The sequence below is a fragment of the Procambarus clarkii genome, chromosome 27 (assembly GCF_040958095.1).
Source record: "Procambarus clarkii isolate CNS0578487 chromosome 27, FALCON_Pclarkii_2.0, whole genome shotgun sequence".
NCBI classification, from domain to species: Eukaryota; Metazoa; Arthropoda; class Malacostraca; order Decapoda; family Cambaridae; genus Procambarus; species Procambarus clarkii.
In genome coordinates this window covers 24,073,446-24,217,624 of record NC_091176.1, presented here as the reverse complement: position 1 = coordinate 24,217,624, position 144,179 = coordinate 24,073,446, and the positions used below count along the sequence as shown (strand labels likewise).

Here is a 144,179-nt window from a genome sequence, read left to right as displayed (position 1 = left end):
CCATCACTCTCACCACAGATTCTGCAACTCCCCTGCTCAACTGTTGTTTCCATTCCAAATCCATGGATATTTGTATCCAAGACGGATTCTCGCTATTAATGATTCTGTACCGTGGCCACCTCTTCATCTTTAATTATCATCGCCAGCTGCAACCATATTGTACCATTGTACAGATTCACTGATTTGTTCTTCTATCCTCAATTACCTTGTCACGGTGATGTTGCCTGATACTGATGATAATTTGTAGAAGAGTCTTGGGTATAAAGTATGGTCACCTTAAGCATCTTCAGCAGCCAGCACATCTGCTCGTTCATTTCCACATTTATTTATTTTATTTATATATATACAAGAGTTCTTACATTATTGTACAGCCACTAGGACGCAAAGCATTTTCGGGCAACATATTCCAACACTGAATGTTTTAAATGGGGAAATTAGTTTTGAAAGACGAGCATTTCACATGACGTTCGGTGCCAGAACGGATTAAATTCGTTAATTCGAGGTTCCACCGTATATATTGCCTCGTTTATGTATCCTATCCCTACAATGATTGGATTACTCTTATAACTCAACCTGTAATTTCATTGACGATTGTTAAAACATTGTAATACTGTAATGAAGCATACTAGTGTTTATGTATTATTCAGAGTTTGTGGTAACAATGTCATTTGTTTGTGGTAATAATAAACCCATAAATCAATGGGTTTATTTCATTAGGTGAGTACTGTAACCTTAGTAGCTTTGTTAATAACAGTAAGCAATGTTACCTAGAGTTGAGAACAATCTGCTCCTTACTCAAATAGTTATAGGTAATAAGATGGGCTACTAATAAAAATTGACATTGTAACGTATAGTAATTAATCAACAATGGAAATATAAATTATAAAAAATTTAAGAATTCATGGAGTCCACTTTTTGCAGGAGTGTAAAAGTGCTTTTTGAATGCTATTCCAATCATGCATATCAAGATGAATTTTAACTTGCAGGGCACGATGGCTGCAATCCTGAAGGGGATCCGTGCAGCCTTTGGTGACGTGGAAATGGCACCATATACTGTAGTGGCTGAGAGAGATGCAAGTTATTTTTGTACAGTTTTCAGTAATTAATCAGTAAAATGTTGGGTTGTAAAGGAAAAAATTAAAGATGATTAATAATTTTATTCATAAGGATGTGCATACAAAGAACATAAGATGAAAGGACAATTGTAGGTACAGGGGTTACACACAAACAGATACACAGCATTTCAGGCAAAATGTAGAATAATTTTGATAAATTATTTATAGGTAGTGTATGACAGATTGAACACTTAATATTAAAAAGAGCATTAACCTAATACATGTGAGAATCTTCAAGAAATATAACACAATAATTCATTGTATTCATTCTTAACAAGATATACAATATAGAGGTGACAATCAGTAGATTCTTTATTTAAAATTCCTGCACAGTACATGTTTTGCTTTTATATACCATACATCTTACTCATTTCATTAATTTTATATGAAATATTGTATGCCTATACTGTATATTATTTTTAAATGTATTTGAACCATTTTGTAACAAATTTTCTATAGTGCTTTACAATTATCATCCATGTTTATTATTTTATATAGGAAATGCCATAATTGTTTAGTTTAAATTTACCTGAATTCACTACAGTATCTTGTGTCTATCCACAGAGCTATGAAGAAAGAATATACCCAGCACGGAAGTGGGCATGTACAACAATGAAGGGCTTGAATAGAGATGAGCTAATTAGTCCCATGTTCCGTGCTCTCTTTAATTACATATCTGGCAAGAATGATCCTAGTGAGTTCTAATTATTCCTAGTTGGCAATTATGTAAATTATTTTAAGTAAGATTGTCAGAATTTGTGGTATATTTGTTTCATAAAAGAAAATATAAAATTTTTGTGACAAAAGGATATCTTCAATAGTAACAATTTTTATAACAAATTATACTGTTGTAAAATAAATTTTTGACTGCATTTTTTCTAGACATAAGAATTGACATGACCTCACCTGTGACTACGTATGTGGAACCTGGTGCAGGACCAGACAGCGAATCTACCTTTACTATGGGATTCTTGGTGCCAGAGGAATATCAGCAATGCCCACCACAAATAGCCGACAAAACTATCTTCTTTGAAGATCGTCCAGAATTGACTGTTCTTACAAGGTATACTTATAGTACAATGTATCCATAGTTTGTGCCCATTTATCTGTAATTGGATCAAAGTACTGTAGTTCTATTTTCAAACAGGGTGAGAAGTTTGAAAACATATGCCTATGTTCACGTAGTACTACAGTACAGTACATGGGTACCCAGAAGTTAGGAAGTGTTGTGGGTTGTATCCTGGGAAAGTGGTCAGACATGGTTTTAGTGGGGCTTCGATAATCCTGACAGGCTTCCTGTACCCAAAAATAGGAAGTCATTAGATATTCCTTGTATGTACATTGTTCCATATCTACAGAACCAATTCAATATATTGTACCATACTGTATTTAAACTTTAACACGTACAGAATACTGTACAAGACTTCAAATTAATTAAAATGTCTTGAGTAAACATTAATAGGGTCTTGTGAAAGCTTCAGGGGTTTTAGGGGGTTCACAAATGTAAGATTTCACTTTTTCCTGAACAGATATTTTTGTCTTTTATTTTTAATTAAAGATTTACATGTAGGAAAATTGCTTTGGTACTTCACATCAGTTTACAATTTAATTTGTCAAGGATTAATAAAAAGTCAACTTACCTGTATTAGTTACAATTAAAAAAAATATTTTTTTAACTGTGCTCAAGTGTTCTGTCATTTACATTAATAAAAACATAATAATGTTTCGTATAAAATGGAAGAAAATGTTAATCTTCAGATTCAGTGACTTTGGTTGTTGTCAAGGGTCTTAGTTCAAGTGGGAGTATGGTACACCTATCTGTAAAGAGTATTTGTTTTCCAGATAGTATTCAATGTATTCATGTTAATAATAATGATATCGTACTGCATTACTTTCAGGCGTTTTGGAGGATATGCAAATGATGAGATTATATTAAAGGAGGTTAAAGAACTAGCTGAGGCAATCAAGAAAAGTGGAGAAATTGGAGTGAACTTCGATCAATATTACATTGTCGGATATGATCCACCCTTCAAATTATTTAGCAGACGCAATGAAATCTGGTTTATAAAGACAAAAGATAATTTTGAAAGTAAAGAAGAAAATGATTCAACCAGGAATGAAGAGAACAAGAATCGGGAAACAAATGGTTCTCTCATTAAAGATTGTGATGCAGAGCAAGATCAAAAGACTGAAGTACATTAATGAAAGTAAAACAAGAATAAGATGTTGTACAGCAGGAAGCAGAAGGTCCTCTGTATAATATTTGGATAACTAAGTATAGTAAATATAAAGGATCAAAATTGTCCTTGAACAGTTTCTTGTTATAAATTATTGGAAATATATACAGTTCTGTAAATAATTGTTATTAAGGGTTCAGATGTAGAGAGACACTTAATGTTAGGTGTATTGATGTAAATATTTTTCCATAGCTATGATTCTAGTGGCCTTGTAGCCTGTTAAGGTAGTCGCTGTTTTAAAATAAATATTTTCTCCCTAAAATTGCCATGTTATATATTATACTAGTGTATAAACAGTATGCAGATTAATTTTACTAAAGCTAAAGAAAAATTCTAGTTACCACATACTTTTTTGCGAGCCTTACATGTGTGATGGTTAAAACAGCATTTTTATTATTATTATTATTATTATTATTTAAAGAAATGCATACTAGTGTGGTAGATGGGGAAATTTATGCAAAACACCTCCATAGAGCCACTGAGAAAACATCATATTGGATATGAATGACTAAATGCAATTTTGCTTTCTGCTTTAACATTAACTACGTTTAATAAAATACAATACTTCAGCTTTGCAGCTTACCTGTACGTAATTCACCAATTGTAATTCTTCCGCGTTTCATGGTGGTGGTGAATTCAGTGTACATGGTTTAAATTTTGTGATTGAAGTGTTTTAACTTTGGCATTGCATAGGATTTTATAGAGGCATTAATGATTCAACAAAGTTTACTGCACTGAACATTGCATAAAGAGCTTCCTTCTTCCAAAATCCAAGCATATTCGATTGTGAATAATGTGTAAAGAACATTTAATTTATAAATGGGGGAACTATGGCTACATGGAATTGATAAGCTCTTTATTTTAAGGATGGGATGCAGACAGTGTATAATATAGTTTAGGCTTGTATTGAGATTCCCACAAAAGTCAAACTACTGACCCTTCCCTGGATTCAATGCCACGATAGTTGGCCAAATCCCTGATATATATTTAATGTTAGGTGAACAGAAGCATTAGGTAAAAGGAAATGTGCAGGCGATGAGTCACAATAACGTGGCTGAAGTATGTTGACCAGACCACACACTAGAAGGTGAAGGGACAACGACGTTTCGGTCCATCCTGGACCATTCTCAAGACAATCAACTTGAGAATGGTCCAGGACGGCCCGAAACGTTGTCGTCCCTTCACCTTCCAGTGTGTGGTCTGGTCAACTAAAAGAAAATGTGCCCAACTATTTCTGTCCTGCCTAGGTATAGAATGAAGCCAGCTGTACTAGGAGACCCTTTTTACACACTGGTTCTACTCATGGCTTGAGGCACTAGCTCAAACTCTCTGGGACACAACTGACTGCCTGCCTGACAGCTGAGTGGACAGTGCTTCAGATTAGTCCTGAGGTTTCGGGTTCAATCCCCGGTGGAGGCGGAAACAAATGGGCAGAGTTTCTTTCACCTTGATGCCTCTGTTACCTAGCAGTAAATAGGTACCTGGGAGTTAGACAGCTGCTATGGGCTGCTTCCCGGGAGGTTTATAACAAAAAGGAGGCCTGGTAGAGGACTGGGCTGTGGGAATGCTAAGCCCCAAAATCATCTCAAGATAGCCTGCACTGTGCATCAAAACAGTAATCTTGATGCACCAAAATGCTAAACTTTTTTTTTTAATATTGTAACGATCCAATGAGTGTGGAATTTTGAGGTTGTGACTACGTGTGACTTAAAATTGCATAAAATGCAGACAATGAGTCACAATGTAGCTGAAGATATGATGACCAAACTACACAAGATGAAGAAATGACAATATTTCGGTCTGTCCTGGACCATTATCAAGTCGTGTGTGTGAGATGACTTGATAATGGCCCAGGACGGACTGAAACGTCATCGTTTCCTTTTCATCTGACGTGTGGTTTGGTGGTCATATCTTGCCTAAAATATTTAAATGTGAAAACAGTGAGGTGCTTTGACCAAGCACATAAAAGGAGCAAATGTTCTTATTTATAGGCCTATTGATAAGAAAATCGACATGAGCTGCAATGAGGATTCAAACCATGTGCTGGGTATTCCCAGAGGCACGCTCTAGTCGACTACGCAACGACATGGTCAATACCACATGGTATTTTCTCATTGATATATCACGATAATGTGATTTCCTTGTGGATAGTCGTATACTGTATAAATTTGATCTTTTACCATTAATATAATAATTATTTTATTATACTGTGATGTGCATTCAATGATGCATTCATACATTTCATTTAGAGCTATGGCAGTTTTGATGTGCATATGCTGTAAAAATGTTTGTGCAAGTTACTGTACATGTAACTTGCAAGATAAAACACATATTTGTTGGAAATAAATACCTAGTAGTACGTGTATTGTTCACAAAACTTGTAACATTTCCATGTAACAATGTTGTTTTATGCTTACTCAATTATTTTGAAGGATTTAGCCATACTATTCATGACTAGATATAGAAAATAGGTAGTAGGTATTAAGCCTACTTAAAAGATGCTGTGTTTTTATAACAATAGATTGATACTTTGTTTGTGCAAGCCCATAAAATAAACCTTAGGAAGTTCCTGTAGACAACTTTGTTATATGGGGACTAATTTCTGTTATTCAGTTAAGCAGATGATTTATACAAACATAATCTACAAAAATATGGTCAGATTCTCAAACCTAGTTCTATAATGATAGCCAATGAATCTCAATATGTATGCAATATATTTAGAGACCTTAAAAAGGTTTAAGGTATCTGCATAAAAAGGTTAAAGTATCGGCAGTATATTTTAGGTATCTCTTATCTATTTTTGATATGTTATAAATGTTTAACTGTAAGTGACTTTGAAAACTGCTATGTTATAAGAACGTTCAGTCTCGGTGCATTTTGTTCAAAGAATTTGGCAAGTATTTAAAAGGACAATAGTGATGTGTTCCAGTACTGGTGTATTGTACTGTATTGGTTCAGCATTTTGATGGTTGGTGGACACTTTACTACTAATTCATTGATATTGATCATTATTGTAATATTAGCATCTTTTGCACTGTTCAGAATTGATTAATTAGGGACAATGCTCATATTTTTTACAACTTAAATGGGTAATGGGCTTGTTAAAAAGTACTGTACAACAATTTGTTCCTTGCATCAGAATTGGTAGGCTAAAGCAAATTATGAATCTGGTAACGGTTAGATTGTTGAAGCTCAAGTGTTAAAGTGGAAGGTGAACACCAGAGAAAATGTATGCAGTTGAAGGGCTGTGGCAACCTTGTATATTCCCAGCTTACCACAAAATTTGAGAAAGAATAATATATAGCAATTCTTAAAACAAAAACAAAAAATTTGTTAATACTGTTCTATCATTTTGCCAGTACAGTATCTATGTGCATTTTTGACACATGTTTGTATGTAAAATGTGTACAAAATATGTACGACATTTTGTGTTCATAGCCAATGTGATCAGCTTCAAGATGTATTCAAAAACAGTCTCATGACTGTGACAGAATGCAAAATGACTCCAGAAGCAAATTGTGCAAAGTATGAGCCTGGTGCGCCTGGCACAGAGTGAGAAGCAAGATGGGAGCCAGGCCAAAGGATGGCCTTGTATACTACATCCCCAGGCCATGCCCACCGATTGATCAAGACAAGAGGAACTGGTTCTACTTTTCTCAGAAAAGGCAGTGTTTGCAAATGCTTATTTCTTGTTTATACAGCTTTATAATTAGGGTTTTCTATTTATGTAAATTGACAAAGATATCCAGCTTAACCCTTGTACTGCGGCATTAGTTAAATGTATCGCCTCCCTTGATGTAGTGGGGGGACAAAAATTGCCAGTCAGTGTTGGTCTGGCTCTAACAAAGTTGTGCTCAAAAGCTGATATTGCTACAGTCACCCACATTAGAACCATATGTCTGCTTTTTACAATATTTACTCATTATTGCTTAGGAATTATTGTATATTGTAAACATAATAAATTCAACAATTTTATTAAACTGTAATAACATTGATGTTCATACATTGACAGTTAAAAAAATTAAACATTATTCAATTATATTAGCTTTATACTGTACTCATACCATAGAAATTCTACTCCTCTTTGTAGTTTATTTAAGTTTCAGAGCAATATATTGATGACCTTAGTATACAGTATTTTCTCCTGTCCATATGGTGAAACGAATTATTACAATGCCCGCTGTCCATTTTCTTGTGAAAAGAAGCTTAGTGAAAGTATTATGGATCTTGCAGTCAAAGGGTTAAGGTTCATCTGTAGAGGCTATACTTAAAAATCTGTTTTGTTTACATGCATTTTACCAAGGCAAAACTGGAGAAATAATGGATTCAAATTAGAGAAGTTTAGATTTATAAAAGATCTGGGTAAATATTAGTTTTGAAATATATATTGGAGTGTTGATTATTGAACAAACTGCGAGGTAACATAAGACATGGGACCTCTGATTAGTTTAGAGTGATGCACATACTCTACATGAATAAATTTTGGTATAAATAGGATCTGCCTCTCATAGGCCAATAGGTGTGATAGTTTTCATTTTTAGTCTTACTAGAACATACTCTTGCATGTTCAACTATCACTATAATCCATTTTATATTTTAGCTCGCATAAATTTTAAAAAAAATTTTTAATTTTGTAAATTATTGCAGAGAATGTAACAATAACATGACTGAAAAATTAATAATCTAACTCATACATATGAAAATGAAAGTAATGAAGTTTCATATCCTGGACATCTATAACATTTCAAATTTAAGGGCCCAGACTGGACCGAAATGCCATAAATTTAATTTTCATGTGTGTTTTGGGTTTTGTTAATTATCTTAATGAAATATGAGATTTAATCTGCTGGTTGAATTTCTGTACTTTGATGCACATACTTTTTAAAAAGTTACTGGTTTTGCATTTCCATAGAGATAAGGTTATTATGTAAAGCATTTTTGTAATAAACTTATAAACGCCTTAATGAAGCTCTGATATCTCCTACATTTTCTTTTTTGCATATTGAATATGGTTTTCAGAATTGTTAAAAACCATTCATACAGCATATAAAGCTGCACTTTAATTGCCGTATATCATATCTGAATTTACCAGACAGGAGGAAAGCCTTAAGAATAGGTCACTTTTGATAATACTGTACTGTAGGTACAGTAATTTATGGGTCTACGTATATCACTGACAAACCACCTACACTTAACTAAGGGACCAGAGTTCAGTCACCAGATGAGGCAGAAATCACCTGGTACGTTTTCTTGCACTTGATGTTTCTGTTCACCTAACCGTAAATAAGTACCCAGGAGTTAGTAATCTGTTGTGGATTGCATCCTGGAGAAGGTCAGTAGCTAGTTTATAAGGGACCTTGATAAGCCAAAGTATAGGTTTCCTGTTCTTGACAAGCTAAATATTCTCTCAACTGCTGCTATCTGTTCTTATTCCTTACAGTACCCTATGCAACATTCACACATCTCTCTGCCAGTCTATTTTCTTTCTTCAAACCTTGATAGTACAACCACCACAATCTTGTCGTTTATTTTCATGCATTCAAAATGTAATGCTGCTTTGTAACTGCCCAACACTACACGTTTCTCTGTGCAAACTGAATTATTAAATTCTTAGTTATTAACTATACCAAAGTCTCTTCTGTAATGGTAGGCACTACCTTGCATGTTGATTTCCAAGAAAGGCCCCACTCCCAAATTATATATATTTTTTTTTTTTTTTAGATATATACAAGAGTTGTTACATTCTTGTACAGCCACTAGTACGCGTAGCGTTTCGGGCAGGTCCCTGGAATACGATCCCCTGCCGTGAAGAATCGTTTTTTCATCCAAGTACACATTTTACTGTTGCGTTAAACAGAGGCTACAGTTAAGGAATTGCGCCCAGTAAATCCTCCCCGGCCAGGATACGAACCCATGACATAGCGCTCGCGGAACGCCAGGCGAGTGTCTTACCACTACACCACGGAGACTGCTTTTGCTTGCTTAATCTGGTTATAATCTTATCGGAGACAAAAGACGTGGACCCTTAAAAGAGGACACCAAGTGATAATTGATGATAAAAAGGCATCTGGCATTCTAAATAAATATTTACATCAGTGTTCACACTAGAAAGAGTAAACTATATATCCAAATACCCCCACAGATGTTTGTTGCAGGGAAAGATCACTGACAAGGTAATGGATCCACAAGCCTGAGAGGATGGAATTCAACCCAAAGATACAAATAATAATAATAATAATAATTTATTTGCAAGAAGGTACAATGGGCTGGTGAGATTACAAAAGCTTGGTATTTTTACATTCATGCAAGGCCACTAACATAATTAACGTTTCGGGCAGATCTATCTAACATACTGTATCTGGTAAAAATAAAGGGTACATTGTAGCAAAGTTTTTATATCAACAAAACTACAACATAAGTTGACAGAGGTGATTACACTGGTAAGAATGTATGTCTTAAGTACTAATACAGTATTGGGGGAAGTGGGCAGTACATGATACAGTGTGAATTTAAAGCACAAGGTAGGAAATTATAAAGATGAAATTAGGTACTTTTTTTATTGTACTTTTGAACAGAGCATGGGTTGGACAATTTTTTAATTCATCAGGGAACGAGTTCGAAAAACTTTGCTCTTTTATTTGTATGGAGTGTTTGCACAGATTTAGTCTGACTCTGAGGATATCCGAGATATTTATTTCTGGTGGGTGCTCGTGGGTTCTAATACACCTATCAACAAAAAGTTTCAGATCAAGATTAGCATTTAGGAACAAGGTTTTGTACATGTAGATATCACATGAGAATGTGTGTGGAGTGAGTGTATGTTTAGTATGTTAAGGGACTTAAACAGAGGAGCTGTGTGTTGTCTGAAAATAGTGTTAGTTCTGATACATAGTAGATTTTTGCTCAGTGATGATGGGCTTGAGGTAATTTGCAGTGGTTGAACCCCAAGCACATTTGGGGTTCAACCAAATGGGATCATTTGATCTGAAATCACAGATATAGTCTTGGAGAGTATAATTCTACAAACTATGTCTCTAGAATTATAGACAATTATAGTAGAGCGTAAATCATACCAAATTTGGTATGTCCTAGCCCCTTGTTCACATAGTTTACAATTGAAATGTTCACTACTGGGGTATTAATTACCTGCAGCCACCTGCCATAGATATCGGGTAAATCGGGTAAATATTGATATCCCAACCTAATTTTGGGGATTTATAAAGAAATAAATTGGGATTACAGTGACACTGCGCCCTGCCAATCATGGAACCGCCTACCCGACGACGCTGTAACTGTCAAAGCACACACGAATTTTAATTGAAAAAAAATAGATTAAAAAAAAAAAAATTCTCATCAGGACAAATGGAAGGGACCTTTGACAAGCCGCGTACTTGCTGTCCTCGTCGAGGCCACTAGGGTGTTAGTGCCTCTCAGGTAAATTCAGGTAAATGTAAAACGTTTTCATTCATGTTTAAAAGACGTTTAATATATTGAAAAGTTTGTATCGTATATTTATTAATACATTACATTTAATTGAAATATGGTTAATATTTTAATATTGGCAATAAAGTTATTTAAGGATATATTATTATCATTTATTTTGTTTATTTTCGAATGAGACATCAGCTGAATTGTATCTGAAGTGCACTAAAGTCAAATTTGATATCCAAACTGTCGAATAAATGTCACAATACTACTTCAGTTCACTAAGGTTTAACTAATGTAATTCCATGACACATAAAAAAATCTCACTTGTGGGTTCTGAAGACGTAAATAATCTCGAGTCAAAACAAAATAAATGAACAAAAAATAAATAGTTTGAGGAAGTGGTAGGGGTTCGGACGGGTTGGGACGAGGTGAGCTGTGTTGTTCCTGGACGAGCTGGTGGTAGTCAATCACATATGTTTCTTATGTGTTTTTCAGGCCCAGCTCCTTATAATGTCAGGCGAAAATTCGTCAGAGCCAAAGCTTTTGCACTTCTTCATTTTTAACACCAGCTACGGCCAGAAGGAAGATCAGGTGAGTAGAGTGTGGGTGGGAGTGTGTGGCACCGGTCTGGGACCACAGAGAATAAAGGAAAACATGAGGTCTGTTGCCCCCCTTCCCCCCCCCCATGTGAAGCTACTGTTGTTTATGTGAACCAAAACTCGGCCATAATACATCTCTGTCCTTCGCTTAAAACAATGCAGCTATCCCATACTTCTGTTATGTTACCCGGTAGTTCCATAATTAAACCACCCTATTCCCCCATAACCTGTATTTACCCTGGTCTTTTCTGGCTCTAAATTTATCCAGTTTATTTTTTATTGTTTGTAAACTATTTTGTAATAACAAAATAGCTCCCACCTTCACCAACTAAAACTATTTTTGTTGGTGAAGGAAATCCAAAAACCAACGCAAACAAGATTCCAAATCCACAAACTTGCTGAAAAACACAAAACAGTTCTATTTCCTGGCACCTGTATTCAATAAGTTCAGTAGAACTTCGGTTTCAACCCTTTTACCCTGTCGTAGCTCGGTCGATTAAGGCAGTGTCTGGGATGTCCCAGGACGCAGGTTCAAATCCTCATCACGGCCCTTGTGGATTTGTCCATTTGACAAAATAGTATTTTTTTTTCATCGTTCAAGGAAATATTTCACGTTACTCGTGCCTTTCTTGAAAATAAACTTGCTCAAAAACACAAAAGAGTTCTATTTCCTGGCACCTGTATTCAATAACAGAGTGCCCAATTGACCTGCAATCTATTTATTTATAATCATAATTATCAAATAAATGGTTGTGTTAGTGTGCATATATAGTGTCTTCATACCTGTTGTTGGTTCTGGGGACCAGTGTCCCCCCCTGGCCCAGTCTCTGACTAAATTATAATTTGCGAGACCCAATCTAGATTTGTGAGTAATCTGGATATCCTAACAGTTGCCTGTTGTGGCTGTCCTGTAATGTCACGAAGCTTGTAAGCTGTACCCTAGAGTACGAACTCTCAAAACCTTTCCTTACTTTCTTATTTACAGTATAGGTACATTACTTTAAACTAGGAATGTAGACAATGGGTATTTATACGCACTTCAAACACAATAATGACCACGTGGGACCGGTACCATATTTTTGCATCGGCAGGATTCAAGAAACAACCAAAGTGTGTGCATTACATGTATTTAACTGCAGAAAAAAGGATAATACACACAAGGAAAAATCTTGCTCACCAGATTAACGAATATAGTTCTCTTCACTTGGGATATAAATGGAGGCCAATAACCTCACACAGTGAGGCGAGTACCTCACGAGCACACACTACACAACCTGTATGTGTGGAGTCTCAACCCTCTCTCTCATAGAGTCCAGGAACGCTCCTCTCCCGAAAAATGCGCGGGATATCTTTTACACACAGAATCATACTCATTTACCAATACATGCTCTACTCTCAAATACAAATGAAACATAAAAATTAACACAAATAAAACAAACCTCGGTTTGTGGTGGCCCCTTCGGCTTGGGATTGTTTCTCCAAGGCTCTTTTCTTGTTGGCATTGGCCTCGGGGGGGGGGGGGGGGGGGGGGGGGGAAGTCGGGTTGGGGTGTTTCATGCTCTCTTCTAGAGCAGGGGTTTCTGCTCTTTCGGTCCTGGTGGTGAGTTTGTTCGTTTGCAGCCGTCTCCTTCTTTTCTGGAATGGATTGAGACTGCTGCTTTTCCAGAGGGGTCCTTGGGTTGTTGATGCTTGGTTGGTCAGGCTGGGGGTGCATTATGTGTTGTCCAGTTACGGCTCTCTGCCATTCAATGCTTGTTTTTTAATTTTTTGCGCCTGGGCATATTGCAGACTATAATCACAAGAGCAGCCCAGGGGTTAAAAAGTATTAAAAAAAGCTTCAAATTCATATACCTACTAAATTCTACTGTATTTTGTATACTGGTGTTTGATAATTTGTATTTTAGGTTAACCAGTTTTTAACTTTCAGGAACACGAGAAGATACTGTTTTATCATCCAAGTGCAACTGACATAGACACGCAAGTACGGCATGTGGGACTGGCTGAGGCTATTACCAGATTTTCAAGGTAAAAAAGTTTTTAGTTTAGTTCATTTATTATGCACCCCATACCCATCTTGTGGGCGGTAGTGGAAAGGGTTACAGAGGCACATAATGGGCTCAGAGACTGAACCCCACAATTCATTTAGCTAAGCAAGTTACAATCTTGATGAGCTAGTTTTATTGAATTTTGTAAATCGTCACATCAACAATGGGTTCGAGATCGACCACAAGTACAGTTTCTAAATTAAGCAACTGACATATGTGGAGAGCTAGTGTCAAAATTTGTTTGTCCTGCACACCGCCCCCCATCCAGTGGGCAGCGGTGGATAGGTTACAATCACTTGGTTACTACCTACAGTTAGCAAACTGGGAATATTTGGCAAAAATTTCTGGTAGCAGATCATTTTGAATGAAATATTTACACATTGCTGGAACATTGGTTATAGAATTCTCTAAATTCGCGTATCTTTTCGCACTCCATCACATAGTGACGGAGGGTGTGCGAATAATTTTGTTGACACAGTTTACATTTGGTCAGGTCTACATCAGCAGATAATGAGAATTCCCAGAGATGGTAAAAAATAATGAAGCATTTATTTATTGTTGATCCAAATTTGGAAGTTAAAAACTATAAAATTTAAGTCACTGTAGGATCAATATTATCAGTGTCATTTTCCCAGATTTGCTGGAGGGGACAGTAAATAGAATGCTGAAATGCATTCTGTAGACTCTCTCTCTGTTGCTTCTCTTTGGGTCCATAACATACTGGTAAATTATGCTAGTGTACAATGCTGTTTGCAAGTAAATATACAAATAAACTTGATTTAAGACGAGTATATACACGTTTTAATTCACATTTTTCTTGCCAGAACATTTAAAAAAGATGGAGACTGTGAAGCAGTACATACGCAAAAAACAAGACAAGTGTTCTACCAGCCTGAGCCAGACATATGGATGGTTATGGTGTGTATAGTTAGGGATCTCGCCTTGTACTGTACACAACATTGTGATTGCATGTATAACCACATCATTGTTGAGCAGCTTCTGTCACACTTAAACATAGTTGCTCACTTGAGAAAGAAAAAGGAGGAAAGTGTGTTCCAACTAATATTAATTATCATAATCATTGCTTGACTTTTAATGGTAGTTTAGCTGAGGAAACGGCATTGCTAGTCAGATTAATCATAGTTGGGCTTGCTCTTTAATGGTGGTTAGATATTCCCCAGTATAGATACCTCAGGTTTAATATATTTATGTATATTATTTTGTCCACTGTCTTTTCCCGATAGAACAAGATTATAATAATCTTTACCATTTTTATAGAAGTTTGCTATATATTTTAAATATACAGTATTGTATTTGACTTGTAACTTGTAACTATGACAAAACCTTTCTTAAACAAGTCATGTTATATTGTACTGAAGTTGTATCCTTTACTTAGCATTTGAATGATTAGAGATACTTGCCTATAATTACCCTTCAACTAGTGACTTAAGGGCTCCAAGTCAACTTCACTAATGAACAGTGTTTTCAGATTTACATTTCTTTGAAATTTAGCCATAAAACATAAGCACTGTTACCAAAAAGTAAGCTTTTAAAAGAAAAATATTTATTTTTATTTTAGGCACAGTCTTACAAATATTATTGCCAAGTTATTTTTATCATTAGAAAGACTGGACAAAGTTCTATGGTTGACTTAGAGGAAAACACTAATTTATATTTCCTTGACACTAATAAAAAATGGAAATGTTCGGTTAAAGAAAATTCATATCTTAAACATTTTTATTTTTGTGTTGTGTGATAATTTCATCAAAATTGAAGCGGCTAATGAAGATGTCTAAAACCTACAAAAATGGGGGTTTTGAGATTTAAAATTTCCTGCCAAAACTTCAGTGTTACAAATCCTCACTATAATTATATTTTCAGTATATAACTATGTGTATAAACTGCACTTTTCTATGATTTGATTTTAATTTATCTGATTGTTTCATGTTTTCAGATAAAAAGACAAAGTTGGCAATGCCATTATTATCAGATAATCTTAAAAAATAAAATACTTAGGATTGGTTGATCTCATTCAATTAGGGCTCAAAATGTTACTAATAATCTAGGCTTGTAAATGGCAATACAATTTAAAGGGCAGCAAGAAAAAAGACTGGAATAACTTTGGGGATGGGGGGGGAAAGGATTTCTTTAATGCTTAGCTACACTCAAAGTTCACATGTAACAGGAGTATTTAATTAAACTCTGTTTGTGTCCAGTTAATCTATGTACCGTATTCTCCAGCTCTAAGCTCTGCTATTATCATGTTTCATTGTTTTATCTCTCCTGATTTTCCTCATTATTTTTTTTCCAGCTTGTCTTCCTGTACTGTACTCATTGTAACTATTTGGTGGAAAGTACAAATACATAGTGATGGTCCACCAGAATGTTGACTTTTGTATTTACAGTATTGGATTTGTACAAAAAAGAAATGTTTGTTAACTGCAACATAAATATAAGACCCAACATAACCTCTCCTAGCAATCCTAGGCCTAATATTGTGAACATGGCCTAGGAATATTTAAGTTTGGTTTTAGCTTTATTTTTCTGGACTATAAAATTAATATTACAGAAAGTGGTTAACTGGCAGTCTACATATTAGTACTTTTGATTAAAAAAGTTACTATAGGTACTATCATTTTTAGAAGATGGATTGTATTTTCACAAAAATGCAGGATCTATTTTGTAAATTTAGAGTTTGTATTGTTGCAGTAATGAATATATATTCTATAAATATATGCTGCACAAAGTATCTTAAATCTTTAAGGTAGATTTTCTGACTTTACCATTGGTGCTGTTAAATTACAGAGATATCTATAATTTTCTAGACAGTTGGCATTGGATGGATCTCTAAAATGCGTGATTCAGGGCCAGTAAGGGAATATCAGAGTGAGGGCGTGCAGGATGTGGTATTGCGGGCAAGACTAATTGGCCTGTACCAGTCCTTCACTCTGCAACATGCCTCCTTTGCCCATGTTCACACGTCATCAGGGCTTCAGGGTCTCAAATCGACGCTCAACTCTTTTGTAAATTCAGTGAGTTTTGGAATTTTGTCTTGACTGAAATCAGGGAAATTATTGCTCTTGTTAGTTCAGTGTTTGGTAGGTAATTTCATGATTCATTCCATTTTTTGTAATTATGAAGAAATATCTTGGAAAGCTTGGCAGACTGCATCGTTCTTGACCTAAAAATAACTTTCAATGAAGTCCCATAGAAGTGACTACTCTGGAAACTGTGACACAATAGTGATGGAGACTATTGTTATGGACAAAACATTTCCTAATGGAGATGAGAACAGTGATTTGTAGGCAATGAATCTGGATATGGATCTTTGTTGTGGATAACATAAAATTGGAGCGAATAGTAAACTAGTATAAGGACTCTTCTGAACTCCATAAAAACACCGCATTGCAAAAAAGTAACAAATGCAGTTCATTGTTGAAAAGTGCAAAGTCCTAAACTTAGAAAATGATAGTGGCACTGTTTACTGAATGATGCCGATTTGGGAAAATAGTTGCAAATTGTAACTCCGAAGATTCTTTAGCAAGGACCAGACCTAGGCAGCAGCATTTGGAATGCTTGCCTTTATTAGTGGAAACATCAGCAATAAATACACAAACATTTGTCCTCTGTTTGGTACTGTAAGGCCCCACATAACCAATTCTGGCCATCAAAATAGAGGGAGTTCAGTGAACATGTACAGCACACATAGATGCAATAAAGCATCTAAATTATTGGGATCGTCTCAAAGCTCTCCAAATGTATTCACTAGAAAGGAGATGAGGGAGATGTCAAATAATATACACGGGGAAAATACTGGAGGGCCAGGTCCCAAATCTACACAGTAAAATAACATACTGGAGTGAATGATATGGAAGAAAATGCAGAATAGAACTAATGAAGAGCAGGGGTGCCATAGGCACAATCAGAAAACATTGTATAAACATCAGAAGTTCACGGTTGTTCAACATCCTCCCAGCAAGTATGAGAAATATTGCCAGTACAACTGTGGACATCTTCAAGAGAAAACTAGATAGTTTTCTTCAAGAAGTGCCGGACCAACCGGGCTGTGGTGGATATGTGGGCCTGCGGGCCTCTCCAAGCAACAGCCTGGTGGACCAAACTCTCACAAGTTAAGCCTGGCCTCGGGCTGGGCTTGGAGTAACAGAACTCCCAGAACCCCATCAAGCAGGTATTTGGAGAACTTTCCATCAGTTCCCTTGAAAATTAAACAACTAGACAGTTCCCTGGAATTTGGAACTTCCTCTGTGAGGAGAGGTTACAGTAGCTGAGCCTGCAATCCCTGAAGAGATGTTGTACGTCTTCAAGTGCATGGAGGGTATCAACAGGGAAGATGCAAGGTGATCTTGAATCCATCAGATCAGAACCCATAACAATGGTTATAAGATAGAATTGGTCAGATTTAAAAAGGAAATGAGGAAGCACTGATTTGGCAAGAAGGTAGTATAGGTTGCCAGCCACCATCATTAAGTCTGTATCTTGAGGTTATCTTGAGATGATTTCGGGGCTTTTAGTGTTCCCGATGCCCGGTCCTCGACCAGGCCTCCACCCCCAGGAAGCAGCCCGTGACAGCTGACTAACACCCAGGTACCTGTTTTACTGCTAGGTAACAGGGGCATAGGGTGAAAAACTCTGCCCATTGTTTCTCGCCGGCGCCTGGGATCGAACCCAGGACCACAGGATCACAAGTCCAGCGTGCTGTCCGCTCGGCCGACCGGCTCCCTTTATATAACTAGATTTAAAAAATAACTTCATAGATACTTGGGTAGAGGGGTTGGATCTATTGTAGATGGATACAGCCCAGACTCTGCTTCTCAAGTTCTTAACATTCAATCATGTGTCAAGTCATAATATTGTTCATAATTTTCATGGAGCTTTCCTTGCCACTTCATATAAAAAAATAAATTAATATATGACTTTAGTAATAAATGACTTGTGACTAGATTCCTCGTACACTGTTTATAAACTAAAGTATCACACTTTTTCCCCTTTTAGTACCTGTCATCGGTGGATATGAGCAATGGAGACATAATGGCCGTGTGGTCAGGCGTTTCTTTCCTGCCACTCGACAGACAAACATTCCTGAGGATTCATTGCTGCCTCTCTCTGCTTCAGGCAACCTTTTCAAATATCTGCCACACAGCTTTCTTCTACAATCATCATGTTGTCTGGTGTGTATATTGACAAAATTGCAGGTAAAATAAGTGCTTGTCGCATCTCTTGTCGTATGTTTACACTTCAAGTCATTGATTAGTTATATAAAAGTTTAAAATGTTAACAGGAAAATCCTTACATGGTAGAGTAGCACCTCACTCGAATGATGCATTGGTTGAACATATTGAAGGCGCAATTCCTTAACTGTAGCCTCTGTTTAACGCAACAGTAAAATGTGTACTTGGATGAAAAAACGATTCTTCGCGGCAGGGGATCGTATTCCAGGGACCTGCCCGAAACGCTACACGTACTAGTGGCTGTACAAGAATGTAACAACTCTTGTATACATCTCAAAAAAAAAAAAAAAAAAAAAAAAAAAAAAAAAAGTTCATTTCAAATTATTTTCTGGAATGACAAAATGTTAGTTTTTGTGAGGATTGTAAGCCACCGAGCCAGCTCTTAAAGATCAACAATCAAAGGTGAATATAATTGCATGGTATGTTATTGCTATCATTAATGCCCAATGGATTTTAGTTCTAAATCAAAATACTGTATTGATAATTGCATACTCAAAAACCCAAAAACATGTATGTCAAAATAATATGCAAACGTTAGCAAACAATGACCACTCACAAACTATACTGTACACATGTTCATCAATATAATTAACTGTCTTGAGGCATAGTATATCAATGATTCCAATTTTCCACCCATCTCCAAGAAGTTGTTCCATAAATGTTAGCTTTACTTTAGTTCATGTAGGGTTGAAGTTGGGAAATATTATCTTGAGCATAAAAACAGTCAAAAAATGTTAATATAGTTAAGCTTAGAGCACTGCCTGCATCCATCTGATGTTTGCCTGCTTTGAACTGCTGTAACACTTGCATTTTCATATTGTGCACAATACATTTCTGTGGCATTTTTGTGAAAGCACCATGACTGCCACTCTTACAGCGAGATTGCATAGCCTCATGTCATCACAGCTCTTGAACCGCCTGCTTAAGTGTTTAATACTTTTTTTCCAATCGGATGTGATTTGGTAAATGGAAAATTGAACTTGAAAATTGACGATCATTCTATGTGGTTCTTCTTCCTCTTCTTCTTGATAGTAGGTGCAGTTTGCATGAAGGGTTTGTCTTCCCGATGACTGCACCAGTACAGATGTTGGGAGACGCGTTTATGTTGAGGATGAAAGGAGTTTCAAGAGTGCTTGTTGCATTATGCTGTAGCTAGAGGAGCGGCGACTAAAACAGGGGTGGATGTTAGAGGGAGACTTGCTGCACCGTAGGGCGGTATGTTATGCTTATGGCCTCAGCTGATCCGTGGTGTTGCAACGAAGCACATTCTAGGTTTGTTCAGATGTTTACATATAAATTTTCTTAAATACTCTATTATATGAGAAGTATTTTTCCATAATGATATTGAAACATTATTTTGAGTACTGAGCAGCAAGCTAATCAGTCTGTGTTTATAAATATTTTGTTTGTACATTTGTTTCCTGTTCACTGTGGGCAAATACAGTATAGTGGCTTTTTTAGGTGGCTGAAGAAGCGGGAATGCTTTTGTGACTCTTGTTCTAGCATTTAAGATTGCTGCCTATATTCTGTGCCTGTTTTATAGTGCCTCCGGACTGGGTCTAATCCTTTTAGACCTGTTTCACATTATTATCCAAGGTGAATACACATGGTTTAGATGATGCATTTTGTGGCCCTGAATACACAAGAATGTTAACCTGTAAAATATTTTTGACAGTAATGCATTTATTGAACCGTAATACAGTACTGTAAGGGATCATGTTCAGCTTCGCTCACTCTTTGAGATGGCAGTATATGATTTTTGACAAGCTAGTGCTTGATTTGAGAGTTGCATTTTTGACAAGAGACTTTCCATGGAGATTACATGGAGACCCCCGACTTATGACTTACTACCTACAAGTCTAGATTTTTGGTCCTTGTTCCTCTATGTGAGCATATTTCATCTGTTACTTGGGACTGCCTATGTTGTGTTGCAGTAGAACATATTTCTTTTCCCTACATCTTAGTACAGTTATTTAAAAGTATATCTTTTTTTAGCTAGTTGATTCTGAAATTATTTATTCTGCAAAATATACACCATATTTTCCAGCAGATAGGAGGACTTGTTTTGACATTTGGTTGAAGCTTGATGACATAGTTTGTGTAAGAAAATGGTAATAGAATAGCTGCACTTTAAAACAACTTTCAATAAATGCATGATGAAAAAGAAAAAAAATACAAAAATTCACTAATTATCGTTGTAAAATAAGGGTACAGTACATGTTATATGCCAGTAAAGATGGTATTTACATTGTTTATTACAATGTCATTACAGTATTTGTATTGGTGTAAGTGTTAACCACCTCTGGAGATAACAAGCAAGTCACTGATCATATACTGTACTTTCAGGTGTGGCTTAGGCATGGAGGATCTTCGATCTCTTTCTCGGTACCTGAATAATCGGCTGCTTGCAGGCTGCTTGGATACCAGCTTTCAAAGCCCTTCATCCACTCCCACCAGTTATCTTTCCAGGTACAATAACCCTTTAGTCAATTACTTGTAGCATGTTGCATCTTTTGGAACTCAAACTTCAATTCTTGTAATCCTTTTATGTACTGGATTTAGAACAGTATACTACAGTAGTACTGTACTTTATCTGAAATTTTGAATATAGTAACATAATCCTTAAGGCAATGTCATCACTGTTGGTTTAGTTAATTAAGGCAATGTTAAATCATTTTTCCTTGCTTTGCATAAAACCAGTTCTACAGTGCAATTTTTATTATCTTGACCAATAATGTTGTACTATTATGATTCCTCTAGGTGTGATAGTAATACAGCACTCAATATTGAGACGTTTCAAAATGTGTGCATAAAGTTCCTACAATGATCTTTTAATTGAATTGCACCATTATATATACATAGTGACACTTCGGCTTACAAATGGGGCATTCGAAACTTATTATTTACTTTACTTCATTACTTTACATTATTTACAAACTTTTTGGGTTACGAGCCCAATTTCTTCGGAAAATTTGAATCGGGTTAAGAGTTTTGCCTCGGGGAACGAGTTTGTTGATACGTGTATAGCCAACCTAGCGCGTGGTGGCACAGTTATCGCACCTCAGTTTACCAATTACCAATATTCTTTGTAAAGAATTTGTGTTTTTTTGGATTTTTGGGTATTTGAACATAAAGTAATTATATATCTTGCCATGGGTCCCAAGAAAGTTAGTGGTAAGGTTCAACCTAAGAAAATAGTTGAGTAGAGGCAGTAGAGGATGTCCCTTGCTCATTAAGATTATGTGTGAAGTATGGGAAGAACGCCAAAGTTTTGTTGAAAAAACTCGCCCAGATAAATCTGTAGTAGGCCGTTGCATTGACCTTTTAAATGACAATGTGATGTCTTGCTACAGACAAGTGTTAAAATGTAGGGAAAAACAAGTGTCTTTAGACAGATTCTTAGTAAGACAAGCAAGCAGTGAGCCACAAGCAGGTCCTAATGGTATGCAGGCAAAACGTGTGAGAGAAGTCATCACTGCCTGATGTAATAAAGGAAGGGGACTCCCCTTCTAACACCTCTAACACTAACACCTCTCCTCCTCCCCCTCCTCACTGTCTACCATACACCAACAGAAGTCATCAGTAAAGGTAAGTAATAACTTAATCTGAACCACTCCACCTGCTCTAGGAAACTGTTTCCTGAAGTTGCTCAACCAATGTTTCATAGGTGGAGTGGATGGTGGATAAGCATTACTGCTTATCCACCCAGTATGTCCTCTTGCGATGGTACAAGCCGTATCATGGTACAGCACACAGTGCCACATCACTCGACTTGCACTTATATTTGGTGTCCTTTCTTTTACCATTTTTGTAGTAAATATGACACTTCAGCCCTTTCTTGATGCGAAATAGGGAATGGTTAAATTTCCTGTTCAGACTTTCTTGTTTATCAACAATACGAAGGTTTCTCCTAGCAGTAGCACCAGAGGGAATAATCTGACTCTCATCTTCTGAGTCAGATGATGATTTGTCATGTCGAGGTGAAGATGGGAATAGTGGCCACCTCACACCTGATGGTCCGGATGTTGCTACATTGTCGCCAGTAAATCTGCTCTCATGTCCAGCACCAGCATGAATGATGTCATTTTGAGAACGGGAAGACATTGGCGCTAAGTTTAAAACACGTCCTAAAATGATTGGATAAAAAATGTAATTTTAACAAATATGTTAAATTTGGATGTCGGATACGTCCCACCCGAACGAAAGTGTTAATAACAGTGAAGAAGACGCTGATTCCAGCAAGGTTGCAATATTGCCGAGCTCGAAACCATTATTTACTTTGGTTTTTGAACAGTATTTGTGTAATATATAAATATTTTAAGTGTAAGAGATAAATGAATAAAGTTCTCATAGCTGAATATGCTTCATCCAAGAAACTTAAACATTGATTATCCAAAAAACCTTTTCTTCCAAAATGCTTGGAACCAAGGGGTCTTTCAGTATGTTAAGTAATATTAACATATAATTTTCATAGCTTTGAAAATGTTCTAATGTTTGTCAATTCAATATTAATGAAAGTTAGCTTTATTAATAGTGGGTTTTGAGCTTTTACTTTGAAGAATTGTTTTGTAAGATTAAATAATTATTTGTTAAATACTAGATACTTAATTTGCAGGTTTGTGGGTATTGGGGTGACACCCAGTATCCAGATACATGTATGTGGTGAGGATGGAGAGCTACAGTCATATCATCTACTAGTCTACACTTTAGCTGGAGCTACTGTTTGTCTCACTCTCCCAGGTAGGACATGACCTTGTGTATCATCTCTTACATCAAGCTGTTGATAAGAGTCAGGAGGTCCTGTACTGTTTCTTCCAAAATATCCCATTCATCCATTTATATTCAATGCTTAACCAGCATTGACTGCAGAGAATAAGGACTAACCCTTGTGTCCAAGTTCTGTATCCTGTTGTGAGTAGATGGGGCTACCACACTTATTACCTTCAATACAGTCAGCTTGTTAGCCAATACTTTTAGTTCAAAATCCAGATACAAAAAATTCTCAAACAATGTAGGAACCTTGACAAGACATCGGCTTCCTGTTGAATAAATTATAGTACATATATGTTTTGAAGTGCATGGAGAATTTCATTCAAGCCACCAGGCCCATGGCAATTTTTAACTCGGTACAGTAGGTAGTGCCTGTTTCTGGGGAATCCAGAAGCACGAGTTCAATTTCATCCATTACTATAATATTTTGTCATAAAAATAAGAATGCAACTTGTCATTCTTCACCTGTTATTTTGTGCATGGCCTCAGTTGCCCCTGCTGGGGTCTAGCCACTGCATTGCGCAAAGCACCTTAAGACGCTCTGAAGGTTGTGATTTTTTTTAAATTGGGCCATATTTTAAGGTTTTTTAATGTTTTCATCGTTCTTTGTGATTTGAAATGTAAATGATTGAGTTTGAAAACATTTTGACATTAATATTAACTGAACATTTATAAAAACAACAAAAATATATCCTTAACAACTGCACCATGAAATTTTTGCCAAAAACAGGTGCGCAGTGCAGGGGCTAGGGCTCTCCGATCACTGGATTAAATTTTAATTATTGCATATATAAAATAAATATAATACAGTGGTACCTCGCATAACGATTGCCCCAAAAGACGAATATTTTGGGTAACGAACGGCCCGATCGGCGTCAAATCGTCCCGTATGACGAACGCTGGTTTGAGTAACGTCAACACCACATGGTGGGGTCGCGCTCCTGCTTGCACATTCTTAGACGCCTCCGACGATGCACATAAATTATGTTGTTCTTGTTTAAAGATGCTAATGATGCTGGGATATAAAAGGGTGACTGCTGAGATGTTGCAAAGCATTGACGTTTTTGTAGGAAAAAAGAATTGAAATATCTGATACTGTATACAACAAATGTCAAAAAAGTTCGTTCGGTGTTCGGCAGGTAGGCTGCTCCATTATAACAATCTTTCTTTGTTTCAAATGTGTTCCATTTGTTTTTTATTTGTCATTTACGTCTCAATAATGGAGAAGCCTACCTTACATACACTGAATAAACCATTATGACATTTTCCTTTCTTCAAATGTGTTCAATATTTATTTTTCATTTGTCTTATAGCAAAAGGTTCGTTCGGTGGTCGGCAGGTAGGCTGCTCCATGTTTCTTACATACAAAAAACGTAAATAATAAAAAAAATGAAGAATTTTGAAGACCAGTACAAATGTCAAAAAGGTTCGTTCGGTGGTCTACAGGTCGACTGCTCCATGTTTCTTAAAAAAAAAAAAAAAAAAAAAAAAATAAAAACTGTTGAAACAATTTGGAAAATGGACAAATGTCATAAAGGTTCGTTCAGTGTTTGTCGGGTAGGCTGCTCCATTATTGAGACGTAAGTGATAAATACAAAACAAATGGAACACATTTGAAACAAAGATTGTCATAATGGAGCAGCCTACCCAACAAACACTGAACGAACCTTTTGCTATAACGAATATGAAAGACAAGGGCTGCTGGCTGGGTTAGTAGTGCGTGAGCAACCATTTGTAGCACACGTGCCTCTGGCTCTCAAACACCTGTCCCACACGGTGTTGAAAGACTGTACTCAGTCAGTGCAATTCAGACCCTATTGTTTGAAGAACATAAGGGTCATAACATTGGTGAAGCTAGGCGCAATAAGGGCTTAACACAACGGTCGGATGCCTGTGATACAGCACCTATGAGGATGATACAGCGAGCGTATCCAGGTGTAGCTCTGAGCCCCACCCTTGCCATCTCTAATGCATATAGATGATACATAGATGAATCGTTTTCTGCGTTCAGTGATGATGCATCTGATACAAGTAGCATAGATGAACAGTGTTAGCGGCTTCCATGGTGGAGGTGTTCATTGATATTTTTAAGAATACCTAAATCTTTTCCTGACTGATGGACACTCTTTGAGGCTAGCTGAATCTCTTCCTGACTGATGGACACTCTTTGAGGCTAGCTGAATCTCTTCCTGACTGATGGACACTCTTTGAGGCTAGCTGAATCTCTTCCTGTGTGGGACCTTACAAAGCGATCTTTTCAAGACTACCTTACAAATTGAGCTTTTCCTATAATCGTTTCAATACTACTTTATGCTTTACAAGCTTGGCTACATACCACCTACAAGTACTAAAGCCAAGGGTGCACGCGAGTGCATTATTTGCAAGCACACAGAACGATGAAACAGGAAACAAAAATCTATCTGTAGCTGGTGCAAGGAGAGCAAAGTCGCGCTGTGTACCATGGACTACTTCGTTGACTATTATGCACCTCCAAAGTACTGAGTGTGTAATACAGTGTGTTACTGTGTAAATAGTATGTGAAACTGTACATATTGTAATATTAGTGAATTTTTACCACGTAATATTGTGACAATAAACATTTATTGTGGACACATTACTGACACATGTATCACAGTTTCATGGAAAATTATGAACATTCTACTGTATACATATTGTAAAGGTCACAAATATGCATCATATACGATAAAAGAAACAAATAAAACCGCATTGGAAATGCATAGGAAAAATATTTGAAAATATATTTGTGGCAACACGCGGTGCTTGAATGGCCTGCGCGACCGTGTCTGGGAGCTTCACACACGGGCGACCAGCCCCTGATGACGTCACAGCGCACCTTGTCCACGCCCTCACAGCCAAAGTAAGTGGAATTTGGTAATTATCTTTACATAGACATGTTCAGGGACGGTAATTTATCATTTTACAAAGAAAAATTATATTTTGGGGAACATTTGATGTCATGCACACTAGGGAAATTTCACAATAAACACAGTGCATCACACTGGTTACATGGGAGACACTCGTTTTGTATGACGTCCGTTTCGCATGACGAACATGGAACGGATTAAATTCGTTATGCGAGGTACCACTGTATATGTATATATATATAATATATATATATATATATATATATATATATATATATATATATATATATATATATATATATATATAATGTCGTACCTAGTAGCCAGAACGCACTTCTCGGCCTACTATGCAAGGCCCGATTTGCCTAATAAGCCAAGTTTTCTTGAATTAATATATTTTTTCAAATTTTTTTATGAAATGATAAAGCTACCCATTTCATTACGTATGAGGTCAATTTTTTTTATTGGAGTTAAAATTAACGTAGATATATGACCGAACCTAACCAACCCTACCTAACCTAACCTAACGTATCTTTATAGGTTAGGTTAGGTAGGTTAGGTAGTCGAAAAACAATTAATTCATGAAAACTTGGCTTATTAGGCAAATCGGGCCTTGCATAGTAGGCTGAGAAGTGCGTTCTGGCTACTAGGTACGACATATATATTTATATATATATATAATATATATATATATATTTATATATATATATATATATATTTATATATATATAATATATATAATATATATATTTATTTTATTTATTTATATTTATTATATAAAACACGCACACACACAAAATACACAGGTACTTCTTTGCAGTATAAGTTTAAACAGTAGTTAGCAACAGATGTAGATTGTAAAATCAGTCTAAAGCATCGGGATTATTTATGTATTCTGTTTTGTTCTTCCTCAGAAAGTGAATCTTTAACGCCATCTTTATATGAAAAAATTGATCGACTATTAGAAGCCAAAGTGTCACAGTTAGCCAGTGACATAGGAGAGCAAATCAACAAGAAGAATAGCACAGGGACATGCTCTGACAGTGGGAGCAGCTCATTTCGATACGTCTATCATAATCACATGAATCTAGCTACTAAGACGACTGTGCACGGAACAAATCAAACTCTGCCAGTTGAAGTGATGAAGACAATAGGGGACATGTACACTGATATGAAAAAGTTAGTGCAGTGTTGTATTTTATTCTATTTTTTTGAAAGTGTTGGTGTGAGAGTTTAGCAAATTAAGAAGACTTTCATTGATGTTTAAATTGTATGCACTATTTCGTTAATTTTAGATTTTCATCGTCGATTATCACCCCTTAAAATATGCTAATACTACCTTCAGAAACAGGCTTTAATGTTGTCTAATTATTCTTCCAATTTCTACCTTTCATATACAATATTATGTAGTTGTTTCAACTCATATACTGAGTTCATATACTACATTATATAGTAGACCAGAAGTTGGTGAATTACATGATCAAAGAGAATGAAAATGGATTGGTCATATTGAGTAAATGATAAGATTGAAGAATATATTTTATATTTTGAATGAATTTGAAGGTAATAGAAGACAGCCCCCAAAAATGGCCAGTGTGTAATTACCTAAGTGTAGTTACAGGATGAGAGCTACATTCGCGGTGTCCTGTCTTCCCAGCACTCTTTGTCATATAACGCTTTGAAACTACTGACAATTTTGGCCTCCACCACCTTCTCACCTAACTTGTTCCAACCGTCTACCACTCTGTTTGCAAAAGGGGAATTTTCTTATATTTCTTTGGCATCTTTGTTTAGTTAGTTTAAATCTGTGACTCCTTGTTCTTGAAGTTCCAGGTCTCGGGAAATCTTCCCTATCGATTTTATCAATTCATGTTACTATTTTGTACGTAGTGATCATATCGCCTCTTTCTTCTATCTTCTAATTTTTGCATATTTAATGCCTCTAACCTCTCCTCATAGCTCTTGCCCTTCAGTTCTGGGAGCCACTTAGTAGCATGCCTTTGCACCTTTTCCAGTTTGCTGATGTGCTTCTTAATTAAGGTCCAGATAGATGCAGTCAACACAACCATCTCTTTCCTGCAAAATCTGTGGCTCGATCATAGAAACTGAGTAAATTTGATACACAGGATCTTCCAGATCGAAAACCATACTGTCTGTCTGATCTTATATCGTTTCTCTGCAGGTGTTCTAACCATTTAGTTTTAATTATTTTTTCCAATATTTTGACTATTACACTTGTCAGTGATACCGGTCTATAATTGAGAGTGTCTTCCCTGCTGCCACTTTTGTAGATTGGAACTATGTTAGCCTTTTTCCACACATCTTCTATGACTCTTGTAAACAGGGATGTCTGAAAAATCAGCTGAAGTGGAATGCTGAGCTCACGTGCACATTCTCTCGGAACCCCTGGTGAAACTCCATCTGGGCCAACTGCCTTGTTCTTACTTGGCTCCAAGAGCATTTGTTTCACTTCGTCTCTAGACACCTCTGTGCTCTATGTTGTTCCCTGGAATTCTTATTGTCTGGTTCCCTGAAGATCTCATTTTGTACAAACACACTTTGGAACTTTTCGCTTAATGTTTTGCACATTTCCTTTTCATTATCCATGTATGTGTGTAGAAGCTAAGAAGTGTGAAATTTAAGTGTGAACACTGCACGACAAGTTATAGGGGGCAATGCTAGTTTGCAGCAGTTTGTGGAGTGAATATATAATAATTCACAGAGAACTGTAAAATAGTTGTATGAAGCAGTAGGATGCAGCTGTTCTTGATTGGCTGTAATATTGCAATTCTGGTTTTGTGATGCTACTTAGTGTGTGAAATGGTATTATGTCTTGCTGTCTCATGAAATGTGTAGTTGATAATGATGGTTCTTGCTTTTTTTTTTTTTAATTGGCAGATATTATGGTATTTTATATAATTTTTAAAATTGTCAATTAATAAATATAATGTTGAGACAGGAAAGGATTAGAGTTCAATTAAGTCTAATTTACCTTACATTGAATCTGGATAATAAAATTCATAATATATTTACAGAATGTAATTGTTAATATTTATGAAAAGTTACATAAGATTTCACATTTCAGGTGCAATAGCGGAGAGCTAGTTGTGAAAACTTCACAGGATCATTGGGTTGTGGGGCGTAGTGGAGACGGCAGAGAATTTTATGTTGTTGTTAGTCACAAGAATGCCAACCTGGTGGAAGTAACAGGTTAGTGGTTATTAGTGTTCCATTTATACGGGCACTTGCAGGTTGTGCACCCGCCACCAACATCTATCCCTCTCCCACCACCACTAATCCCTTTTGTACCTTCCCCCCCCCCCCCCCCCCCCAAAAAAAAAGTACAAGGGAATTGAATCTAACCACAGCAGAGAGGATATGATCACTATACTCAAAATACTAAGCATAGACAATCTGCACTCACAGCCTCAAAGGTGGGGTTCAATTGAGCCTCAAGAAATTACTCATTAATGGGCGGGGAAGATGTGCCAGAACACTCAATTATCAAGCTATTTAATAGTTAGATTAGTAGAGCTGATGCTGTCCTTGGGAGTAAATTTTAAACCCTCAGTATGGGAGAGTGAATGTATTTTTTACACAACTTGGACGATGAATGAGTTCTCTATGTATTCATATATTTCGTTCTGTTTTCAGATGAAGTTAATCGGATGTGTGCCAGCCATTTCAGCAACATTTTTATGATAGAATGATACTGGTAGTGGATGGTATAGATCACAAATGCTTATGGTTGCATTGATCTTCAGGTATTTTTGATAATGGGTCATATTGATCATATGTTTTGTACATGTAGGTCAAGTCCATAGATTGCCAAAGCTTAATATTACAGTCCTGATGGAGTAATGATGCATTAGAATATCCCCAGTCCTTTTGTATTAATATTTAAGAATTTTATAGGAAAAATTATGTACTTTGCACTCGCTTGGAGAGTAAAAGAGAGGTGTGTGGTGATGAGGGTAATTATTTTGGCCACTTTTCCTAAGGAATGTCTTAAGTGATGGCCTTCCCCATGTAAAGTATGCTTAAAGTACAATAAAGTAATTGCATGGATTCACCCATAAAGTTGGAAACCTTCAGTTGGCAGAGTTTATCAGTCTCTCTAGCAAATTTAATTGTAATGTAGGCTATATTTGATTACATTGATTATACAGTCTTTGCATAATTGATTCTTCACATTTAATTATAATGAGTGGCATACCTAACAACTAGAACTACACAGTTCTAAGCAAAAGACCATTTTTCCCCCTAAACCAGAGAAATTTATATTTTCAAATATCTTCTAGAAATTTGTTCAGTATTCTCTTAAAAATTAGGATTTATATTGAATACATTAATTACATTAGGCTTAGTTTTATGTATATTAGGTTGCTATTAGTCTTTAATTGTGCTTAACCTAAATATACCTACAATCATTTTTTTAAATTTCAACTAAATGTGTTGATAAAATACTTCAGTTGACAAAACTGTTTGTTAGGAAATCCTGGCATAATTTTATTTTTAAGTTAGGAAAAAGATTACAAATATCTAAGATTGCTATGAATAATTTGCAAAATGAACTTTGGGTAATTTGTTCAGATTTTCTGTTGATAAAATATTCTTTCAATAATTATAACAGAAAATCTTGAGTGAAAACCATTCATTTATATGAAAATGTAAAAGTTGCTGGCATTCTGAATGTCAGATTAATGTCCTCAGTATTCATGTTTTCTAACGGGTGAAAAGTTACGTGCTACAAATGAAGTGATTTGTGCAAATCATGAAGTGGAACTTTTTTAAAATATAAATTTAACTGTTAGATATTTTTTTTCTGTCTTCATATTTATAAACTTAATGAAGTTCATTCCACTTCTCTGGTGAACTGATGTTCCCCACAATATAGGAGAGACAATAAGTGTAAATTAGATATAATTTAACTTAAAAACTTTAGATGTCATGCTACAGGTGTACATAATTTTGCTTAAATATTTTATTCTGGGTTCCGAAGATATATATACATGTGCAACGTGTTTTTAATATTGTTTCATTTAAATCTGCTGTGATTTTACAAATTTAATGTTTAGTATAATTGACTACATAAAATACAGTATTTATAATTTAGACTGTGTTTAGATCATGAAATCAAACCTTTACTAGCTTGATGAGTGTGTGGTATGGTCAACTAACTTGAGGTTTTGGGAGGAGTTCTACTCCCCAAGCCCAGCCACCAGGCTTGACTTGAGAGCTTGGTCCACTAGGCTGTTGCTTGGAGCAGCCCTGGTGCTACATAGCCTTCCCAGCTTGGTGCCTTATTTGATAATTAATTGCTTACTTCGAGCAGCCCGCAGGCCCACATGTCCACCACAGCCCGGTTGGTCCGGCACTCCTTGGAGAAAATTATCTAATTTCTTCTTAAAGATGTCCACGGTTGTTCCGGCAATATTTCATATGCTCGCTGGGAGGATGTTGAACAACCATGGACCTCTGATGTTTATATAGTGTTCTCTGATTGTGCCTATGGCACCCCTGTTCTTCACTGGTTCTATCCTGCATTTTCTTTCATATTATTCACTCCAGTACGTTGTTACTTTACTATGAAGATTTGGGACCTGGCCCTCCAGTATTTTCCACATGTATATTATTTGATCTCTTTCTCGTCTCCTTTCTAGCGAGTACATTTGTAGAGCTTTGAGACGAGCCCAATAATTTAGGTGCTTTATGCGTCTATGTATGCTGTATATGTTCTCTGTATTCCCTCCATTTCAACAATCTCTCCTACTCTGAAGGGGGAAGCAAGTACTGAGCAATACTCAAGATGGGACTGCAAGAGATTTATATAGTACAACCATTGTGATGGGATCCCTGGATTTGAAAGGTCTCGTAATCCATCCTATTATTTTTCTTGCCAACAATGTTTGCTTGGTTATGCTCCCTAAACATTAGGTCATCGGACATCATTATTCCCAAATCCTTTACATGTTACTTTCCTACTATGGGCACATTTGATTGTGTTTTGTACCCTATATTATGTTTAAGGTTCGCATTTTTACCGTACCTGGAATTTATCAGTGTTAAAGATGTTATTTTCTGTTGCCCAGTTGAAAACCTGCTTGACTTTTTTCAATGTCTTCAACAGAGGTAATGTTCATGCTGATTTTTGTGTCAACTGCAAAGGATGACACGAAGCTGTGACTTGTATTTTTATCTATCTGATGAGAGAATAAGGAAAAGCAGTGCAAGGGCTGTACCCTGAAGTACAGAGCTTTTAATTGTGCTTGGACTATTTTACATGGTTGACTGTTACGGTGTTCTGTTCGACAAAAAAGTGAGTATATAGCTTGCTTACTTTACCAGTTATTCCCATTGACCTCATTTTGTGTTATTACTCCAATTTCACATTTATCGAAATCCTTTGCAAAGTCTGTATCTGCATTCAGTTTTTCTTCTAATGCCTTAGTGACTTTGTCGTAGTGGTCAAGTAGGTGTGAGAGGCACAATCTTCCCGCTCTAAAGCCATGTTGGCCTTTGAATTTGAAGTCTTAGTAAGCATAGATGTACCAATTGCTTTGTAAGGGTTACAAAATCCTGAACATTTATTAGATTACACTACCAGGGGTCTGGTAGCTGAGTGGACAGCGTGCGGGACTCTTAATCCTGTGGCCCGGGATCGATTCATAGTGCCGGCAGAGTTTTTATCACTGATGCTCCTGTTACCTAGCAGTAAATAGGTACTTAGGAGTTAGTTAACTGTTATGGGCTGCTTCCTGGGGGGGGGTAGTAACAGTTGATTGATTGATTGACAGTTGAGAGGCAGGCTAAAAGAGCAGAGCTCAATCCCCGCAAGCACAATTAGGTGAATACTTCATCACCAACATGATCGTCATTTACCAGTTTTGTTATTATTATTATTTATTTATTTTATTATTGCCTAGTTTTCATACCAATGATTTAAAGATGGTTATAATATACTCCTCGACCCTTCTTACAAACCTCAATCTTCCAATTATTCCATCTAATCATTTGCGAGCCCAACCCCAGGCACCTCCACCCACAAAAGGCCCATGTAGTTTGGTGGCTGGCCACTAAGGTGCCGTGACATGACCTTTGCAGCTGCTCTGACAATCCAGTCTTGATTTTGTTTTTACCTGAAGCTGACAAAGCCTTTTTTTTTTTTTTTAACATCTGTGAATATGTTGCATCCTGCCACTATGAAAGTCAAGAGAACACATGTAATGAATTTTGAACAAAAAGTTCAACTTATAAAGCTCAATCTGGAATTCCTAGGAGTGTCATCTGTGTAATTCAAAGTCATCAAAACCACTCTTGATATATTGAGGGCAAAAGATTATTTTTTTCACAAGTTATGCTAAAAGTGAGCGAAGTAGCTATGCGCAACAAAAAAGTTGTTAGTAATGCTCGTGTTAAGTGTTGATGATGTCTGAATCAAAGAAGCTAGTGCCAGGATGGCTGATTTAGGAAAAACACCAAGCATTTTTACCAACAAATGAATCTCTGTGATAATTGTATGTACAGTGATGGATGACTAAGCAGCTCTGTTAGACATGTGCTGTTATGAGGTGAACAGCAATCTGTTGATGTAAAAGGTGCAGAGAAATGTGTTCAAATGAGATTATACAGGATAAGTCTATTCTGAGCAAATTTACAATGCCAACAAAACAAGCTTATACTGGTATATGTTAACCTAACCCAATCCTCAACAGCCACCTCCAACCTCATTTAACACCGTCATTCTCGCTTAGACATAATTCCCAAGATCATATCTTGATGCTTGGTGAGAATCCATATTTATTGTTATATGTACTAAATTACCAGTACATTCTGTGGGGTTTTATTTAAAGTACAGTATCTAGTGAAGCAATACTGTATTATTTATTTTTGTACATAAAATTAAATTTTTTCGTGCCTGGGGAGAAAATTCGACCTCATATCTGTAGGTGACTGCTGTCCAACCTACAATCGCAATCGGAACTGAATTGCGATTCATGTCAGGATGTGAGCAGCTGTATCCATAAGCCTGGTAGACCAACAGCCTGTCCTCGTAAACAAGAAGTCCATTCCATGCACCAGCCAAACCCTGTTTATGAATGAACAACGGTTTACACATGACTCGACTGATGATATCCAAACATTTCCGGAACAAATGCTTCCCTGACAACTTTTGTTCAAACCACAACGCTGTAAATACTTCACCCATGTACTACAATGGCAAATAATTGCCAACAGAACCTAAACACCTAACCTAACCAATGAGATATCAAATAATATACACGTGGAAGATACTGGAGGGCCAAGTACCAAATCTACACAGTAAAATAACAACGTACTGGAGTAAACGATATGGAAGAAAATGTAGAATAGAACCAGTGAAGAGCAGAGGTGCCATAGGCACAATCAGAGAACACTGTATAAACATCAGAGGTCCGCGGTTGTTCAACGTCCTCCCAGCAAGCATAAGAAATATTGCCGGAACAACCGTGGACATTTTCAAGAGGAAACTAGATTTATTCCTCCAAGGAGTGCCGGACCAACCGGGCTGTGGTGGGTATGTGGGCCTGCGGGCCGCTCCAAGCAAGAGCCTGGTGGACCAAACTCTCACAAGTCAAGCCTGGCCTCGGGCCGGGCTTGGGGAGTAGAAGAACTCCCAGAACCCCATCAACCAGGTATCAACCAGGTACCAGGTAATGCCTAAATAAGGACAATATGCTAATATATATTAATTTTAATTTATATTCAAGAAAATTCCCATTTTGAATTATAGCATGTTAAAATTTATGAACGCATCATTGGGGTCGACCGCTGGCTGAAATAGACTTGGTCTGAGGATAGGTTGTGACCAGACAACCAACCAGAAGGCCTGGTCAGAGACTGGGCTGCAGGGAGGTTGACCCCTGGAATTGACAAGTGCTAGCAAGGTGTTCAGAAGGGGTCAGGGAGTGTACACTGGATGTAATTTTCATGCTGAAAATCTGGACATTCCATAAGATTAATGTCTACAAGCAGAATAATGCAATTCTGATGGAAAGACGTAGATCATTACTTGCCCATTAATTTTTGCAAGAGGGGCATCAAACAAACAGTGATAAAATCACTGTTTTAAATTTATCACTGTTTTATCAGTGATAAAAAAAAAATATACCGATCCTGGAGAGATTTGTTGTCATAAATAAAATTAAACTTGGATTAAATAGACAATGGGTGACCGATCTGATGATTGAAATCCTGGCACACTGCTCCTTCAAGGAGAGGTGCATGCCTGAAGCTTCCTCTCCACCAGCCTAGCCCCTTTTCCAACACCAAAAATAACTATGTTCAAACATTAAATGCTTTGTGATGTGGGCATACAGGTCACAAACAGCAACAGCTCGATTGATTAGACATTCACCAGGGAAGACTTGGCTTAGTAGAAGACTAAAGTACTTTAAAACACTAACAGGGTAAAAATTGGGGAGAAAATTGTGTATTTAACTTTTATTCTGGTATACTGTCACTAAAAGGCAAAATGTTATTTTTCTAAAATACCATATTCATGAATATGTACTGACTTAAGACAAATTCACAATTTTCATATCCAAGTTAAATGGATACAATAATGTTTTGGCTTCAATTGTACTCAAGATACCTCTGCTGCTTTCTTAGTAGCATGTGTCCTTTTCAACATTTTCCTATGTTTGGCTCCTTGTATATGCTCTTTCCAAATTTTTTCCCCAATCACCACACGATTACATACTGTGCATTCATGTCGTGTCTTGTCTTCTGTAAAATATAAATAAAAATTATTTTATTATCATCGATATGTTATACATTGTAGAAATAGATATACAAGGACACATTTTCACAGCCAGTCTTTGTCACTGCCAAGATATATTGTCCAAGTGTTTAAAGGGAGAGTTGAGGGGTAAATAATTGGTGTCCAAAGATATGTAAATATCCACAAATACATTTTTAAATTAAGAAAACAAATAATGGGTAAGGTTTGCAAGAGGAATAAGCAATCATAATCACTATAGTTGCAAGAGATGGTAAACATTGGCAAACCAGTTATCATTGAGCCAATTCAAGTTGAGCAAACTCCACACTATAAAAGTTTTAGACATAAAAAGGTTAATAAAATAAAACGCATTGTAACGGAATCAAAAATGATAAAAACTAATTAACAAGTCAGCCCCTCACGATAAATCTTAGAATGGCTGCTGCTTTATCGGTAAATATAAAAATTATGATTCTTAATTCTTGGAATTTACTGATGATGTAATTACAGGCAGCTATTTTAATAAACTGGGATGATAAGAGAAATCAATCAATAACAAAAACAGATTTCATGGGTGGAATGATTCTTATTGGAGGCTAGCCAACAAGGTTAACAAGAAATTATATACTGTACTAAAACAGAATAAAGAATTCAAAAAGAATATTATTGAGGCAACAGATAGAAAGTAGAGGAATAAATCTAAATTTTTAGGCATGCCATAGAAAATATTAGGGCAACCTATGCAAGTACCCTGTAACAGGGTATTTACCTATACTTCAGCATTATTGAAAATGAGAACTCTTAACCTACTACACACGCAATGAGCTTGACAGTGTTAAATTGTGGAGTCAGAGGCTTAGTCTTGTATGGTAGACCCTGCACTTTGAATTCTCATCACCCGCAAACTGATTGACAAGTGTTGGTTGCCTAACTGCCTTGATATGAAGGCAAAGTTTTATCTATGTAAAGAGTACAAATTAGAAGATCACATTATCAGTTTATGAAGAAAGATCTTACAAGTCTTATCTTGTTTATGATTAATGCATATTTTAGCTTTTTCTAGGTACCCAATTCTGTAAACATGTAATAATCTGGATCACACTAACCATACTCATACATTCTTATGTCCATTTTGCCAGCCTCGATGAACATTAGAGGGATCTCAAACACCTCAAAGTCCAACTCTTCAAGCAGAACAGAAGTTTTGAAAAATATTCCATGCCTACCTTGTTTCCTTTACCTACTTCCAAGATTTAGTTCCAGTTATCAAGTAATTACCTAAGTGTACTTAACAGGATGAGTGCTACGCTCGTGGTGCCCCGTCTTCCCAGTACTCTGTCATATAACCCATTGAAACTACTGACAGTTTTGGCCTCCCTCACGTTCTCACTTAACCATTACACTGCTACAGCCTGGGCTGTAAATGAGGGTATAAGCCTGGGCAGGGTGAAAATATATTTGAATTATGTGAAAATTAATATTAAATGTTAACCCTTAAATTGCGCATCGCATCATATGATGATTTGACCGATTTGCAGTAAAATGCGCATCGCATCATGATGCTTTGGAGTACTACGCAAAATTTAAACGGCCTGCGGATACACGGGGTTCACCACACCATCAGGGCTCTTGTAAACAGACGCCATTTAAAAAAAAAATCATGGGCCAAATTCCCGGGTGTTAGGGCCCTCAGTATTGAGTGAGCTACCAAGCCTGACGCACGCAGCATGAGCTCACAGCACTGCTGTTTAGCTTGTGACCACAGCATCGCTTAAAAATGCCATAATATACTTGTTCATGCTATTATGTAGCGATGATATTATTACAGAAGACCACTGAATGTGATAAAACTGACCAGGGTTCTGATAATAGCAGGATTGTGGTGATATTTAGTGCTGTGCTCCACGGAGGGAAGAGTAATGCTATGGGAGGGGAGGGTAGTGACGTTGTCTTCTGACTGTGTGTGGCCACCTTTCATTGACTGCACTCACCATACCAGCTTAGTGGTATGTGGCAGGGACGGTGCGAGAACCCCGAGAGAGAGAGGGGGGGTAAAAGGCACAGTAGTCACAATGAGAGACGAAGCAGTGCCAGGGGACGAGGTGGTCACCACTGGGGGCTGGGGACTCGACCCTACCGCAGAGGAGGGAGAGGAGCTGAGGGGGAGTAGTCAGGTCGTCGGGGCCCAATGCAGCGGGGACTACAGGGCCTGGTCTTCCAATGCAGTCCGACTCGAGGGCTTGGTCGCCCACCCCATGAGCCTGAGAAGGTACAAGGGAAACATTATCTGCCATGAAAACGAGGAAAAACTTTCATTCACGAATGTACCCCCACACCCACCATGGAGCCACAATTAGAGGCAGGACACCCAACAAGAAGCTATCGCCGATCTTGCCGGGAGCCCCCAGGGGTGCGTCGTGTGTATACGCCCCACAAACACCATCTTAAGAACCGTGAGTCCGTTGAGAGCAGGCTCAGTGACGAAAGGAGGATCGACAATAAAAGGGTCCCCTCGCTCGAGACGTTGGGTACTACAGTACTACAGTTCTACGGGTGCAAGAGTATGCCTCCTCAAACACCCGGGCGTCAAAACAAAAGGTCGAAAGAATAATCAAAACAGGCAAAAGGTTGGCAGGAAATGACAATTTGATAGAAGAGGGGGGAGAACAATGAAACACAAGGAAAAGGGGTCTGGCAAAATTGGTAAAGGCAGCAGCAGGAGCATAAGGCTGCAAAAGGACAGAGGACTGACCCATGGAGCATCACACTCCGGCAGCTGCCCACCAAGCCCCCTCATGGCGGAAACGGGCCAGACAGTGAGGGGGCTATGTGAAGAAAGAATTAAATTGGTCAACAAATAAATCGGTAATAACTGGCAGAACTTGGGACTTCAATTTTTTTTTTTGGCTGATTTTTTCACAGATTTCAAACTACTTTCCTTGTTTCTTTAGATTGTGTTCATGATTAGGGACCAGATTAGGACTTTTTGACTTATAAAGTATATCCTAAATATATCCCCTAAATCATTATAATTATTATAATTATCCCTATGTTTTGTTTTTTGGAGGGTTATTTTTTCTTGACTTCATTTCAATACATTGACCTACAACTTTCACATATTCGAGTACGAATGCCAAACAATGTTTATTAAAACATACAAGTAAATTAATGAATTAGAACTACCTTATACAGTCAATAACTTCAACTTCAATTATCTCTAAAACTAGAGTTTCAACATTGAGTCAGCTTCATAAAATTCAGTTTCTGACCGATTCTCACCATTTTTACATATAGTGTGCGCCGCTGTCTGTTCTACAATCCTATGTGGATGGATTTTTCATAAACACTAAACATTTTGAGTTATAAATTTTTCCTTCAGGTCTGAATTTGATGCATATTTCAAATGCCATCTTGACGATTTTTTTTACAGTAAACTAAACTGAAAATCTATTTTAAATCTATTAAAATGTTATCTTGAGATGATTTCGGGGCTTTAGTGTCCCCACAGCCCGGTCCTCGACCAGGCCTCCACCCCCAGGAAGCAGCCCGTGACAGCTGACTAACACCCAGGTACCTATTTTACTGCTAGGTAACAGGGGCATAGGGTGAAAGAAACTCTGCCCATCGTTTCTCGCCGGCGCCTGGGATCGAACCCAGGACCACAGGATCACAAGTCCAGTGTGCTGTCCGCTCGGCCAACCAGCTCCCTCCCTCATATGTAGATCATATACTATTCTGAGAGCATAATAACACTTAATGAACAATTGGCAATATTTAATATTTTTGCAGCTGATCTGAAAATCTGAAATTTTCAATATTAAATTTTATAACCTTTAATTTTCTTGTTTTTCAAGTTACGTTGATGATCATTTAGACAAAGTTGGAGTGTTTGCCTAGTAGATTATGCAAAAAAAAAAAAAAAATGTGAGTTAGAGCAAGTTTCAAAAATTTAACTTATGGTATCATCGGGCCCCTTTCGTATATATGCACAAGTGATTTGAATAGTACTACCATTGTGATGGGATCCCTGGATTTGAAAGTTCTCGTAATCCATGCAACATTTGCTTGGTTATGCTCCCTAAACGTTAGGTCGTCGGACATCATTATTCCCAAACCCTTGACATGCTGTTTCCCTACTAAGAGCACATTTGGATTGTGTTTTGTACCCTGTATTATGTTTAAGGTCTTCATTTCTGCCATACCTGAGTAACTGGAATTTATCACCGTTAAACATCATGTTATTTCTGCTGTCCAATCGAAAACTTCATTAATATCTGCTTGTTGTTTTTCAATGTCTTCAGCAGAGGTAATTTTCATACTGATTTTTGTCATCTGCAAAGGATGACACGAAGCTGTGACTTGTATTTTTGTCTATATCTGATATGAAAATAAGGAAAAGCAGTAGTGCAAAAAGGTCCAATAAAGGAGGGTTTTGATTTTTAATTTTTGCACATGTGAAAAAATATTTTATATTTTTCTTTATCTCTTGTATAGCTTTCTGTCCCAATTCCATTTCCTCAGACTCGTACGATTGCTCCAATGATCGTTAGGTACCTCGGAGTTAGACAGCTGCTACTGGTTGCTTCCTGGGGGGGGGGGGTAATAAAAAGGAGGCCTGATAGAGGACCGGGCTGCGGGCAAGCTAAGCCCCGAAATCATCTCAAGATAATCTCCCCTATTTGTGATTTATTGTCGATTTATCCCTTGTTGACTTAGTAATTTTACTTTTTATAATATATGAATATATTTATAATATATAAATATATTTATAATATTATATAAATATAATTATATGTATATATAACATGTATACAGTATATTTATAATATTATACATGTTTATTTGTTCAGCTTTATGTGGAGGTACTTATCTCATGGTGAAGAAAATGGTCCCAGTGGGGTATACAGCTGAACGTCGTCGTTGTCCCAAGTCGCAGGTTGGATGCCACCCGTTGCCAGTAATTTGATTTATAACACTGATTATTTGCCTGTATTACGCTAAGGGATTTTCCGCTTTCTTTCCAGCTTGCTTCCGTATTCACTCACTATTACTAATTCCTAAATCCACATTTCCTTATTACAATATATATTTCCAGTATATTATCAATGAGGGAAGTCCCCTACACTGAGCCTCGTTGCTGTGGTGTAAATACCGCCTAGTGTGACGCCTCATGCCACAATTTTACATTTCTAGTTTTTCTATGTGCAATTCTCCGACAGTTTCCACTTATTTGTTATGTTACACGTTTCACTTCACTGTTCAACGTATTACTGCTTGCTATATATTTGATATATATCGGCATTTGATATATATCATACACATGTACACATGAGCCTCACGGCACTGGCTCCCCCAACATGGTCTCACTTTTATTCTTTACTTAACTCAAAGTTCTATTGGTAATGACTGTATTCGACTTTCCTACGGGTCACTATGCACTTCATGATGACTGATCCATGGCTGTAACCCTAAAAAACCCTGGTATATTTTGGGCAGCTCTAGTAAACTGAGGCAGGGTCACCCGTGCCACCAGGAACCACGCGCTTGGTTGACCCATGTGTGTATCAAGAACATCAGAAGTCGAGGCCAAGGTCGTAAGTCAAAAGTCGAATTTTCCAACGAAATTGGGATCGTAACTAGAAAAATTCGTAGTAGGGGCATTTGTAAGTTGAGGTTCCACTGTAGGTCAATTGGCCACTTTGTAAAACAATCCTGCATCATTGTAAACAATGCTGCAGGATGTTTTTAAAAATTTGGTTTAATGTTCTAGGCTTCACAGCCTTGCCTTCAATTACTCTTCATTGCAATATTCGGTGACTTGTTACTTATGCTTTGTGCTTTTATGGAATGCAAGAATGTTTATTGTCCCATCTTAAATACTAAAATGTGCAATTTGGCAGGAAAACAAATCATCTTTAAAATAGGAATCTTACTTTTGATTACATCAGCTAGATTTTGCATGTCATTTGGTACATTAGCCATCTCCAGTTCTGGTTGTGTTCCATCAATAAAGGCCTGCACAACAGCTTGGGCTGGGTCACGCACTATTTCATTCCACTTGCTAGGATCTGTTCCATCCACTGCATATACTGGAGGAACCTGTAAAACAGTTTCATGAACAATCTTTTTTTTTTTAGGTAGAAAATAAAAGAAGCATGTGTAAGTCAATTCAAGTTCATATACGTGAGAACCATTCTTGTGAACAGGTTCACTAGTCTTGTGAACCTGTACTGTACTGGAGGATGACAAAATTGAATCAACTATAAATGAAAACCCTAGTTAGGAAAAAACACACTGACCTAAGTTATGCAGCTTGAAGAGTACATGAAGGAAGTGCCTATGCAAACCAGGTTTTTTTCACGGGCTCATACCACAAATGATAGATCCTGTGCATATTTACACTCCATGCTTTCTCTCTCATTCACTCACTACATCTACCCATCTACTTGGCATTCCTCTTATTCCTTCCCTCAAATTCACTATTAGATTTTGCCAGTCTACAAGCATCTATTTATTTTACATGCCCAACTATCTCTGTATGCTCTTCAATCCTGCGATTTACAAACCCTATTCCCACTGGATTCTGAAGAAGCCAGAGTGCCTATGCACTCAGCACCAGGCCCTGATTCTTGGAACTCCATATTCATCAAGAACTGTAAAAAAAACATTATCGCAGGCTTTTTCACATTCTTTGGAGACAAAGCCTAGATACTGGCGTTATCCCTGACATACTAAAAACAGCAGATAGCACCACTCCATAAAAGAGGAAATAAGGCAGAGGCAAAAAATTACAGACTGATAGCATTAACATCACACATCATAACAATCTTTGAGAGTGCACTAAGAAGTAAGATCACAAAATACATGGAATCACAGCATCTCCATAACCCCGGACAACAAGGGTTTCAGAACAGGGCACTCTTGCCTATCACAGTTGCTGGACCACTATGATATGGCACTAGATGGCATGGAAAACAAACAAAACACTGATGTAATTTACACAGATTTTGCAAAAGCCTTCGACAAATGTGACCATGGTGTTATTGCACATAAAATGCAATCAAAAGGAATTACCGGAAAAATGGGCAGATGGATCTACAATTTCCTGACTAATAGAACCCAATGTGTAATAGTCAACAAAATCAAATCCAGTCCATCAACCGTGAAGAACTCAGTCCCCCAGGGTACTGTGCTTGCTCCAGTAATTTTTCTCATCCTCATATCGGACATAGACAACGACACAACCCATAGCACTGTATCATCCTTTGCAGATGACACTAGGATTTTCATGAGAGTAAACAACATAAAGGACACGGCAAACCTCCAATCAGATGTAAATCAGGTCTTTCTATGGGCTACAGAAAATAATATGGTGTTTAATGAAGATAAGTTCTAGCTCATGTGCTACGGAAAAAAAACAAATATAAAAATGGAAACCCCGTACAAAACAGTCAAATCATAACATAGAACGAAAAGGCAATGTAAAGGATTTGGTTGTACTCATGTCGGAAGACCTTACCTTTAAAGAACACAATAAAGTAGCCGTCACAACTGCAAGAAAAATGGCAGGTTGCATAAGCTATACCGATGATGATACTTTTCAAGACGCTAGTGCTCTCTAGAGTGGAGTACTACTACACAATGACAGCCCCTTTCAAAGCTGGAGAAATTGCTGACCTGGAGAGAATGCAGAGATTGTTTACTGCTAGAATCCACTCAGTAAAGCATCTAAACTATTGGGAACGACTAAAGAGCTTAAATCTGTATTCTCTTGAGCGCAGGCGGGAGATACTTAATAATTTACACGTGGAAAATAGTAGAGAGGCTGGTCCCAAACCTGCACACAGAAATAACACCACATGAGACCAGAAGGCATGGCAGGATGTGCAGAATCTGGTCTCTGCACATCTTATGGTCTGAGTATGTAGTACCTGAGATTGTAATGTGTCTGATTAGTTCATCATTGTTTGTGAATAACAAGTGTAGTGTGTTTTTGTTCCTAGTTGGTTCTGTAATCTGTTGATTGAGCGAGAATTTGGCATAGAATCTCAAAAGTTATCTGACCTGTGGTTGATTATTTCCTGGGTGGTTCCCTTCTATGATATTCGTTTGCCATTCTCCATCTTAGACTTGGTAAATTGAAATCTCCAAGGAAGATAATATTCAGAGCTGGGTTTGCTAGATTATCAAGGATGTTCTCTATTTTGTGCATCTGCTGTGAATTTCTCAACCGTCGTATCTGGCAGTTTATATATTAGAATAATAATTAGGTTTATTTCTTCTACCTTAATTTCAAGTACCTCTACCACCTCATTAGTTGATTTTAGTAGCTCTGTGCATACCAGGTCCTCTTTAATAGACAGACCTACTCCTCCATTTGACCTAGTTCTGGAAAAAAACTATATTTTGCTGGAAAAAACTTATAGCACTTGCACCAAAAATAACTAGGAACTTTTTGAACACATTCCAGTCTCCCTTCAGTGGGAAGATCTGGATTTTGGTCTTGGCTCCAGGTATATTAGTGCCAGGGAGCTACCAATGTTTTTTTTGAAGAAAAGGCCATACAATAAATAAAACCTGAGGTATTGTGTTATTCAATTATAAGGAAGCATAAGTGGCTGAATGTGCAGGGATGTATGTGCACTCATGTGCACCATGTTGTGTGTGTGGGGGCAGCAAGTAAGTAAGTAATTATCAAAAGACGGCACCAAACCGGGAAGGCTATGTAGCACCATCAAATGCGCGGAATAATCAGAGGGCACTAATTATCACCAAGGATGCCAATACGAGAACAAAAACGCATAAAGCGAACGATATCAAAAGTATCCGAGTCACCAAGAATTCTATTGAGGGACAGGTGACTGCGAGGGGCGGTCGGAGAGCAAGACACGCTCGTGTGGGCAGCAAGATCCACCTCTAGAGTCCCACTAAATAATGTATTTATCTATTTGAGACATTTATACCTTCTAACATTTGAGTAATCTGTTATACTTGCTCCTGAAGCTGAGAATGGTAATTGTTTGCACCAACTCTGGATCAATTTAACACTTTGAGGTTCCACAGACTGATTATCTCGTCACTCATTTTTCTACTGAATGTGTTCCAACGACGCAATACTGAGTCACTCATTAAAATATTTTTTAAAAATTTAAATTTTATCAGATCAATCTGGTAGTGGTTTTAAAATAAGCGCCTTTAGATTGCACACAATTTGATACCAAAATCAAAGATATAACATGAAACTTGATGTCCAAACACTTGAAATATTATAAATAGGCCTATGGTCCGAATATTAAAATAATTGTTAAAATTCTATTTATTGTCCTATTATCTTGGGACTAGTTTTAAAATGCGTGCTGTTTTATTGCGAACAATTTGATACCAAAATGAAAGATGTAACACAAATATTTATGTCAGAACACTGGAAAGATATAAATAAATTTGTGATGATGAGCGTCCAGAATTAAAAAATTTGTTAAAAATCCAGTTATTGCTCTATTATTCTGGGACTAGTTTTAAAATACTCGCCTTTTTATTGCGAACAATTTGATACCAAAACAAGCGACGTAGCACGAAATTTGATGTTATCAAATTGAACGAGTTGAACATTAGGTTGCAATGTACAAAATGGTGCTCGTTCACGGGTAACTTTAGGCTTTTCTGAGGGGAGGCACTCCAGCCTTTTGTACATTTTATTCATACACATCTGTAGGGTATTTAATTGCGAACACAATGATACCAAAACGAGCGACGTAGCACGAGAATTAAGGTAAAAAATGGAACGAGAATGCACATGTTACTGATTTTGTGCGTTTTTGCTGACTTTACGCTTTGCTGTTGGGAGTCACGCTAGGCTTTTGGACATTATATTTATACACACCTGTAGAGAATTTAATTGCGAACACAATGATACCAAAACGAGCGACGTAGCGCGAGAATTAAGGTGAGAAAACTGGAACGAGTATACACATTTGGGTGTCACCGCGCGCTTACCCGCACGGAGGGGCTACCTACCCCCTGTCAACCGCGAGTTTCCACGGAGCGCGAAAGTGTTAATTTCACTTGTTTGAGAAAACATACAACTAATCCTTGCATTTCTCTGGCTTCTCTATTTCCAACTGTGCTCTCTCATTTGGTTATCCCTTATCTGGAAAAGACTTATCTATCAACTTAGTCTATTTCCATAAGTATCTTGAATATTGCAATATCTCCATATCCTCTTTTAATATTGTTAGGTTTAGTTTTCTTAGCCAGTCCAATTAGCTCATCTCGCTGTGGATTTCTCAATGTGTGGGTTTTGTTAGAACTATGTACATATTCTAATAATGCTATAACATTAGTGATGAATATAATTCCGAAGGATTTTATAATTATTTAAAGTCATCCTAATGTTTGTTGTGTGTGCATGTACTGCTTATGTTATTGTTAATATGTAAGGCTGGTGCTAGTAAATTTTCAGATCTATTTCCATTGCTGCTTTCTGCTCCTGCTTCTTTTGTAGACTACCCCATCGTGCTCTCCTTTCTCCCCCAACTTTCAGTAGATTAATCTCAACAAATTTTAAGTAAACTTCAGTAACCATTTGAATGACATTTCTGCAACAACCTGTGTAGGTTACCCTTAATATTCTGCGATCATTTTTTATCCTCCATTGGTTTTGCACTGTGTGCAAATATTGCTCTGTAGCACAGTTGGGTTGCAACCGAGAGGTTCTGGGTTCAATTCCTGCAGCAGAACAGACGTGTTTGGGAACATTTCCTTTCACTCGAAGCCTCTGTTCACCTAAAAATATGTACCCGGAAGTTAGGCAAATGCTGTGTGTTGCATCCTGGAGAAGGTCAGTAGTTGGTCAAAGGGGACTAGTGCCAAACCCTGTAGGTCCATAAATAGTCTAACAACAAATGATACGCAAAAGTTTCAGCACATACACCTAAAAACTGCATTTGCGTATTGTATATATTTTGGACTTAATACTATTCTAGATTCTAAGCTTTACATTAGTATTGTATATAAAATGAAGCAAGATATTATTCTTCTTACCTGTCGTCCTGATGGAAGAATAAACCGGTTTCTAATCCACCTTATTTGTTTCTTGGTATACTGGCGGGTTGCCTGTGGATAAATTTGATATAATGTACAATATTGTAAAGACAGTAGAGGAGGAAAGATGCCTACAGGAATAACAGCAAGGTATAACTGAGCTTACACCTCCACCAAGGACGTATGTGTATCTGCACATGTATGTGTAAATCAGCGTCAACTAATTTAATCATTAAAGTAATTCTGTTCATTACCCAGTTACCCATCACGAGACAACTGACCCTTAATTCACACAGTACGTAGTTTGTGTAATAACCACAGGCCCCTGATAAATTGACTTAAATATTACATAAATATGGGCATCAACCTGTGAATAACAAAAACTAATACTCTTAAGGCACAGGCTTCCCCAGAGAACCCCCCAATCTTCCCCTTAACCTTCCCTCAAACATCCCCAACCTTTCCCCAAAGACCCCCCCTGAACTTTTCCCTAGACCCCCCCAGCCTTCACCAAAGACCCACAAACCTTCCCACATTGTATATATCCCATAGATATATATACCACAGACGACCCAAACTTTTCACCAGAGTCCATCCCATAAGATTCATCAAAGACCCCTTCCAACCTTTCCCAGAGTCCCCTAACCTTCCAATTCCCCCCTCCCCTCCCCCTAGAGAACCCCAAATAGCATCCCCAGATATTCTCATACCTCGAGATGATTTTGAGGCTTAGTGTCCCCCGTGGCCTGGTCGTCAACTAGGCCTCCTCATTGCTGGACTGGTCAACCAGGCTGTTGGATGCTGCTTCCAGCCTGATGTACGAGTCACAGTCTGGTTGATCAGGTATTTTCTGGAGGGGCTTGTCAAGTTCTCTCTTGAATACTGTGAGGGGGGTCAGCCAGTTATGCATGCCCCTTATGTGTAGTGGAAGCGTGTTGAACAGTCTCTGGTGTTGATAGAGTTCTCTCTCAGATTACCTGTTGCACCTCTGCTCTTCAACAGGGGTATTCTCCACATCCTGCCATGCCTTGTGGTCTCATGTGCTGTTATTTCTGTGTGCAGGTTTGGGACCAGCCACTCTACTATTTTCCATGTAAATTATTATGCATCTCTCCCGCCTGCGCTCAAGAGAATACAGATTTAGGCATTTTAGTTGGTCCTAATAGCTTATATGTTGTACCGAGTGGATTTGAACAGTAAAGAACCTGCACATTCTCCAGGTCAGCAATTTCTCCAGCTTTGAAAGGGGCTGTCATTATGCAACAGTATTCCACTCTAGAGAGCACTAGCATCTTGAAAAGCATCATCATCTGTTTAGCATCTCTAGTGTCAAAGGTTTTTGTTATCCAACCTGTCATTTTTCTAGCAGATGATACCTGCTTGATGGGGTTCTGGGAGTTCTTCAACTCCCCAAGTTCGACTCGAGGCACAGGCTTGACTTGTGAGAGTTTGGTCCATTAAGGCTGTTGCTTGGAGCGGCCCGCAGGCCCACGTACCCATCACAGCCCGATTGGTCCAGAACTTCTTTTAGAAAACAGTCTAGTTTTCTCTTGAAGATGTCCACGGTTGTTCCGGCAATATTTCTTATAGTCGCTGGGAGAACGTTGAATAACCTCTGATGTTTATACAGTGTTCTCTGATTGTGTCTATGGCACCTCTGCTCTTCACTGGTTCTATTCTGCATTTTCTTCCAAATCGTTCTCACCAGAATGTTGTTATTTTACTGTATAGATTAGGGACCTGGCCCTCCAGTATTTTCCATGTGTATATTATTTGGTATTTTTCTCGTTTCCTTTCTAGTGAGTACATTTGGAGAGCTTTGAGCCTGATGTGATGGCTACTTTATTGTGTTCTTTGAAGGTAAAGTCTTCCGACATGAATACACCCAAATCCATTACACTGCCTTTCAAACTTACCAATTTCATTGCTTCAACACCATCCTTGTACATTGCTGTCCCTTTGTCACTTTTTTGTTCTTGTGCTGGCAAGATTAAGAATTTGTGGAATTCTTTAAACCCTATACTCTGGAAAATGCCCTTGGTGTAGTCTGCGGCTTCTCCATCCTCCAGACGCTTGGCATTATATGAAGTGTGAAAGTCTTTCAGTTCCTGAAGAAGCCCTCGCTCGATCATCTCATCCACCCGGGCATCCAATCGCTGTTCGAGAACATCCTGTAAATATCCATACATTAGCACTGAATTTTACATGGAATACCTGTAGTTTACTTGTATACCTTTTTAATTTGACTCTGTGATGGCTAAACTTTACAATTACTATGTGCAAAACAGAACTGCTTTACCTTTATGTAAAAAGAAAAAGTTTATACTGAATATAGTTTATACTATACAAAAATTAATAACAAAATCATGATAGATATTAAAAATGTGACCAGTTCAAATACAGTACAGTACTCTAACCAATTAAATTTAGATTAATGACAAATCTATAAGTATCTGTTTGGTCAAGGTGGGAGGCCAGATGCTTGGGGCTAGTCTCTACCAACTTTCTAAAATGAATCATGATAGATACAGGAGTGTCATAGGCCAATCACAGTTGGTCCCAGGGCCATGCTTTTAGAAATATCACCATTTATAATAAACCTCTTGCTATTTTCATTATGTCTGAAATAAAATTTAGCACGTTCCCCCAAATTGGAAAAATAAAGACCGGTTCCAAATCTGAACACAGACTACATCACATGAGACCAGGAGGCATGGTAGGATGTGCAGAATATCCCCGTTGAAAAGCAGAGGTGCAACAGGTAATCTTAAGAGAGAAGTTTATTAAGGGGCATAACTGGCCGACCCCGTGCAGTGTTCGAGAGAGAACTTGATAAACACCTCCAAAGGATACCTGATCAACCAGCCTGTAATTCATACGTCAGGCTGTGAGGAACCTGTTGAGGCCAACCGCCTGCAACCTGTTGGGGCCAACCGCCTGCAACCTGTTGGGGCCAACCGCCTGCAATCCGCGTCCAATAGTCCAGCAACCAGAAGGCCTGGTCGAGGACAGGGCCGCGAGGATGTTGAGCCCCGAAATCATTGCTAGGTAACCGCAAGGAGGACTATTTGGCCGATCAGCTAGTACTCTCGTGGGATTGTACGTTATGCCATCCTCTCCAGGAGAGGTAGTCTTACCTTTCATGAATACATTTTATTTTTTATTTTTTTAGAGAGTTGTGATAATTATCATCTGGACCTATTTCAGTACAGGTGGTTTTAAATGTTGTATTTATTATTTATACTGGTACCAGTACTAGCAGTATGGTGTTACATTCAGGGGTAGGCTTTTTATGCTAGCAGTACTTGCATTAATTCGAGAAGCATGTCAGTGTAGTCTGCAAGCGAGTGGTGAGCAGTGGGGACTACTAGGATGCAAAATCTTTATGATTTTATTCCACATTTAGGATGAGGAATCATTTTGCATGATGTCTTGTAAAAACTGTTCCTGGAGCTGGTTATACACCTGCTCTTTTAGCTCACTAAACTTTTGGCTGGCTTTAAGAAATGTGATAAAAGTGTCAGTTTTTTTGTGAGTCTTATACTGCTCCGCTAAGATGAGAACTCTGTCATGCAGAGCTCCTGTCAGAGAGACAGGAACTCATAACACCCATACCCAAGCCCAATTCACATTCAGGCTCATTTCCCCTGACATTATGTGCAAAGTTCTTGATAGGATTATCCGTGACAGGATAATGTTTCAAATTAGACCCTGACTTGCTCCTAACCTATAAGGTTTCCTTCCTGGCAGAAGCACTCAAACTTGCATTCAGCGTTTTTTTTTTTATTAGACAGACCAAGCTTTCAGGAGGACCTCTAAACTGCTTTTGATACAGTAAACGGAGAAATAACCTTAAAACAACTAGCCTTTTTTGGAGTCGAGGAAAGCCTTGACATGGTTCATGGAGTACCCGAGTATCAGAACTGCCTCAGTCCTTTTCAAGGGGGCTCAAAAGTAAACATTACGCACCCTCGAGTTGGGTATGCCCCAGGGTGGAGTGCTTTACCTGCTTGATGGGGTTCTGGGAGGAGTTCTACTCCCCAAGCCCGGCCCAAGGCCAGGCTTGACTTGTGAGAGTTTGGTCCACCAGGCTGTTGCTTGGAGCAGCCCGCAGGCCCACATACCCACCACAGCCCGGTTGCTCCAGCACTTTTTTTTTTTTTTTTAGAAAACAATCTTGTTTTCTCTTGAAGATGTCCATGGTTGTTCCGGCAATATTTCTTATACTCGCTGGGGGGGGGGGAGGAGAAGAGGTGGGGGGGGGGGGGGAAGGAGAAGAGGTGGGGGGAAGGAGAAGAGGTGGGGGGGAAGGAGAAGAGGTGGGGGGGGGGAAGGAGAAGAGGTGGGGGGGGGGGAAGGAGAAGAGGTGGGGGGGGGGGAAGGAGAAGAGGTGGGGGGGGGAAGGAGAAGAGGTGGGGGGGGGGGGGAAGGAGAAGAGGTGGGGGGGGAAGGAGAAGAGGTGGGGGGGGAAGGAGAAGAGGTGGGAGGGGGAAGGAGAAGAGGTGGGAGGGGGAAGGAGAAGAGGTGGGAGGGGGGAAGGAGAAGAGGTGGGAGGGGGGAAGGAGAAGAGGTGGGAGGGGGGAAGGAGAAGAGGTGGGAGGGGGGAAGGAGAGAGAGAGAGAGAGAGAGAGGGGGTAGAGGCAGGCTGACCTGCTGGCATGTGACCCAGAGGATGGCAGTGTTGGGGTACCTGAGGCCGCCCCCGAGGCTGGAGCCGCCTTCCTGCTGCTGCTGCTGCTCCAGCAGCTGGCTATGGCGCCGACCCGTCTGCTCCCACACCTGCAGCGACCTGTCAAAACACAACACTCATTACTATTTCTTCTCACACATCTCTACATTAAGAGCGTACATCTGCACTTTGTGATTCGTCTTCACTCTTTGATGAGTTTGTTTACTATCTCGTATTTGCCCGTGTAAAACACACATCAAGTCTCTAATTAATAATAATATTAAAACAAGTAATAATAATAATAATAATAATAATAATAATAATAATAATAATAATAATAGCACAAAATAATTGAGTACGCTTGATCATAGTTATTGCAAGTGATACTTGTGTAGTTTTGTTGGGTATCTTATGCAAGATAATTATCAGGAGAAAGCATTACAACCACATAGAACTTGTTAGAGATGTGAGGATAAGAACTTGGGATAAGACGGAGGAAAGGAATGGTGCCCAACCACTTAAGAGAGTTGGGGATTGAACGCCGACCTGTAAGATGCAAGACTTCGACTGGACAGTAGTAACAGATACTGGGACGGTGCAAGTTAGTTCTACTCCCCCAAGCCCGGCCTGACTTGTGAGAGTTTGGTCCACCAGGCTGTTGCTTGGAGCGGCCCGCAGGCCCACATACCCACCACAGCCCGGTTGGTCCGGCAAGCTATTTAGAAAAGTCTAGTTTTCTCTTGAAGATGTCCACGGTTGTTCCGTCAATATTTCTTATAGTCGCTGTAAAAGCACAGCGACTTTTGGGTATGGGGTCCAAAACAATAACAACAACATTGGTAACAATGAGGCGACTGGCACCACACACACTATTAACAAAAAAATGGTGTTAGCTATACAATGTACACGACTTTCCAACACTGAGTCAAACAGAAAAGTAGAAAGAAATACGGTACTGTTGACCACAGGGCTTAGCCAATCCTTTGAAGATAGAACACTCAATCTGTCGCCTCTTAACTGTGCTTTGGCGAGAGGCGTTTCCACAAACCACGCAAAATTTAGGCCTATGCAATAGTTCCAAACGTTATGAAAAAAGTCGCCAGTCAGTAAATTAAGACAACCAACAGCTATTAAGGCAGGGCTCAGAGGCAGGCGCTCGATCCTGTAATCCTATTTGGGGGAATATATTCAACAGACGGAGAGGCCTATTTTAAATATATCTGCTCCGGCTGCAAGAGGCGGGAAGAATGACAAATGATCCAGACATACAAAATACACATAGATGAGCCACCAGGATGAGAAGAAACGCTTCAGTTTTTGTAAGCAGGTGCAAGGAAGCACAAGGGGAAAATAGTAGAGGCTACTCCCCATCCAAACTTTTAATAGCAGATATAACAGTGAACGAAGGAGTCGGGAGCCACTACATCAAGTCATCAACGGTTGGAAATTATAGTCCTGTTTAGATATGTGAACCCGTAAACCTGTAAACTTGTAGAAACCTGTAGAAACCTGTAAACCCGAAATGTAAACATGCGTCGCCGCCCCGAGTAACCTGTCGACAGCTGGCATGACGACCATGGAGTACTATATCATCTGCACACAAAACACCTTCAGGTTTTACGGGCTTTTCATGCCCGTGCCACCTTTAAGGTGGCTTAATCTTTATCAATCAAATATCTTCAGGGTTAGAGTTGTGGTGGTGACAGCCACAGCAGACAGTCCCATCTCTCCCTCGTGCTCGGCTACCCTAGCCTCTGACACCATTATAGCAGCAGCCCACTCCTCACTGACGTCCCTGCCCTTCCCACCTGCACACCCAGGTTACTGCCCCCCCCCTCCTACACACACCCGTCACCCAAGGGTGCAGAACCCCCCCTCTCCCACCTGTCACCCAGGGTGAAGAACCCCCCCCCCCACCTATCACCCAGGGTGCAGAACCCCCCCCCACCTATCACCCAGGGTGCAGAACCCCCCCCCTCCACCTATCACCCAGGGTGCAGAACCCCCCCCCTCCACCTATCACCCAGGGTGCAGAACCCCCCCCCCCCCACCCCACCTATCACCCAGGGTGCAGAACCCCCCACCTATCACCCAGGGTGCTGACCCCCCCCCCCCCACCTGTCCCCCAGGGTGCAGAACCCCCCCCCCCCCCACACACCCGTCACCCAGGGTGCAGCTGTCACTCAACACCGCCTCGACATTGCCGGACACTTAGGCCAGGCAGGAGGAGGAGGACGACGACGACAAAGGCGGCCAGTACTGTGGGTGCGACAAAAGATAAGGCGAGACGTGTGAAGGGGGCCACAAGACAGCGTAACTGACACCACTAAAGCTTGACGTGGTGCTGAAAGGGATGAGGGGGGCGTCTAGCCCCCCCTCATCCCTTGTGCAGCCCCCTCACCATGCACAATGTGCGCCCCCTCCTCACCTGTCATGCACACCCCTCAACAACCACCTCAACCCCCCCCCCCTCAAACCTCTCTCACACAAAATCTTGCGAGCGCACATGTACTACTTCCGCCCATTACCAGACCTTCACACCACCCAGTGTGTCACTGACAAGATTCCTCACGCCGGGCTGCTGCCACACACACACCAAGCAAAGGGCAGGCTGCCAAACCTTCAAAGGGCAGGCTGCCAAACCTTCAAAGGGCAGGCTGCCAAACCTTCAAAGGGCAGGCTGCCAAACCTTCAAAGGGCAGGCTGCCAAACCTTCAAAGGGCAGGCTGCCAAACCTTCAAAGGCCAGGCTGCCAAATCTTCCAAGGCCAGGCTGCCAAATCTTCCAAGGCCAGGCTGCCAAACCTTCAAAGGGCAGGCTTGCGGTAACAATGTCATTAACAAAGTTCAACCACTTTACTTCATAGGTGGGGTACAAGAACAGACGACTTCTATTAGCAGGCTGAGAGCTTTTCCTTCCCTTAGTTCATGGTAAGCCTTACTCACCAGTTTCCCTGGAACACGACCCGCCAATAGTTTAACGACCAGGTACCCAATCACTGCTGGGTGAACAAAGGCAAACAGTTAAGGATTAGCGCCTAATCCAGCCTCCTTGGTCAGGATACACAGTCCAAACCGGTGGCGCAGCGCGGGGCCAGCGTCTTCCGAACCGAAACCCGCCACTGAAAATGGGTTCAATGGGCTTCTCCCATTGGATTACTTTGATCACACCGCAGCAAAGTTACCAGATTAGTGACGTCGTAGAGTCTCCCTGTTTGTTAACACTAAAGTGTTGATATGACAAACGATTCAAATTATTCAATCTCACTTTGGTGAGAGCGAGAGGAATTAAAAACTCACTCACCATTCACAATTTTTTTTATCCAAAAAAACTACTTCATACGAGTGTGCAGCCCTACTGATGGGAACCTCCAGTCAACTTTCACAAAAGGAAATTAGATTAGAAAAGGTCCAAAGATGCAAAGAACAAGACTCGTTCCCGGACCGAATGGGTCGAACTACGAGTAAAGACTGCAGGAACTGGGCCTCCCCGAACTGGAGGACGAATAATGGACCTCATAAGGTCAAATATCAAGGTCTTATTGCCTGTGTAACAATGTATATATTGCTTCTGTAACATTCTGATACAGAAGCAATGTTCACAGCGGGAGAATAGGAGCAATTTAATGTGTACAAGACCTTCAGTAATGGGCTTAACAAATTAGTAGTAGAAATGAACTATGGCGGAGGTGGGAGGGAGCCGGAGGTGTGGTGGGAGCCGGTCGGTTGAGCGGACAGTACGCTGGACTTGGGTTCGATCCCAGGCGCCGGCGAGAAACAATGGGCAGAGGTTCTTTCACCCTATGCCCCTGTTACCTAGCAGTAAAATAGGTACCTGGGTGTTAGTCAGCTGTCACGGGCTGTTTCCTGAAGGTGGAGGCCTGGTCGATGACCGGGCCGCGGGGACACTTAAAAAAAAAAAAAAAAAGGCCCCGAAATCTTCTCAAGATAACCTCAAGATGGCACAATTATACATGACAAGGTAAGCTACAAAAGCGAGTCATGCGGTAAATCTACAAGTCCACAAGGCAGGAGAGGCGGGAGTGTGAGCGGTACAAGCACGAGTGCAGCACAAGGAGCCACGAGTGGTGGCACTCACCCCCCAATAAGGACACACACCCAACACAGTACGGCTCCATACACACACACCACCTACTCGCCAACACCGAAAACCACAAATACTGCACAAGACAATGACCCGAGCAAGCAGCAGAAATGGTGGGGGAGAGATGTCAATGTAGGCTGGGAAGTGGCGCCAGCAGCCGTGGGAGTAGGCACCCTAATGTTAAATACCACACTTTGGCACATTTGGCCCCGTGTGCGCGCGCGCCTTGATCCTGGGAATGACAGCAAGGTAACCACAAGGTAACCTCTTGCAGCTGACTGGCTACCATCAGCAGTCTAACAACGTCAGACATGGAAGGTAAGGCGTGTTTGATAATATCCAAACACACAAATACACCGTCCGGGTGACGTCAGGCGGGGCGAGGACACCCTCCATACACACAACCACTGACGTCAGGTTACAATATACACCACTACCTCTCACCCACTGGCTGGGTGACGCAACACCCACCATTTATACACTGGCACTCCTCTCCACATTCACCACGTGAGCTACTTGGCTGCCAATTACCATGTGGTTAGATGGGTCACCCACGCTCACCCTCCCCCCCACAGTCTGTTACTCCCATCTGTAAACTAGCTTACGTCCCTTAATCCCAACCTATCTTAGGATAACTCCACTATTCAGTCAATGTTATTTAGTTGGCGAGAAGCGGCGTCTAACAGGCTGGTTGAACAGACCGCCAGAGACCGGGCTGCGGGGACACGATCCTCGAAACCACCTCAAGTGTAAACCACCTCAAGGTAAGTGTAAACCACCTCAAGGTAAAGTATGAGTGTATATGACCGATATTGGATTCATTAAGATTAAGACGGCAAGGTAAGGTAACCTGGTTGATGGGGGTTCTGGGAGTTGTTCCACTCCCCAAGCCCGGCCTGAGGCCAGGTTTGTCTTGTGAGAGAGTGGTCCACCAGGCTGTTGTAGGCCGCTCCAAGCTTTAGATTTGCCAAGCCGCTCCGAGATTTAGAAGCTACATTCATCAGTGATTTAGTCTAGCAATTGTAGGGAGGGAAGTGCAGTCCCGGTGGCGCAGTGGTAACACACTCGCCAGGCGTTTCGCGATCACTTTGGCCTGCGTTCGCATCCTGGCCGGAGAGGATTGACCGGGCGCCAATCCTAAACTGTAGCCTCAGCTCACCTAACAGTAAAATGGGTACCTTGTTAAAAGATTTGGCGGGTCGTATTCCGGGGAAAATTAAGATTAAGGACCTGCCCGAGACGCTATGCGTGCTGCTGGCTGTACAAGAGTGTAACAACTCTTGGGTACATAAAGAAATAAAAACTGTAAAATCATTACAATTAAGTTCAACAACTATGTTCGTAGTAAGTTTTGAAGGTAGGTAGAGAGCGCTAGGAGGTAGAGAGAGTTAGGGAAAGGTAGAGAGAGAGCTAGGGAGAGGTAGGATGAGGGTGCGGACACGTCTAGGGTAAAAAAGGGGACTACTGAGGGAGGCAGAAGGGGTGGGGGAGGGTTGAGGTATTGCAAGGACAGGAGCAGACAGGGGGCCAGACAGATAAGGGTGAGTGTGGGCAGGCAACGGCCCCACGCCTCTATATATAGACCAGTGTCCACGCCCACACGCGCCTCGTGACACAACGGCCGGTCACCAACCAGTCCAGTCCAGTCATTTATTATGCTCCCCATACCCATGGAGTGGGCGGTAGTGGAAAGGGTTACTGATGCACATAATGGCCTCAGGGACAGAGCCCCACAGTACAACGGTCCACACAAACTAGACACGACACGACATGACAGATCTCATCCAAACATTTAAAATACTGAACTATTTTGAAGGACATTCCTCCATACACCTTCAGACTGTCAGATAACACACACAGAGCGGCGGCTTCAAGCTCGAGAAGCCACAATGTTGGACAGAAGAGAGGAGATGCTTTTTCACCCATAGGGGGGTATAAACCCAGGGAGCCGCCTACCCGCCCCAGCTGTAAATACCAAAACGCTGCTCAATTTTAAAAGCAAGCTTGAAAAAACCTTTGACAGGCCGTCGGCTAACTGTCCTCGTCGAGGCCACTAGTGTGTTAGTTGCCCTTAGGTAAATTCAACTAAAACAACGGTCGGACACAACAACAACAACGGTCGGACAACAACAACAACAACGGGCCGGACACAACAACAACAACGGTCGGACAACAACAACAACGGTCGGACAACAACAACAACAACGGTCGGACAACAACAACAACGGTCGGACAACAACAACAACGGGCCGGACACAACAACAACAACGGTCGGACAACAACAACAACAACGGTCGGACAACAACAACAACGGTCGGACAACAACAACAACAACGGGCCGGACACAACAACAACAACGGTCGGACACCACAACAACAACAACGGGCCGGACACAACAACAACAACGGTCGGACAACAGCAGCAGCAACGGGCCGGACACAACAACAACAACGGTCGGACAACAACAACAGCAACGGGCCGGACACAACAACAACAACGGTCGGACAACAACAACAGCAACGGGCCGGACACAACAGCAACAACGGTCGGACAGCAGCAACAACGGGCCGGACACAATACTGATCGCGGAGCTCCAAGGTTTAAGCAAAATAGAACACAACAAATGGAATGATTTAATAAGCCGATTAGATAGAAACAAATGGGCAAAGTTTCTTTCACCCTGAATGCCCCTGTTACCTAGCAGTAAAATAGGTACCTGGGTGTTAGCCAGCTGTCACGGGCTGCTTCCTGGGGGTGGAGGCCTGGTCGAGGACCGGGCCGCGGGGACACTAAAAGCCCCGAAATCATCTCAAGATAACCTCAAGATAAGATACATTCTACGACTTACTAGCCACAAGTTCATACAAATCATTAGGCTGCAAATTCTGGCTCGACCGAATGTGCACACGGCTGACAATTGGCTCGGTCGTATATTAGCAAAACACAGCCTAGCACTGACCGGTATTTACAGACAAGAGTCCATCAGCTCAATAATAATCTCAACACAATATTAATTATGTAGTATTAATTTATTGAAATTTGCCCAACAAGAAAGTCGAGCATTTCAGCGACATTTCAACATTATTTGTAAAAAATTGGTTTACTTTTTCTATTGTCACTGCCAGAACTGCCATCCTTCCAGATCCTGAATCCTTCCATATCCTGCCATCCTTTACTGCCAGAATCCACTCAGTAAAACATCTAAACTAATGGGACCGACTAAAGAGCCTAAATCTGTACTCCCTTGAGCGCAGGCGGGAGAGATACATAATAATTTACACGTGGATAATAATTGAGGGGCTGGTCCCAAACCTGCACACAGAAATAACATCACATGAGACCAGGAGGCATGGCAGGATGTGCAGAATACCCCCGTTGAAAAGCAGAGGTGCAACAGGTACTCTGAGAGAGAACTCTATCAACATCAGAGGCCCGAGACTGTTCAACACGCTTCCGCTACACATAAGGGACATAACTGGCAATCCCCTCACAGTGTTCAAGAGAGAGCTGGATAAGCACTTCCAAAGGATACCTGATCAACCAGGCTGTGACTCATACGTCAGGCTGCGAGCAGCCGCGTTCAACAGCCTGGTTGACCAGTCCAGGGGACGAGGAGGCCTGGGCGATAACCGGGCCGTGGGGACGCTAAGCCCCGAAAACACCTCAAGGTAACCTCAAGGCTAGGCGGTGGAAACAAGAGGCCAGATACAGGATACCGAATGGGAGATGAAGTGGACATGAAACGGACAGAGAGAAAGCTATACGAGTTGATATCACACCAAACCTGTCTCTTTAAGCCCACGTAAAAATATCATAATCTGCGACGTATGCAAGGCTGGCTATCAGAACTGCCTTCAGGAATTTGTGTAAAGAATCATTCAGAACCTTGTATACCACATACGCTTCATGCAGATCAGCGTTCAATCCCCGATCGTCCAAGTGGTTGGGCACCATTCCTTTCCCCCACCGTCCGATCCCAAATCCTTATCTTGGTCCCTTCCCAGTTTTTTTTTTTTTATTATTATTATTATTTTCTACCACAGACGTGGCCACACATTTACAATGCTAACCAACATATATACATTTTCTTCTGTCCTCCATGGACAGGGTTAGAGTGCTATATAGTCTTAATGGCTTGGCGCTTTCCCCCTGATAGCTTCCTTGTATACCACATATGTAAGACCAATCCTGGAGTATGCGGCCCCAGCATGGAGCCAAGACGAAGCTTGAAAAGGTTCAGAGGTATGCCACTAGGCTAGTCCCAGAACACAGAGGCATGAGTTACGAGGAAAGGCTGCAGGAAATGCACTTCACGTCGATGGAAGACAGGAGAGTAAGGCGAGACATGATCACTACCTACAAAATTCTCAGAGGAATTGACAGGGTGGATAAGGATAAACTGTTTAACACGGGTGGTATGCGAACAAGGGGACACAGGTGGAGACTGAATACCCAAATGAGCCACAGAGACGTGTGGCCCAGTAGGCTCAGTAATCTGTATACAAGTTGATTGGCAGTTGAGAGGTGGGACCAAAGAGCCAGAGCGCAACCCCCGCAAGCCCAAACAGGTGAGTACACACACACACACACACACACACACACACACACACACACACACACACACACACACACACACACACACACACACACACACGCCTATGTCTTCACTTCCTGGCAGTAGCCCATCCATGTACATGTCTTCCTGTCTAACACCCCAAGAACTGCCCCCCCCCTCTCCCCTCCCTCCAGAAGAACACGCCCCCTGCCGTCCCAAGTGATGGGCGCGTGTGATGGGATGGAGAGAGGGAAGGACACAGTTGAGAGAGAGAGGAGAGTGCTCATGCGTCAGCGTGGCTCCCAGGGAGGACCTGTAGGGAGGGAGGGAGGACGGAACAGTACGAGGGAGAGGAAGGGGAGGGGAGGGGAGGGGTGGGAGGGAGGGAGGGAGCGCCCTTGACATTGCTTAGCCTACAGATGGTGCAGACGGCGGCGGCGATGGGGGCGCGGCCAACTTTAAAGGTGTATGATCTGTAGTGGCCAATGTTGGGTCCGCCCTGCTGGTGCGGGGAGGGGAGGAGGGGGGGAGAAGGGGGCAGAAGGGGAGGAAGGGGGGGCAGAAGGGGAGGAAGGGGGGCAGAAGGGAGGAGAGAAGGGGAAGAGGGGAGGAGAGAAGGGGAAGAGGGGAGGAGAGAAGGGGAAGAGGGGAGGAGAGAAGGGGAAGAGGGGAGGAGAGAAGGGGAAGAGGGGAGGAGGGGGGGGCGAGAAATTTGGGTGCAGGAGTTCGGGGGTTACGTTAAGGGGCACATGCCAGGAGGGAAAGGGGAACTGGGAAGGGGGAGAAGAACAAAAATATGCGGATGCTGAAGGAAATGGCAAGCTACCTTGAGTAGGTAAGGAGAGGGGGAAACACTGTATACGGGCAAGAGAGTGAAAGGGGGAAGGGGAGGACGGGAAAGGGAGGAGAGAAATGGTAAAGTATGAGAAGGTTGGAGAAAATGTCAGAAAACTTTCGACGCCGTTGCCCCCCCCCCTCCCCATCCGTACACAAGACAGGAATTAATGATTTTAAGTCTAGCACTCTAGGCCTATTCTCCTCTGGAGTGCGTCCAGCACGAGTGAAGCTTAGTTGGTATTTGAGGGGGGGGAGGGTGGTTGGCGTGGGGGGGTGTTCGCACGGGGGGGGGGGGGGGTTGGCATGGGGGGGGTGTTGACATGGGCCCCCTACGACTACTATTAACACTACAACTACTATTACCACCACTACTATCATTTGACTCTTGACTCTCCAGTGGGTGGTCAGTCAACAGAGCAGGGAGACGCGTGCAAGAGTGTAAAAAAAAAAAAAAAAAAAAAAAAACTCAACCACAACACCCCCCCCCCCTCTAAAGGTCCCTTCACCCTGTTTGATACCTGCTTGATGGGGTTCTGGGAGTTGTTCTACTCCCCAAGCCCGGCCCGAGGCCAGACTTGACTTGTGAGAGTTTGGTCCACCAGGCTGTTGCTTGGAGCGGCCCGCAGGCCCACATACCCACCACAGCCCGCTTGGTCAGGATCTTCTTGAAGAAAACTGCCTGGTTTTCTCTCGAAGATATCCACGATTGTTCCGGCAATATTTCTAATGTTCGCTGGGAGGACGTTGAACAACCGGAAACCTCTGATGGTTATACTGTGTTCTTTGATTGTGCCTATGGCACCTCTGCTCTTCACTGGTTCTATTCTGCATTTTCTTCCATATCGTTAACTCCAGTACGTTGTTATTTTACTGTGTAGTTTTGGGACCTGGCCCTCCAGTATTTTCCATGTGTATATTATTTGGTATCTCTCTCGTCTCTTTTATAGTGAGCACATTTGGAGAGCTTTGAGACGATCCCAATAATTTAGGTGCTTTATCGCGTCTATGTATGATGCATATGTTTTCTGTGTTCCCTCCATTTCAGCAATCTCTCCTGCTCTGAATGGGGAAGTGAGTACTGTTGCTCAAGACGGAACAGTACAAGTGATTTGTATAGTACAACCATTGTGATGGGATCCCCTCATTTGAAAGTTCTCGTAATCCATCCAATCATTTTTCTGGTTTACGCAATATTTGCTTGTTATGCTCCCTAAACGTTAGGTCGTCGGACATCATTATTCCCAAATCCTTTACATGTTGCTTTCCTAATATGGGCAGATTCGATTGTGTTTTGTACCCTGTATTATGTTTAAGATCCTCATTTTTGCCATACCTGAAATTTATCACTGTTAAACATCATGTTATTTTCCGTTGCCCAGTCGAAAACTTTATTAATATCTGCTTGAAATTTTTCAATGTCTTCAGCAAATGTCTTAATTTTCATGCTGATTTTTGTCATCTGCAAAGGATGATACAAAGCTGTGCCTTGTATTTTTGTCTATATCTGACATGAAGATAAGGAAAAGCAGTGGTGCAAGGACTTTACCTTGAGGTACTGAGCTTTTAACTGCAATTGGACTATTTTATATGGTTGACTGTTACTCTGTTCTGTTCGACAGAAAACAGTCTCTCCAGCGTCCTACTTTACCAGTTATTCCCATTGACCTCATTTTGTGTGCTATCACTCCATGGTCACATTTATCGAATGCCTTTGCGAAGTCCGTGTATACCACATCTGTGCACTGTTTTTCTTCTAATGCCTCTGACTATTTGTAGTGGTCAAGCAGCTGAGAGGGGCACGATCTTCCCGCTCTAAATCCATGTTGGGCTGGGTTGTGAAGATCACTGGTCTCCATGAAACTGGTGACCTGACTCCTCATCACTCTCTCAAATACTTTTATGTGGGACGTTAGTGTAACTGGTCTATAATTCTTTGCCAATGCTTTGCTCCCTCGCGTGTGTAGAGGGGCTGTGTCTGCTGCTTTAAGCGCATCTGGTATCTCCCCCGCTACTTCTGTGTCCAGGGTTGGGACCAGCCCCTATATTTTCCCCGTGTAAATTATTATGTATCCCGTGGTTTCAGTTTTTATATTTCATATTTTCCGTAGCGCAAGAGCTGGAACTTATCTTCATTAAGTCCTGATTTTATTTTGTTGATTATTTCACATTAGGTTCTGTTACGAAATTGTAGATCCATGTGCCAATTTTTACGGTAAGTCCTTTTGAAGGCATTTTGTGTGGAATAACGAGTCACATTTGTCGAAGGCTTCTATAAAACCTGTGTAAATTACATCAGTGTTTTGCTCGTCTTCCATAGCAAACAATGCCATGTCATAGTGGTCCAGCAACTGTGACAGACAAGAGCGCCCTGTTCTGAAACCATGTCCAGGGTTATAGAGATGCTGTGATTCCATGTATTTTGTATTTTTCTTAACACTTTTTTCAAAGATTTATATGTGCGACGTTAGTGCTATCGGTCTGTAATGTTTTGGCTCTGCCTTATTTCCTCCTTTATGGAGTGGTGTTATCTCTGCTGTTTTTAGTACGTCAGGGATAACGCCAGTGTCTAGCCTTTGCCTCCAAAAAAATGTGAAGGGCCTGCGATAGTTTTTTTTTACAACCAAGAAGGATCTACACCATAAGGGGCAGGCAACTAAAGGATTCAGAGAGAGATTTGGGGGTGGGAATAATTCCAACACTAACACGAGAGGCATGCAAGCAAGGTAACATCTGCACCATAGGACATGCTGGCAAATGTAAGAACATGGTTTAGAAACCTAAATTAGTAGTGTTAGACCAATACATGAATATGCAGGATAGAAGAAACACACACAGGATATGATCACAACACTCAAGATACTGAAGAGAACAGACATGGTGGACAAATACAGACTCTTCAAATTGAGAGAAAGCAGACCAAGAGGAAAGAAGTGGAAGCTGAAAACGTGAATAAGCTGAATGCATGTAAGGAAATACTCTTAGTGTAGTCAATAGTTGAAGACACTGAAAGAGAAAGATGTAGAAGCCACCTCCATCTACAACTCTAAAGGCAAGATTCGACAAAGAAATTGAACGTCAAAATAGTTCAAGTGTAAAGCAACAGGTGGGTGGCTAGTTAGTAGACGGGACATAGAGAGCTAGAGCTAGCTGCACCGCCGACAGTATCAGGGAAGTACTGACAGGGAAGTACCACCCGCCTCCCACATCACATCCTCACCTACAAACAATAAAAGCACCGCCCGCCATCACCAAAAAAGATGAACGGCACTAAATACGAGAATAAGCTATTTTCTGACCGGGTGGTTGAGCTTATCAAGTTATTACGACGCGCGCGCCAATTGGGGGCTTCCTGTGTTGGGTTGGGAGGGTGGTGGTTGCTGGTGGTGGTGGTGGTGGTGGTTGCTGTTGCTGGTGGTTCATGGTTGGATGGTGGTTGATGGTACCTACTTGATGGGGTTCTGTGAGTTCTTCTACTCCCCAAGCCCGGCCCGAGGCCAGGCTCGGCTCAGGCCATGCTCGACTTGTGAGAGTCTGGTCCACCAGGCTGTTGCTTGGAGCGGCCCGCAGGCCCACATACCCACCACAGCCCGGCTGATCCGGAACTGCTCTTAGAAAACAGCCCAGTTTTCTCTTGAAGATGTCCACGGTTGTTCCGGCAATATTTCTTATAGTCGCTGGGAGGACGTTGAACAACCGCGGACCTCTGATGTTTATACAGTGCTCTCTGATTGTGCCTATGGCACCTCTGCTCTTCACTGGTTCAATCTTGCATTTTCTTCCATATCGTTCACTCCAGTACGTTGTTATTTTACTGTGTAGATTTGGGACCTGACCCTCCAGTATTTTCCATGTATATATTATTTGGTATCTCTCTCGTCTCCTTTCTAGAGAGTTCATTTGGAGAGCTTTGAGACGATCCCAATAATTTAGGTGTATTATCTCGTCTATGCGTGCCGTATATGTTCTCTGTATTCCCTCTATTTCAGCAATCTCTCCTGCTCTGAAGGGGGAAGTGAGTACTGAGCAGTACTCGAGACGGGACAACACAAGTGACTTGAAGAGTACAACCATTGTGATGGGATCCTTGGATTTGAAAGTTCTCGTAATCCATCCGATCATTTTTCTGGCTGACGCGATATTTGCTTGGTTATGCTCCCTAAACGTTAGATCGTCGGACATCATTATTTCCAAATCCTTGACATGCGGTTTTTCTACTATGGGAAGATTTGATTGTGTTTTGTACCCTGTATTATGTTTCAGATCCTCATTTATGCCGTACCCGAGTACCTGAAATTTATCACTGTTAAACATCACGTTATTTTCTGCTGCTCAATCGAAAACTTTGTTGACATCTGCTTATAGTTTTTCAATGTCTTCAGCAGAGGTAATTTTCCTGCTGATTTTTGTGTCATCTGCAAAGGACGACACGAAGCTGTGACGTGTATTTTTGTCTATATCAGATATGAGAATAAGGAACAGTAGCGGTGCAAGGACTGTACCTTGAGGAACGGAGCTTTTAACATCGCTTGGACTCGATTTTATCCGATTGACTGTTACTCTTTTCTGTTCGACAGAAAATTGAGTATCCAGCGTCCTACTTTCCCAGTTATTCCCATTGACCTCATTTTGTGAGCAATCACCCCATGGTCACATTTGTCGAACGCCTTTGCAAAGTCTGTATATACAACATCTGCATTTTGCTTTTCTTCTAGGGCTTCTGTGATTTTGTCATAGTGGTTGAGTAACTGTGACAGACAGGATCTTCTCGCTCTAAATCCATGTTGTCCTGGATTGTGCAATTCATTGTTTTCCATAAAACTAGTTATTTGATTCCTAATCACTCTTTTCAAACACTTTTATTATGTTAAATTTTTTTTTTTAATTTTGCCCCGAGGGGCGAGTTTATTGGGCAGCGCCACTCATCTTGTATTATGTGTGATGTTAGTGCAATTTTTTGCCAAGGCTTTACTCCCCTCCCTTAGTGGTCCCCAGGACCACTAAGGACCCAGCAGCAAGAAGAGTAGCCTTTAGTGGTCCCCAGGACTACACCAGCAGCAGGAGTAGTAGCCTTTAGTGGTCCCCAGGGCTACACCAGCAGCAGGAAGAGTAGCCTTTAGTGGTCCCCAGGGCTACACCAGCAGCAAGAAGAGTAGCCTTTAGTGGTCCCCAGGACTACACCAGCAGCAGGAAGAGTAGCCTTTAGTGGTCCCCAGGGCTACACCAGCAGCAAGAAGAGTAGCCTTTAGTGGTCCCCAGGACTACACCAGCAGCAGGAGTAGTAGCCCTTAGTGGTCCCCAGGACTACACCAGCAGCAGCAAGAGTAGCCTTTAGTGGTCCCCAGGACTACACCAGCAGCAGGAGTAGTAGCCTTTAGTGGTCCCCAGGACTACACCAGCAGCAGGAGTAGTAGCCTTTAGTGGTCCCCAGGACTACACCAGCAGCAAGAAGAGTAGCCCTTAGTGGTCCCCAGGACTACACCAGCAGCAGGAAGAGTAGCCTTTAGTGGTCCCCAGGACTACACCAGCAGCAGGAGTAGTAGCCTTTAGTGGTCCCCAGGACTACACCAGCAGCAGGAAGAGTAGCCTTTAGTGGTCCCCAGGACTACACCAGCAGCAGGAAGAGTAGCCCTTAGTGGTCCCCAGGACTACACCAGCAGCAGGAAGAGTAGCCCTTAGTGGTCCCCAGGACTACACCAGCAGCAGGAAGAGTAGCCCTTAGTGGTCCCCAGGACTACACCAGCAGCAGGAAGAGTAGCCCTTAGTGGTCCCCAGGACTACACCCCCAGCAGGAAGAGTAGCCCTTAGTGGTCCCCAGGACTACACCAGCAGCAGGAAGAGTAGCCCTTAGTGGTCCCCAGGACTACACCAGCAGCAGGAAGAGTAGCCCTTAGTGGTCCCCAGGACTACACCAGCAGCAGTAGTAGCCAAGCTTCACAGATCAATACTGACGTTACTCGCACCACCACCACCACCACCGACCTTCACTCACAGAAGAGGGGAGGAGGAGACCAGGAGGTACTCGGTAGTCCTTGGATGGGGGATACCAAGTGCACCAGGTACTAACGCTCATATCAAGGTACTAACGCTCTCGCCAACCACTTGCAGGCACCAGGTACTAACGCCGAGGTGACGCCAAAGTATCCGCTAAGTCTATATTGTGTAACTTCCTGGGATCAACGAGTCCGCGGCCCGGTCTCCGACCAGGCCTCGCGGTTGGTCGTCTGGTCAACTAGGCTGTTGGACGCGGCTGCTCGCGCCCTGACGTATGAATCACAACCTGGTTGATCAGGAATTCTTTGGAGGTGTTTGTCGAGTTCTCTCTTGAACACTGTGAGGGGGTCGGCCAGTTATACTCCTGACGTGTAGCAAGTGTTGAAAAGTCTTGGGCCCCCTTGATACCTTGAGGTTACCTTGAGGTGCTTCCGGGGCTTAGTGTCCCCGCGGCCCGGTCGTCGACCAGGCCTCCTGGTTGCTGGACTGATCAACAACTGATGTTGATAGTCTTCCCTCAATGTACCTATTGCACTACAACGGGGGAAATTTTGCACATCCAGCCATGCCTACTGGCACCTGCTTGATACCCGCTTGATGGGGTTCTGGGATTTGTTGTTCTCTCCAAGTCTGGGCAGAGGCCAGGCTTTACTTGTGAGAGCTTGGTCCAACAGGTTGTTGCTTAGAGCGGCCCGCAGGCCCGGGTATCCACTACAGCCCGGATGGTCTGATACTCCTTGAAGAAAACTAACTAGTTTTCTCTTGAAGATGTCCACGGTTGTTCCGGCAAAATTTCTTATACTCGCTGGGAGGATGTTGAACAACCGTGGACCTCTGATGTTTATACAGTGTTCTCTGATTGTGCCTATGGCACCTCTGCTCTTCACTGGTTCAATTCTGCATTTTCTTCTATATCGTTTACTCCAGTATGCAGTTATTTTACAGTGTAAATTTGGGACGTGGCTCTCCAGTATTTTCACGTGTATATTTGATATCTCTCTGGTCTCCTTTCTAGAGTACATTTGGACACCTTTGAGACGATCCCAATAATTTAGTTGCGTTATAGCGTCTGTGTATGCTGTATATGTTCTCTCTCTTCCCTCTATTTCAGCAATCTCTCCTGCTCAAAGAAAAAAACGAGTACTGAGCAGTACTTAATTATTTAGTTAATCAAGACGGGACAGCACAATTGATTTGAATAGTACAACTATTCTGTGGTAGTGGAGCGCCTAGGCTTGTTGCTAGGAGCGGCCCGCAGGCCCACATACCCACCACAGACTACTACAGTCCCTCTAATATTTTCCACGTGTAGAGTATTATGTCCCCCCCCCTCCTCTCGCCTAACAAGCCTAACAGTTATGCTTAACAGCCGAACAAGTTGTCGGCACGTTTGAGACCAATTTAAGACAAGTCCTGGGTGCCTAAGGCCGACAGTTACCCGGTTACCTTGAAAAGTATCATTAGTATGGCATCCCTTGTAAAATAAAGTATTATATTTTATAAGTATTATATGATGTTTATAAGTATCGCTACTTATAAACATCAAGCAATGTTATAAATGCCTTCTCTCTCTCATATATACATCCTAATGCACAATATTTAATACATACAATATACTCCTCCATACACTTCCATACATAACTATACAATTAAATGCTTAAAAAATAAAAACACTAAAACATTAATTCGTAAATATTTATCGTATTTCTAAATATTTTGACAACGGGTGGTGGGTGTTTTATGAGATGGGTGTCTGTGGGTGTCTCGCCACGTGGGTAACATAGGTGTAGTGTGTGGGTGTAGTGTGTGTGGGTGTAGTGTGTGTGGGTGTAGTGTGTGTGGGTGTAGTGTGTGGGGTGTAGTGTGTGGGGTGTAGTGTGTGTGGGTGTAGTGTGTGTGGGTGTAGTGTGTGTGGGTGTAGTGTGTGTGGGTGTAGTGTGTGGGGTGTAGTGTGTGTGGGTGTAGTGTGTGGGGTGTAGTGTGTGGGGTGTAGTGTGTGTGGGTGTAGTGTGGGGTGTAGTGTGTGGGGTGTAGTGTGTGGGGTGTAGTGTGTGTGGGTGTAGTGTGTGTGGGTGTAGTGTGTGGGGTGTAGTGTGTGGGGTGTAGTGTGTGTGGGGTGTAGTGTGTGTGGGGTGTAGTGTGTGGGGTGTAGTGTGTGTGGGTGTAGTGTGTGTGGGTGTAGTGTGTGGGGTGTAGTGTGTGTGGGTGTAGTGTGTGTGGGTGTAGTGTGTGTGGGTGTAGTGTGTGTGGGTGTAGTGTGTGTGGGTGTAGTGTGTGTGGGTGTAGTGTGTGTGGGTGTAGTGTGTGTGGGTGTAGTGAGTGTGGGTGTAGTGTGTGTGGGTGTAGTGTGTGTGGGTGTAGTGTGTGGGGTGTAGTGTGTGTGGGTGTAGTGTGTGGGGTGTAGTGTGTGGGGTGTAGTGTGTGGGGTGTAGTGTGTGTGGGTGTAGTGTGTGTGGGTGTAGTGTGTGTGGGTGTAGTGTGTGTGGGTGTAGTGTGTGTGGGTGTAGTGTGTGGGGTGTAGTGTGTGGGTGTAGTGTGTGTGGGTGTAGTGTGTGTGGGTGTAGTGTGTGTGGGTGTAGTGTGTGTGGGTGTAGTGTGTGGGGTGTAGTGTGTGGGTGTAGTGTGTGTGGGTGTAGTGTGTGGGGTGTAGTGTGTGGGGTGTAGTGTGTGTGGGTGTAGTGTGTGGGGTGTAGTGTGTGGGGTGTAGTGTGTGGGGTGTAGTGTGTGGGGTGTAGTGTGATGTACGTCTGGGTGCTGGTGAGAGTATTACGTATGCCATAAACAATAGCCTATAACATGTTTTAATAATGGGCCTCAAAATACAATTACACCAAAAGTAGCCCCCCCCCCCCTTACGGAGCCTCTTTGGCTAGTCCCACTGAGCCCCGCACCTTTCACCACGGACTGGAGTGCACGGCCTCCTATCCAATTATTGAAAAGGCCTAACAATTTTATCGCAGTTGAGTGACTGACATTAAAATGCCCAAAAAACTGGAACCAAACTCGGCGGACTGGGGAAAGGGAGCCAGGGCAGAGGGGGGAAAGGGTGCAAGGGGAGAGGGGTGGGAGGGGGGAAAGGGTGGGAGGGGAGAGTGAAAAGGGAGAGGCTGTGATGATAATGCAAATTAGTCGAGGAACCCCCCCTCCCCCCCCCCCCCCCAAGGCAAACGCCCCTCGCTGGAAATTGATTGGTAACACAAGCTTTCCTCTCACACCACACAGGTATATCCGCCACGCCCTCCTCTCCTCTCCGCTTGGGGAGTACAAGAACTCCCAGAACCCCATCAACCAGGTATCAACCAGGTATCACTCACTCTCGCCTTTCCCTCTCTCTCCCCCCCCCCCCTCCCTGTCTCCACCTGCTTGATGGGGTTCTGGGAGTTCTTCTACTCCCAAGCCCGGCCCGAGGCTAGGCTCGACTTGTGAGAGTTTGGTCCATCAGGCTGTTGCTTGGAGCGGCCCGCAGCAGGCCCACATACCCACCACAGCCCGGTTGGTCCGGCACTTCTCTTAGAAAACAGTCCAGTTTTCTTTTTGAAGATGTCCACGGTTGTTCCGGCAATATTTCTTATAGTCGCTGAGAGGACGTTGAACAACCGCTGACCTCTGATGTTTATACAGTGTTCTCTGATTGTGCCTATGTCCATCATTATCCCACTCCACACCACCATATATCGCCATCAAAACCATCTTCATTTGAGTTTACCTTGAGGGAGGGTTCAGAGGATCAATGACCCTGCAACCCGATTTCTGACCAGGCCTTCCTTGGTGGAGGTCTGATCAACCAGGCTTGACTGTTGAAGCTGCTCGCACTCTGACGCGTGAATCATAGCCTGGTTGATCAGTCCAACAGGGAGGCCTGGTCAGGGACCGGGGCTGTGAGAATTTTGATCCTGAAACCCCCCTAAAGGTAACGTTAAGACAGAAGTAGCAATAGTTAGAGAGCATGTGAGTATACCCTGAGATGGTTACGGGGCTTCATGCCCCTTATGTGTAGTGGAAGCGTGTTGAACAGTCTCGGGCCTCTGATGTTGATAGAGTTCTCTCTCAGAGTACCTGTTGCACCTCTGATCTTCAACGGGGGTATTCTGCACATCCTGCCATGCCTTCTGGTCTCATGTGATGTTATTTCTGTGTGCAGGTTTGGGACCAGCCCCTCTACTATTTTCCACATGTAAATTATTATGTATCTCTCCCGCCTGCGCTCAAGGGAGTACAGATTTAGGCTCTTTAGTCGGTCCCATTAGTTTACATGTTTTACTGAGTGGATTCTAGCAGTAAAGGATCTCTGCACGCTCTCCAGGTCAGCAATTTCACCACCTTTGAAAGGGGGCTGTCATTGTGCAGCAGTACTCCACTCTAGAGAGCACTAGCGATTTGAAAAGTATCATCATCGGTATAGCATCTCTAGTGTGAAAAGTTCTTGTTATCCAACCTGTCATTTTTCTTACAGTTGTGACGGCTACTTTATTGTGTTCTTTAAAGGTAAGGTCTTCCGACATGAGTACACCCAGATCCTTTACATTGCCTTTTCGTTCTATATTATGAGTTCCCTGAGTTTTGTACGTGGTTTCCGTTTTTATATTTTCATTTTTTCCCGAAAGCTAAGCCCCGAAACCATCAAGATAACCTCAAGATATAGCCAGCAATGCAGGAGTATGTCTACCTCCCACATCCCCCCCCCCATTTCATCCGGGTCAAGTCTACAGAAAACACAACTACCTGATTATTATTCAGACTTCATGGATATTGCAAGAAAAGGGGTGCTTTAAGATGCAGACATTTCTTAATACGTGGCACTGGGGCTAACCTATCGCGCACACAGCCACGTTTAAGTTAGGCAAGATTAGCCTAAGTGTCTTGTCTTCTACTCTGGACACACACATTCCATTTTATAGATGTCAGTTCAATTCAGAAGCTTCCATTTTCTAACACGCCCATTACATGCACCAACCCCATTCATTCAACCACTTCTCACTTTAACCCAACCAACCCATTGCTGTTTTCCCAATTCACTGCACCTCATTTCATTCCCTCTTTCATTAGACTTTTTTCCTCATTTCACTGCCGTCAGCATCTCGCCCTTCAAGCCGTGCCGCAGGGCTCAGCCAGCCGTACTGCCGGCCTTGAAGGGTTCCTAGTGGTGCGGGGGACGCCCAGGGACTATATTAACCTTAAGCTGACTGCTGCTATTAATTATGTCTGTAGCATTAAGATCACGCCCACAAGGTAGGTAGCTGGGTGGGAGTACGGTGGGTGTGAGAGGGTCTCCCCAGTTCCTCTACTCCTAAACACCGGCCTGGGGGCCAGGCTCGACTTCAGACGACTTGGTCCCACAGGCTGTTGCATGAAGCGGCCCGCAGGCCCACATATTTACTATAACCTGGTTGGTCTGCCACTTATTGCAAGAACCTCTCGAAATGCTGCTTTTATTCCAGTAATATTTATACTGCTTGCTGGGAGGGTATTGAACAGCTGTGGATCTCTGATATGCAGAGAGCGCTCTCTGATTGTACATACCTTGTGACTGTTTCTGGGCTTAGCGTCCTCGGAGCCCGGTCCTCGCCCAGGCCTCCTCGTTACTGGACTGTATGAATCACAGCCTGGTTGATCATGTATCCTTTGGAGGTGTTTATCAGGTTCTCTCTTGAACACGGAGGGGTCAGAAATAACATCACATGAGACTAGGAGGCATGGCAGGATGTGCAGAATACCCCCGTTGAAAAGCAGAGGTGCAACAGGTACTCTGAGAGAGAACTCTATCAACATCAGAGGCCCGAGACTGTTCAACACACTTCCACTACACATAAGGGGCGTAGCTGGCCGACCCCTCACAGTTCAAGAGAGAACTCTATAAACACACCAAAAGAATTCCTGATCAACCAGGTTGTGATTCACACAGTCCAGCAACGAGGAGGCCTGGTCGACGACCGGGCCGCGGGGACGCTAAGCCCCGGAAGCACCTCAAGGTAACCTCAAGGTATGGCATATCTGCAAGGGGGTGATGGGAGCAGATGTACGGAATGAGGGTAGTAGAGGAGAGGGAGTGAGTGGAGTGGATAGAGGGAAGAGTAGTGATGGAGGGAGCAGGATGAGAGAGGGAGTGGGTGGGAGGAGGGGGATGGATGGTGAGGGGAGGGGGATGGATGGTGAGGGGAGGGGGATGGATGGTGAGGGGAGGGGGATGGATGGTGAGGGGAGGGGGATGGATGGTGAGGGGAGGGGGATGGAAGGGGCAGGGAGGGGGATGGAAGGGGCGGGGAGGGGTGATAGAAGGGGCGGGGAGGGGGAATGGAAGGGGGCTGGGAGGGGGAACGGAAGGGGCTGGGAGGAGGATGGAAGGGGCAGGGAGGGGTGATAGATGGTGAGAAAGTTGGGGGTGGCGGGGAAGGCAAAACTCACAAAACAGACGTAACTCGCCAGGCCAGTTTTCTGCGTCATTATGCAAGATTTAAGGGACTTTAAATCATGTAAAACAACTTCTTTCTCCAGCAAAAATGTTATTTATTGTTTCCTGGAAAAAAGAAGGTGAAACTTGGAAGTGGTGAAGAGGAGGGGGGGGGGGTTGCTTCTCTTGGAAGTCTTGTATCTAAGAGTCTGTTGGGATGGTAATTGACGAGTATACAGTACCAGCCATTCATTTCTTTGGGCGCAAAGTTAAAAAAACACAACTACTTATCTGGTGTATATGACATGGGAGCAGTGTAAGAGTTATCTTGTTATCTTGTGTGTATTTTCTGTTATATATTTACGCCGTGTGTGTGTGTGTACTCACCTAGTTGTGCTTGCGGGGGGGGGGGGGTTGAGCTCTGGCTCTTTGGTCCCGCCTCTCAACCGTCAATCAACTGGTGTACAGGTTCCTGAGCCTATTGGGCTCTATCATATCTGCACTTGAAACTGTGTATGGAGTCAGCCTCCACCACATCACTACTAAATGTATTCCATTTGTTAATTACTCTGACACTGAAAAAAAAATTCTAATGTCTCTGTGGCTCATCTGGATACTAACTTTCCGCCTGTGTCCCCTTGTTAGTGTTCCACCCGTGCTAAATGAGCTATCCTTGTCTACCCTGTCAATTCCCCCGAGGGGTTGCACCAAGATTGTAATATTTTGTTGAATTATCTGCAGGTGTCTTGCAAATTGTCTATACAGTATACCTAGGTCATAAAAGTATTTGTGTGTACGTCTGATAACATACTACTTGTGAAGGAGGAAATGTATATGTTTACCTCTCAGAATGTTTGGTAATGTGTTTATTTGTGATGTGTGTCTATGTATATATTAACACGTTGTACTGAACGGGGTGAGAATAGCTTGAGCTACCTCATCCCTTTGTGTGTATTTTACCTCAATAAACTTATTTCAATTTCAATTCCCCCGAGAATTTTGTACGTGGTGACCATGTCTCCCCCTTACTCTTCTGTTTTTCAGGGATGCGAGGTTCAGTTCCCTTAGCCTTTCCTCGTAGCTCATATGATTGGTTGGTTGATACCTCTTCATACCTCTCAGTTCCGGGACTAGTCTGTGGCATACCTACGAATCTTCTCTAACTTTGTCTTGTGTTAATTAGGTATAGACTCCAGGCTGGAGCTGCAAACTCCAGGGTTGGTCTAACCTAAGTGGTATACAAGGTCCTGAACGATTCCTTACACAAGTTTCTAAAGGCAATTCTTTTATGTTGACCAATTTAGTGTATGCCGTTGATGATATCCTTTTGATGTGGGCCTCTGGGGACAGATTCGGTGTGATACCAATCCCCAGGGGCCAGATTCAAGAAAGCACTTACGCAAGCACTTACGAATTTATACACCTTTTCTCAATCTTTGGCGGCTTTGTTTCCAATTATTAAACAGTTAATGAGCTCCGAAGCACCAGGAGGCTGTTTATAACAATAACAACAGTTGATTGGGAAGTTTTATTGAACAGTTTACAAGTATGAAATGTAAACAAAGTCGCAAAGATTGAGGAAAGATGTACACGTTCGTAAGTGCTTGCGTAAGTGCTTTCGTGAATCTGGCCCCAGATCTCTCTCTCTCTGTGCTCGCGTGTGTATCATTTGCACCTGTATTCTCTAGAACAGAGGCGAAAGAACGCTATAGTAATTTACCCTTGGAAAATGGGGGGGGGTGGGGGCTGGTGCCAAATCTGTACACGGAAATAACTCCTCGTGAGACCAGGAGGCCTGGCAGTATATGCAAAATAGTCCCTTGGTTACCTTGAGGTTACCTTGAGGTGCTTCCAGGGCTTAGTGTCCCCGCGGCCCGGTCGTTGACCAGGCCTCCTGGTTGCTGGACTGATCAACCAGGCTGTTAGACGCGGCTGCTCGCAGCCTGACGTATGAGTCACAGCCTGGTTGATCAGGTATCCTTTGGAGGTGCTTATCCAGTTCTCTCTTGAACACTGTGAGGGGTCGGCAAGAGTAAAGGGGAGACATGATCACCACATACAAAATTCTCAGGGAAATTGACAGGGTAGACAAGGATGGATTACTTAACACAGGTGGTAAAACGAACAAGGGGACACAGGTGGAAGCTGAGTACCCAAATGAGCCACAGAGACATTAGAAAGCTTTTTCAGTGTCAGAGTAGTTAGTAAATGGAATGTACTAGGAAGTGCTGTGGTGGAGCCTAACTCCATAACTCTGTTTCAAATGTAGATATGATAGAGCCCGAGAAGCTCAGGAATCTGTACACCAGTTGACTGACGGTTGAGAGGCGGTACCGAAGAGCCAAAGTTCTACCCCCGCAAGCACAACCAGGTGAGTACAACTAGGCGAGTACATGCTTCCAGCCACCCCCTACCACGTCGCACTCCCACACTTAACTTCCATTAGTACTAAGCAAATGGTTGTGCCAACATCTTTATGACAATACTACATCCTAATAATTCCCCGGACCTTGACACATAAAGGTCAATTAGTCGGCACTGCGCACGACTGCAAAATGACCCCCTCCTCCCGCCGTCCCCCCCAATGCAACGCCGCTCCTGCAATATAAAACAGGCTCCCAGGCCTTCCTCATCTAGCTAATGCAACACCATCTGGACCTCTCTCAACCCCTCCCACTAACACCCTCGGCTACCACGCCACCAACCTGCACAAGATATCTTGGTTACCTTGAGATAATTTTGGGGCTTAGCGTCCCCGCGGCCCTGTCCTCGACCAGGCCTCCTCGTTGCTGGACTGGTCAACCAGGCTGTTGGACGCGGCTGCTCGCAGCCTGACGTATGAGTCACAGCCTGGTTGATCAGGTATCCCTGGAAGGTGCTTGTCAAGTTCTCTCGAACACTGAGGGGTTGGCCAGTTTTGCCCCTTATGATACCTGTTTGATACCTGCTTGATGGGGTTCTGGAAGTAGTTCTATTCCCCAAGGCCGGCCCGAGGCCAGGCTTAACTTTTGATAGTTTGGTTCACCAGGCTGTTGCTTGCAGCAGCCCGAAGGCTCACATACCCACCACAGCCCGGTTGGAAGCGTAGTGGAAGGGTGTTCAATAGTCTCGGGCCTCTGATGTTACCTGCTTGATGGGGTTCTGGGAGTAGCAGTGCTCTCCAAGCCCCGCCCGACGCCAGGCTTGACATGTGAGAAATGATTAAAGTTCTCTCTCAGAGTACCTGTTGCACCTCTGTTCTTCAACGGGGGTATTCTGCACATCCTGCCATGCCTTCTGGTCTCGTGTGATATTTGTGTGCAGGTTTGGGACCAGCCCCTCTAGTATTTTCCACGTGTAAATTATTATGTATCTCTCCCGCCTGCGCTCAAGAGAACACAGATTTAGGCTCTTTAGTCGGTTCCAATAGTTTAGATTTTTACTGAGTGGATTTTAGCAGTAAAGGATCTCTGCACGCTCTCCAGGTCAGCAATTTCTCCAGCTTTGAAAGGGGCTGTCATAGTGCAGCAGTATTCCAAAGGTATTCCAGTATTAAGGGTGGCCAGGTTAGGATCCCTCCCACTCGCCTCTTCCTCCAAACACTACTCTCAGTTCCCACTCAAATTCCATTCTTACAAACTTTAAAACTTCGCCATTATCCTCCGCCTCCTCATTCTTAGACTGTAATCTGCACAACTTCCCATTAAAACCTCCAACATCATGTTTTTCACATAAAGGCCAACGCACTTCAGTATACCTATAGCAAGCGACCTAAATATCCCTGGTAAGAGAATTTGTAATAGATTAGGTTATTTACCTTACGTTAAGGTAAGGAAAGGTAGGGTATCCCTTGCCTTTTGTTTACCTTTCAATGATTCCGAGGATCAACGTCCCCGCGGCCCGATCTCTAATCGAGCTTCCTGGGTGCCGTTCAGGTCAACCAGGCTGTTGGACGTGGCTGCTCGCAGACAGACGTGTGACTCACAGCCTGGTTATCAGGTATCCTTTGAAGGTGTTATTCAATTTCGCTTTTGAGCACAGAGCTCATAAGGGGCATGAAAAGTCATGCCCCGGGAGTATCTCCATAAGAAATAGGCCTTAATGTTGATAAGAGTTCTCTCTCATCTCTACTCTACTCTATCTTTATTCCCCAATCCACTGGGAGTTCAAGTACCTGCTGAAGCGCAGATTTAAAAACTAGCTAATCACAGTCGGGTCGAACGACCTAACTTTCATACAAAATAATTAAGGTAGCTGACAACTGCAGGAAACTTGACAGGATGGATGACAAGTACCTCTCAAACATGAGCCATCAAATATAGATAACATCATACCTGTGATGATACATCATACCTATGATGTTATTCTTGCGACACTAGTGCACTCTTAGGGAGCCGGTCGGCAGAGCGGACAGCACGCTGGACTTGTGGTTCTGAGTTTGCGCCGGCGAGAAACAACGGGCAGAGTTTCTTTCACCCTATGCCCCTGTTACCTAGCAGTAAAATAGGTACCTGGGTGTTAGTCAGCTGTCACGGGCTGCTTCCTGGGGGTGGAGGCCTGGTCGAAGACCGGGCCGCGGGGACACTAAAAAAGTTCCGAAATCATCAAGATAACCTCAAGATAACCACCAAGCAAAAAGCCTCGTTAGATACAGAGGCGACAGGACATAGACCCTGGACTTCACCTCCACATAACCTTAAGGTTAACCTCAGAGTAACGCAGCCCAAGCCTTCACCACGAGGATGGGCACAACAACACTTCAAAAAATTACAATAATTATAGGAAGAAAATAATTAAGGATAAAATTTTAGGAAGAGGAAATGGTTTGAGTTTCCCATATTGTGGTATGTTTACCTGTTGCCCTTGTTTGCCTTGGTGAGCGTGTGTAACCGGGCCTCCTGGCTGATGGCATCCTGGCAGCAGGTCTCATCAACTAGGCTGTTACCCTACACTACAACTCACCCTCCAACACCCTTCTGGCCTTGCCACCGGCAAAACCTTCCCTTAACCTACACATCCATTATCACCCCCCCCCCCCTCTCGCCTTCCCCTTCACCAGAGTGCCTGGCACCATTTAGCTCGGCTAAACACCTCATCTCCCACCCTTCCTTACTCTCTCCTCCATGTTACCACTACCTATACTGCCCTCCTCTCCTCCCTATCCACTACTCTCCCTATCCACCCCCGAGTGCCGCTTCGCATTTCCCATCCCCTCTCATCCCTTCCACAAGCTCTTTGTGTCCAGGAGAAACAGCAATAACCAAACTTTCCGAAAGAGAGACTTTCCCTTCTTCTAGACCTAGTAAACTACATGTGTCTACTACACTACCTTGAGGTTACCTTGAGGTGCTTCCTCAAGGTAACCTTAGCGTCCCCGCGGCCCGGTCGTCGACCAGTCCTCCTGGTTGCTGGACTGGTCAACCAGGCTGTTGGACGAGGCTGCTTGCAGCCTGACGTACGAATCACACACTAACTCTAGGATCATGTACAATAGGCCTATAAGAGGTTAGGCAAATAGGTTAAATTTTTGCACTTAAACCTCTTCAGAAAACAAAGTGTACAAAAGATGGATTTATTGTACAATTCATATTGTACAATAATTGTACAATTGTACAATTGTACATGTACTTGGGGAGTAGAAGAACTCCCAGAACCCCATCAACCAGGTAACCAACCAGGTAACATATACTGTACATATGCACCCACGGGCGCCTTGAGCTGGGTTCTGATAATCAATGCCTTGACCAGACAAGCTGTTTGATCAACCAGGCTATTGTACACTGGCAGTCTGACGTATGAATTACAGCCACGGGTGCTATAGAGGGACGTGAAGGATGACAATGGGGAGGGTAGGATTTAGTAACATCAGGCAGGTATACTAAAGACTGTGGGCTTCATAAGCAACTCAAAATGATACCTGATCAACCAGCTTGTGACTCGCATGTCAAACTGCGAGGAATGACGTCAAATAGCCTTACTGACTCGACCCCCTAACCCCATCCCCCAACCACTAGCCTGGTCAGAGATCGGGCCGCGGGGACAAGGTGCTTCGGAATGACCTGAAGGTATGATAGAACAACAGTGGACATAATGAAGGACTATGGAAGGGAGAGTAATGTCAAAACTAATGAATGGACAAGGAAGGTAACGTAGAAGAAATGTAAAGATAAAATGGGAGAGAGAGAAAGAAAGAATGGCGGCTTCCCAGGACACGTTTAAAACACCATTAGTGGGCAGCTGGAGACAACATAAATGGAACACGAGAAAATACGCAAAAACGCCCGTCGCTGCCTTCTCCAGCTGCCGGGAGGGAGGGAGGGCAGGAAAGGAATGAATGGAGGAAAGAAGTGAGGGCAGGGGGAAGGAATGAGGCAGGGGAAGGAATGAGGCAGGGGAAGGAATGAGGCAAGGGGAAGGATTAAAGTAGGGAGGTGCTGCCCCGCCTTGAGCGCTGCCAGATACTCACTTTCCCTTTCAGAGCATGAGAGATTGCTGAAACAGTGGGAAGACAGAGAACATATAGACAGAGATGGTGTATATACGGCGGTTACTTTGCGAGGATTTCGAGGCTCAATGCCCTCGCGGCCCGGGAACGGCACGCATAGACACGATAAAAGCACCTAATAGGGGGTAGAAATAGCGTAAGCTACTCTATCCCTTTGAGGTGTATTTCTTTCTTGTCTCAATAAGCATACTTTGAACTTGAAGCACCTTAGCTATTGGGATAGTCTCAAAGCTCTCAAAATGTACTCTCTGGAAAGGAGACAAGAGACATACTCACAGTTTGTATGTGTATACTCACAAGAGACATACGGGAGTGAGTGAGTACACTCACTCCCGAGTGAGTGTACTCACCTAGTTGTGATTGCGGGGGTCGAGCTCTGGCTCTCTTGACCCGCTTTTCAACTGTCAATCAACTGATTTTTTGTCCACACACACACACACACACACACACACACACACACACACACACACACACACACACAGGAAGCAGCCCGTAGCAACTCTAACTACCAGGTACTTATTTACTGATAGGTGAACAGGAACAGTGGTGGTGGTGTAGGGGGGAAGGGTGTAGGGAGGGAGAGGGGGGAGGGGGGCAGGGTGTAGGGAGGGAGAGGGGGGGAGGAAGGGAGGGTGTAGGGAGGGAGAGGGGGGCAGGGTGTAGGGAGGGAGAGGGGGCAGGGTGTAGGGAGGGAGAGGGGGGCAGGGTGTAGGGAGGGAGAGGGGGGGAGGGTGTTGGGAGGGAGAGGGGGGGGGGGGGGCAGGACAGTGGAACTGAACCGGCGTCGTAGGTCATAAACTGCGTAACTGTTGGATGCTGGGTCCAGCTCCCAGAGACATCCCAGAGGGTCGATAACTACAAGGTCCTGGCACGCGTAAGAGCGCGCCCCTGTGAGCGCGCGCGCGCTTTCCACGCTCTAAGTGCATGTTGACTCACCTGTGTTTGCTTGCACTTAGCACTGGTTCTCGCCTGTCATCAAACACTCCCAGGCTCATGTAAATCAGGCCTTTCAATGGGCCACAGAAAACAGATTTAAGGAAGACTAGTTCCAGCTCCTTCGTTATGGAAAAAAACGAAAAAGCAATGTTAATGATCTTTCAGTAATGATTTAGGAAGACCTCACATTTCACGAACACAATAAAGCGTTTTTTTCCTGCAGGAAAAATGACAGCATGGCTAACAAGAACCTATCAAACAAGAGATGCCATACCAGTGATAATGCTTTTCAAAACACTGGTGTTCTATCTACCTTGTGTGAACTTCCGGGGATCAATGGCCCCGTAGCCCGGTCTCCGACCAGGCCTCCCGGTTGGTTGTCTGGTCATCCAGGCTGTTGGACGCGGCTGCTCGCAGCCTGACGAGTGGAATTGTGTTGCACATTAACATCCCCCCATTCAAAGCTGGAGAAATTACTGACCTGAAGACCGTGCAACGATCATTTACAGTTAGAACACACTCGATAAAACATTTAAATTATTGGGACAGATTACAATGCTTAAATCTATAGCGCGTGCTGAAGAGAGCATACCTGTATCACCCCCTGTATCAGAGTCTCTCTCTGTCTCTGTCTGTCTGTCTGTCTGTCTGTGTCTGTGTCTGTGTCTGTCTGTCTGTCTGTCTGTGTCTGTCTGTGTCTGTCTGTGTCTGTCTGTGTCTGTCTGTCTGTCTCTGTCTGTCTCTGTCTGTCTCTGTCTGTCTCTGTCTGTCTCTGTCTGTCTCTGTCTGTCTCTCTGTCTGTCTCTGTCTGTCTCTGTCTGTCTCTCTGTCTGTCTCTCTCTCTGTCTCTCTCTCTGTCTGTCTCTCTCTCTGTCTGTCTCTCTCTCTGTGTCTCTCTCTCTGTCTGTCTCTCTCTGTCTGTCTCTCTCTGTCTGTCTGTCTGTCTGTCTGTCTGTCTGTCTGTCTGTCTGTCTGTCTGTCTGTCTGTCTGTCTGTCTCTGTCTGTCTCTCTCTCTCTCTCTCTCTCTCTCTCTCACCATTGGCGGATGTATCCTTCCCTCCATCTACTATTGTAGAGAATGTCTTTCCTCCTCTCCCAACGTGTCCCTCCTTCCTTTCTCCCCCATATCATTAAGGTTTATCAGGTCTCCTCTCTATAAAATGTTATCACCCATACCGCTTCTCCCCTTCTACTGGTATAATTGGATTACCATCGGCTTGCTCTATGTTGCTCCCCTTTTTATCCTTTATTTCTCGTTTCTCCTGTTCATCACACTTATCGTGGCTGTGTCCTTGGTTTCATTTATTACTTGCGTCTCACATGCTTCCACTCTTCACTACTTCCCTCTCGCCTGCTCTCTCAACACGGAAACACATGACACCGTCAAATCACACTTTTCGACGAAAAAGCAACGTAAAAACCTGAGAGTAATCTTTCGGGACTTACTTTTACCGAGCACAACAGCCAGGAAAATGACCCGCGGCCTGACAAAAACCTTCCCAACAGGAGACGGAAACCACTGATGATACTTTTTAAGACATTAGTCCAATTTTTCATGGTGTTTAAAGAGAGAACTTTAACACCTCCAAAGGATACCTGGTGTGTGAACCCTACGCCAGCCCGAGACTGCAAGCAGCGGCATTTAACAACCTGGTTGAGCAGAGTACCAACCAGGAGGCCTGTACAGGTACCGGGCCGCAAGCACATGGATCCTGGGAACCCCGTTAAGGTAACCTCTTCTGCCCTGCCTCTCCTGAGGGTAGCCATCCATTAGTGTTTACGTTCCACGACGACCAAGACCTCGTACCATTAACAACTCTAACGTACGATCGACCCTGACATGAGACCTGGAGGCATGGCAGGATGTGCAAAACAGCCCCGTTGAAAAGCAACGGTGCAATAGGTACACACACAAAATTCTCAAGGCAACGTCAAGGTTCCAAGACTTTTCAACACACTCCTGCTACACCGAAGGGGCATAACTGGCCGACCTCTCACGGTGTTCAACCATGAAGAGGTTATCAACTCTCTTGAACCTGATAAACACTTCCAAAGGATATATACCCGATCAACCAGGCTGTGAATGATACGTCAGGGTGCGCGCAGCTGCGTCCAACAGCCTGGTTACCTACCTTACCTTGAGTCGACCTGCACCTGTGCTCTAACAAAAATGATTCTTTGTCTACTTCGCCGATTTCTTTTAGGATTTACTAGTTATCTGTGCCATTCCTCGTCCAGTGTTTCAGCTCCACTTGACTCAGCTTCTTCTCGTAGCTCCAGCCCCACAGGTTAGGGAGGAACCCTGTTCCATTTCGTTGATTTTTATCTGGTTTGTACTGTACATAGGCGGTGATCTTGTACATAAACATAGTACATGCATACATACATTGAACATACACATTGAAATTTAAATATGTTTATAGAGGTATGAACACACACCAAGAGGATGAGGTAGCTCGAGCTATTCTCACCCCTGCTTGATGGGGTTCTGGGAGCTCTTTCTACTTCCCAAGCCCGGCCCGAGGCCAGGCTCGACTTGTGACAGTTTGGTCCACCAGGCTGTTATTTGGAGCGGCCCGCAGGCCCACATACCCACCACAGCCCGGTTGGTCCGGCACTCCTTGGAGGAATAAATCTAGTTTCCTCTTGAAAATGTCCACGGTTGTTCCGGCAATATTTCTTATGCTTCCTGGGAGGGTGTTGAACAACCGTGGACCTCTGATGTTTATACAGTGTTCTCTGACTGTGCCTATGGCACCTCTGCTCTTCACTGGTGCGTCGACAGGTTCAGGTTCACTGTGCGTTGACAGCGTTCGTGGGTGTTCAGGTTCACTGTGCGTTGACAGCATTCGTGGGTGTTCAGGTTCACTGTGCGTTGACAGCGTTCGTGGGTGTTCAGGTTCACTTGAGCGTTGACAGCGTTCGTGGGTGTTCAGGTTCACTTGAGCGTTGACAACGTTCGTGGGTGTTCAGGTTCACTTGAGCGTTGACAGCGTTCGTGGGTGAAAATTACCTCGGCTGAGGACATTGAAAAACTTCAAGCTGATATTATAGTTTTATATAGCTGATATAAGTTTTCGACTGGGCATCAGAAAATAACATGATGTTTAACAGTGATAAATTCCAGGTACTCAGGTACGGTAAAAATGAGGACCTTAAACATAATACAGAGTACAAAACACAATCAAATGTACCCATAGTAGGAAAACAGCATGTAAAGGATTTGGGAATAATAATGTCTGATGACCTAACGTTTAAGGAGCATAACCAAGCAAATATTGCGACAGCCAGAAAAATGATAGGATGGATTACGAGAACTTTCAAATCCAGGGATCCCATCACAATGGTTGTACTCTTCAAGTCACTTGTGTTGTCCCGTCTTGAGTACTGTTCAGTACTCACTTCCCCCTTCAGAGCAGGAGAGATTGCTGAAATAGAGGGAATACAGAGAACATATACGGCACGCATAGATGCAATAAAGCACCTAAATTATTGGGATCGTCTCAAAGCCCTCCAAATGTACTCACTAGAAAGAAGACGAGAGATATCAAATAATATACACCTGGAAGATACTGGAGGGCCAAGTACCAAATCTACACAGTAAAATAACAACGTACTGGAGTAAACGACATGGAAGAAAATGTAGAATAGAACCAGTGAAGAGCAGAGGTGCCATAGGCACAATCAGAGAACACTGTATAAACATCAGAGGTCCGCGGTTGTTCAACGTCCTCCCAGCAAGCATAAGAAATATTGCCGGAACAACCGTGGACATTTTCAAGAGGAAACTAGATTTATTCCTCCAAGGAGTGCCGGACCAACCGGGCTGTGGTGGGTATGTGGGCCTGCGGGCCGCTCCAAGCAACAGCCTGGTGGACCAAACTCTCACAAGTCAAGCCTGGCCTCGGGCCGGGCTTGGGGAGTAGAAGAACTCCCAGAACCCCATCAACCAGGTGTTCAGGTTCACTTGAGCGTTGACAGCGTTCGTGGGTGTTCAGGTTTCACTGTGCAGGCTCTTGATATTGCGGGCACACATGCGTGTGCGTGCGCTTGTGCACTCGCACATTAACACATTAATAATGCAAGTGGGTATGTCGCGCATATCCTTGCATTGTGTTGAGTCGAGTGTGCATGTAGCATTGAGATGCAGCGCGTGCATTACTCCCAGCGCGCGCACACACATGGCAAGACTGTGTGAACCAGCATCCACAGCGCTTTGCATCCCTGGCGATCATTCACCCGCACCGGCGGGTACAAGCTGGTGTTGAGGCCTTGAAGACCGCTACCTGGCTGGGCCGCGGCAGCCGTCCACCTCCCGCCAACCCGTCCTCGCTGCTAACACTTCCCATTTTTATGGTAGCCCGGTCTCGGTCGGCCGAGCGGACAGCACGCGGGACTTGTGATCCTGTGGTCCTGGGTTCGATCCCAGGCGCCAGCGAGAAACAATGGGCAGAGTTTCTTTCACCCTATGCCCCTGTTACCTAGCAGTAAAATAGGCACCTGGGTGTTAGTCAGCTGTCACGGCCTGCTTCCTGGGGGTGGAGGCCTGGTCGAGGACCGGGCCGCGGGGACACTAAAAAGCCCCGAAATCATCTCAATATAACCTCAAGATACCCTACTAAACTCTTCCAAATGCCAAGGATTAGTACAAAGCACTGTAAAACTGGAGCTTTTTATTTTTGCGTCGTTATAGATGGGTTAGGTAGTTTACTAGGGTTCCCTTGTGCTTGTTTACAGGTAGTGATTGATCCACCACGTTGTGATGTCTAGGAGCGCCGCCTCTAGTGACCAGTATAGTAGTGCTTCCAGGGGCCAGTGCCACCGTGACCCGGTCTCCAACAAGGCCTGGTTGCTAGCGGGTTGATTAAGCGAACTGTTGGGTGTGGGACTGTAGGCTGGGATATTCACACGTGATCAAGTACATTCTGTGTGGGTTTAACACGTCTCTTCTTCAATACAATTGGACGTCCATTGAAGATTACCTTTTATATATAGGCTTCCTTAAAGTGGTTCCGAGAATCAATAATCTTGTGAGCAGGTCTCTGGCCAGGCATTGTTGGTTTGGTTATCCAGACTGTCAGACGCCGCTGCTCGCAGTTTGGTGTATGAATCAATTCTGGCAGTAAATGGTCACCTCCACTCTAAAGAACACACTTTTAGCAATGTTAAACGTTCATAATAATAATAATAATAATTTAAGATGGTTTATTGAATGGATTCGGGCAATGAAAGATCTCTGCCCGTTCTGAAGGTTAGAAACTTCTCCGGCTTTGAATGGGGCTGTTAGTGTACAACAACATACCACCCAACTTGTGTGTTCAAAAAGTATCATTAGTCTAACATTCCCAGCTGAAAAGGTTCTTGTTATCCAACCTGTCATTTTACATGCACTTGTGACAGCTACTTTGTTGTGTACTTTAAAAAGTAAGTCTTCAGACATGATTGCTCCAAAATATTTCATACTGCTGTGTCCTTTCTATTGCGCAACTTGACTGCATTTTGTATGTGGGTTTCCTTTTCGACATTTTAGTTTTTTTCCAAAGCAGAGGGGCAGGATCTTGTCATTAACCATCATGCGCCTTATGGGCGCGGGGGGGGGGGGCCGAGACCTGATTTAGCCTTATTGAAAATAAGGCCCGATTTTAGCTTTATTGAAAGACCAGAGTAACATCACCTTCCAAGTCTGCTGTGTCCTCTATCTTGTGTACTCTCACCAAAGCCCGAGCGTAACCACCTGCAAGTGACGACGGTCAACAAACAGGCAATATGCGGACCATAACAAACTATATAAATACCGGAGGCAGAACAACAACAACAACAAGGTGGTCAGGTGCACAGGAAGATCGACGTGCCATCACCCGAGGAAACACATCAAACTTGCACGACACACGCGCCAAATAAACTTGAGCCAAGCCAAACACGTAGGCACAGGGCAATCCAGGAGACAGCCAGCATGCACCACAATGCAACAGTAACCTTAAAACTTCCCCAGATGCAACATTACTAATGTATGAGAATGCAGGAAGTTGCTAGTCGGGAAGGGGGGGGGGCAGAGGGGTGGGGGGGGAGACCTGAGGAGAAAATCGAAATGGGGCGGGAGTCCGTCAGGTAGGTCGGTGGGCGGCAGGTGGAGGGTGGGAGTAGGCGGCAGGCGAGTGACAGGTGGTGGGTGGGTAGGTGGGTGGCATGTGGGTAGGAGGTGGGGGGGGGCCAGCTTGGGAAGGTGTGGGCGGCAAGGTGGGCGAGGGGTGTGGGTGGGGCAGGGAAGGGTGGGGCGTGGCCGGCCAGGCCTTCGTGCCTCATCGAGCAAGTGTATTATGCATGCGTCACTTGGCGGCTGGAGTCTCAGCCAGACTGTGTCTGCCTCTCACGGCTGTGTCAAGTCTCTCCCTTCTCTACTTTCACAAGTATTCACTTCTCTTTCCTATTTTGCTTCCTCGAGTCGTTAGTTCAAGCGCGTAGGTTACCTGCAAGTGTCAAGAATTAATAATGTAAACTTTGGTGTTTGACCTATCTTAAGTATTTTTGGTGGTAAATAAGTCTCTGAAGGTTGAGTAGTGGGAAACCCCCCCACACAACCTACACCACTCCTGCTCCTGCTCCACTATCACCTTACCCACCTGGTATCTCTCCCTCCCTTCCTCTCACATTCATTGCTACTATTGCCTCCCCCCCCCTCTCACACACATACACTCACACACTCTCTGCATGATACCTGGTTGATGGGGTTCTGGGAGTTGTTCTACTCCCCAAGCCCGGCCCGAGGCCAGGCTCGACTTGTGAGAGTTTGGTCCACCAGGCTGTTGCTTGGAGCGGCCCGCAGGCCCAGATATCCTCCACAACCTAGCTAGTCCAGCACTGTCAATGTTTCCTGTGAGTAGGGATCAAATAGTGCCAAAAACAAGACCTTTGTTCTCCAAAGACGTGTTGCCTGGATTTTATAGGCTACCTCATTCTTTGGCAGAGAAGTAACTTTTGCTCTTTTTCACCCTCGTAAAAACTTAATGAGTGATATTAGTGCGGCCCTTCCCAGAGTTTTGCCTCTGCTTTACTACCTTCCTCACGAACTGGAGCCATGTCCGCAGAGTTTAGTGAGGGGATAGGGGGAAGAGGTTCAGTACAGCTTCTACCTCCACTCACCTCAACCTTCATCGGAGGAAATGTGTCTGCGAGAGCTAACCCGTGTTTTTAAGAATATCTTCGTAATGTATCTAAAGTTTAGTATTCCAAGCTACTTATTAATCACGTGTGACAGCTACTTGACTGTGTTTCTTTAAAACGTGAGGTCTTCATATCAGAGACTTTACTTTTAAAGAACACAATAAAAAACCTGTCACAACTGCAAGAAAAGTGACAGGGTCATAAACAAGAACCTTTCAATAAAGAGATGCCGTCCAATGGTGATACTTTTCAAGACCAGTGCTCTAGAGTGGAAAACTATTGAACATTAACAGCCCCATTCAAAGCTGAATAAATTGCCGACATGGAGAACGTCTACCTATTGTTGGTTCCAAGAATCAACGACCCTTAAGCCTGGTCAGGCCTCGTTGGTGGTCTGGTTCGCCAGGCTGTTGGATGCTGCTGCTTGCAGCCTGGAATATGAATCACAGCCTGATGCAAAGTTTTTTTTTTACTGACCAAATTCACTCAATAAAACATTAAATTATTAGGACTACTTAGAAACTTTAAATCTGTATTCTCTTAGAGCGCACGCGAGAGATACATAACAATTTACAATTGGAAAATATTAGAGGTAATAAGGACTAATTTTGTATGTATCCCGCTTGCGCTCTAAAGAATACAGACCAGAAGACATAACAGATTTAGCTCAAGTCTGAGCTACCATGGAGAGGCACACAGTCACCACGAGGCAGCTGCTGGAGTGGCAGTACTGGACTACCTTCCTCGAAATACAAGAGCAGTGTGAGGAGCAGCCTAGAGCTACGAGAGCATCACAACACCGCAGAGTACGGCGGAGCAAGTGTGTGGTAACGTGACTGAGCCAGAGTGAAGAGTCACGGGAATACATTATCGGGCGGGATTCCCAAGAGCAGGTCCGGCGCGGTGTGCGCGTTTTTGGCCTCTCCTCCTCCACTACTCCCACTCTCATTGTATTTCTCCCTACACCTCTATCCCCACTAATCACTCCCCTTCACTATTAACAACCCCCCCCCCCAATGTTGTGGACGTTAGTGTATAAGGTTCTAGGGGGGGGGGGCACGTAATGGGCTCAGGCACTGAACCCCATACTCGCACGACGGGCCAAGGGTATTTAACTCCCCATTAAGAATCAACACAGGACACAACCCAGCAACTCTTGCCAAACCGGACGCTCTTGCTTCACTTGCTCACACAAATACCCAGTAGCCACTCTTAACACTTACTTATCTACACTCCACAGCTGGCAACAGCGGAATGTCCCCGCTGCCTGGCCTCTGACAAGGCCTCCTGGTCGGTGACCTGGTCTACCATGCTGTTAGACGCAGCTGCTCGCAGTTCGCTAGAATATGGCCATGATTTGATGGCCCTTGTCTGGGTGATACCTGGTTGATGGGGCTCTGGGAGTTGTTCTACTCCCCAAGCCTAGCATACACAACAATCTCCAGATCTCTGAAGAACCCGTATTGAGAAAAGTTGAAAATATTTTCACCTTCACTTCACGTCCTGGAAAAGATGCAACACGTCTGCCAGTGTACAAAACCGGAACTTGCTAGACGTGAGGCTGCGAGCAGCCGCGTCCAACAGTCCAGCAGCCGGCCATCCAGGAAGTCTGGTCAAAGAGAAGGCCGCAGGGACATTGATCCCCCAGCACCACCTCAGGGTAACCACTGCGGCGGCTCCTGGAAAAGATGCTGGTCATCCAGCCAAGACAATTTTACGACTTGCACTAATTCACAGACACCACAAAGCTCGACTTAAGAGAACCCCCCATTAACCACAGCTGATGGCGACAACATCATTAAGAGATCACGTTACGTCTCCAGTTCGCCACACACTAGGGACTACCAGGAATAAATTCGAAGTTAGGTTACACACTAACCTAGTTCCGTGGACCACTGTCTCCGCAGCTAGGTCTCCTACCACGCCTTCTGACTGGTGGTCAATATGGATATGTGGGCCTGCAGGCCCACATATCCATATTGCTTGCAATGGGCCTCTACAAGCAACAGCCTACTGGACAATGCTCTCAGGTCATGCCTTCCCAGAGCTGGGCTTGGGGACCGGAAGAACTCCCAGAACCCCCATCCAGGTACAAACCAAGAACAACCAGGCTATCAGACTCCGCTGCTCGCGAACTGACTTATCACAGACCGGGTCAACGGAGGAGACGATCTTGTTCTCGGCTCTTCTATCCTATCGGGGATAGAAGAACCTTCCAGAGAGGAATTATCCAGGATACGAGGTCCTCATCTCTCATCTTCGGTTTCTCATCCCGCATATGTTTTGGGTCCTCATACGGACCTGTCCGCCTAGATGTAGAACAAAGGTGTCAACTGGGGGGGAGGGGAGATAAAGGATGCAGCATCCCATTCTTAATCCTCACCCACTCTTAAGACAACCCTTTGCGCGAGGGCCCTAATCAGTAATCCGGTTCTAACAACCGTTCCACAGCTCCATTATGTCACACTGCCATAACCCCCCCCCCCCAAGATTATCACCACCCCTCTACCACATTTCTTAAGACGAGAAAAGATCTACAGCCATGAAATCTAAACTTTGCAAAAACACACTAAATCACTTTGTGGTTGAATGCTCAATAATTGTGTTGCAGCAGCACTCGGGTTGTGTAGAACTGATGGATATGTATATATACTTGGACCTGGATTGCATCTGGATGGGGTACCTGCTTGATGGGGTTCTGGGAGTTAGTTCTACTCTCCAAGCCCGGCCCGAGACCGGACTTTACTTGTGAGAGCTTGGTCCAACAGGCTGTTGATTGGAGCGGCCCGCAGGCCCACATACCCACCACCGCCGGGTTGGTGGCACTTCTTGGAGAAAACTATTGAGTTTTCTCTTGAAGATGTCCACGGTTGTTCGGGCAATATTTTTTATACTCGCTGGGATGATGATCAACAACCGTGGACCTCTGATGTTTATACAGTGTTCTCCTACTGTGCCCGAGTGGTTGTGGGGGGGGGTTGTTCTACTCCCCAACACCGAGGGCACATGTGAGCATGTACACCGAGGTCATCTACGTGTACACAAGAGGGCAGTTGTGTAACAGGCCAATATTATAATGTTAAAGATCGCATGCTATAAAGTTACATGTTTGATCTCGCCCCGTGAACTACAGCCACTTTTTTGTTGCTGGTGGCGACCCTGGCCTTTATTTCTGCCCCATCATCTGGTCAGCCACCTCCTGGCATGGCCGTCAACCTTACATATCCTTAACAAGTGCACAGTGAGTATTCTCCATTTCCTACCAAATCGCCTTCTCCCGTATGTTGTTATTTTGCCGTGTTTTCCCACTATCTTCCAAGTATACCTATGATACCTCCAGTCACATTTCTGGCCAGTATACCACCAACCAATGCCAGATCAGAGACCAGGCCCTAGGGACACCGACCCTCAGAGCCACCTAAAGGTAACCTCAAAGAAACTCTCAAAGAAAGAAAAGATACTTTTGCACTATTTAAACTGACAATCGCTACTTCCTTCCAGCTCCCACTAGAGCTGTGGTAGACCGTCTGTGGTAGACCGTCTGTGGTAGACCGTCTGTGGTAGAAAATAATAATAATAATCTCTCGTTAGAGTTGGTGAACCCAGCTCGTTCTCCCTATTTGTCATTCCGGACAAAATACAACTTTTACCTAGTTCCTCACAGTGTTCAAGAGAGAACTTGATAAACACTTCCAAAGGCTATCTGATCAACCAGGCTGCGACTCAACGTCATGCTGCGATGACCTGGGCGATGACTGGGCCGCGGGGACGCTAAGCCCCGAAACCATCACAAGGTACCTTGAGATGATGTATGTACCTTGTGGTTATACCTTGAGATGGTTTTGAGGTAGCCAGAAACATAAGAACTCAATCAACCGACCAAACTTATTGAGCTCCGAACCTTAGAAACCGTAATATTCTGAAGGTTTAACTGTCCTTTAATGTTTACTATTTCATTATATTATGATTTCATACAAATTGGGACGCATCAGGCTTGGGAGAGGCTGGGTGAAATTGGTGACCTGCAACATGGAACACTTAGGACCAAATAGCCGGAGCTCAACCCCCGCAAACACAACTAGGTGAGTACTTACCGCCCACACAAGCGGACCCAGACATCTGAATGGCTGGGAATGCCTCAAAACGCTTACAATTGTGGTCAATAGAGCGTAAATGTCAGAGATCACAAGTTATACATGGCTAAGATCAGGTTATGACTTTGAACTTGCACATTTAAATAGTTTCCAAGAGTGGAAGGTGCAGGATGAATTGGTATACCTTTTGATGGATCCGGGAATCAGTCTACACGCGGCCCAGTCCTCGACCAGGCCTCCACCCCCAGGAAGCAGCCCGTGACAGCTGACTAACACCACCCAGGTATCTATTTTACTGCTAGGTAACAGTGGCATAGGGTGAAAGAAACTCTGCCATTGTTTCTCGCCGGCGCCCAGGCCGGAACAACCGTGGACATCTTCAAGAGAAAACTGGACGGTTTTCTAAGAGAAGTTCCGGATCAGCCGGGCTGTGGTGGGTACGTGGCCCTGCGGGCCGCTCCAAGCAACAGCCTGGTGGACCAAACTCTCACAAGTCGAGCCTGGCCTCGGGCCGGGCTTGGGGAGTAGAAGAACTCCCAGAACCCCATCAACCAGGTATCAACCAGGTATCAACCAGGTATCAACCAGATCGAACCCGGGACCACAGGATCACAAGTCCAGTGTGCTGTCCGCGCGGCCGACGGGGCGTCTAACAGCTTCCTTGACCAGACAATCGCCCAAGAGGCCTGGTCAGAGACGGCCGTAAGAACACTCATTCTTGGACTCTAGGATTAACACCCGATAGTGGCCAATGACTATTCAACACCGAACCAATCACCTGAAATGCGTTAATACGTCTCCTGCTTGATACCTCCATTAGCCTCGTAATTGTGGTGCCATTAGAAATGTTAAGAGATCAACCCAACCCTTCCACTGGCACTCCAGCAGTGCTTGGCCAGGTATGGAAACTGAAGTATCTGAGCGTGAGCGTCTTGGCTGGTTACCCTGACCTAGCTCAATACTCATAACTTAGTATCCACTCCTCCCCACCTCTACCCATCTCTCCCTCCCTGCCTCGCTCTCTCGCTCACACACACACACACACACACACACACACACACACACACACACACACACACACACACAGAAGAGTAAGGGGAGACATGATAGCCACTACAAAATTCTCAGGGGAATTGACAGGGTGAACAAAGACAAACTCTTTAGCACGGGTGGAACACGAACAAGGGGACTCAGGTGGAAACTGAGTATCCAAATGAGCCACACACACATTAGAAAGAATTTTTTTCAGTGTCAGATTAGTTAACAGGTGGAATGCATTAAGTAGTGATGTGGAGGAGGCTGACTCCATACACAATTTCAAATGTAGATTTGAGCCCAGTAGGCTCAAGAATCGTTTGCCGGGACAACCGTGGATATTTTCAAGAGAAAACTAGATAGTTTTCTCCAAGGCGTGCCGGATCAACCTGGATGTGGTGGGTATGTAGGCCTGCAGACCGCTCCAAGCAACAGCCTGGTGGATCAAACTCTCTAAGTCAAGCCTGGCCTCGGGCCGGGCTTGGGGAGTAGAACTCCCAGAACCCCACCAACCAGGTATTAACTAGGTAATGTGTACACCAGTTGACTGACAGTTTAGAGGCGGGACCAAAGAGCCAAAGCTCAACCCCCGCAAGCACAACTAAGCGAGTACAACTAGGCGAGCGCACACGCACGCGCACACGCGCCAATGAACCATTCATCAGCAAAACATGTCATGTCCCATTTCCGTTCGCACAAAACATTCAAATTCAAATTTGTACACACATTCTGTTGAATACATAGAAGATAGTAATGTATAATTGTGAGGACAGGTGTAATACATACTAATATAGTCACTATTACGCAAAGTGCCGCCATTAGCTTTCCCACCCCTTCAAGCTTCTGCACCACCACCGTCTCTCCTCCTCCTCCAACAAAACTAAACTAACTTACATCCCCCCCCCCTGTAACTGTCCAAGTTCATTCGTCACAGTCCAAGTGTGACCCTGTATGACCTCTGTCTCCCCCCCCCCCTCCCATGGGTGAGTTGGATCCTCTCTTGGTCTCCACTGCCCCCCCCCCTTCCATGTCCCATTGCATACATTCCAGTAGGGCCAGGATCCCCCCCCCCCCATCCTACCTTTACCTTCTGAGAATACCGAGGATCAGCATCCCCGCGACCCGGTCTCTGATCAGGTCTCCTGGCCAATAAGGCTGTTCGACGCGGCTGCGAGCAGCCTGACATACGAATCACAGTCTGGTTGATCAAGTATCCTCTGAAGGTGATTATCAAGTTCTCTCGTGAACACTTAAGAGGTCGGCCACTTATGCCCTTTGTGTGTAGTGGGAGCGTTGAAAAGGTTTGGGCCCCTTGATGTCGACAGCCTGCCTGACCCCCCCCCCCCAGGATAAGGATTTGGGATGGGATGGAGGGGGAAGGAATGGTACTCAACCACTTGGACGGTCGGGGGATTGAACGCCGACCCCGTCAGCTTGCGAGCAGCGGCGTTAACAACAACCAGGAAGCCTGGCCAGAGATCGGGCCGCGGGGACGGTGGTCCATGGAACCAACAACAGGCAGGTGGAACCCCATAAGATCAGCATCGCCCAAAAGTGAAAAGCCGACGCGTGCGGGCACATCTCCCCCCCTGGAGCCCGCCTCCGGGCTTTCCACCGACACGGAAACCCGCTTTACCTTCTACTGGCAGCTGGAATATATTTCAAGATTCCCTGGGATGCTTGCCGAATACCTGTGGATGATATCGACAGTAGACACTTTTCTTCTTCCTCCTTCACTTTTTTCATGTGTACTTTAAACGTAATGACTAACTTAAAAACCTCTCCTGGTGAAGCACGTCACCATGAGAGGTGATCTTAGCCTGATAACACAAGCTTCTCTGTCTTCCTCAGACCATTTGGTCACCACTTGGTCCGGGAGACATCTCCCGTCACGCAGGGTGCAGTTGCGCCTCCACAGATCTCCAGTATCATCTTTTGATACTGGTAATGGCTCGAAAGGGCCACCACTTACGGGCTATTCATGCCCGTGCCACCTCTTGGGTGGCTTAATCTTCATCAATCAATCAATCGTCTTCCTCACCACCAAAGATCACATTCACTCCAAAAAAAAATCTACCACTTACGGGCTTACTCATGCCCGTGCTACCTCTTAAGTGGCTTAATCTTCATCAATCAATCATCAACCTGTGCGGCGATGATTGATTGTTGAAGCCCCGTCATCAAGGCACAAGTCTTCCAATGTCAGTGTTCTAGAATTACAGCTCTTCATATATTGTCGTGCGGGCATTGAGATAATGAACGACACAGAACTATGGAATTTACAATTAATAATTGAGCACAAAAGGACAAATGGGACCTTCCTTTACCATGGGGTTATCTTGCGGTGACTTCGAGGGATCAAGCACAGTACAACAAAGGCAAGTGTGAAGCAAGAAGAGCCAGTGATACCTAACAACACACAACTACACGGACCCCCAAACAAGGGGCACACAGCTGGCGAGCTGCAACACCGCCCTCTAGGGACACACACACACACACACACACACACACACACACACACACACACACACACACACACGCGGCTTAACATCATCAGCATACCCATCCACATTAACGGAGCAACTCTTTGTATAATGACTCTTACCAGTATATTAAGGCCCTCCCCTTCCCTAGAGAGTGTGAGTGTAATTACCTAAGTGGAATTACGTAAGTGTAGTTACAGGATGAGAGCCACACTCGGTGTCCCGTCTGCCCAGTACTGTCATATGATGATTTCAAACTACTGCCGGGTTTGGCATGAACGTCTCACTAACGTGTTTCAAACGTCTACCACTGCAAAAAGAGAACCTTCTGATATTTTTCCGGCACCATTGTCTCCTATGCTCGAATTCATGACCTCGTGCTCTTGAAGTTGCAGGTGTGCGCGCGTCCACGAACACACACGGGCCTGTGGCTGAGTGGACAGCGCTTGGTACTCGTAATCCTAGGGTCCGGGTTCGATCCCCGTCGATGGCGGAAAACAAATGTGCAGTTTCTTTCACCCTGATGCCCCTGTTACCTAGCAGTAAATAGGTACCTGGGAATTAGACAGCTGTTACGGGCTGCTTCCTGGAGAAAGGGGGGGAGGGGGAGGTTAATAACAGTTGATTGATTGACAGTTGAGAGGCGGGTCGAAAGAGAACCCCCCCCCCCCCCCCCGCAGGTACAACTAGGTGAATACATATCAGAAGCCGTCTTCCCCCCCCTCCCCCCAATCCCACTCCTCCCTCCTCCTCATTATCTTCAGTTCATCAACCCTGGAGACATTCCTTGCCTACCTGACCAGTTCGGTACAAGTTTTCTAACCCCACCACAGACCCCTGCTGAACCTCACCTCTCATATTTCGTGGACACCACCATCTCATAACCCCACCACCCCCTTAAACATGCTGAACCAAACTACCCACGGAGACCTAATCTCCGCCTCCCCAGACATTCCCCCCAACAATACAACCCTTCCCCAAACCACCCCTCCCTTCTCAGAAACCCTCCAAGATAATAACCGCCCCCCCCTCACACAAAGATGAAGAGAATCCCGTTCCCTCCTACAAATATAATCCCTCCGCCCACCTCCCACGGGAGAACCGGGACCACCACCTCTCAAGAGAGGTGACGACCCCCCACCCACGCCCACATCGTTGATAGTCTCCTCCGGGAGTGGCCACCTCCACGCCCACACCCCCACTCCAGTAATTACTACAAGGCCCTCCCTCTTACCCAGTGTGTGTGCACCGCGCGCCCTCCACTAATTGCTCAAACACCTCCCCCCCTCTTCTACACCTTTACGCACACCATTACCCACTATTAAATACTCTCTTTTTATTCCCAAACACTTGGGGATTATGCATAAGTGCATTCGTGCGTGAGTGGGAGGAAGGGGGGAGGGGAGTGGGAGGAAGGGGGGAGGGGAGGGCGAGGAGAGAGAGAGAGGGGAAGAAGAGAGCAGTCAGGGAGAGAGGAGGGATAGGGAGGGAGAGAAGGGACAGGAGTTTACCGTGTGTTGCACCCGTGTTAACCACGTGTTGGTTCGGGAATCAATATCCGTGTTCAGGTGTATTCCATCTCATGTTGCAACAGTGTTGAGCAAGGTGGCTCATGACCTGGACAGGTGTGTGCAACAATGCACACATCTCGCAGGTCACACGAACCCTCTCCGGGTATGCTCCTTACCTTGTTGTATCCTGGTAATGGTTCCGAGGACCACTGTCCCAGCGGCCCCGTCTCTGACCAGATTGGGTCCCTCTACCTTACCCTAAGCTTCCTAGCATTACCTAAGCAATTATTTACTCACTATAATGTTGGTGCTGAATGTAGAACACATTTTGACTGAAAAATAATATCTTTTATAACGAAATTAAGACAAAAATAAGTAGCAGGTGACACCATAGGAAGTCGACGATCAAAGCGACAATAAGAACATAAGAACAAAGGTAACTGCAGAAGGCTGATTGGCCATACGAGGCAGCTCCTATTTATAACCACCCAATCCCACTCATATACATGTCCAACCCGCGCTTGAAACAATCGAGGGACCCCACCTCCACCACGTTACGCGGTAATTGGTTCCACAAATCAACAACCCTGTTACCGAACCAGTATTTACCCTAGTTTTTCCTAAATCTAAACTTATCCAATTTATACCCATTATTTCGTGTTCTGTCTTGTGTTGATACTTTTAATACCATATTAATATCCCCTTTGTTATGTTCATTCATCCACTTGTAAACCTCTATCATGTCACCTTAAACTCTTGGCCTTTCCAGTGAATGCAAGTTAAGCTTTGTTAATCTTAATTCGATTAAGATTAACTCCCTGCGCTCAAGGGAGTACAGATTTAGGCTCTTTAGTTGGTCCCAATAGTTTAGATGTTTTACCGAGTGGATTCTAGCAGTAAAGGATCTCTGCACGCTCTCCAGGTCAGCAATTTCACCACCTTTGAAAGCTGTCAATGTGCAGCAGTACTCCACTCTAGAGAGTACAAGCGTTTTGAAAAGTATCATCGGTAAAGAATCTCTAGTGTGAAAAGTTCTTGTTATCCAACCTGTCATTTTTCTTGCAGTTGTGACGGCTACTTTATTGTGTTCTTTAAAGGTAAGGTCTTCCGACATGAGTACACCCAGATCCTTTACATTGCCTTTTCGTTCTATGTTATGATTTGCCCGAGTTTTGTACGTGGTTTCCGTTTTTATATTTCCATTTTTTCCATAGCGCATGAGCTGGAACTTATCTTCGTTAAACACCATATTATTTTCTTTTGCCCATAGAAAGATCTACATCTACATAGATCTACATCTGATTGGAGGTTTGCCGTGTCCTCTATGTTGCCTACTCTCATGAAGATCCTAGTGTCATCTGCAAAGGATGATACAGTGCTATAGGTTGTGTTCTTGTCTATGTCCGATATGAGGATGAGAAAAAGTACTGGGGCAAGCACAGTACCCTGGGGGGACTGAGCTCTTCACGGTTGATGGGCTGGATTTTATTTTGTTGACTATTAAACATTGGGTTCTGTTAGTCAGGAAATTGTAGATCCATTTGCCTATTTTCCCGGTAATTCATTTTGAACGCATTTTATGTGCAATAACACCATGGTCACATTTATCAAAAGCTTTTGCGAAATCTGTGTAAATTACATCAGCGTTTTGATTGTCTTCCATAGCATCTAATGCCATATCATAGTGGTCCAGCAACTGCGACAGACAGGAGCGCCCTGTTCTGAAACCATGTTGTCCGGGGTTATGGAGATGCTGTGATTCCATGTATTTTGTGATCTTACTTCTTAGCACTCAAAATTTTTTATGATGTGCGATGTTAAGTGCTATCGGTCTGTAACTTTTTGCCTCTGCCTTATTTCCTCGTTTATGAAGTGGTGCTATCTCTGCTGTTTTTAGTATATCAGGGATAACGCCAGTATCTAGGCTTTGTCTCCACAAAATGTGGAGGGCCTGCGATAGTGGTTTTTTACAGTTCTTGATGAATATGGAGTTCCAAGAATCCAGGCCTGGTGCAGAGTGCATAGGCATACTGTTTATGGCTTCTTCAAAATCCAGTTGGGATAGGGTGACGTCTGACATATGATTTGATGTTGGTATCATATCCATGAAAAATTCATTTGGGTTATCAATCTTTAGTGCGTTTAATGGCTCGCTGAAAACAGAGACGTACTGCTTCCTCAGTAGCTCGCTCATTTCTTTGTTGTCATCGGTGAAAGTTCCATCTCCCTTTCGCACGGGCCCGATACTAGATGTGGTTTTTTATCTTGATTTTGCATAGGAGAGAAAATATTTCGGATTTCTCTCTATTTCACTGATGGCCTTTTGTTCTCTATGCCTCTCCTGGGTTTTGTATGATTATTGTAGCTTGAGTTCAGTTGTTTCTATTTCTCTACCTAACCTTCTTCGCCGTTCTTGAGATAGGGTGCGACTCTCAAGTTGTTCTGCGATTCGTTTTCTTCGCCTATATAGGGAACGACGTTCCCGTTCCAATCTGCATCTCTTCCTCTTTTTTTCTTAGGGGTATGCGGTTTGAGCATATTTCTAGTGCTACTGAGCTTATTTTTTCCAGGCACTGGTTCAGGTTTGCATTTTCTAGCTGTTCTTCCCAGTTTATTTCTGTGAAGTCCTGGTTTATTTGCTCCCAGTTATGTCTATTATTGAAGTTGAATTTGCTGAAATCTCCTCCACCGGGAATCTGAACTGGTTTTGAAGGTCTATTCCCCATGGTTGTCATAACTTCAATTAAGTTGTGATCTGAGTAACAGGTATTTGTAATTATTATGTTCCTGATCAATTCATCATTATTAGTGAAAATGAGGTCCAACGGTTTCTCTTTTCTACTTGGTTCTACTATTTGCTGGTTTAAGGCAAACCTGTTGCACATCCGTAGCAGGTCATTTGCATGTGCCTGTTCATTTAGGCTACTTCCTGGTATTCTTTCTGATATTACTGTATTAGCCAGGTGCTTCCATTTCATGGTGCCGTAGGTTGAAGTCTCCAAGCAGGATGATGATTGGGGCTGGATTTGTGAGGTTTTCCAAGCAGTGTTCTATTTTCATTAGTTGGTCTTTAAACTGCTGAGGGTTTGCCTCCGGTGACTTATATACAAGGACAACAACTACATTTAGGATCTCTATTTTGATTATCAGCACTTCCACCATATCATTTGAGGTGTTTAGCAGCTCAGTACAGATGAGTGTGTCTTTGATGTAGAGGCTGACCCCACCCTGAAGCCGGTGTTTCCTATCACATCTGAAAAGATTGTACTCTGAGATCCATATTTCACCATCATGGTAGTCCTTTGTGTGGGTTTCCGTTAGGGCTGCAAACACTACATTTGCCTCATGAAGGAGACCATCTACAAAGTAAACTTTGTTGGATTTGCGTGTTTTTATACCCTGGATGTTGGTAAATATAAATGATGTTATCGTGTTAGTGAAAGAAACTTTGCCAATTTGTTTCTGCCTCGTGCGGGAATCGAACCCGCGCCACAGAATTACGAGTCCTACGCGCTATCCACCAGGCTACGAGGCCCCTGTCGCTTTTTTTCCTGTCACAGGAAAAAAAACCCTGTTTTTCCTCTGTGTGTGTGTGTGTGTGTGTGTGTGTGTGTGTGTGTGTGTGTGTGTGTGTGTGTGTGTGTGTGTGTGTGCTTACGTACACGTACATACGTACGCATGTATGTATATGTTATACACACACTATAAGCAGCCTTGTTTCTGGGGACATTGATTTCCAGAACCAACATGAGATATATTATTTGCAAAGCTCCATGACTCCGTGCAGGTGTACACCCCCCATGGTCCAGGTATACTCCAGGTATAACATTATAAACCATTTACCCCACAGTCTGCCTGTACAAACAATTGCCGAAAGACCCAAAACTAACGTAGGTTATACACACAATTATAGTATATTCACTTTAGTAGTTAAAAAATATTTTTGTAATATCACAATTTATGATCTAACATATTTATTTATAAGCAATTATTATATTATTTATAAGTATCACAAGCTACGTAACTCTTCAAGGAGTGTAGAGAAGCTGTATAAGTGACAAGCTGCAAGTATGTGAAGTTATAATAGCTTACTTGATGGGGGTTCTGGGAGTACTTCTACTCTCCAAGCCCGGCCCGAGGCCAGGCGCGACTTATGACCACTTTATCACATCCAATTTAAATTAATAATTGAAACTGGGATGATCATTTTGGAGGGATTACAGAGACGTCCGGCAGACACCGGCCAGACACCTCCCCAGACAGCCCGGCCAGACACCTCCCCCAGACAGCCCGGCCAGACACCTCCCCCAGACAGCCCGGCCAGACACCTCCCCAGACAGCCCGGCCAGACACCTCCCCAGACAGCCCGGCCAGACACCTCCCCAGACAGCCAGCAGACACCTCCCCAGACAGCCCCGCCAGACACCTCCCCAGACAGCCCGGCCAGACACCTCCCAGACAGCCCGGCCAGACACCTCCCAGACAGCCAGCAGACACCTCCCCAGACAGCCCGGCCAGACACCTCCCAGACAGCCCGGCCAGACACCTCCCAGACAGCCAGCAGACACCTCCCCAGACAGCCCGGCCAGACACCTCCCCAGACAGCCCGGCCAGACACCTCCCCAGACAGCCCGGCCAGACACCTCCCCAGACAGCCCGGCCAGACACCTCCCCAGACAGCCAGCAGACACCTCCCAGACAGCCGGCAGACACCTCCCAGACGGACAGGCGTCTACATGTCTGAGAGCGGGGTGGGGGCAGGCCATAAGTCCACCCCCCCCCCTCTCTTTCCACACTACCGCAGTGTGGTACAGGGGAGGGAGAGAACTGGGAAGTCGTATTGAGTGCGAGCGGGGGAAGGGAGGGGGGCCGAGGATCAGGTGTGCTGTGGTTCTGGGAGCACAGGTGCAGGGAGGGCGGGAGGTGGGGTATAAAGCAGGGTGGGGGCAGGAACCCCCTCACATATTCGGCTTAGCCTTTTACCTTGAGGTTATCTTAAGGTGTTTTCGGGGCTTGGCGACGACCGCGGCCCGGTCGTCGACCAGTCCTAGCTGCTGGACTAGTCAACCAGGCTGTTGGACGCGGCTGCTCGCAGCCTGACGTATGAGTCACAGCCTGGTTGATACCTGGTTGATGGGGTTCTGGGAGTTCTTCTACTCCCCAAGCCCGGCCCGAGGCCAGGCTTGACTTGTGAGAGTTTGGTCCACCAGGCTGTTGCTTGGAGCGGCCCACATACCCACCACAGCCCGGTTGGTCCGGCACTCCTTGGAGGAATAAATCTAGTTTCCTCTTGAAGATGTCTACGGTTGTTCGGCAATATTTCTTATGCTTGCTGGGAGGACGTTGAACAACCGCGGACCTCTGATGTTTATACAGTGTTCTCTGATTGTGCCTATGGCACCTTTGCTCTTCACTGGTTCTATTCTACATTTTCTTCCATATCGTTCACTCCAGTACGTTGTTATTTTACTGTGTAGATTTGGTACTTGGCCCTCCAGTATCTTCCAGGTGTATATTATTTGATATCTCTCTCGTCTTCTTTCTAGTGAGTACATTTGGAGGGCTTTGAGACGATCCCAATAATTTAGGTGCTTTATTGCGTGCCGTATATGTTCTCTGTATTCCCTCTATTTCAGCAATCTCTCCTGCTCTGAAGGGGGAAGTGAGTACTGAGCAGTACTCAAGACGGGACAACACAAGTGACTTGAAGAGTACAACCTGGTTGATCAGGTATCATTTGGAGGTGTTTATCAAGTTCTTTCGTGAATTACACACAGAAATCACAATAGCTCCCAGAACCCCATCAACCAGGTAGCGTGATGCATCAAATGAACAAATCCACAAAGGCCGTAATGAGGGTTCGACCGATATCCCGATCCTGCAGGATCCGTGTGAGGTCAGTACACTGGTTCAATCTCTGTGTACTAGACATGATTATTTCATTCCCTGTATATACTACACATGCACAACCTGTTCTACCAGTGCCTAACTGTGCAGAGCCAACAGTAAAGGCATAGGATTCTGATGGTTTGAGATTTTGGAGACGCTGTCAATAGCTTTTAATGTTATACATCTTATAGTTTCAGTGTTGTACATTTGTTTTACACTGATGGGGGTATAATGTAAAGAGACCTGCACATCTTTCCAAACGGGAATATAGTGAACAGTTTTATCAGGATTAAGACACATTCAGTCACTGTAAGGAACTTTTTGCGGCAGATTGAGGGAACCACACAAGTGCATTGTCTCCTTCCGCAAAATCCATGAAGCTAAAATTGTCGAGGAGCGTCAAAAGTGGCGTAATGGAACATTAACAAAAAAAACTGACTTCAATGATCCACGAAAAAAATCTAAATAAAAAAATAATCAGTATTCAAAATCAATCTTTCATTGTTGGCTTCTCACGCTTCCGTGACTCCTAAAAGATGTACCTGGATTCAAGACGAGGGGTAGACATGAATTCGGGACTCAACGTCTCCGCGGCGCGGTCCCCGACCAGGCAGGCCTCTTGGTTGCTGAACTTGTCAACCAAGCTGCCCCGCGGTCAGGCTGTCAACCAGGCTATTAGACCAACCTGTCCTCTTAAAAAGAACGTCGCTTTTGGCCGTTTGCCCGTATGGCCGAATATGGACGTAATTTGAAAATGAATAAAAATTAAAAATAAATTTGGGATTTTTTTTTTCAACAACAGTAAGTTAAGGGTCCTCTGATAGGTTAGGTTGGCAGGAAATTCTCATAAAGTTTCAAAACTTTATGAAAAACGTTAATTGAAAGTTCCTCTTCTAAGTTGTCCGAGGAGGGCCGGACGACTCAAACAGAAAACGGAACAGTACGTCACTTTTGAGAGTCGATTTCATTTCAAATTACGTCTAAATTTGGCCATAGTGTGCATACGAGCCAAAAGTGACGTTATTTTTAAGAGGACGGGTTGATTAGACATCTGGAAGTCTCGGGAATTACAGCCCGATTCATGGGACCAGCTCAAGGTTACCTTACCTTGAGGTAACCTCCAGGTGATTTCGGGGCTTAGCGACCCCGCGCCCCGGTTGTTGACCAGGCTTCCTCGTTGCTGGACTGGTCAAACAGGCTGTTGGACGCGGCTGCTCGCAGCCTGACGTATGAGTCGCAGGTAACCTCAAAACAGGTGCGGTATAAGCACAATTAGTGAACGCACTCAACATCAGAGGCCCACGACTTCATATTTTTATTATACTAGCTGGGAGGACGTTGAACAACCGTGGACCTCTGATGTTTATACAGTGTTCTCTGATTGTGCCTATAGCACCTCTGCTCCTCACTGGTTCTATTCAGCATATTCTTCCATATCGTTCACTCCAGTATGTTGTTATTTTACCGTGTAGATTTGGGACCTGACCCTCCAGTATTTGCCATGTGTCTATTTTCCATGTGTTTTCCATTTTCCAAACAATTATCTAATTGTTTCTTAAAGAAGTCTACCTTTGTTCCTGCAATCTTTCCAATAAAGGCTGGGAGTGCTCAACAGCCGTTACAAAAACAACAATACCGGACCGAGTTGCATGTGACTCCTTCAAAGATTATGGCAATACTTAAAGTCTGTAAAGAAACCATACAAGAAAGAGACAAATATAGTAAAGTAAACTTACTCAAATTATCCCCCCCCCCCAACCTTTCCCTACCCCTCTCCCTCCGCATCTTCCATTCTGTAGTCTCTCCTAATCCTCAACTCTACCCCTCCACGCACCTTTCTCCTCCCCTCTCCTCTCCTTGCCTTTATAACCGTTTCTGTTCCTTTCTCCCCTCTATACGTAACCCTCCTGACATCCGGTCTCCCTTTCTATCTCACTCCCTTTCACGGTGCAGCTGTAGGTACCTGGACCTGACGCCAAGAACAGCTGCTGCCATTCTCACCCACACCAGACAACCTACCATTTTGGTTGCAAACACTACCAGTAAAATAACAACGTACTGGAGTGAACGATATGGAAGAAAATGCAAGATTGAACCTGTGAAGAGCAGAGGTGTCATAGGCACAATCAGAGAGCACTGTATAAACATCAGGGGTCCGCGGTTGTTCAACGTCCTCCCAGCGAGCATAAGAAATATTGCCGGAACAACCGTGGACATCTTCAAGAGAAAACTGGACGGTTTTCTAAGAGAAGTTCCGGATCAGCCGGGCTGTGGTGGGTACGTGGCCCTGCGGGCCGCTCCAAGCAACAGCCTGGTGGACCAAACTCTCACAAGTCGAGCCTGGCCTCGGGCCGGGCTTGGGGAGTAGAAGAACTCCCAGAACCCCATCAACCAGGTATCAACCAGGTACCACAAGGCCAAGGAAGAATTCTCATTTTTTTTTCCTTTGGAAGATGTGAAAGGTTTCAGAAATGGAAAATTCAGTGTGCTATGAAAGCCCACGGTTTGGGTGTTGTGCCCTCCACTCCACCTTACAAACAAGAGATGCCACACCAACGATGACACCAGATACTGTACTAGTGCTCTTTACGGCGGAATACTGCTGCACAATAACCCCCCCCCCTCCTCCCTCCAATTCAAAGTTATAGGAATTGCTGACCTGGAGAAGATGCAACGATCACTGGGTTCCATCGTCAATTGGAACTACTAGAATCCACTCAATAAGCATTTAAATTATTGGGACTGCTTAACATTTGTAATTTATATTTCCTATTGAGCAGGAGAGAAGGGAAGAAAGCGCCGCCATCACGACTATACATAATATTTTTCAAATTTAAATTATTGAGAGGAACTAGGCCCAAACCTGCGCTCAGAAATGACACCATAGAGAGCAGAAGACACGATAGGAAGTCCAAAATACCCCCATTGAAAAGCAGAAGTGTATAGGTATACCGAAATAGATATATCCTCACAGGCCCAAGACTTTTCAACACTGCCTCTAAACATAAGGGGCATAACTTGCCGTCCTCTCGGCGTTCAAAGATGAACTTGATAAACACCTCCAAAGGGTAACCAATCAACCAGGCTGACCATACTTGAGGCTACAAGCACCCGCGTCCAATAGTCCGCTTGACCAGATCAGACCAGCCTGCAGGCCTGTATCACACCGGGGTTCTAAGAGACGTAGATCCTCGTCACCAATGTAGGGTAGATGCAATATTGTTAATATATTTGTCATAACATTATCTATTTCATTCCAGGGATGTAAATTTAGTTTTAGTCAAAAAGACGAAGGGGGGGGGGGGGTTACACGGGGGTGACGTCCCCCCCCCCAACAGCACCAAGAGCAGTGTGTGTATGTGCGATCACCCCCCCCCCCTCCCCCCACTTAAGTGCGGCACCCACAGAAACATATGCAACACTTGCTATTCCAGTTACTTCTCCACACGCTGACACACCTAGAGATGAAAACACAAGTGCAACTTTTCCTGTCACCTGGAAAATACAATAACAAACCCCAAGGTCAGGAAGATAATGACGTACACGTGCTCTCTAAATTAAATAACACTATAAAAGTCCCCCAGAATACAAAACTACCGCCAATGGACCAATCATGCCTCTTAGTGTTATGGTAACCTCAAGGTCACCTCAAGGTAAGGTAGTCAAGAAAAACTGCTGACATAGCCCATCAAATAAAAAAAAAAGCTGATATACTGTAGCCAAGCATTAAAAAAGCTAATTGCACGATAACGGAAGGTGATCGATGGACTGGATAATTACAGCCCTTTTATCAACTGCTTGACCGGAGTGGCCTTGGTAACTCCACTGTTTACTTTGTTACACTCTGCACCAACTACTGATCTATGGTGGTCTCACACACACACACACACACACACACACACACACACACACACACACACACACACACACACACACACACACACACACACACACACACACACACACACACACACATAGGGGCCAGGTGGATAGCCCACAGGACTTAATTCTGTGGCGCGGGTTCGATTCCCGCACCAGGCAAAAACAAATGGGCAAAGTTTCTTTCACCCTGAATGCCCCTGTTACCTAGCAGTAAATAGGTACCTGGGAGTTAGTCAGCTGTCACGGGCTGCTTCCTGGGGTGTGTGTGTGGTGTGGAGGAAAAAAATAGTAGTTAGTAAACAGTTGATTGACAGTTGAGAGGCAGGCCGAAAGAGCAAAGCTCAACCCCCGCAAACACAACTAGGTGAATACAACTAGGTGAATACACACACACACCAAACCTCTAATTTATCATTTCCCAAGATTTCGATAACCAAATCGGGTTAACAAGTTTCGCACTGCAGTCAAAATATTTAATAATTTTGACCCTCACTCCCAGTCTTAACTGCCAATTCGTGATTATGACTGAAGTTTATTGTTCTGATTTTCATTCCTGGGTTAAAACCAAGGTCACTGAACAATGTTAATTCATCTGTGTGTTATCCAGACCGTTGTCTCGACTTATCACTTCCCACAAAAGCAACTCCACCAACCCCCTGACAACCCCAAATAACCTATCGAGGCCGATGGACAGAAAACGTCAATATTACTAATGGGATAGTAACTAATGGGTTGCCTTAGTACAGGATTGATAGTTTCCAGCAAACAAAAAATGCAATGTATTAGCATAGAGGCCAGGGTCAACAGCTGGGAAGTGGTGCTTCCAGCGGCTGCCTTGGTACAAGGTAGAACGGAGAGCAAGTACCTGGCGCGCGCGCACACACCAGATCTAACTAGAGACTCGGGGTATAACAAAAACAGGCCTATCTGGCAACGAAACTGGGCCTACCATACGCTACCTTTCCCTCCGTTACCTTTCCGTGATTCTGAGGAACACTGTCACCAAGGCCCGATCTCTGACCTGCCCTCCGGGTTGGAGGTGTGATCAACTAAGCTGTTAAGATGCCGCTGCTCAGAGTCTGACCTATGAATCAAAGCCTGGCTGAGCAGGTATCCTTTAGAGGTTTACCTGCGTTTCAGTCCTGGGTATGTAAACAAAAGATCCGTATTGATGTTAGCTCCCCCCACCCTGCCCAGCGATAACATGGTAGTGAATACTATAAAGTTAGTCTGTGGGATAGTCAAACAACCAAATTGGATAGTTTTAGGTAGTAACACTCATGGATGTGCGACAGTGGTGGTAATAATAGGAGAGGGAAACCAGGTAGTGCCTATGGAGAGAGGGGGAATGAGGTAGGGCTTAGGGAGAGGCGGGGAACGAGGGAGTGGCCAAGAGGGAAATATGGAGTGAGGTAAAAGAAGGCATGCCTTGTGAGATAGGGAGGGTAGGGAGGGGCACCATGGAGCGCCAGTGCCAGCATGACGCGGCAAGGTTGCCAGTTGCCACGCCACTCATGCAGGGCGTGTTACATGACCGATGACTGATATAATGCTCTTGACAGCCGGAAGGGCGAGGCAGGAAAGGGGATACACTGGCAGGGGGCCATGAGCGGGCAAGTTTGGGAAGAAGAAGAAAGGTTCCGCGAGGGGAACCCGACAGGAAATGGAAAGAAGAGCTGTGAACGAAATAGGGCACTAAATAGAAATGGGAGGAAAGGGAGGGATGGAAACGAATTTGAGCGCTAATGAAAGTAGAGCGGAACAGAAGTGAAGGGATGGGAGAAGGACAACGAGGAAGGAGACACTACAGCCTACTGTAATCTGATGCTAGCTGAAAATAATACATATTATAAAAAATTGTCTTTCACATGCTTCCAGACCTATCGCAAGACCTTCCTTTCGAGCCATCCGTCTCTCCCTCTCCTTAATTTGATTGTTGGCGCCGGAGGCGGCCAGTTTATTGTGCACCCCATACCCATCCTGTGAGCGGTAGCGCAAAAAGCATTAAAGAGGGCACAAAAGGTTTTTATCAAACATCTTAGATTATTACAATTTCATCTATCCTTCACACCTTATAGTTACAATGTCGGCTAGTTACAGAGAAAGTGCTATTACAAGAGCTATATATTTACAGCAAGTCATTATACATTAATGGTAGGTCTTATCGCTAATACATAATAGTTTGACCAATGGAGATATTACAGTCATAGGGGAGCTTCTGTTTATTATTAGTCTTCGCAATACGCTACTTATTTCTTAATTTCATATGTCGTTTATCTACTGGAAGCGAAATGTGGATACAGTGCAAGGATTTCAGGTAATTTATCCATGGTAATAAGATAGGTTGCCATATGATACAGAGCGAGCTTAAACTTATCTCTAAATGGCTCAATTTTACGACAATCGAAGATGTAGTGTTCGAGTGTGTCCCTGTCTTTGTCCACACACATTACACTTTACTTCATCTAGATCCCTATACAAGCCGAACTGCCAGAGATACTTGTAGCCAAGTCTTATACGACCTGTGACAACATCTGTTAGTCTACTGATTTTGTTACTTGCCCCATACACATGTTTTACTTCACACATTTCATTGTGATGAACAATGGACCTGCTAGTTCCAGTTTGCACTGTTCTACTTTCTTCAAATCCATCCAGGAGTTCTCGTCTAATGACACTTTTAAGGGACCTATTTGATAACTCAAGATTCCGTTCAATACTGTCTTTATTTACTGCAGCCTTAGCAAGGGCGTCAACTTTGTCATGTTCCTGCATGCCAATGTGAGAAGACATCCAAAACATTTTTATATTTACTCTTGCTAAGTATTCTTATATATCTACATCTAGCTTCCAAAACAAGCACGTTATTACTTGATTGAAAATTATTTATTGCTCGTAGTGAGGAAAGGGAGTCGGAAATAATTAAGCTGTCTACTTCAGTGCCGCACCATCCATACCTCCTTCCTTTTCACCATCCCATCTCCCTCCCACCGTGGCCCTCCCCATTGTGGTGACCTTACCTTGAGGTGCTTCTTGCTTGACCTACCGAGGACGATCATCCCGTGACCCGACCTCTGACCTGGGGCCTAGTCACGGATCTGGTATCCTTAGGAGCTATTTTTCAAGTTCTTTTGAACACTGACAGGTCGGCCAGTTTCACCCCCCCCCCCCCACTGTGTGTAGCGGGAGTGTTGAAAAGTGTCTACATAACCCTTGCCTTGCGGTTACCTTGCGATGATTTCGGGCCTCAACATCCCTGCGGCCCGATCCTCTACCAGACAACCAGGAGTGGACTGGACTGGTCAACCCTGGACAACATTGGTTCAAAACCGGGCACACACCTGCCTCTCACAATGACACGGCCACAGGTGCCATGGAAGACAAGCAAAACACTGATGTAATACACACACGTTGAAAAGCTTTCGACAAATGTGACTGGAGTTATTGTATGCAAAATGCGCACAAAAAATGCAATTCATGAGGCCATGAGGCACTGCAGGAAGAGCAAGGTCGCCGCATTGAGAGCTCAGGTGTAATAAGTCCACCTACCTGATGGTGGTGGGGATCACTGTCCTCGCGGCCCAGTCTCTGACCAGGCTTCCTGGTTGGTGAACGGGTCAATCAGTTTCTTCGATGCAGCTGCTCGCAGTAAGAATCATATAAAATCCAGGAGCGACAATGCGAGCAAAAGATTGTGGAAGCGGAAAAGAATCCAGAATACTTTTCCCTCTTATGCAAAATCTAGAACAAAAACTACATCTAGCCTGGTTGACCTAACGATCAACTGGGAGGCCTAGTCGGAGACCGGGCCGCGGGGCTGTTGATCCCCGGAAGCTACACAAGGTAGGTAGGTAGGTAGGTAGCATTGGGTCACGGTAATGTAACTAACAGATGATAACGAAATGAGTAAAATGCCGAGGCTACCCCTACATGGGAGCCGGTCGGCCGAACAGACAGCACGCTGGACTTGTGATCCTGTGGTCCTGGGTTCGATCCCAGGCGCCGGCGAGAAACAATGGGCAGAGTTTCTTTCACCCTATGCCCCTGTTACCTAGCAATAAAATAGGTACCTGGGTGTTAATCAGCTGTCACGGGCTGCTTCCTGGGGGTGGAGGCCTGGTCGAGGACCGGGCCGCGGGGACACTAAAAAGCCCCGAAATCATCTCAAGATAACCTCAAGATACACACAAATGCCGTACCTGGTCGACCCCTCACACATGTCAATATATCTGGTTGATACCTGGTTATCAGTTATCTTAAGGTTATCTTGAGATGATTTCGGGGCTTTAGTGTCCCCGCGGCCCGGTCCTCGACCAAGCCTCCACCCCCAGGAAGCAGCCCATGGCAGCTGGCTAATACCCAGGAACCTATTTTACTGCTAGGTAACAGGGGCATAGGGTGAAAGAAACTCTGCCCATTGTTTCTCGCCGGCACCTGGGATCGAACCCAGGACCACAGGATCACAAGTCCAGCGTGCTGTCCGCTCGGCCGACCGGCTCCCTATACTATATATCTTTATACAAGTTTTGAAGTAAACGATATAGACAAATAGAAGTTGAGATGGTAACACCGCGAGCATAGATCTATAAAATTACCGGCACATGCGTACACGTCACCTCGCCCCGCACACACGTCACCTCGCCCCGCACACGGAGACAGCCAGGCAAGTCTCCCGATCATTGACCTTACATAAACCTGTATAATTCTTGGCAACAGGTTTGGAGACATGACAACGGTTGGTGTACTTGATGCCGTATGGCGTACCACTGTGCTGCGGGGTGATTGAAGGGCGAGTGTCCAGTGTGGCGACTGTAGGGGTTGTGCAGTGCTGCACACACAACATGTTGTCTGGGGGTTATAGTGACGATTTGCAGTTGTACTCCAGCAGCCTGGCCCGTGGCCAACCTTCTCTCATGATTGCCTCATGTGAGGCTCTATCTTTGCAGCCAAAAAAAGCCCACAGTCATCACAGCCAGGTAAGAACGTACAAATATGATTTGAGCGCGCACACGTTACCTTCAGGTGCTTCCGGGGCTTAGCGTCCCCGCAGCCCGGTCGTCAACCAGGCCTCCTGGTTGCTGGACTGATCAACCAGGCTGTTAGACGCGGCTGCTCGCAGCCTGACGTAAGAGTCACAGCCACACACACACACACAGTTTTGTGTGTATCAGTATCTACACACACAGGGTAGATAAAGACAGGCTATTTAACACAAGGGGCACACGCACTAGGGGGCACAGATGGAAATTGAGTGCCCAAATGAGCCACAGAGAAAGAACTTTTTTTTAGTGGCAGAGTGGTTGACAAATGGAATGCATTAGGAAGTGATGTGGTGGAGGCTGACTCCATACACAGTTTCAAGTGTAGATATGATAGAGCCCAATAGGCTCAGGAACCTGTACACCAGTTGATTGACGGTTGAGAGGCGGGACGAAAAAGCCAAAGTTCAACCCCCGCAAGCACAACTAGGCGAGTACACACACTGCAAGAAGAGGAAGGAAGGAAGGGGGGGAAAGAAAGAAAGAAAGAAACAGAGAGAGAGAGAGAGACAGACACAGAGAGAGAGAGAGAGAGAGAGAGAGAGAGAGAGAGAGAGAGAGAGAGAGAGAGAGAGAGAGAGAGAGAGAGAGAGAGAGAGAGAGAGAGAGAGAGAGAGAGAGAGAGAGAGAGAGAGAGAGAGAGAGAGAGAGAGAGAGAGAGAGAGAGAGAGAGAGAGAGAGAGAGAGAGAGAGAGAGAGAGAGAGAATGAATGGAGAAATGCACAACATTGAATTCCAAGCCGGCCATTCATTCCTTGGTGTTACCTCGCGTTAGTTCAGTGGATCAATGTCCCCGCGGTCCTGTTACCGGACTGTTTGACACCCTGTCCTCCTTTTTGAAGGACAGGCTTCTTTTTCTCCTTCAGTTTGACAGCCTGGTCAACCAGATTGTTGGTCGCTGCTGCACGCAGCCTAACGTAGCCCAAATTATCAGGTACACCTGATCAATCGTTCCCTTTGTACAGTACTATCATTCGTTTAGCAGGTATTCTTTAAGAGGTTCTCAATATCCACATCATTCTTGTGAAATTGTGACACTTTTTTTTGTCTTTAAAGGTCTAAGGATATGCTTACTTTTACGTCATTTACGTCGCCTTTTTTGGAGTGCTGTCTGTCTGCGTTTTGTGTTTTCTCGTTCTCGGGTTCGATCCCGAGCGCCGGCGAGAAACAATGGGCAGAAGTTTCTTTCACCCTATGCCCCTGTTACCTAGCAGTAAAATAGGTACCTGGGTGTTAGTCAGCTGTCACGGGCTGCTTCCTGGGGGTGGAGGCCTGGTCGAGGACCGGGCCGCGGGGACACTAAATCCCCGATATCATCTCAAGATAACCTCTCATGTCAGAGACAAAAACACAAGCCAGAGTCGGGTCACTGCAGGCGATACCAATATGAACATGAAGATTACCCACCTTGTGTGGTTGGATCCGAGGATCAATGTCCTCGCGGCCTAGTCTCTGACCGGGTCTGCCTTTTAGTCGTCTGGTCAACCAGATTTTTAGAGGCAGCTGCTTGCATTCTGACGGGAGTTGCAGCTCGGATGATCAGGTATCCTTTGAAGCTGTTTATCAAGTTCCTTTGAACACCTGACCAACTGAGTTTTACGTTAGACTGTCCTGTTATTGTTTGACTGTTTGAAGATTGGGTTTGATTGCTTTTGTCGGTTGATTGATTTGTTTAGTCTTGATTGGACAAGACACCCTGCGAGCAGCGGTGTCTTAACAGACTGGGTGACCAGACCACCACACGGGAGGCCCGATCCGAGACTGGGCCGTGGGGGAGGAGGGAGGACAGTTTCCCGGACCAACAACGGGTAGGTTTCCTTCCCATTTTCCCCTTTGCCTTCCCCCCTTGCCCCTTGTGGTATGTGGTAAGCGTGTCAGGTGTATGCATGAGGAAGTAGAGGCGAACACAAAACGGGTTAAGGGATGAGTCAAGTCTTGCACACACAGTGAATTTGAGCCTCATGTAAGGTTTTACAGTCCTCTACTGTCAAGAATGCACGAAATTTGCCCCAAGGCTCTTGGTTTCTTGGCCGCCTTGCTTGCCAGGTTAAGCACACAACTCTATTGTTATGATCCCAGGCAGCCTGACCTAAATAAGAGGGCAAAGAAATATGGACATGAAGATACATACATAAAATAATTGGTTAGATTTGATAAATAATTTAAGAATATGGGCAGTGATCAAGAATATAAGTAAATGACTTGACATGAGATGTGGAGAGTTTGCTGGAAGTGTGAGGCTCGCTTCTGGAGGGCTTTGACCCCTACTTGAGCACCAGAATTGTGAGGGGAAGCCGCGCTCCGTGTGAGCTCCTGTTAGAGAAGAACCCCTCAGTGGTTATACCTTCAAGAGGAAGGAAGTGTGCAGACATTTCCGCTGTGGAATCAAGCTGGGAACGTGTGGTCTCAACTCCTGGATGGCAACAAGAGTTGTGAAGCCGCCCAGAGACATTTTCGTGGGCCGTGGGAGCGCCCTGGTTAGGAGGCTCCATCAGCGGGAGAGCGCCCTGCAGGAGACCTTATTGTGGTTTGTCTGGGGAAGGAGTTGCCAAGAGAACTTCGAAGCCAGCAGAGGGAGTAGTTGATGAAACTCCAAGGTTGTGGAAGGTACTGAGCTCCATGGAAGAGCAGCCATACAGTGAGGAGTAGATCCTCAAGCTATGAGAAGAGCAGCAGTGGAATGAAGTTTCACATGCTTCTGTGATACCAGTGGTGAAGCACCATTGTTTCTCAAGGAAGACTTCATAGTGTAGCAGCCGGGAAAGCTGTGGAGGTCCCTGGTAGACGATTCTAGGAAAACCTGAAGATGTCAGGGTAGTCAACTTCAAGATGTGGAAAGGAAGTTCTTATTGACTACTTGCAGGGAGTTGGTAGAGTGTATGGTTGTCATTAGCGTGCAAGACGCAGTGAAAGGTGGGGGATTGATTACCATTTTTGTGCCAAGAAGTACTTATACTGAAGTATAGAGTTACAACCGTAGGCTGGATTACCTGCAGAGACATACACTTGTGTTCTAGGACTAATAGGGTGATTGATAGATCATTGTTGTTTATCTAGAAACATTTATGCTGATATTCATATTATTGCCGTCATAGGCTGGTTTTCCTTGTATGTATATATGTATGTGTGTATATTATATATATAATATACACTATATATATATATACACACACACACACACACACACACACACACACACACACACACACACACACACACACACACACACACACACATACTCTTGCTGATAGTGCAATATTGTCTTATGAGACTTGACGTACTTGGTGAGGTTGGTGGTACAAGTGGGGACACAGCAGCTAGACTAACACTTGAGATAAGCAGCTGATAGTCCCCCGATGGGATTGGATGCAACCCGATTGCAATAGCATAGTGCTGGAGTTATTATTGTATCTAGTGTATGTTTGTATATGTTCTCTGTATATTAAATGTTTATAACTAGTAGGTGTTTGCCCTTGTCCTAGTGAAGCTTCCCAGAAAGGGGGGGGGGAGGGAGGGGGGGGAGAGAGATAGAGATATATAGATAGAGATAGAGAAAGAGGGGGGAGAGAACCAAGAACCATAGCTGAGGACAGGGTAATACAGAGTAATATTTCAGAAAAGGGGATTGAGGATATACCAAATAAGGAGAGTGTGGGGAGTCATGGCGGCTCAAGTGGGTGTGTGCACGTGACAACGAGTTCAGAATTGGAGCCGCAACCAATTTAACGTGTGATGCTGAATCCCTCTCCAAGTGCCAGAAGCGCCCAGGGTGATCTCCTGGTCAAAATAAGCACTCTCCAGGTTTTGGGTTGGGTTGTCCAAAGGGAAGGACGGATAACCCACATCAACACCACCACCATCATAATATGGTAATTTAAGAGTACAATTTCATTCCTAAGATGTCAACTTCGTCACTGAAACATTGGGTTTTCCCACTCATACATATACACCTGTCCCTCCTTCCCTCCTCCCTCCTGTATCCTATCCCGGGCTTATCTTGCCGTCGCCCTGAAATAACCAAGACATAAATTATGATGCCAGTAAAAGACGGAGCAAGTATAAAACCTGGAGCCTGAGGAGCAGTAAAGGCGGGGGACTACCTGGCCCCACACCGCTGCCATCAGCCACTGCAACACACACACCTATTGACCCGACCTTGTCCCTCTTCCTTGTGTACCTGGTTGATACCTGGTTGATGGGGTTCTGGGAGTTCTTCTACTCCCCAAGCCCGGCCCGAGGCCAGGCTTGACTTGTGAGAGTTTGGTCCACCAGGCTGTTGCTTGCAGCGGCCCGCAGGCCAAAATATCCACCACAGCCTGGTTGTTCCGGCACTCCTTGGAGAAAATGATCTAGTTTTCTCTTGAAGATGTCCACTGTTGTTCCGGCAATATTTCTTATGCTCGCTGGGAATATGTTGAACAACCGTGAACCTCTGATAGTGCCTATGACACCTCTGCTCTTCACTGGTTCTATTCTGCATTTTCTTCCATACCGTTCACTCCAGTATGTTGTTATTTTACTGTGCAGATTTGGGACCTGGCTCTCCAATATGGCCCTTATACACATGGAAAATACTGGAGGGCCAGGTCCCTAATCTACACAGTAAAATAACAACATACAGGAGTGAACGATATGGAAGAAAATGCAGAACAGAACCAGTGAAGAGCAGAGGTGCCATAGGCACAATCAGAGAACACTGTATAAACATCAGAGGTCCGCGGTTGTTCAACATCCTCCCAGCGACTATAAGAAATATTGCCGGAACAACCGTGGACATCAAGAGAAAACTAGAATGTTTTCTAGAAGACGTTCCGGGTCATCCGGGCTGTGGTGGGTATGTGGGCCTGCGGGCCGCTCCAAGCAACAGCCTGTTGGACCAAACTCTCACGAGTCAAGCCTGGCCTCGGGCCGGGCTTGGGGAGTAGAACAACTCCCAGAACCCCATCAACCAGGTATCAACCAACCAGCCGCGTCGAACAGCCTGGTCGACCAATCCAGCAACGAGGAGGCCTGGTCGAAGACCGGGACGCTAAGCCTCTGAATCATCGCAAGGTAAAAATCACAAAGTAAGGTATCTCTGTACATAATTTCTGGCTACTGCTTTATTCCCTTTCTATTGTCTTCCAGTTGAATGGTCGTGTTCAGTAGTGGCTGCAGAGGTGACTAAGGTGTGAGGCAGGAGGGCGAGGCAGGAGGGCGAGGCAGGAGGGCGAGGCAGGAGGGCGAGGCAGGAAGGGAGGCAGAAACCAATCCGTGTGTGAGGGGCAGACTGGTAAGGTGTGGTGGGACAGTGAACAACCCTGGGGTTGAGGGAAGGTAACCTGACGCCCGTCGTGGTCGTGTCTCGTCACCTCACACGCCACCAACGTAAACACCACCACTCTCTACACCCTTCCTTGCAACGTGCTTGCAACGGCTCAACAACAGCTCCTAGCCCGGCCTTCCCATTAGTTTGACTACACTGAAAGTAATCTTTCCACATTTAACTCCATACACGTGTTTTCTAATCTATTTTAATAACAGTATCACTCCTTTTGACACAGTAAAACTTACGCTGTTCTTGGCTGTGAACACCATTTTTTTTATCTACTTTGTTGATCCCCCCTAGAAAATTATATTTAGCTTGTCTTCCTCCCATATTCCTCTCCTCAGCTCGGAAATGAGTGTTTTTTTTTTTTTAATGTTTGCCCCGAGGGGCGAGTTTATTGGGCAGCGTCACTCTTCCTGTGAGTGGACACACCGCCATAGTGACAGTATTGGGCAGCGTCACTCTTCCTGTGAGTGGACACACCGCCATAGTGACAGTATTGGGCAGCGCCACTCTTCCTGTGAGTGGACACACCGCCATAGTGACAGTATTGGGCAGCGCCACTCTTCCTGTGAGTGGACACACCGCCATAGTGACAGTATTGGGCAGCGCCACTCATCCTGTGAGTGGACACACCGCCATAGTGACAGTATTGGGCAGCGCCACTCATCCTGTGAGTGGACACACCGCCATAGTGACAGTATTGGGCAGCGCCACTCTTCCTGTGAGTGGACACACCGCCATAGTGACAGTATTGGGCAGCGCCACTCATCCTGTGAGTGGACACACCGCCATAGTGACAGTATTGGGCAGCGCCACTCATCCTGTGAGTGGACACACCGCCATAGTGACAGTATTGGGCAGCGCCACTCATCCTGTGAGTGGACACACCGCCATAGTGACAGTATTGGGCAGCGCCACTCATCCTGTGAGTGGACACACCGCCATAGTGAAAGTATTGGGCAGCGCCACTCATCCTGTGAGTGGACACACCGCCATAGTGACAGTATTGGGCAGCGCCACTCATCCTGTGAGTGGACACACCGCCATAGTGACAGTATTGGGCAGCGTCACTCATCCTGTGAGTGGACACACCGCCATAGTGACAGTATTGGGCAGCGCCACTCTTCCTGTGAGTGGACACACCGCCATAGTGACAGTATTGGGCAGCGCCACTCTTCCTGTGAGTAGACATACCGCCATAGCAGCATGTACAACACTCCCCAATAGGAAGAGCTGTTGAGTAATTTTCGACTTTTTCTAGTCCTGGGAATTTTGATAAAATGTGGGTTTCATGCTGGGGCTGCATACTAAAGAGCAGCAGCACTTCATTTATATATAGAACCCAGAACATTAATTTGTCCAAATCACTGAAGGTTACACAGAAATGTTCCAGTTTGGTCTATGCCACTATCATCATGTTAATACGAGATTTAGGCTTGCCTATTCCAAAGTTTTCCTCCTTTTTTATGATGTAAGCGTCATTCTATAGTGTTGTATGGGTCTTCTCACTTAACTCTGCCAAATGTTAAGTCTGGTGGCCTTTGTCTGGCCATCTCTTTAAGAGTCAAGGTCCACTTGCAGGATATTATTTCAGTCTCCAGAGGAAGTCGAAGAGTGAGGAGGAGGAGGGTAGTTGAAGAGTGAGGGGGAAAGTTCCCTCACCTATCCACCCCCCCCCCCCCCTTCACTCGGAAGGTGAGGGGGATTAGAGTGGCAGTCTGGGGGTACCTTTATGAGGATTGGTCAAGTCTTGCAACATTCGACAAGTTACTCCTGCTACCTTTACTGCTTGAATCAGCTTCAATCAATGGCAGTGAAGGTGCAACAGGTACTCTGAGAGAACTCTATCAACATCAGAGCCCCGAGACTGTTCAACACGCTTCCGCTACACATAAGGGGCATAACTGGCTGACCCCTCACAGTGTTCAAGAGAACTTGACACGCACCTCCAAAGGATACCTAATCAATCAGACTTATACGTCAGGATGCGAGCAGCCGCGTCCAACAGCCTGGTTGACCAGTCCAGCAACGAGGAGGCCTAATCAATGACTGGGCCGCGGAGACGCTAAGCCCCGAAAACACCTCAAGGTAACCTGTCTCTGACCAGGCCTCCTGGTTGGCGGTTTGGTCAACCAGGCTGTAGCATACCTGCTGGATGCGGCGGCTCACAGCCTGATGTAGGAATCACAGGTTGGTTCATTGGTTAGTCTTTGAAGGCGTTTATCACGTTCTCTCTCTTAATACTGTGATAGGTCTATTAGGTATGCCCCGTACGTGTACAGGGAGTCTTAAAAGTCTTGGGCCCTTGATGTTGATACAGTTCTCTCAGCGTATCTACTGCACCTCTGCTTTTCAACGGCCAAATTTCTCACCGTTCCCACCCTTAAGGTCGGAAGAAGGTACCCTGGAGCATACCTGGAAGGGGGGGTTTTAAAGTTTTTCTACTCCCCAAGCCCAGCCTGGGCCTTGACTTGTGAAAACTTAGTCCAACAGGCTATTGCTGAGCTGCCCGCAACCCTAGACTGAAGAAAAAAAACGAGGGGCCCAGAAGCTAGATCTCATCCTCTGCAAGCTCCGACAGGAAAGGACAAAGGATTTGGAGAAGTAAACCGGCTGAGCGAAGGTTAGGAGGGCGGAGGGGGGGGGGGCAGGAGTTGGAACCAGTTTGCTGAACACAACCCCATAGTGCGTATGACTTACACAGTAAACATAACAAGGTAAGCATGAGCGGTCATGTGAGGAGGTCCACATATAAACAACCACCCCCCCCCCCATATGAGGAGGTATACAGGTAATCCATTACCCTCCCACTCCCCCCCATCTGAGGAGCTACACATGTAGTTATAAAACCCCCACAAACCTACAAATTACCTCCAGAATTATTGATCTAATATGGACCAATCTCTTGACATTTAGAAGAGACTAAACACGATCCCTGACATAAACATCCACCTCTTATAAACAACATGAAAGTTGACAATATCTAATACTTTTGTATTATCCGTCTTGAACAGCGCGCCCCCAAACAGCGGTACTGTACTTCTGAATAACATTAAAAAGATCCGCCTTGACCTTACTATTCCACCACCCTCCACCACCACCACACTGGGCCTGCCCCCCCCCCCCTAGAGAAAGTTGCAGCGCGGGCAAGTGTCGTTAACCTAGCCTGGATGGCCCCAAAGGTCATAAAAGCCTACATTAACCTTGGACAGATGGCCTCTAAAGCATCTTCTGAGGGGCGTGTGCTGCGTGTAACAGTCCGTAGGATCACGGACCCCCAGGTGACGACGCCGCAGGAACCAAACTACTGCACCTCTCCATGTAAACCAACAGAAGGTAAGTAACTGCTAACCTCTGTCTTTGACGGAGGTCAGAGACCGGGCCACGGGAACGTCGATCCCCGCAACCAATAGGTGAGCAGTAGAAGGCAGTCAACCCCGTGCTCTAATATTAGAAAGAGTGGGAGTTTTACAAAGCATCGGCAATGAAAGGTACGGGGAGTGTCGGGTATGTTATGAGACGACCTGATCAACGCGGCTGCCACTCATGCGTCACACCTGGAGCATGGTGTCAACAGCCTGGTTGCCCAGACCACCAGCGAGGACATTGATCCTCTCGTAGCCCGTCACGGTAGGCTAACCAATTTCTACCCACCACAGCTCCGTGGCTATTCAATACATGTCCTTCAAACGTAAACAAGTTATCGCCAGTTCAACTGTCTTAAGTTGCTAACTTTATTTCTAAGTTAGCTTGTTATTTCTAAGCTAACTTGAATATCATTATTTCTAACTTTATTGCTCTAAGAGAGCAAACTTTATTTTCCAAACCTCTACATAAAACAAATGAGAGCATAAACATATCGACCAACCAATACTCCTCCAGTTGCCTTTATTCCCTCTCCACCACTCCCTCACGTTCTCCGTCTCTTCTTTCCCCACTGTCACAGCCCCCCCCCCGGCCATATCAACGGGCAAGAGGTACGCCGTTATAGATGCGTACTAGCGATCACAAGGGCGGGCGGCCCGGGTAACGTAATGGCCGATCCCAGCACATAATAGCCCCCCTTACACTCCCATCGGAATGTTATTCGCCTCCAATGGCCGGTTAGGGAAAGTGGTCGGTGGGATAGTAGAGGGATGGAGAGGGGGGGGGGGAGGAAGTGAACATGCTACAGTGACAGGTGAGAAGGAATGGGATACCTTGGGATGATATGGGATGGGAGGTGTAATGGCGAAAGAGCCCTTTTATCCACTTTAAAAATATAAGAATAAAGGCAGCTACAAAAGGCCTGTGTGACTCATACGAGGCAGCTCCTGGAATAAATTTACATCCACCCAACAGCCTGGTTGATCAGTCCAGCAACCAGGAGGCCTGGTCGACGACCGGGCCGCGGGGACGCTAAGCCCCGGAAGCACCTCAAGGTAACCTCAAGGTAAGGTAACCCAAATTCATTGATGGCTAACCTAACATTTGTTTCCATTATAATTTCTTCAAGCTCAGATTTAACAAAAATATTTTGTGAACAAGAGACCACCTGACACCACTTGACAGCGAGCATATGACTACCACAGTTCACAATTTTCCAGATTCAACTATGTATGATCAACCAGACTGTTGGATTCGGCTGCTTGCAGCCTGGTTCATCAGGTATCCTTTGGAAGTGCTTACCGAGTTCCCCTTTCAACGCCGTGAGAGAACATACACAACACTGATACGATAAAGCACCTAAATTGTTGGGACCGTCTCATAGCTCTCAAAATGTATTTGCTAGAAAGGAGACGAGAGAGGTATCCCACACTATATATGTGGAACATACTGGGAAGCAAAGTCCCAAATTCCCATATTAAAATAACATACTGGAGTGAACAGTATGTCAGGAAATGTTGAATAGAGCCAATGATGACCAGCCCCGGAAGCCCCAGCCCCAACCAACCAGCCCCGGAAGCATCTCAAGGTAACCTCAAGGTATGAGTAGAGGTGCCATAGGAACAATCAGAAAACCTGTATGAACATCAGTGGTCTAAGGTAGTTGAATACCCTCCCAGCAAGTATAAAAAATGTTGCCAGGAACAAAAGTGGAAGTCTACAAGCACAAACCTGCAGTTTTCTGCAAGAAATGCCAAGACCAACCAGGCAGTAGTGGCTATGTGGGCTTGCAAACCACACGGCGCAACAGCCTCTTGGGCCAAGCTGTCAGGGCCAGGCTTGGGAAATAGAACTCGCAGAACCCTATCCAGGTAAGCCCTACAAGTTATGCCCTTTATCTGGAGGTGTGTGTGTTGAAGTCTTGGGCTTGTGATGTTGATAGAAGTTCTCTTAGCATACCTATTGCAGCTCTGCTTTGTCAACGGGACTATTCTGCACATCCAGCCATACCTCCTGGTCTAAAGTGATGTTATTCCTGTGTACAGATTTGGAACCAGTCCCTCTTAATATTTTCCGTGTGACTTATTATCCTACCTGCACTCTAAACAATACAGACTCAAAAACATTTTATTCTCCCCCAATAATTTAGACGTTTTATTAGGTGGATTCTAGCAATAAAGGGGCCTTGAATGCTCTGGAAAAGCTGGAAATTTACCAGGTCAGCAATTTTCCAGCTTTGAATGAGGCTGTTATTGCGAAACAACATTCCACTCTAGAGAGCACTTGTGTCTTGAAAAGTATCATCATTGGTATGGCATCCCGTGTTTGAACGGTTCTTGTTATCCATCCTGCCATTACCCATAGGGCATAACTGGCAAACCCCTCACAGTGTTCAAGAGAGAACTGGATAAGCACCTCCAAAGGATACCTGATCAACCAGGCTGTGACTCATACGTCAGGCTGCGAGCAGCCGCGTCTAACAGCCTGGTTGATCAGTCCAGCAACCAGGAGGCCTGGTCGACGACCGGGCCGCGGGGACACTAAGAACCGGAAGCACCTCAAGGTAGCCTCAAGGTAGGTAGGTAGGGCAATAAACCGATGGAATCGGCTATCAGTTGAAGCCATAAATGCCAAGACTTCACTCGTGTTTAAAATTTATCTGGGAAATACTTACAGGAACAACAGAAAGGGGGGAGACCTTTGACAAGGTGGCAGCTTCCGGTCTCTGTTGATGTGATAGTAATCCTTGGGTAAATATTTACAATAAATATTTAAGTCTCCGTGGTGTAGTGGTAAGACACTCGCCTGGCGTTCCGCGAGCGCTATGTCATGGGTTCGTATCCTGGCCGGGGAGGATTTACTGGGCGGAATTCCTTAACTGTAGCCTCTGTTTAACGCAACAGTAAAATGTGCACTTGGATGAAAAAACGATTCTTCGCGGCAGGGGATCGTATTCCAGGGACCTGCTCGAAACGCTACGCGTACTAGTGGCTGTACAAGAATGTATCAACACTTGTATATATCTCAAAAAAAAAAAAAAATTTACTCTTAATATTCTCGAATAACTTGTACAGCAGTTTCATCGAAGATTGTATAGAACCAAGAAGTCCTTTATTTCATGGTTCTACAATTCTCAACACAACGAAAACTTTGTGCTACATTTGTATTACACCTGATCAGGTCTCAGGTGATACCTGATCAGTAATTTATACCTCAGGCTGCTAACAGCCTGGTCGACCAGTCCAGCAACAAGGAGGCCTGGCCGAGGACCGGGCCGCAGGGACGCTGTGCCCCGAAATCATTACAAGGTAACTACCTAGTTCCAAAAAAATTCACGGCATTGTTTCTTGTCAACTGGCATCTAGAACAGTTCCTCTCGATATTTCTTACCAAACACATTGATCCTAAACCTTACAATTAGGTCTTCCAGAAATTGACGTCTTAAAAATAGCAAATTTAGATCTTTCAGCAATTCTACATAGGGTTCATTACCCATTTACATATTCTCGAGCTTGTTTGGCAAATGGAAGGCCAATTAGTGCAATTTGTGTAGGGTTTACCCATCCTATTATATAGTCAGCATTGTGTCTGGCGTTCTATAAATAATTCATATCCATGAAATCATGAATATTTTGTAGACTAATTTTCAAATTTCGTGCAATTTTCATCTCATATATATATTTCCGCCCTCCTCTCTTGTTCAACAACCAAAAGGCCTGGTCGGAGACCGGGCCGCGGGGACGGTGAGCCCCCCGAAATCATGGCAAGGTATCCATGCGCTCCCTATCTGTGTGGACTAGGTGGGGGGCTCGGACTGTTGTGGGTGTGGGGGGTCCACCTCCCACGAGCCACCTACGGCCACGTTAAATTAGTTTTCAAGATCGATTTTATTACCATACCCAACCCTTGTTCCTGGGTGTACCTCTGAACCCCAAGGTTCAATTAGCTAAGTAACAATATTTCAAAAGGTTGATGTATATTGCGAGATGAGGTTGATGTCCCCTCTCCTGTTCTCTTGTGTGGTCAACGACCCCTCGATACATCCCCTCGTGTGGTCAACGACCCCTCGATACATCCCCTCGTGTGGTCAACGACCCCTCGATACATCCCCTCGTGTGGCCAACGACCCCTCGATACATCCCCTCGTGTGAAGTGTAGTAACAACTGGCTATAATGACCCCAACAACCAGCCAACCAATCAACCCATTCCCCCTCCCACTCCCCTCGTCCTGTCACTGACCCCTAACGAGGCCATTAACCTTCTTCCCCTTGGTCAGGTTAAAGGGGCACGATTGTATGGGTCTCCCACAATACCACATGTGTTTCTTTCTCGCCATTTCCAGGCCACATCCCCACGACTCACCAGTGCCTGAAGTAGGCCCACTATGTGTCCATTCTTCTACATGATCACATCTACCCTATCTATTCCCCACACTATCTGATTTGTCCTTATGACAGTCCTGGTTGATGGGGTTCTGGGAGTTCTACTCCCCAAGCCCGGCCCGAGGCCAGGCTTGACTTGTGAAATTTTGGTTCACTAGGCTGTTGCTTGGAGCGGCCCGCAGGCCCACATACCCACCACAGCCCGGTTGGTCCGGCACTCCTTGGAGGAATAAATCTAGTTTCCTCTTGAAGATGTCCACGGTTGTTCCGGCAATATTTCTTATGCTCGCTGGGAGTTGAACAACCGTGGACCTCTGATGTTTATAACATTCCTCTTATCCTCAGGGGTGTGGTGCTTATAAGCTGAAGAACTGGTCAAGTTTCTGCAGTTAGCATTTACTATTTGTGTCTGCAGAATCGAGCTATTAGCTCTCGGACCCCCCGCCTTTCTAACCAATCTATTTTACTGTTCTTATATTCATTTGTTTCTACCTCGGCTGGAATTCGAACCCGGGCCTTTACGACTACGACCCCCGAGCGCTGTCCACTCAGCCGCGAGGATCAGCCTGGCTGTGATGGCTATGTGGGCCTTCCCGCAACAAAGGGTCAGCAAGCAGATAGGGTCGAACGCCAAGTCTTTAATTCCGATTCCGAACTGTCAATCTTTTAATTGTAATTACTTTTAGTTCATATCATTTGCTTTGTGAAGTTGAGTACTCAGTTTGGATGCGTGTGCGCTCATGTAATTTTTGGAATATTTTAACAAAACGGAAAAGGGATGCTATATCGATATTTTTTTAGCAACAAGGTAGGTAACCTAAAGGCAGGCAGGTAAGGCTGCCGCGTATGTCGCAACTCCACTTAACCAATCTCTAGTTTCACTACAAACGAGAGCCCTGCAAATCACAGTAAACCAAATCAATCACCATTTCACTTGCAATCAACAAAGCCAACTACCAGTTTTACTATCGACTAACTACCAAGGCTCATTAAAGCAAAACTCCCAAGACTGTGTTTTGACGAGTACCGAACCGCCAGTTCTCTCGGTCAATAACTCTGGGAAAGTTATAATTGATTACTACTTGTATTGGTGACCATATCAGCGGGATGTCCTCTGGGCTCGAAACTCGTTTGAAAGGCCACTTGTTTAACAAGCTGGTTCACTCGCCCGGCAGAGCCAGTTACGCGCTCATTTTCACATATTCCCAGTCACCGAGTTGCATAAATTATGCCGCTTAAATAATAATGGTAGGTGTCACTTTGTATCTTGTATAATGTGTGTGTTTGTACGGCAATTATAAGAATGAATACTATTCCCTTGTAACTACTGGCACTTCTTAATGCAAAGAGGGCAGCGTCACTGGCACTTCTTAATGCCAAGAAGGCAGTGTCACTGGCACTTCTTAATGCCAAGAAGGCAGTGTCACTGGCACTTCTTAATGCCAAGAAGGCAGTGTCACTGGCACTTCTTAATGCCAAGGCAGTGTCACTGGCACTTCTTAATGCCAAGAAGGCAGTGTCACTGGCACTTCTTAATGCCAAGAGGGGCAGTGTCACTATAGTCACTTGTCGCACTTTATTTTTTACCGTGTTATTTTGCCGATTTTATTCGTGTGAATATTCCACTGTGACGAGGACCAACAACTTCACCCCTATCCTGTCCCATGATAAGTTAACTATCAAAGGAACTAAGCCAGTATGACTATACAGTACCGGATAATGAAGTGATACGAGGACAGACCAAGAGAGAGATGATATTAGGATGGAGTATTAGAACGATGCCTAACCACTTTAACTATCGGGGATCGAATTCTGACTGTAAAATGTGAGATCGTCGCTGTATCCGACCTGTGAGGCAGAGATTTCATTATGAAATTAGTTTCCCCCCCCCAATAGCCATGACAGCAGAAATATTTGGTGCAAAAATGAACTAACGTGATCATCCGGGCTGTGATTCATCTCACCGGTGTCTAACAGCCTGAATGATCAGATCACCAGGCTTTGTAAGTGACTGGGCCGCGGGGTCATTGATCCTCAACACAAGGTAACCTTTATCGGGCTTTCTAATGAAATACTATACAATACCGGGGTTTGACTAGCATCAAATAATTTATCGAAAAGATTTAATTTCAGCTCTGCCTGGAACACACACACAAAAGAGAAAGTCGCATGGACTGACAGCTGTCGCTTATGAATACGACCGGACAAGAGGGTGTTTTTTGTCAGCCTAAAGGTAGCTTCTTGGTCCCGCTGGACTCATCAAGCATCTCGCCTACCTGCAAGCTGGTGGTACTTGGTGAAACACACGCCAAGGTATCCACCACGTTCCTGCCACACCACACTGGTGTACCCGTAACATTCACCGACTTCAAACAACACTAATCCTCACATCTTTCAAGATATTGATGATTACTATAATTGTGTGCATTACCTCTCCTTGGTATTACGGGCTCACCATAGCCTGTGCTACATGGACACTTCGTCCTGAGTAGCTAAATCTTTAACAACAACCTCTCCTTGGTAACGGATCGTCTGCAATGCCCTCAGTGGAACACTGACTCACAGGTTACTATGGCACCTAGTGCTGCCAAAAACAAGTGAGCATTATCTTTAATGCTGAAACCTTCTCAAATCAGAAATGGTCCTTACCCCGAGTTTACCAGAGAGCCACTAACCCTAGTGGCCTCGACGTGGACAGAAAGCCAAGGCTTGTCAAAGGTCCCCCCCAACCATTTGCCATTACCCCATGTGGTACAGAATTGTTTCCAGATTTTAATTAACAAACACATGGAGTTCTGGGAAAATAAAAATGCCTCGCCATTTTTCAAACAGTCTCGATATATTTTTTGTGGAGTAATAATGTAAATGTGATATACTCAAGTACTGATGATAGAACCCAAGTGTCACAGCCAGTCGAACATGTCACCTCGACTACCACACCCCCCTGTTAGCTTAACATTTTAAAAGCACCGAATCACCTTCTGTGGTCGAGTGTTCAATAAACCCCTGAACTATATGTTTAACACTTCTCTAACCCTGTTCATGGAGGACAGAAGAAAATGTATATATGCTGGTTAGCATTGTAAATGTATGGCCACGTCTGTGGTAGAAAATAATAAATAATAATAATAATAATAATAATTAATAAAAAAAAAAACCTAGACCTCCACTTATATACCCCCTCCCCTCTCAGCAAACCTAAGACAGAAGCACAAGTTTCATTATTAGCAAAAGCAAGACACTAGTAAATGTATGTTCTTCCCTGTATGTACATCTCCCCTTACATAAGAATAATTCCATGGCACCAAATATGTGGGATTTATCAGATGACAGCGATGCTGCAAACTTTCCCCTCCTCCTCCCAACAACTATGCAACAAGTCCTACACACTTTCAGAATTTGTTAATTATACAAACTTGGAAAAAAGGAAAAATGTCAAATGGCCTCAAGTGACAAGGCGCTGAATATAGACGTCCTTCTTGCTTTACCAACTATTCATCACTATATTAATAATAATATACGATAAATTCCAGCAGCAAGCTAACGATATTTAACGACAGATTTGAACACTGTACCAAAAGCAGTATTGCTACAGTATTTTAGTATTTTGTACGTCAATTAGCTTGACACAAAAAAGTGTGGGGTTTTCTCTGACATTAATGTACCAAACAAAATGATTACCTGTCAAATTCGAGAGTTACTCTACTCCTGCAGCCTTCCCTGGTGATTGCCCGGTTTGCGAGACTGTTCTTGAAGCCCAAAGATCCACATAATCATAGCTAGGCTGATCCAGTAACACCAACAGAAACTTGTCTAGTTCTCTCTTGAAAGCTTTCACTGTTGTTCCAGATACATTTACTTTTTTTACCAGTATACTGAAGTCATGAGACACTGACATTTACACTACTCTTCTCCAAATGTGCTTATGGCACCCCAACTTTTCATTAGATTTATTTTGCCCTTGCTACCATCTCACACCTGTTGTAATTTGATTGTGTAAACTTGGAATCTGTCTTTACAGTATCTTCTATGTGTACATTAAGGGTTGACTGAACTTGCAATGACCTTTCACAACTTGCTGCCACATTAAAACAAAAATATTAAGAGTACAGCATCTAAGGAACAGGGCAATCTTAGACACGAAGTCTTGTACTTCTTTATGCTACCTACCTACGTGTGGAGGTTCCGGGAATCAAAGGCCCCATGGCTCGATCTCTGATCAGGTCTCCCAGTTGGTCAGAGATCAGGCCACATGGCTTTTAATTGCTGAAACCTCTGCAAGGTAGCTACATCATTTGGCTCTCCATTGTAAAGCCAAATGATGTATCTTTGTCGAATGACAAAAACTCATGAATGCTGAAGAATAACTTACCTGATTATTTTCCTGCGTTCATTTGGATGATATCGTGATGCTATATCCGGATCAACTTCCTGTAATCGGCGATATAATTCCTCGGTTGGGATATCCGTGTCTTGCCACACCCGACACTGAGCTGTTAATTCATCACATTTGCTCTCACTTGCACTTTCGTTATCTTTAACCTTTTCCATTTCTTTTCCCTTTCTTTTCACATCATCACCTCCCATATCACCCTCAACACACTCCTTTTCTACAGCACTGATAACACTATCACCACCATCTTTCTTAGCTCTAACACTATCACTCACACTGTCACTAATAGCACCACTTATCTTACACTTTTTCAAAACACCTTCACCGGTATCATCACTACTTAAATTTCTCTTAGCACTGCCATAAATCTCTCTATCCCGCTCGTAAACAAGCTTCGGATTGCCAGTCTTTTCAGTTGGCACGGAATCCATCAGGACATTCCAGAGCAGAGACTCGATATAATAATTGGTGCCACCAACAATAACTGGTATTTTATCTTCACTGAGCAGTTGCTCCACCAGAGGAAGGGCGGCATTGCGGAAATCCGTGACACTATAGCGAGATAGAGGATCCACAAAATCTAAAAGGTGGTGTGGGACCTGTGCTTGCTCTTCCGGTGTCACTTTATTGGTGATAATATTTAGACCATGGTAAACCTGCAGGAGAGAGAAATAAAGCCAATTTAGCATCAACAAAAGTCATCATACAGATATAGCATTGCATTACATTATAGATGATAATGAGCTTCCTAACATTCTTTAATATAAAAAAAAAAAAGTATAGTACAGTTGCCTATGTGCTTGGCTCACAGTCCAGGGACCCTACGTTTAAGCCCCAGACAAGACAAACCTTTGGGGCACATCTCCTTTACTGTGATGCACCTGTTCACCTATCGGTTAAACAGGTACCTGGGAGTCTTGCAATTGTTGTGTAGGTTGTGACAATGGTTACTTTTGCCACTACGTACACTGAACAAATATTGAATTTTCAGGTATGACCATTACATAATCTTCCCACATGTTCTATATAAAATAATGTACAGTACAGTACATTACTGTAAATACTGTAGTTTAAAGGGTGTGATCCAGTGTGTGCTTGGGCATACCAAAAGTGCAAGCTCGCATCCTCCTCTTGGCTCCAACTGATATTCTTGATAAATTATTATTCCCAGTACAGTATATTGGTGCTAATTACAAGCAATAATAATATTAAATATTTTGATAATACTCTACAGTAATAAGCTCAGGCAGTGGATATTCTTGACACATGCCCTACTAGATAGATTATGAAAAATTACCTTCTCACAATAGCTATTCAATATAACTATAGCAAGTTAATGGTGCCAACGCTCTAAAATACTAAAAAGTAACAAAAGCGAAGGTGGTAAAACTTAACTGATAATTCCACAAAGGTAACAAAACTGATCTTGCTCCAAAGACAAAATTCAGCAAATTAGTAACCACCTTTAAACTGGAGGTCAAATTACTGTAGCATGAAACACCAAATTTGCTAAAATAGTGACTAAGATTTGGACCAAAGCACTGCTGTGGGTTACATCCTGGGATAGGTGAATTGTTGGTATAGATGGACCTCAACAAATCTAATGTGCTTCTTGTTCCTGGCAATCTCCACACGATGCTTCATGACAATTAGGAGCCAAGAATCCACTTGTTCAATCTTAACCCTTAAACTGCTCAGCAAAAGGGGCATGGAAGCAAAAAATATTTGAATTATGAAAAAATTGCTTGAAAATGTTAAAACAAATCTCCAACGTAATGCCTTCAGCATCGTGAAACTTTCAAATTATTTTCAGAAACTTATTTTAGACGAGTTTTTTAAAAAGAACATTTTGTTGATTAGGAGAACAGCTCCTATTAACTGGAACTGATGGATAATGCAGTAATAAAGAGATGTAAGCACCTGTCCAATGCACAAAAGAAGAAGAATAGTAAAAAGTGTCCCCAAAGTGGATATGCAGATGGTGCCAACTGCCGAGTAATACCTAACAAAAATAATATGTCTGTTATTATGCTCTGTTTTGTTATATATCATATAAATACATTGCCTAATGTTAATGTTACTTTTATCAATGTCTTTTTTTTTTTTTTTAGGGGATTTCTTCTAAGATTTTAGCTTTTTTTCTTCTTTGTTTATTATCCGATTTTATTGTAACCTTCTCATTCTGGAGAGTGCATACCAGTCCCTAACTATGTGAAGATAGAATGAAATTGGGCAACAAATAAATCAGTCACAACTGGCAGAACTTGGGACTTTGAATTATTTTTGGCCAATTTTTTCACAGATTTTAAACTACACTATTTTCTTCCTTTCTTTCTTTAGGTTGTTTTGATGCTTAGGGACCACTTTGGGTTTTTTCAATTATATAAAGTATACCCTAAATCTTTATAATTATCTCCCTATTTTTTTAAATGTGTAAAAGTGGGGAGGGGGGGGGGTATTTTTTCTTTATTTCATTTTAACACACATTGACCTACAACTTTCACATACAGTATTCGAGTACGAATGCCAAACAATGTTTATTACAACATACAAGTAAATTCATGAATTAGAACTGCCTTATTCATTGTCAATAACTTCAACTTCAATTATATCTATAACTAGAATTTCAACTTACTTCAATATCCAAAAATCTAGTTTCTAACCGATTCTCATTATTTTTAAATATTGTGTGCACAGCTGTCGGTTCTACAATCGCTATAAAATTGATTTTCATAAACCCGAAACGTTTCAAGTTATAAATTTTGTTGTTTAAATTTCTGCTTACTTCAAATGCCATATTGATGATTTTTTTTTTACAATAAACTATACTGAAAACCTATATTCTAAATACAGTATATGCAAATGAAAACCATATGCTATTAGGAGAACATAACACCAAATGAACAATTGGTGATAATTTATATTTTTGAAGCCGATTTCAAAACCTGAAGTTTTCAATATTCAATTTTATAATTGTCTTTTATTTTCTTGTTTTCAAGTTACATTGGTACAATTTAGAGAATGTTGGAGCATTTGCCTAGTAGATTATGCACAAAACATTTGAAAGCGTTTCAGCAAATTTTAAAAACTGAGTTCCATGTCCTCTATGTCTGACTTCATGTGACATTTTGTGCAGCTTAAGGGTCAAGAAAGAATAGCAATAGCAAAAACATTATCCACATTGACTATCAAACTGAAGCCCAGGCAGGCATTTCCATGTCTCGGTGCAAAGGCTAACGAAACTTATCTTATTTAGTTTTTCACCCTGTAAACTGAGAATCATGTCCTACACAATTTACTCAGAGATTCCATAAATAACAAGGCATTCCCTTTGAAAAAAGAACATTAAGAATACGCTGTAAAGTACTGCTAAACGTGTAGAAAATCCAAAAAGTCGACTCACTTTTTGCAGTCCTCTACCATGCTTGAATTTTTTTTTACATCCGTTCCTGTTTCTCTTTCAATTCATTACTTCTCATTCAATACTATCTCTCAACTTCTAGTCTCCAATTTCATTTTTACATGCATTATTCTCATCTTTTGTCTCCTTTGATCTTCTCAATAGTCCTGCCTTTCTTTTTTCCATCAGATTCTAAAGGTCAAGAACAAGGATTAGTTCAGTTCAACCATTCCAAATTTATGCACAGATGAGGCCAACAATAAAAGTGTGATTAGTAAAAGGCAGAGGTTTAGGTAAACTACTTTCGTGAAATTTTCACAAAACAACCAGAGGAGAAAGGTACCAAAACTTATGACGAATGACTAATTTGCTAGAAACTGCAGGCATGCAAAGAGCACATAAACCATAACAAAATTTAGTCACCAAAGCGAGATGAAATTTGTCCTAAGAGTGACCATGGATAAACATAGATGAGTTATTAAAACCAATATAAACCCAATGCTCACTCTTTCACAAACATACAAAACAAGTATGCTAAATTTACTCAGCAGGAAGATTAAAGTGACTCCAGGATTTAGACCTGTTAAGCTTCACAGGTGTAATTTACAGTAATGGAGAACTCCACAGTTTACTGAAAAATTCTTCTTCCATAGAATCTCAACAAGTAGCAGCTAATTTCAAAAAGCTACAACAAGTAGCAACAAATTACAAAATTGCAATTGGTTTTACAATTAAAACTAGTATATATTACCCAAAAGCCCCTTCACTTTTCTTCACTCCCAAGGAAATGCCATGCTGTCAAAGGTATGCTTGCACAAAGCAAATATGTACACAGAATCACCCCTATGTCAAGAAGCTAAAACACATTGAACCAATGGGATGTGGCTAAGAATAAACCTACACCAGTCAGAAATGCTGTCATCTGTGTGTTGGAATCCTTTACTTTAATGCCAATTCTCACAGCTTAAGTGAGCAGTACATCCTTATGTTAAGGCAAGGATTGATAGAATAAACAACAGTTCAAGAAATTATTCAATCTTCTTGAATGTCAGGTCTAGATAATTGAAGAACTGCAAAACGAAGTTCAAACCAAAGACAGACTTTAACATAGCTGAGTTGATAGAGTTGATAGCCTCACACGTGTGGGGTCCACGGGTCAGAACGCACACAGTTCAGGTGAATAGAATTTAACAAGAACTAAAAAAATAAAATCAAACATCTGCAACACGAGATGTTGTAGATGTCTTTAGCACAAGATAAAAATCTAAAAAATTTTACCCAAAATCTAACAACACCAACAAGAAACAGGAGGAAGCACAGTCAAAGCTTGATAAAATATACAGTACAGTACCTCCTACTGGACAAGCAAGCATGAAAACCATGACCAATACAAGCTGTACTAGTGGAGAATGATGGAAAAAATTATTCTTCCATTATGCAGGAACTAGAGAAAATTACATGAAGTACAGTATCAATCCAACGAGCAATGCTATGTGCATAGTTGGATAAAATCATCAAACTGGTTCAAACAGGAGAATTTCCTTTGAACCACATAAAAGCTCAAGTAAAACATTTAATCAATGGAGGATCTATGTGAATGCAAAAGTAGACCTTTATCTACATACATGAGCTTAATCAAGGAGTGATCAGACAGTGCTCACTACAGCAAATACTGTACTGGAAAAGAAACTGACAAAATTTAGGAAATACTGTAACTGATGGAGAAATCCTTAAAGGATTTTTCTCTAACCGAGATCACAAAACGCCCAGAAAATACACATCTGGGTTAACCCAATTATAAACTGACAATACCAAAACTTACCCATAACAATTCCAGTGCTAGGGGAAGTACCAAGTCGCATCGTACATAATACAGTTTGCCAATGGATTTTAAAACCTAATTAACCTCACCCGAGCTTAACTTAATGATAAATTATTTTGTTAATCATAAAATAGCTTTATTGAACCATTTTGTGTATGATTTGACCATACCTATTCCAGCATACTAGCTCCATCCCACATCCAGAAGTTTTAAAACTGAATTGCTAATCTGATAATCAGAGATACAGTACTCAATAGTAGTTCCACTGGTATCCTGTACTGTATTACAATTCTAATTCATTGTGTCAGGGAACAGGCAGCCAATTTGTACTTTAAGTATAAAGTACCACCACATGCTGATACTTTAAGTACTGTGGATGATATGCTGAATTGATGGACTGTGTTAATTCTTCTTTTCCTGTTTTCTCTGTTTTCTTCTAGGCCTTCCTCTAGGCTCCTCACTCTTGTTGGGTCATAAATACTACAATTAGATAAAGATTTTCAGGGTCAATGGCTGCTTGCCTGATGATGCATTATAAAGACAGCTTATTAAGACAGTAGAATGGCAAATTGTAAAATTAGTTGGGGGGAAAAAACAAAACTGACTTATGGGCAATTGATAAATTTACAAGTGCAGTTGAATTGTAAATCTATGTACAGTACTATATAGTAATAGAATATGAAGTATAATTCATTATTATTAGGGAATTATACTTGGTATTCTATTACTGTACTATTTAGTACATCTTTATGATTCAACTACTGTGCAATTTAGCAATTGTCCATCAGTTTGTTTGTTTTTCAAACTAATTTTACACTACCCTACTTTACCATAGTTTATGTTTATAAACTGTCTTTATAATGTATCAACAGGCAAGCAGCAATTGACCCTGAATTTTTTTTTTTTTATCTATTGTAGCATTTATGACCCAACATAACCTAATTAACTAGTCCTAGACAGCTTCTTTTAAATTTACTCCTGCAGTGATAATGAAGCTTCAATCTCAAACATTATCAGTATCACTACACCATTTTTCCATCTTCACAGATTAAGGAGCCACAAGTTCAGAAGAAAATGGAGAAAACAGGATAAAAGAATAAAATCCCATCGATTCAGCATAATTTCAACAGTATCTAAAGCATCAGCATGTGGAACCAGTAATATTGTACTGAATAGCAAGTTCAAATTTAGTTTTCTAAATGCTCAGTTCATTTGAATGAAATACTGTACTGTCCAGAATATTAAAGTCAATTCCCAAAATATAATAAAGTTCCTTGCGGCAAGATTCCATGCTGTGCGATATATCTGGCAACACCCCGAGACTAATTTTTACTTGGCTGTCATTACAGATTACCAGAATTCATATTCAGATGTGGTATCCAAACTAGGACGATACTGTGGAACATCTACAGTACTGTACGTACTTCTCCATTGCCCACAGTTTTAGAGTGCTCGCATCAGACTTCAGAGTGCAATCCATAGGTTGCATATTCCTTGCCTCACAGTTCCCGTTCTCCTTAATGGTGCAGATGACAAGGACATCCTTTATGACATCCTGCGCCAAATCTTTCGCTTTATTGGACACGTCCATCGAATGGAGAATTTAGGATACCATACCTCTCCGCAATTTCACAATATCGGGCAGCTGGGGCGCATCCAATCCCCTCAATTAATAACAACAACATATTCGGATGTACCCGAGGAGCAGATTGCTCAGTCTCATCAAGAATAAACAAAAACTAAATTTACAAAAAAGTGCAAAGAAAACTATTACATCCTCTTTATAGTATTAGGAAACTGGGGGACCTACGACAAGCTGCCAGCTACCTGTCCCTATCAAGGCCACTAGAGATGGTGGCCCTCAGGTAAATAATTCAACCTAAAAAAAAAAAAAAAAAATCCAACAGTGTTTATTTAAATTACACATCATTGTATTGTGTGCGAGATGAAATAAGGCACTAGTGGCTGTGTGGGGGAAAGAGGGAGGGTAGGTGATCTCAGCCATGGAACTCAAACATCACTATGTAAGTTGTCTACATCACACACAAATGTTGGTTAGTGCATTTACAGTTTACAATTGATATTCACACCAAATGATCCAATCCGAGCAACAATCGAGCAATCACAGCATAAAGAAAAATTTCCTTAAATTAACATAAGAATTCGTAAATAGTAAACGAATGAATTATTATTTGTTGACAAAGATTACATAATTAATGTAGAATAGGGGTTATACATTTGTCATTTCATACACAATCACTTCTGTTGCATACAATGCAGTTTTGCATAATCATTTCAAATACCCACACAACGTTTCTTAGTCTTTAAGCCCAAACCTAAATTGCAAGACACCGTGGACCTCTATCCAACTAATTCGGTCCTTTGTTTGGCCAAGAAATTTTATGCCCGAAACGCTTTGCGTAATAGTGGCTTTAGGCATTGTATGTACAGTACTAGCTCTACCTATAAGTCAACCAATCTTTGTAAAAATTTCTTGTATGTATGTACCTTACCTAAATAAACATTTATTTATTTATTTATTTATTTATTTATAATCTCCAAGGTGTATGAACCATATACAAACATTTGGAAACTCCATACACTGTATTTGCCCAACCACGATAGTAGTGACATTCTCACTTCGTGCAGGGCAGCATTCAATCCCCGACCGTCCAAGTAGTCTAGCACCATTACTTTACCTCCCGTCCCATCCCAAATCCTTGTCCTGACCACCTTCCAAGTGCAATAGTCGTAATGGCTTTGTACGTTCCCTGTTAATTCACTTTCCCTTCTATATAATGTACATGCTATCCAAGAAACCTGTACCTAGAAACATTTTAATTTGAGAAAGTTATCCTACAGCTGGCCTAGTTGCTCATTAGCAACAGCTGAGAAATGCATCTCTTAGGCACTTTTTTTTTAACTTTATGTATCCTATTATATTATTTCACACAACTCCATTATACTGATGTCAGCCTATTTCCTTCTTTAATGTAAACATGACAGTTTAAACCCCCACTGTTGCTAGTTACCTCATGGCTTGGTATTAAACCACTTCACTCAAAGTCAAGCCACTACAGTACTAACAACAGTAAGCAGACCACCGACAGTACTGGACACCTCAGAAGGTAAGCCTATGTGCTCAAAATACCCAAAACAATGTCACCAAAAATCAAGAAGTTATATTAGTGTTCAAGTAGAAAATGCTGCAGTTCAAGCAGGTATGGATAATCTTCAATAATTTCATGACAACATTTGTTCAAATACCAAATAGGTGGGATAAAGTTGGATATGGGAGAGAGAGATACACCACAAAAACCTGCCCTTCCATACAAGTACTGAAGGATTACCATCCATTCCAGTCTCCACTGCATCCTCTGAAATTGTTGCAAGACAATGTGCATCACCTGTTGTAGATGTTCAGGAACACAAGAGTCCAGCCCTTTAAATCTCTCTACAATACACTACCTTGCACAGTTCATAATAGGCAAGATAGCCCTGAACCCCATCTCTGGTGTCTATAATAATCATAGATACCAGCTTTAGGGCTACCTTTAAGGGCTATCTGCAGACTACTCTTCCTAAACTCAAAACGTCATGTTCGTACAATTCGTATGTTCTTTATCGATAAATCACAAAGACCAGTAGCCGAGGAAAATATCAAGAATAATGAATACAAAACTCGTGTCGCTATTAGTGCAGACCGCATGGCTGTTGCAGTGCATGTTGTTGAGGCCTAGTGACCCGGCCCTTGCACACAACACCCGACGACACGGGCCACCTCTGCCCTCCATACCACTATCCTCTTGCTACATATCTACCTCGCAAGGCCTCGCAGCAGTCACAAGGCGATACATTCATCCCGTCACTCGCTACGCCGCTTTCAATCCAACCGGCGACGGGAATTGCCCTTCCCTTGTTCCGCCATCACTCCTCCTTGGAGACACACGTACACATGCTCCTTACACACCTCATTTCACCTCATAAACACCGCCTCACCTGCATGGAATCCGCGCTGATGATTTCTCCGTTAAATTTCCTAGCTATTTCCAGCGCTAGCTTCGATTTTCCCGTGCCTGTGGCGCCTAAAACCACGACGACAGGGAGCCGAGCAGCCCGTGCTGCAGTTGCCACAATGGAAGCCATGTTGACTCAATCAGCTGATCACGGGAGGGCGCGCACCTCGTCCCAACACGTGGGACCACGCACCATCCCGCCGCTTACACTTCACTAACACAAAAACTAACCCTTACCTGCACAATTATACATCAACGACATAATTAGAGTAACATAAAAGATATTCTATTAACATTTCGTCATTTGTTGCGTAGTTTTAGCTTTCCGAGGAGCACAGTTTATGAGTAGGTGGTAACTGGGGTGTAGTTGCCAGAGAGAAGGTAAAAATCCATCTGACGCACGTGGAGCTCCGTCCCCAGTGACCCGGGGGCCGGACCCAACCCTTATGGGCCCATCTCCCCCATATAACCCTGGAGGCCTACCACGTTCTCAGAATGTTTGCTAATATGTTTATTGTTTGTGATGTGTGTCTATGTATGTATTAACACGATGTACTGAACGGGGTGAGAGTAGCTTGAGCTACCTCATCCCTTTGTGTGTATTTTACCTCAATAAACTTACTTCAATTTCAATTTCCTACCACGTATGATGGTACTTTGTTTTTAATTCTGTCCAGAAGGTCTAGTTTATTGGCCAGCATATTGTTCTTCCACAGTGACATGGTTGTAGCAGAAAATTCTTAACGACACGGGGTAACATTGAAATGGTTGTATGCATTTATAATTAGGAAATTTTACAAACAAATTACAGTACATTAATTATATGTGTCAATAACAGCTTAACACGTACAGCCATTATCAGAATCAAACTTTACTCGTAATAATCGATATATAAATCATTGCAATACTGTTTGGACAAGTTTGTATAGCAAGTTTCAGGTTATTATAATAATATACATCATCATCATCCCCCCTAATTAAGGTGATTGATTAAGATTATGGCACCCAAGAGGTGGCACGGGCATGAATAGTCCATAATAATTTAAGTGTTTACAAGTTTACATAGCTACTGTAAGTGAGCGGTGAGTGTAAGTTACATAGTGGCTTAGGACTAGTGGCTTTACAAGATTGTAAAGACTATGCTATGTATTCTCTCAAACCCAATGTACCTTGTTGTATATAAATAAATAGACATAGTGTACGTGACACGTAGTTTCAGACGTCTAGCGTTTAAACGACGCTAGACGTGTGCACGTAAATATTATGTAATATATCATTAGACAAACCGTACGCCAAGAGCTTTATCTAGAAAAACAAATCTTAATACTAACCCGTCGAAGAGTGTCGAGTCCTTCACAGTGAACACAATATCAAGGAGTAACATTAATTTAAAGATAAATCAATGGTATTCTTGGATATTTTGGCCAGCGAATAATTGTCTCAGTCAAACTTTCCAGTACTTTTCCTCCGTAGCTCTTGGCACTCCGTAGCATAGGTGCCTGACAGCTGGGTGGACAATGCTTCGGATTCGTACTCCTGAGGTTCCGGGTTCGATCCTCGGTGGAGGCAGAGACAAATGGGCAAAATGTTTCTTTCACCCTGTTACCTAGCAGTAAATAAGTACCTGGGAGTTAGACAGCTGCTACGGGCTGCTTCCTGGGAGTGTGTAACAAAAAGGAGGCCTGGTCGAGGACCGTGCCGCGGGGACGCTAAGCCCCGAAATCATCTCAAGATCACCTCAAGAAGAACGATACCGTAGTCCCTGACGGGGTGCCCAAAAGCCTCGTACGCTGGGACTCGTCTTCAGTAACCCCACGGCCGGTGGGTCCCCTACACGTAGCAAGACCATCCAGCTGGACCCTAACACTTGGCACTCATCCTCAAGGCAAGCAGTGATCACTGCCGTAGTTAGGACAGAAAGAAGCTACGGAAGCCGTGATCTAGACTGACTCAAGAACCATCCAATAAACTAACCCTCCAGGGGCGAAAACTACTTGTTTGGCGTAAGCTATCTTTCACTCTAAGTAAGTAAGTAATTATCAAAAGAAGGCACCAAACCGGGAAGGCTATGTATCTTTCACTCTAAAAGTCTTCAACTATGGGCAAGAAAACACTCATTATTTTATAATATCTTACCCCAAATACGGTAACCCTTCAGCAACAAGAAGAACAAAATCCTCGAAGCTATCTAAGAGCGTCTTTATCCCTAGCTAGCTAGGCACGCCCTACACATTGCTAAACCCAGGACGCACTACGACCAGAGGTGAGAGGCCGGGCCCTAAGTACCACCCATGAGTCCTCAGGCTGACATCATACCATTTAAGCTGCCGACATGAAAGACCCCTTCGCCAGTTCATTCAAAATAAGAATTTTCTCAATATATATATTGTGACGGTAAAGCGTTGGTGTTCGGTTGTTTCAAAAGCTAGGGGCAGGGCCTCGTCACATAATCGAAAAAAAAGAGAAAGTTGGTCCTTTCGTCTGTGGTAAGGTAATGGGAAGACACACAAAACACAAGTATATAAACAATGAAATTTTAATTACTCTAGAAAAACAAGACATGAATAAAGGTAATCACATAAAATAGGCAAGACAAGTCAACAAACAAAATAATATGAATAATCACTGGCAAATGAAAAGTTACGTTAAGACAAGTAAGTTACAGTTATAGCAAAATAAAATATAAGTGGTGCTGGAATACTGGCTTCGAGCTGCCACCTCCCTTAGTACACGAAAGCCAAGGCTTAGTCTACCAGCGAGAGATGTCAACTGCTTGGAGCACTGAGATATTCTGACGATACTGCCGCACTGCAGCCCAGACGTCGACTTGTGGTGGCGGCGGAGGGCAGGTGCGACGGGACACCAGCCAATCAGCGACAGGCAGGCAAAGGATGAGCAGTTAGCTGGTTACGGCGGTGGGTAGCAGGTGTCACTGTGTGCTGGGTACGATTTGCTCTCTGGGCAAAACGTTTGGCGATACTTGGTGGATGTATCTTCTATATTATCTTGTATATTGACGTACTTATGTAGGGAAGAGCAGGCTCAATCTCTCTTGAAAGAGATTATCGTCACAATATATTAATATTATTATATATTAGCATATTCAGGCGATGAGTCACAATAACGTGGCTAAAGTATGATGACCAGACCACACACTAGAATGTGAAGGGACGACGACGTTTCGGTCCGTCCTGTTCAAAAGGACAATCGACTTGAGAATGGTCCAGGTCGGACCGAAACGTCGTCGTCCCTTCACATTCTAGTGTGTGGTCTGGTCATCATATTAGCATATTGTGGATAGGCGTAGGTTTAGTTAGGGGCTTTAGGTTCTGTTGGCGATGATTTGTATTTGTGGCATGTGGGTGAAGCATTTACAGCAGTCGTCAGCGAAGCACTGTTTTAGAAATGATCGAACGTCATTATATATATAGTTGTGAGCCGCGTGTAGAGCGATTTTCCTCCATAAACAGGGGGCTTGTAATCACTTTTGGCTTCTGCTGTTGAGACTGGGCTGTAAGCCTCGGGTCACGACTGGTTAGCCCAGACCTCACACGAACCCAAATGAGGGCGCAACAAGATAAACTTTGTTAACCAGTAAACTATTTACTGTCAGATCAACACATTCACCTTTCCTCTAGCCGAGGTTTTCCTGGAGAGTGAGGCGACGACGTGACTCCGACGTCACCGGAGGCAAATCACCAGCTCACAGCGCCGCTCCTCTGCCAGGTAAGTCCACTACGGCACCATAGCCCGTGCTACTTGCCTCGGTCCTGTGCCAGGTAAATTACGGGCTCACCATAGCCCGTGCTACTTGGATCTTGTTCCGAGTAGCTTAATCTATAACAATAACAAAAACCCTCAGCAGTTTAAAGACCAACTAATGAAAATAGAACACTGCTTGGAAAACCTCACAAATCCAGCTCCGAACATCATTCTGCTTGGGGACTTCAACCTACGGCACCTGAAATGGAAGCACCTGGCTAATACAGTAATATCAGAAAGAATACCAGGAAGTAGCCTAAATGAACAGCCACATGCAAATGACCTGCTACGGATGTGCAAGAGGTTTGCCTTAAACCAGCAAATAGTAGAACCAAGTAGAAAAGAGAAACCGTTGGACCTCATTTTCACTAATAATGATGAATTGATCAGGAACATAATGATTACAAATACCAGTTACTCAGATCACAACCTAATAGAGGTTCTGACAAGCATGGGGAGTAGACCTGAACAACCAGTCCCGAGCCCCAGGGGAGGAGAATTCAGCAAATTCTATTTTAATAATAAAAAGATTAACTGGGAGCAAACAAACCAAGACCTCACAGAAATAAGCTGGGAAGAACAGCTAGAAAATGCAAACCTGAACCAGTGCCTGGGAAAAATAAACTCAGTAGCTCTAGAAATATGCTCAAACAGCATACCCCTAAGAAAAAAAAGAGGAAGAGATGTAGACTTTAACGGGAACGTCGTTCCCTCAATAGACGAAGAAAACGAATAGCAGAACAACTTGTAAGGGGGAGGCCTGACAGCTGAGTGGACAGCACTTCGGATTAATAGTCCTGAGGTTTCGGGTTCGATCCCCGGTAGAGGTGGAAACAAATAGGCAGAGTTTCTTTCACCCTGATATTCATGTTCATTTAGCAGCAAATAGGTACCTGGGAGTTAGACAGCTGCTATCGGCTGCTTCCTGGGGGATGTGTAACAAAAAGGAGGCCTGGTCGAGGACCGGGCCGCGGGGACGCTAAGCCCCGAAATCATCTCAAGATAACACCCTAACTCAAGAACGTCGAAGAAGACTAGGTAGAAAAATAGAAACGATTAAACTAAAGCTACAAGAATTAAACAAAATCCAAGAGAGGCAAAGAGAGCAAAAGGCCATCAGTGAAATAGAGAGAAATCCGAAATATTTTTTCTCCTATGCAAAATCAATAAAGTATCGGGCCCCTGCGAAAGGGAGATGGAACTTTCACAGATGACAACAAAGAAATGAGCAAAATACTGAGGAATCAGTACCAGCGAGCCACTAAAGATTGATAGCCCAAATGAATTTTGATATCAATTATACATGCGTGTTAAGAATGAGATGTAGGGGGTGGGTGGGGTTGGGAAAGGGGTGGGATGGGGGACGGTTGGTGAGAGGGGGAGGGATGGAAGGAAGGGGGGGGGGTGACATTCCGAGAACCTCTCCCTCCCACACCATTCCTGAGGTCTTGGAGGAGAGAGAGAGAGAGGTGGGGAGTGGGGGGGAGGAAGAGAGGGAGGGGGAGGGGACAGCATCTTCGCACATCCACTCCCCTG

At 43.5% G+C, this 144,179-nt stretch overlaps 3 protein-coding genes across 13 annotated transcripts in view; 2 read left to right on the top strand and 1 right to left on the bottom strand.

The window, feature by feature from the left end:
- Positions 1 to 8,316, top strand: part of LOC123762590 (heme-binding protein 2) — a 21,474-nt gene extending 13,158 nt beyond the window's left edge. For all 4 annotated transcript variants that reach the window (XM_045749183.2, XM_069332443.1, XM_069332445.1 and 1 more), the window contains exons 2-5: positions 987 to 1,073; positions 1,680 to 1,809; positions 1,998 to 2,178; positions 3,014 to 8,316. In XM_045749183.2, coding sequence (XP_045605139.1) covers positions 993 to 1,073; positions 1,680 to 1,809; positions 1,998 to 2,178; positions 3,014 to 3,317 — 696 coding nt within the window. In that variant the 5' untranslated portion in view covers positions 987 to 992 and the 3' untranslated portion in view covers positions 3,318 to 8,316. The remainder of the gene's footprint in view (positions 1 to 986; positions 1,074 to 1,679; positions 1,810 to 1,997; positions 2,179 to 3,013) is intronic.
- A 2,857-nt stretch (positions 8,317 to 11,173) lies between these two features.
- Ccz1 (vacuolar fusion protein CCZ1) lies at positions 11,174 to 21,142 on the top strand. The gene is made up of 6 exons (XM_069332442.1): positions 11,174 to 11,371; positions 13,307 to 13,404; positions 14,249 to 14,342; positions 16,250 to 16,456; positions 18,438 to 19,945; positions 21,020 to 21,142. Exons 1-5 carry the CDS (start codon positions 11,291 to 11,293, stop codon positions 18,624 to 18,626), a joined length of 669 nt encoding a protein of 222 aa, XP_069188543.1. The 5' UTR covers positions 11,174 to 11,290; the 3' UTR covers positions 18,627 to 19,945; positions 21,020 to 21,142.
- An 8,210-nt stretch (positions 21,143 to 29,352) lies between these two features.
- Positions 29,353 to 139,284, bottom strand: LOC123762588 (tRNA dimethylallyltransferase). Of its 8 annotated transcripts, none has more exons than XM_069332441.1 (8): positions 139,176 to 139,284; positions 129,623 to 130,299; positions 51,782 to 51,920; positions 49,048 to 49,302; positions 47,132 to 47,203; positions 42,025 to 42,190; positions 35,963 to 36,096; positions 29,353 to 29,522 (listed from the first exon to the last, which is right to left on the bottom strand). In XM_069332441.1, exons 2-8 carry the CDS (start codon positions 130,072 to 130,074, stop codon positions 29,445 to 29,447), a joined length of 1,296 nt encoding a protein of 431 aa, XP_069188542.1. In that variant the 5' UTR covers positions 130,075 to 130,299; positions 139,176 to 139,284; the 3' UTR covers positions 29,353 to 29,444. The 8 variants fall into 8 exon arrangements, 7 of the variants coding, with proteins under 7 accessions (XP_069188542.1, XP_069188541.1, XP_045605134.2 ...); XM_069332440.1 differs by lacking the exon at positions 139,176 to 139,284 and adding an exon at positions 139,119 to 139,140; XM_045749178.2 differs by lacking the exon at positions 139,176 to 139,284 and adding an exon at positions 138,865 to 139,033.
- Positions 139,285 to 144,179: the final 4,895 nt, after the last annotated feature.

Coding starts and splice junctions, on each gene's coding strand:
- Ccz1 (XM_069332442.1), top strand. CDS start 11,291: ATGTCAGGCGAAAATTCGTCAGAGCCAAAGCTTTTGCACTTCTTCATT. Junction 13,405..14,248: donor GCTATTACCAGATTTTCAAG/GTAAAAAAGTTT, acceptor TTTTCTTGCCAG/AACATTTAAAAAAGATGGAG. Junction 16,457..18,437: donor TCAACTCTTTTGTAAATTCA/GTGAGTTTTGGA, acceptor TTCCCCTTTTAG/TACCTGTCATCGGTGGATAT.
- LOC123762588 (XM_045749178.2), bottom strand. CDS start 139,011: ATGGCTTCCATTGTGGCAACTGCAGCACGGGCTGCTCGGCTCCCTGTC. Junction 49,303..51,781: donor TCTGGGTCACATGCCAGCAG/GTCAGCCTGCCT, acceptor GGATATTTACAG/GATGTTCTCGAACAGCGATT. Junction 42,191..47,131: donor TTCTTCCATCAGGACGACAG/GTAAGAAGAATA, acceptor ACTGTTTTACAG/GTTCCTCCAGTATATGCAGT.